This window comes from Falco peregrinus, chromosome Z, assembly GCF_023634155.1.
Source record: "Falco peregrinus isolate bFalPer1 chromosome Z, bFalPer1.pri, whole genome shotgun sequence".
In the NCBI taxonomy this organism is placed as follows: domain Eukaryota; kingdom Metazoa; phylum Chordata; class Aves; order Falconiformes; family Falconidae; genus Falco; species Falco peregrinus.
Window position 1 is genome coordinate 30,486,044 of NC_073739.1, and position 144,179 is coordinate 30,630,222.

Consider the following 144,179-nt stretch of genomic DNA (forward strand, 5'->3'; position numbering starts at 1 on the left):
GGTGACCACATAGAGAATGCAGGGGCCTGTCATAAGTTTCTAGAGATGATGGGGGCTTTTGGGGGAAGACCAAATAAGAAACAACATCAACAAGAACCTTGCAGTTCTCTGCAACTGACCGCTGTTCTTCAGTGTTAGAAAAGATGGGTAGTGGCACAAAAGATTCCATTTGAGGTTCAGTTGCCCTAACAATTGGAATGGGTACAACTGGATTTTTCATTTTACAGTGCTTCCACAGCATCGCACTGCTTTTCCAGTGTCCTGCTTTATATGTACAACCTGACAATCTTCTAACCTGTAACATTTCAGTGGTAAAAAAATGAGATAGATGGGGCTTGGTGATGCTTCATACCATGCATCTTGCAAGGGGATCTGAGTACTTGCTGATTAAGGGAACATAATGGAAATTGGACCTGTGACTGGCTTTGTCCAGTTCAGCTATAGGATGATCCCAAAGAAAAAGATGCACTTTCCCTGAGGACCACTGTACAGAGGAGTTCTCTCAGTGCCTGAATTCTCTTCACCATTAGCAACTGGAAATCCCTCCCTTTGTAAAACACCTAGATGCATCCTTCTAGGGAGCCTGCTAGTTCCTACAGCTCCAGCCTTGCTCTCACCAGTAAGCACTGATGTTTGTCAAAAGGAGTAGGAGGGAAGTCTGAAACTGAGGTGAAACAAGATCAGTTTGGACCTGTCAGAGGAATGAGATTAGCTGTCTTTTGCAAAACTAGCTGGTCTGTTCTGCAGCCCTGGACCTAATACACTGAACAGATTACCACCAAATTTACCTGCCATTTCTGAGTCCTACTGTGCTGGGAAGCAAGAAGCACTTGGTACTTCATATTTTTATATATTTACAAATGCTTATGTTTTCTAATAAAGGGTGGTTTAAGAAAAGATTAATCTTTTATCACTATATTAAACTTTGAAAAGTATTTTATAGATGCAGGGGTGCATCACATCTGCTATGTAGCACAAACCAAAGGTCTCCACATATGCCAGATGTGCATCAAGTTCTGCTCACAAGGATCATGTGAAAAGGTATCTTATGTCCTTAAAATGACAGTGTGAAATTAGCTGTAAATTGAACTGCATTTAGCTCTATTTAAAAGGGTAGCTTAAAGGACTGAGGAAATAGTGCTAGCAGATGTCTCCAAAATCTGCCATTGACCTGGTCAGAAAGTCTGCCTTGCACCAGCTAAGACACTCTTATTTTTATCCAAGTATATAAAAGAGATTTAAAAAGTGAGATTTTTCTTTCTACTAATGCAGCAGACATGTAGGTGTGCGAGGCTAATTCTGAATTCCTGATGTGTGGTGGAGCAGGTTGTTCCTCCACTATGTGGTTTGTCATACCCTAGCAGCATGCCACAGAGGTGTTATGGCACTGCTAACAGTGAGGCCAGGCAGCTCACACAAATACCTGCCTTGCACCATCAGCTGTTTCTGCTGGCTCAGCTAACTTCACATTTTGTCTGTAGAACAAAAGAGGCTCACATTTCTCTGCTAGTCTGTAATTGCCACCATAGCTGATGTCAGCTTACTGCTGTACATTCTTCTCCTCAAAGCTGTGTAACTCATCTATCTCTTAGAGCTCATGTTTAGATGTGTCATTCCCTGGGAAGCTTATGGAAAGCATGAAGCTGAAACCTTAGCAGGACAGAGGGATTTTGACGTTAAGGCATGGGCCTGGTAAGCTGGGGTGTGGACCCATGTCCTCTCCCCGCCAAAGGAGTGGTCTGGCTGCCTTAACAAGTCTTCTGTGACCACAGTAGCCCTAGCAGAGGCCTCTGCAACACTCTGTAGGGATCACTGGAAAACTGGTACTGCAGAAAGCCTCTTCAAAGATTAATGGTCCTGGCTGTCGTCTGGTCTCACTAGAGGCCTTCTGCTTTTCTAAAGCCAAAGAAGAGGGACATAAAGGTCAGCCAACTGCTTCCATCAGATCTGTGGATCCTAGAGAAGTCCTCTTACACAGGCAGGGTTACACATTCTTGCCATCCTGCACACAACTGGGGCCAAGACAACACCTCTGTTGCAAGAAATGTTCCTCTTGCACAGCAGCCAGTCCCAAGGACCCTGGAGCAGCTCAGTCTGAAGGCTTTAAGCAGGACACTATCACCACCTGTCTCTAGAGCAGCTCTGCTTGGTGGAATACCCTTACAGGCTTCTTGTAGCCCCTCAGAACAGCCAACTCTCTCTGTCCTCTTTCTGCAGTCTTCTCTCAGGACTTCATGAGGCTGGCAGAGGAAGGTCAAGCTCACACAGGCTTGGGGGTGAGGTATGCTGCAGTCTGAAGACCCAGCAGTTCCTGCCTCTACTGGCCAGACTTGGCTGTAAGTGCCAGGAAGGCAAAAGAGGCAGGGGCTGTAACAGAGAAAAGCAGCCCCAGGGATGCTCTTGTGAGTACAGCTGCCTCATTAGAGACATGTAGAGAGGCTCTGGTGAGATCCTTTGTGCTGCCGTGGGATGAGTTCTCGGTGTCCAGTACATCCATACTGTACCGCTCACAGGGGGCAGGGGACACACCAGCAAGTCTGCATTGCCTCCATGGGTATTTGTGCAGCAGCCCAGGAAGGCCTGCCTCTACAGAAAGGGGTCACCCTGGCTGGAGTTAGGGTAGAGGTTGTCTACATTAACGCCTGCAAAACCAAACAACACTGACATTGGTGCTGTCTTTTTAAGCAGGTAAAAGCAGACTTGTCCTCAAAATCTTTAAAAAAAAAAATCCTGGGAACTTTAAGACAGAAGATACCTTTTATTTCTTCAAAAGAAAGAAAATACTGCAGCAAAAAACCCCAAACCTGTGTATAAATTGTATAGATATAAAAATATTGCAGAGATTGGAGTGGGAAGTGGAAGGAACACATCATGAAAAAAATTGTGACAATGGCTGGAGTAGCTATTCTGTCAGCTGTTATTGTCCCTCTTTTGGGACGACTGTGTTCCAGCACCTTTAGCCTTGAGAAAAGAGACAGATACAGGTTGAAATCAAAATGAATTATACTTTGGAGCTACAGAAAACTTTCTTGTGCCTTATACCTTTCTGAAGTAGAGGTTTATTTTCTTCCAATCCCCAGAGACTCAAGACCTGTTGTCCACTTCTCACCTTCATCTACACCTCTCTTTGGATCAATTTTGTCATAAGGATTTCATGGCCTACCAGTGAAAGCAAACTGTAATTTAGCTTTCTGGAGCTCTGTGAGGCTGGAGCTCTTCAGAAGAGCAAAAAGTAGCAGCTAGTATGTTCAGGTTCTGTGTGATACTCAGCAATCTTAAATAAAATAAACACCAAAAGCAACTAGTGCTCTAAAACTCCCCAAGGAATTTTTTATCACATGTTTAAAACAAGTGGCCTTACAGCTGCAACGCATTCATGTGTGTGCCTGCTTTGCAGGCAGCTCCCTCAACAATTTTGGCTCAAGTCAGGTGGTGGCATAGGATTGAGAAAAATATATCCTGGAAACACATGTGCTACAAAATGGGAACAAAACTAGCTTTCTTGGGAGCTTCTGTGGAAAAGGAGCCCATAGGAGTGGTAAAATATTATCAACTAGCTGAAGCATCTATTATAGTACTTTCTGCCTGGATACATTTCCCTCATGTACACACTCTGTGATCCTACTTCAGGAACTCCAGGCTTTATTAACATTTGATGATCATACTGGCATTTAGTTTGCTACATCCCATTCCTTTAATAGAAGAGAGTGACTTAATCAAGTGCATCCTTCTGGAGAATGAGGAAATAACACATCATGCCTGGAGGAAGAAACTCTGTAGAAACTTTGCTCTGCTTCACCCTGTCCATTCTGCCTTATCTCTTACTTTTAAAAAGGGACCCACCATAGTTTCTGCTCCCCCAAAAAATCCCAACCGCTCTCTGCTCAAAAGCTGCTTTTTTGAGCTAGAAGTCCCCTTGGTCTCTTTGGCATGTTTCTGTGCAGGAAGAAATCTAGATAGAACCACTTCCAATCACCAAAGCTTCACTTTAACCTTAATACTACTACTACTGCTACCAGTACTACTACTATTGCTACTGCCACTCTACAATCTTTTATTTTCCTTTTTCTTTTCTCCTTTCTTTCTTTTCTTCCTGTAGCCAGGCTTTTTCAATCACATCCAAGCAACAATTGCTTTGGCATTGGAAAAGGTATGGTTGTCCCGACCTATTGCTGGGGATGAACCTGCTGTGAGAGAGAGGCTGGACTGAAGATGCCCTGTCAGCAGCACATCTGTGATTCCATTTCCTGCATATGACTCAGCTGCAGAAAACAAGTGTGTGATTGGCTCACTATGAGTCTGTACCCCAAGTCCCCTCTAGTAACTCAACCAAAAATGGGACCCAAACTTCTAAGATCTCTCCTTGCAGCTTGCAAATGATGCCAAGCAGTTCCAGCAGCTGACATGCCACATGTTCTATGAAGGGTGTCTGTCTGCACCTGCCCCACCATCAGGTATGAAATTTTCTAGGGCATCTTTAGATGGGTCACGGTCTGAGCACTTCTGAGTCCCCCTGCATCCTGTAAGAGTCCTTGTGTCTCACACCCTCCATGGCATCTTGCCCTGCAGGGATCTGTAACACAGGGGGCTGTGTAATCAAAGCAAAAGTTTGAGTTACCCATGAATTATAAATGTGCTAATCAGGATATAATTAATACTAACTTCTCTTAAATACGTGTGTAAGTATACTGTAACGCAAACAGCATCATAGCCAGACACATTTTGTGGCTAAATATGTGAACTGTGTAATCAGCAAAGGGGCAAAGATGGGCGCGGGTGCAGAAGGAAGGTTTTCAAGTAGCTAAATGTTGCCAGAGATAAGCACAAGGAACTGCAAATAAGAAACATCCTGAATATACAGTAGAAAAACAAAACCAAGAAAGACTGTGAGGAACAGAGGAGCCCTCCACCCCATTTTTGGGAAAGCATTAAAGCATCAGGCACGATGGAGGAAAATCAGAAGAGATAGGACAAGCTCATTTAAGGCCTGATCTTTCTCCTCAGTGCCTTCCCCTCTGTGACTAGAAGCCACTTGGGATCATAGCCAGCCATGCTAAAGAGATGGCATCAGCCCTGTGGTACTCACAGCTTATTGAGCACAAAGCTACAGACCCACAGCGTGGGAAATTAAGAGAGTACGATGAATATCATCTAAGAATGAATCATTAGCAAGAACTGCATTGTTAAGGAATAGACGTTCCATGCCCCAGCTGAAAACACACATATTCAGACATCAATCCAAGCCTTCCTTCACAGGTCTCCATTCCTCTTCCCTTTGGAGTTTCCTGCAGGACACGTTCTCCAAAAAATCTGGGAAATCTGACAGCCTTCACTGGGTTTCCTCTGGCACTGAGGAAACACAGAGGAAAAGAAGTTGAGAGACTGTTGCTGTGCCCATCACCTTAGCCTGCTTTCCTCTGCCAAGCAAGTCCTGAGGGAAAAAGGGGAGGTCCCACCTAGGGGCTGCTGTTTCTGAGAGCATGTGGTATGCAAGAGGGAGACATGGAAGGGCAGAGATGGGTTGCCAGCAGGCAGTCCTTGGTGTCAGCACTGAGAAGCCAAAGGCAGTCAGACTGGGGTTACTTAAGTCATCTGGACCTCACAAGAGAGGCAGACCTCAACTTCCCAGTGTCACCAGGAAGGGGTGGCCTGTCCACCCACAGAGTCTCCACCTAGGGCAGGGGCCAAAGGGGCTATGCTCCCCAAACAGGTCACACTCCCTGAGGTGGTGGCCTTGCAGTGGCACAGGAGCTTACAGGCCAGTGTCCTGAAGGTCTTCAGGGACTTTAGCTCCCTGATCAGTCCTACCAGTGACCCTGCAAAGGAGCTGGGGAGGCAATCAAAAGCTGGTCCTCTGCTGATGGTCCACAGGCCTTCCTGGGCTCCCTTGTGCTGTCATGGTGCAGGCAGCTCCTGCGGCCAAAGCAGCAGCTGCCCCTCCATTTGGATGGGTAGCCCTTGCATACCTGCTGCTTCTCCTCCCCATTCCTGCCCTGCCCTGCCCAGCATTCTTCATCCCCATGGCCCTTGCTTGCCCACAGTGAGGGCAGGCAGCACTCCCTACCTATTCTGACTTGGTGCCTTCCTTTTGCACCAAGAACACAGACTGTGCAACCCCTGCGCAGTCCCATTGATCATCTGGATATGGCAGGGATGGGGGTTGCTATGCCCCTCGGGGAGCTCATCCCCCAGAATCCCCCAAAGTAAGTGCCATGACACCTTGCTTGGAGGAGGAAGACATGAATAAAATTGAGTAAGTTACACATCCAAAAATCAAACAGTTACAGCATAAGCATCCTTGCCTAAGTCTATCACTTCATATTGATTTCAAGACCCCGTGGTAGCCGCACGTCCTGTGGGCCAGACAGAGCTTCCCAACGGCTTTGTTAAGTCAGGGGCGTTGCAGTTCCCAGCCAGAAAGCTGCCACCTCCAGTGGCTGGATGTGAGTATAGCTACCTGAACTGCAGTGTCTGTGAGGCTGTTCCCAGTGGTGAACACCTTCATTTTGAAAGGAATTAAAAAAACCTCCAAACCTAAAACAAAAAAACATGGCCAAAAATATGGTACATGTTGCACTACGGTAGGGAGGTTAGAGGAGCAGAGGAGGAAAAGAGAAGTTTTGGTACAGCTGGTCCGCAATCAGCACAACCAACCGCAGGAACAGGCATGCCTGCTATGGCCCAGTGGGCTCTGCCCAAGCGGTCTGCTCTGCAGGAAGGTGTGATCACTTATCAAATACACAGAAAAGTTCCACAGAACCTGCCAGGTAATTGTAAAAGTTTATGGCCATTGTGACCCCAGATTGTCGAAAAGCCGCGCACCTCAGTTTTGAAAGCAGTCCTCTCAGACAATCTCCCTTGAAGTCCAGGGAAGGCAGCTGTTGCACATGCTTTTTTAGCAGAAAGATGACATTAAAATGATGAAATCATCAATGGGGTGGAGGGACTTTAAGCTTAGGCAGGGTTACATGTGGCACTAATCCATTCCTTCAGTCTGCTGCTCTTTGCAGTGCTTTTAAATAAAAGACTGGACATCTACTCTACTGACCCTTTGCTGCCTCCTCAGGAACCCTGACTGCACTGACTGCTCTAGAGCAGGGAATTGAACCTTACCAAGCTCTTGTCATGAAAGTTTCCCTGGGTCTGCAAGAAACTGCAGCTTTTAATCACTGCTTGCAGTCTGCCTCTGCATACACAGAAAGCTTTGCCAGGCTGCTCTCAGCGATTCCCATCTGTTGCACACTACTACAGGAAGGCTGAGCTCCACATCTGCAAAAGCCAAAGCCTCCAATTACTTAGAACTAGCTAATCCAAAATGAAAAGAAGGTCAACTCTTCTGGGGTTTGGCAGGAATGTCCAACTCTCAAATACATCTCCCTTCCAAGCTGCAAAACCTGGCAAGAAGACTGATGATGCTGGGTGTCCCCCTTGGGGCAATTTGTGAAGCTATCCCCTGCCCGAAGTGCCAGTGTTACAGCAAGGAGGCTCTGGAGCACTCATGCTGGTCAGACCCTAAAAGCAGCCTTTGGTCTTCTTCACACCAGGGCTCACCTCAGACTATGCTGCAGCACACAGCTGTGGTCACTTCAGGGGGAGTCAAAGGCAAGAGGTCCAGGGCAGCCAGAGGGGCCGGGGGTAGTCCACTCCTGTCTCTAGGTGCATCACCCTTGCCTCCCAGAAGGAAATTTTCACTCCCTTCCAAACCCACACCTCACTGCATGCTGTCCTCCACAAAGGGGAGTCCCAAAAGCTGTATGACCAGAGTTTCTTGGTCCTGGGGGACCCCCTGGAGACTCCTCACACTAAGAGCCTAGTAGCAGACCAAACATGGCCCTACGAGCATACGGTCATGATCCCTGCAAGGCAGCAAGGTGATTCTGCAATGGAGACTATCACTGCTAGCCCTTCCTGGGGCACATCTGCAGGGAGATGTAAGTATGGGATGTCAAGGTTGGTGTGAACAGCCCAGCACGGCAGGGAACTGCAGCTGGGCAGGCTATGGTTGGGTTCAGAGGAAGGTTTTTGAGGGCCTTGAAGTAGAGTTTTGGGTGATGTGGGGACCCTAGGACAGATTTTGGCAACTAGTAGCAGTGTTGGTTATCTCTGGAGACACTTGGGCATCACTTGGGATCTTTGCAGGGCCTGGGATATGGTTTGGACAGGTTTGGGGGAAATCTCTACAGGCCATGAAGCAGGGTTCTATGTTCTGAGGTTTGGGGACAGGTTTGTGGGTGTTTGTCTCTCTTGGGAAGGGTTTGCTAGTGTTTCAGGGCTCTGGGGCAGCGTTTGCCAGTAGGGGCCACTTGGGCTAGATTAGGTGATGTTTGGGGAGCTCTGGGGCAGGGTTTGGAGCTCACTGATGGCAGTTGAGCAGAATCTAGGGGGACAATGACTTTGAAGGTCTTGAAGCAAGTTATCAGGGTGTTTTAGGACTCTGCTGCCAGACTGGGAGGCATTGCAGGTACTGGGGCAGGGTGTGTGGAGGCCCTGGGGTAGGGTGTGGGTTAGGCTGCAGGAGGGCTTCAAGGGACCTGAAGCAGTGTCTGCAGGTTTTTGGGGGCACTTTCCCAGGTTTGTGGAGGTTTTATGGCTCTGGAGGCAGAGTCTGGGAGTTTTTGGCGTAGAGAAACTTAAAAGCAGGGTTTGTGTTGTGGCCTGGGAGTAGTTTTTTTGGGATTGTGGGGACATGCAGTCAGTGTTTGGGGATGTCCATGGCCTGATGACAGCTCTAAGATAGGGTTTCAGGTCTCTGAGGGTCCTGAAACAGGTTTTGGTGGTGGTTTGGAGCCCTTGGACAGGACTGTGGGACACTGGAAATATGTGGGCACTGTGTGGAGCAAATGGGATACCTGAAGCACAGTTTGGTGGGGTTTTCAGAAAGACTTATGGTGACCTCAAGCAGGATGCAGGGGTCTTTGGGAGAACTTGCACAGAGTTTGGGGGGACTGGGAATGCTAGGACAGGGTTCAGGGGTGTTTGGGAGAGATCTTTGCAGCCTGTGAAACTGTTTTGTAATTGTTGTTTTGGTTTTGTTTTTGTTTGTTTTGTTTTGTTTTCACCCAGCATTGGGTCAGGTTTTAGGGTTCTTGGGACATTTTGGCAGGTTTTGGGAGAACCTAGAACAGGAATTCGGAGCTGGAAAACATTTCTGGAGGACCTCAAGCAGGATTTGGGGTTTTGGGATCCCTAATTCAGGTTTGGAGATCTTTGGGGACTATTGATCAGGGTTTGAGGGTCTTCAGTAAACCTGGTCATGGGTTTGGGAGGTCAGATGAAGCTTTTCGTGTTCCTCGGAAAGGGAATTCCTTGGGGAATTTTTGAGCATGAGGCAGGTTTGGAGTTTGTGTTAGGGTTTTGGGGAAGTTTCTGAGTGTCTTGAAGTAGGTTTGCTTGGGGAGCCTGGGGCAAATCTGGGGTTTTGAAGAAATCTGGGCAGGATACAGGGTCTCTTGGAGCCAGCAAAAACTATGGCACATTTGGGGATATCTGAGGTTTGATGTGAGCTTCAGGACAATGTTTGGACCCTTTGGTGTGGCCTGGGGGAGGTTTGAGAAGCTTAGAAGTAGTGTTTAGGATGTTTGGGGATGCTTGGGCCAATTTAGGTGGGTCTTTGAGGGCATTTGGATTTGATTTGTTTTGCTGGCTCAAGAACAATCCAGGGTGTTTGGGGGAAGTCTTTGGGGATCTGGAAGCAGGATTTGGGGACTTTCGGGGCCCATGGACATGTCTGGGGTTGTGTGGTCACCCTGGGAAGGACCTGTGGATGTTTTGTGGTTTAGAAGAAAAGTTTGTGGGGTCTTTGTGGGAAATTAGGGTCTGTGGGTCTTTAGAGGATGACTTTCAGGGGCTCAGAAACAGGGTCTGCAATTCTGGGGGGCTGAAGCAGCTTTGGGCAATTTTGGGAGTACCTGGGGAGGGTTTGCAGGTATTGATACCTACATGACATTCTCTGAGGAGTGTTTGGAGGTATTTGAAGGGCTTGGAACTGTGTCAGAACTGGAGAGTACTAGGGATACTCAGGTGGGCTGTAGGGGTACATGGGGGCACCCTGGAGCAGGGTGTAGGGTGTTTTTGGCTGCTGGAACAGGGATGGGGTTGTTTAGAGGCATCTAGGCAGGGTGTGGGGCCGGAGGGGGGAACAACAGCTGTTGAGAAAGATTTGGAGGGGGGGCCAAAACAAGGTTCGGGGGTGTTCTGAGGCCCTGGGGCAACTTTGGGGGCCTTTGGGGTTAGTCAGACAGGGATTCAGCACCCTGAAGCCAAGACTTCGAGGGCCTCAAGCAGAGCTTTGGGCACCTGGGGGCAGTCTGGATTTTTCTGGGAGCAGTCAGGCCTATGTGGGTGCGTTTAGGGACCACCGAGTACCCCGAGGCAGCAGTGGGAGTTGTTTTAAATTGAGGGTGAGTGTAGTGAAGGGCTGCCTCAGTGCTACCAGCACACGTTCTGGGGGTGCCCTGCCGCTGCCCCGGCTCCCGACCGCCTGAAGACAGCCCGGGGGCGGCCCGGCACCTCGCACCCCCACCCGGCAGGGCTGCGGGGGCGGGCGGCGGCACAGGCTCCGCACTGCAGGAGCCGACAGGCCGCGTCCGCGGTGCCCGGTAGCCCCTGCCGGTCCGCGAAAGGCCGGTGGCATCAGAGGGGCAGTCGTGGTGCGTGGGCACCGCTGCGTGGTGCGGGTGACACCGGTCTTCAGCAATGCTGTGCCGTCTGCCACTGAGCGGCGACGGTGGCGGTCGCGGCCGGTCACTGCACTTGCTACCAGGCGCCAGGAAGCAGCAAACGGTGCCAGCCTCAGCGGCCACCCGCGAAGGCCCACCGGCTGCGCTGCCGGCGGAACGCGGCCGGCGCCCAACCCGCTGTGGGGCGCAGCGCGGCGAGGGGCCGGGCGCAGGCTGCGGGCCGCGCATGCGCAGCGCTGTGCCTGCAGTACCGCGAGCGGGCAGCAGGCGGGGCCGTACGCACAGCCGCGGCGTGGCAGCCTTGCTGCGGGCGGGAGGAGCAGCGCGCATGCGCAGGGGTCCGGGCGCAGCACGGCGAGCGGCTGCGCGGGGGCGGTGCGCGGGGGCGGTGCGCGGGGGCGGTGCGCGGGGGCGGTGCGCGGGGGCGGTGCGCGGGGGCGGTGCGCGGGGGCGGTGCGCGGGGGCGGTGTTCCTCAGCGCTGCGGTGGGTATGGGCACCGCGCTGCCCGCAGTCCGGTCGGGAACAGGACGGGGAAGAGGAGATCCCCAGTACCGGCGTCCTCCTGGAGCACATTCTCCAGGTCCCTGCCCTGTGTCTCACCGCCTCTTTCCCCTTCAAACCAGGGAAAGGCCGCCTTTCCCCCCGCAGCGCCCCGCGCAGGCACGGGGACAGCCGTCTGTCCTGCTGCCCTTGGCCGGTGAGGCCAGGCAGCGTGGCGCCAGGGGCCACCGCGGCTGTCCCAGGCAGCGGTCCTGCACTTTGGGACACTGTGTCCCTTTCCCGCAGGTCAGCGGAGAGCAGGGATGCTCCCGGGCGATGCCACGTGGGCAGGACAGCCAGGGCTGGACTCCCAGTGACAGAGCCCCTGCCGCCGCCGCCTCGGCCGGGCACGGCGCCCTGTCCCTGAGAGCCCCCCGCGCGCCCCGCACCCACTGCGCGCCCACCAGCTGGCACCTACGTACCCTGCAGGCCTCGGGCATTGGCATGGGGAGGAGAGTTGGCAAAAAGGTAAAACCTGTTGGTTGGGGTAACAACAGTTTAATAGAAATTAAAATTATTATCAATAACAGTCATGAGAAGGGAAAAGAGAGAAATAAAACCCAATAAAAACAAGCAATGCACAGTACAATAGCTCACCACCGACTAACCAATGGCCAACCCGTCCCGGGCATCGATATGTGACACCTTCTGGCCAACTCCTCCCAGTTTATATACTGAGCATCACGTTCTGTGGTATGGAATACCTCTTGGCTACTTTGGGCTGCCTGTCCTTGCTCTGCTCCCTCCTGGCTTCTTAGCAGCTCCTTGCTACCAGAGCATGGGAAACTGAGCAGTCCTTAGCTTAGGGTAAGCACTACTTAACGACAACTAAAACTTCAGTGTTTTATCAGCGTTGTTCTACTAAACCCAAACCTCAGCATGGTACCAGCTACCAGGAAGAAAATTAACTCTAACCCAGGCAAAACCAAGACAGTGGGTATTAACAAGATCACCCCAGTCAGCTACCAAATGATGGCAGAATTCAACCTCAATTGCTTTTGTGACTTCTACCATGTTTCCTCTGTCAAATGTAGGTAGTTCACCAAACATATTTTTTGGCTGCAGAAATTTGTTTTGAAAGCAAAACAGAACAAGCAAGTAGTCAAACATGCGACACCTCCCCTCCCTTCCAAATTTGGAAGAGTCTCTCGAAAGCTGTTGAACCAAATGAAGAAAGTGGTTTTCTGACGCTGCAACATCTAGAAGTTGTTGCATTCTGTCATGTTAAGCAGGTAGGTTTTATCAAACATTCTATATTTGATCAGCCTGTCAGTTTTCCAAGAAAGACAAGACCTTTGTGCCCGACCACCTTGCCTGCTACCTGCGTTTTGGCAGCCCACCGTATCGGAGGGTGATTCGAACAACCTGTTCAGGGACCCCTATGGACAGTATCACCAAGTCAGATCCCTTACAACTACTCAAATCTCTGAAGATTTATACAAAGTGAACTTCAGCTGAAGAATTTTATTATACAAAATGCAAGTTTGTGGCAGAATAAGGTTCAAAGATTGCTGGTGATAATATACTGACTGCAAAGCAAGCTTAAAACAATACAGCTGGCATGAGTTAGTAACAGAATAAAGTTCTGACCCAGTAGGCATCCCTATGCGGGAGAAGACAGATTCACCCTGTTGACTGATTGCAGAAGTTACGATGGAGTTTTCCCTAACTTTTCCCCTCCTTTGCCTACTTCTTGTACTTTATAGTACCTTGCATACTCATTATCATACATAGGATCAGTTACAAGTTTCTCACTTCTAATGTAAATTAGTACGTATCCTCAGACAGCGCTACTGAGATTTTTCACTACACATGCTCTCCAAGTGGGGTTTTGCCCTCTTTGGGGGGAGCTATTTGAGTTGGAGGTCACGATCTTCCACTACCACAATTACCTTTGTCCTATTTTCACCTTACCAGCTTGGCCAGAACTTTCTCACTTGGAGGCTTTTTTCTGCATAATTTAGGTAACAATGTTCTTTTCCCCGCACCTATTCCTTGTCTCCCTTGATTAGAAGTCCTTTCATTCATCAATTTTCACGACTTTAGAGGGTAGGTCAGCTCTACCTAACCTTTGTGCAAAAAGTTTGATAATTCCGGAGTGTAGACAACAACCCCACTCCCATTTGGACTTGTATCAGTCCAAAACCAGTTCATTTTCTTTTACATTTAGGTGAAGCTTGAGTGACTCTAGTACATATTTTTGTTACTAATTGCTGTCATATGTTCAGTGAGGTGTGGGAGTACCTCGGAAGCAGGTAACTTTGGGCTGCAGGTGTGCGTTAGTATTGCAATGAGATCATCTCATCCAAGGAAAGCAATTTCTTCACAACTGTTGGCTCAGGAGTGGACATTTTCTCATGTTATCAGCTGTGTGGTATCATCAAGTTCCCATTCCTACAGGGAGTACAACCGAGGCTGGCCACAGTGTCTCCACTCCACTGCACCCTCCATTACTCCTATCAGTGTGTGCTAAGATGACAGGGTGTGTTGCTTAATGAGCCGTGGTAAAGTAGATTTTGTGCACGTCAACCATCCTGAAAGCGATAACTGTATTTTACCCTAAAAAGCTTTCTGTAATACACTTCTACCGTGTCCCAGTTTTCTCTGATTCCCCCCCCAAGTAATTTTCCTACACACACTTGGAAGCCTTTCCCACATTTCTCACTGGCAGTGCATTCTCTTCCTGGACTTCCCAGGGCACCCCTTCAGAGGCTTGTGACAGTCATGCTCAGGTTTGTGGCCACTCAGGTGGGCAGTGCTATCTCCAAGCGATGGACTGTGATGTCCCCGAGCGATGGACAGTGACTGATGGATTCTGATGTCAGCAAGGGATGGATTGTGACCATGTGTCCTTCAATGCTTATGTATGTGCTCTGAGTCTCACCCAGCTGGCTCATGCCTGCACTCCAGCAGAGCAAGTACACAAGGTTTGGAATGTCATGGAAGGCTGTTGTTTGGTGCTGGCGCTATATTTGGGCAGTTGTTCACTGCAACTCCTGGTGCCCGATCCCAGAGCCATCAGAGATTTCCCCTGGCCTTGCCAGGTTCAGGCAGCTGGGGCACCCAGGAGGCATGTTTGCAGCAGCTGTGTGGGGATGCCTCACCCTGGAGTGGGGAGCTGGACAGGTTTCCTTCTTGAGGGACCTGGGCATTTCTTCCATCCCTTCATTGGGCAAGCCAGTAATTGTGGCCTCTTCCTTCTCTAGTGTGACACTGGCTGCTGCAGCAGCAGTGAAAGGGAGCAGCTTGTCATCCCCCGCTCCCCCCAGTCCCCTGCAATGCATGGAGAGCATGGCCACGGAGCTGGAGCACCACTGTTCAATATACCTGGACAGTTGGGAGGAAGCCTGCTACATGATGCCATGCCTCCAACAATTCTGCTACACCTGCATCCTGTGGTTGGCTGAGAGCAAGCCCAAGTGCTCCCTCTGCAAGGGGAGGGTGGACCTCCATCATACACTCAGTGCAGGAAGATGACGACTTTGAGGAGCACGTCATCTCATCACCTGTGGCACCATCAGTCGTCATCCATCTGACACGAGTAGCTCCCAAACACACAGCTTCCCACAGCCTCCATCACACTGCAGCACCTTGCCCAGCAGCCATGGGACCACTGCCTGGGGCTCCAGTGGTTGACTTCCATGTCTATGTCTGGGCATCCCTCTTCTGTGACTACCTCGCTGTCCTCCATCCCCTGCTGCCCTGGTTGTGACAGGGGCTGGGGCAGCTCTTTGAGGATGCCCAGGAAGCAGCAGCAGCACAGAGCCTTGTCACATCCAGCCTGAAGAACTTTGGTCTGGATGGGCAGGCTCTGTTCTGGCTGCTGCGGGACACCCTAGGCAGACACATGAGGAGCTTCATGTGCCAGCTGATTGACACCTTTGTGGACTGGTGCAGTGGGGACGACCAACACTGGATGGGCTGGGGGGCATGCCTATGCTGCTGAGGAGTGGGAGGGCAGCCCTACAGCTTCCCCCAGCCCTGCTGCCTCTCAAGGGGGGTCTCCTGCCCCCAGCCCAGCCCTTCGTGGGGGTCTCCAGGCAGCCCCCAAACTGCCCCCATTCCCACTCACAGGGAGGAAGAACTGTCACAGAAGAACCCAGAGGAAGATGTGCCAGGGCCCTCCATGCACAGCTGTGGCAGCAAACATACACATGGGGGACCATGGCGAGCCCTGAAAAGGAGAGCCAGCAGCTCCAAAACCCCTTCCCAGCCCCTGAGGAAGCCACACCATCATCAGTGACACTGGGAGCATGCCTCAGGGGCCAGCTAAACCAGGGCCGGGCTGCAGCTGGTGCATACACCAGCCCCTTGTGGTCCTGGCCCCTCAAAGTTATTGTTTTATAAAAGAAAATGAGAGCACAAAAATGCACAAAAAACCTCAGTATTATTAATAATGCCAGTGGCATTGCTATTGCCACCTGTGCAACTTTCACCCCCTTTTTCTTCAAGCTACAGCTACCTTTTCCTCACCATGTCTGTAGGGCCCCACAGCTGCTGGGGTGAGCCTGGTGGGAGTGGGGTGTGGCGATGCAGCCCCTGGCCAGGAGTGTTGGGATGTTGATCCTGATGGGTCCTTCTGCATGTGCCATGTACTGTATTTTGTTGTTCCCCCAAAAGCAAGTGCTGCCCAGCTCCAGCTCTGCATCTCTGCAACTGGTCCCAGGGCTTGGTTCAGCTGGGGAGTCCCCAGGGCCAGTCCATGCCTCATCGCTCACCACCCCAAGGCTATCATCCTCCTCAGTGCACCCTCTGCTCCCATGTCCTGCGGCCCTGCCCTCCTACCACCCTGTACCGCTGGATGCAGCCTCGCTGTGGTGGTGTCCAAATCCCTCCTGCGCAGTCACAAGTTGGTGCTGCTCTGTGTGTCGCCCCTGGGTTGCACCCTGGCAAGGGAGGAGCCCCAGAAAGTTCAACAAGGGGAAGTGCAAAGTCCTGCACCTGTTTCAGTGAAAGAGAAGTAGGTGAGTGTGCACAGCAGGCAAAAGACTAAAAAAATGGCCTAGATGATCAATGTCATGAAATGTATTCAAGCCTTTGCCTTGCCTTTGGCTGGCTGGTGAATAAAATGAAGACGAGCTGTCCCGGGGGAGCCAGCGTGTGTGCAAAATCCCTCAGTGGGGCGCCAGCAGCCAGCCAGCCAGCAGCTGGGGAAGAGGGCACTCGGGGCGGTTCCCATCCCTCTGGTGGAAGCGATTGCGAGAAGGGGTGCATCGGCAAGGACAGGAGACTGGCTAGTTTCACCTTCCCCAGCTTTTGCACTACTGAATCTCTCCAGCCACCTCTGCTGGAAGAGGGGGCAGGTGCGCGGCGGAGGGACCATGCCACAGGTGCTTGCTGCAAGTTGCGCTGGCAGTGGCAGCTGAGAGAGCAGAGAGGGACGCAGACTCGTTTTGCTGGGAAACAGCTCTAGAGGCACTAGAGTGCAAGCACTGGAAGCGCTGCAGACGTGCTGTCTCGAGTTAGGTACAATCTGTGGGGATGTGGAAATCATCTCCTAGGCAGTGCGCTCCCCCTCCTTGCAGTGCGCACACAACTGTGTGCAGGGATCTCTAGCATTTGCTTCTGACCAAGAAAAAGCTCAGAGTTCCTGTGAATGTGAGTCCCAATCAAAGTAACCAGCCCCTTAGTGTTTGGATTTACTGACCCAGCACTGAGCTGATTTGGCTCCTGGGGGCTGGAGAAGCACACGAGAAAATGCACATCACCTTCCTTGTGGGAAGCTGGTTTGATGCGTAATTACAGTAACTGCTAAATCCATCAGTTATTCCAGGTTGTCTCCAAGACTTCATCCTCTTTCACCCTCTGCTGAGGAAGGATAGCCAGCCTATTTTGAGAATGCTCACAGAAAAGTGCTTGGGATTTGTTTATTCTGGACTATACCTCTGGGCATCCTTGTTCCTGTCTTTCTTTAAAGGTAAGCTTTTCTGTGGTTGTCCAGCTTTTTGGAGTTTTTATTTGATTTTATATTATTTTCTGTAAACACTAGTCACATTCTACCTCAACTCTTATTTTCAGAAGGACTTGTATGTGCTTGTAGTTTAAACTTTGTTAGAGGCCAGTGCCGGTCCCACTGAGTTTTGTGATCAATTTGAGTAAGTTTGTGGATCTTACAGTGCCAAGCACCTTCTTTTAAGAAATGAAAAGCTGCCATTTTTTTTAAATAAAAAGTGAGACATTTGCACTTTCAGAAATGAATTGAAATGATTGTTTTAAAAAAAAAAAGTTCTGGCATTCCTTTGAAAATTTAACCTATCCATGAATTTTCGTGAAATGGGAAATTATAACACCAGGCTGGAAAGGATGGCTGTGAGAACCCTGTAGGTGTGAGGGTGAAATGATGTCGTTCTAAAAAGAGAAATAACCAGAAGGAGATTCTTGACTTTCTATGCAACATCTGGGAAGATTTATAGCTGCATAAATATATGGATTTACTATTACTGGTTTGGTTTTCTCTTCTAACTTTCAGTATGTTTAATAAGAATCCCTCCAGACAGTGATGTGTCTAAGTGGGAAAAATTTAATAGAAGTAATAATGGGCTTCTGTAGTCTCAGGTGTCACCTGTGACCAAGTTATCTTCTGAAGTTTCAGCATGTTACAAACAAGCGTAGGAACAGTGTGATTCTTCCAAAACATGGAGGATTGCAAGGCTAATAATAAAGAATTTTTAAATGAGAAGGTAGGTTGAAATAGCCAGAGTTCTGAAAGATGTTCAGGATTCTACACAAAATGTACTTTTATTGGTCCCTAACAGCTGAAACACACATGCCTGCAGCAACTAAAAATTCTAAACCTGATATTGCAGGTGTGAGGGACCATGTCATGTTACTCATTATTTATGCATAGAGAAATAAGAATTGTCTTTTTAAAACAGAGGAAGCGGTCTGCATATTTCAGAAGCACAGAGGCACAGAAAACTTGCATATAGGTGATGCTGCACTGGACTATTCATGCCATGCAGATAATTCCTCATTACTTTATCTGAATCTGCAAAACATCCATGCATTTCATTACTACAGCTCTACGTTTCAGCTGCCTAATGTAGCAATGGTATTGCAGAAAAATGTTTCCCCACCTTGCTAAATTAAGAACCTTGCTACCTTCTTTTGTAAGACGTTTCTGTGCTACCTCAGGAGCTGAACGAACAGGCAGCTGATGGCAGCTAGTTATAACTCACTTTGTGTGCAGTCCCATTTTGAGCAGTTGTGTGTCATGTAAATACTTCCTTTTAAATACAGAGTAATCACTAATTCGTCAGGGGGACACTTAGTTTCTCTGAGCTGCACCTGAAGACACAAACTGCTTTTGTAAATAATTCAGAGGATTTTTTTGTTAGGTGCTTTTACCAGCAGTGTAAAAGTATGCACTTTTATAGACAACTGCTAAAGCAGAGTAAAATGAACATCTGATTAATGTGTTCTGTATTTGACCTCTGCTTTTTTGATAGGGTGGTATTTTTTGTTTTCCTTTTTGAAGAAAATGGGGAAAAAAAGAAAAGAAAAGGCTGGGAATTGTGCAGCTGGGGCAAAACAGAAAAAAGTCAAGATAATCTTAGCATGTTATCAGTAGCAGAATGTTTTAACAGTAAGCTCCACATGAACTCCCCCAGGATTCTTCAGTGCACCCACATGGAAGTCACAGCAAGTCCATCATAACTAACATCACTCTCACATAGTGCTGAGTTGTTTCAACAGAATTCATAGCAATTTCTCAACTACTTCATACTCATGCAGGCTGTTTGACAGGAAAGTTGTGACAAGGACTAGGCGAAAAAAACCAAAAATCAAAAAAATTAAAAACTTGGTCATTTTTTCCAGTCCTTTCCACAAAACAATTCTCTGGGAAGCTGCCTGGTGGAGAAGGATCTGGGGGTGCTGGTTGATGGCTGTCTGAACACAAGCCAGCAGTGTTCCCAGGTGACCAAGAAGACCACCAGCATGCTGGCTTGGATCCAAAACAGTGTGGCCAGCAGGACAAAGACAGTGATGGTCCCCCTGCAGTAGGCACTGATGAGGCTGCACCTCAAATACTGTGTTCAGTTTTGGGACCCTCACTTCAACAGGGATGTAGAGGTGCTGGAGCGTGTCCAAAGAAGAGAAGGACGATGAAGCTGGTGAAGGGTCTGGAGCACAAGTCTTATGAGGGGCAGCTGAGGGTCCTGGGGTTGTCTATTCTGGAGAAAAGGAGCCTTGGGGGGGACCTTATTGCTCTCTACAGCTACCTGAAAGGAGGATGTAGGCAGGTGGGGGCTGGTCTCTTCTCCCAGATAACAAGTGACAGGACAAGAGGAAATGACCTCAAGTTACACCAGGGGAGGTTTAGATTGGTTATTAAGAAAAATATTTTTCACTGAAAGAGCGTCGAAGGCTACCCAGGGAAGTGGTGGAGTCACCATCCCTGGAGGTGTTTAAAAAGTGCATAGATGCGGTACTTAGGGACATGGTTTAGTGATGGACTTGGCAGTCCTGACTTAGTGGTTGGACGTGATCTTAAAGGTCTTTTCCAGCCTAAATGCTTTTATGATTCTACAACTTTTTGCTTCAACTTGACTCCACTTACACTACTGCTAGGAGCTCTGATAGACATGGCATTCACGTTAAGTCACTGCAGCCCTCCTCCCTGAAAAGCCGGGAGCTAGTGATGCTTTCTTGAGACATGGGCCCTAGGGAAAATCAGGAAACTGGTTCTCAACCTCCCTGGATGCCAGATGAAATCCCTTAAGCCAGATGTCGCTTCCCAGCCAAGTGCAATCCTTGAAGGAAAACCTGGAGGATGGAAGTACCCTACGAGTCCTAGCAGCTACATACCAGCCTCAGGTGGAGTGACTTGAAAACCCTGACCCGGGGAGAGGTTGGGAGGGAAGGATCAGACCCACCTCTGCTATTTTTTCCAAACATTGTGTAGCCTGGGAGCCAGGGTGAAGGTGACCCTGCAAGGGAGTTCTCCTCCTGAGAAACATGTCCCAGTGACCACATGGGCACCCAGACTGTCTGAGGCATGTTACCTTCACCTCAGTGCACAACCATTGAAACCTGCTGAGGTTTGAACATCCAGGGAAGTTGAACATGCACTTTGCTAGTCTCCAGTCAACCCATGCATTCTAATTACTGTGCTTTTGTGTCCTTTTTTTAAATGCCACATATACCACACAAAGCAGAGCTGTCAATTTCTTAGTTTCTTTGCTCTGTGCAGCCTGACATCAGGGAAATACTCTGGCCATTGGGCTTTGAAAAGCCCAGCAAAGGCAAAGGCAGGCTGAGGACAGAGCCCCTCCTCTGCAGTCCAGTGGAAATGTAAGTACTCTGCAGTATGGGCAAAATCCTATGGCAGGGGATGCTGCGAGCAAACTAACCAGCTAAAAGTTGTAAATTATGAAATAACTCAGCCTGACTTGGCATACCCAGCTGGTGCAAAGCAGCTTTTCTTTGGCTTAATCACAATACAGAGTTGAATTCCTGCACTACATTAATTTCATGCTTTCTCGCAGCTTTGCTGATTTGGATGAGCTCTAGTGATCACATCAGAACACAACTGGTGATCTCTAGGAGCAAATTCTTACAAAGATGCTGCTCTTGGTTCACTTCCATGCAAGCAGGTGCTGTTTCAGCAGCAGCAGTAGCAGCATTGGCAACACAGTCTCAAAAGGCCAAATTCTGCTGCCAAGCTACAGTTTCCCTAATGTGAGCTAGTTAGACTTGAGGTGACACAAATTTAGAGATCTGTGTAGCAGCAAGAATCAAAGTTGGTACTTAAATACCTACACATGGAGTCTAAACTTCAGGCCTCAGCTGTGTGGGACTGATGGAACTGCAGTGAGCTGTATTAATAAAACTGGTTTACTCCAAAGAGACACTGTTGAATTGATGTGACAAGTTCTGTGCCTTAATATGGTGCAATGTAATGTCATTGGTAATTTAGGTGGTTGGTGATGGATCTCTACCTTAAGATCTCATAAATGTTACTGAACTAGAACCAGATGTTAAAGTCAGATCATTTAGAATCTTTCATACTCTTAATTTGAGGTCTGAAGGTTGCATTCACCTCAGTCCCCCACATTCTTTATGTTGATGCTCTGAGTTGTATCATCCCACTGAGCGATACACAGTTTCAAAGACAACAATGCAGCAGATTCAGGTTTAAAATAGAAAAGATATGAGGAAATCTTTTGATTGTACAAGTGGGTCTTTTCTTCCACATTGGCCAAAAAGATGTCACACATGTACCTTGCAGAGATGGGAAATTAGTGCCAGATCCCTGCCATTACTATAATATCTGGTAACACAGACACCAGAGGCTGGTTACTCTGGATGCTGAGAGTATGTTAAGGCATCACATACACATGGAGTCAGATGGGACTGAATGTACTTGTCATAGTACATGTCTGTTTATAGATGTCACTCTGTTCTATGTTAAAGAACACTAATGTAGAAACATGTGTCTACATATTTAAGACATGCACGCAGAGGCCTAGGCAAATCTCTGAGATTATTTCCTGTGAATTGCTGTCTGCTGCAGTAACTTGCTGTATGTGCTTGCCTCTTGAGATTGACTTTTCAGTTCAGTGAACCAGACCTCATGTTCACTAATCTATGTGCGTTCACTGGGCTGCGCTGTATTACCACAGGCACAGCTGCAGTTGTGGAGCTGGCCCACGCTAGTGAAAAGTCACCAGGCCTCAGGAAAGCTGGAGGTATTTCCATGTACATTTGCTGATAGTGATCTGGGCTAAGTCTTCTGTTAGCTCTCCTCAAATCTCACTAGAAAACATGGAAAGGTTCAGAAAGGGCACCTAGGCCCTGATGTCACCAAAGTCTATTATATGATCCTGTTGGTATAGCACTCTGCATGTAGGAAGGGATCCAGAAGCAGATAGAGTGCACAAGAAAGCAGCATCCATCTGGTCCTTGGGATGATGCCAGATGGTGCTTTGGGAGCCTTCAGCTTTGCAGGGGGTCTTCTGATGGTCTGGGAGAAGAAGTTCCTGTTCCAGGCACAGGATTCATGTCCTAAAGACAGCTGCAGACCTTTTTTCTCCCTCTGGTTGATTTTCCTAAGACATGTAGAGGAGAACATGAGTTAACAATGGCAATGCGTATTGGACAATTTTGTTAGCAACTACAAACTTTTCCAAGCAGTGAAAAAGGTATTTTATGTCTCTGTGGTGCAGTGAGAACAGTGAACAGCAGTATTCCTTCTCACACCTGCATGATGAAGGAACTCTTTCCAGAGTCTTAAGAATGAGATATGTGAGTCACAAACCAGGAAGTGCTTCCACCTGAACATGATGGCTGTGATTTTTGAGGGAATGCATGTACCCAAATACCGTTCCATTTCACTGTACATCCTGAACAATGGGTTAGTGCAGAATTTTGTTTCTATGTCTCAACAAGGAGGGAGATATAAAGTCTCTCCAGCTCTAGGGTGTGATTAAAGTAGATCAAAACCCTTTGCAACACTCCAGACATGGTTGTTTGAGGATGCCTGCTGCCTAGAGATCCTGCATAATCTTGTTAAGAAAGAGAGCAAATCTGCCTGAGACAGGTAGAGCTAGCACTGGCAATCAGTAGCATCCATGGCAATGAAAAAGGTAGACAGGTGTTTATTGCTGTTTTGGGACACATGCCTGAGCAAATATGGCTTGAAGAGAGAATTTCGCTTATCAAGTCCTTTCTGCATTAAGCAAAGTAGCTGATAACAAGGCTGAGAACAGAACTAGATGATGAGTTATTTGGAAATAACAATCTTCCCACCTGGGGCTTGCAATTAAGTCAGTAAATTGCAAGGGAAAGAGATCTTGTAGTCAGCATGGGTACTTATGCATGTCAACAGTGATGTGCAGGTGACTCTGTCCTGCCTTACTCTCAGTTGGCTGTGCTCAGTTAGGGAAGCTGTGGTTACCAGAGTGCTGAAACAGATGTCTGCAATCCTTCTTACCTTCCAGAAATGCATGTCTTCAGTACTTATTGCATTCCAGAATGTTGCAGAGAAAGCCACAGTCCTCATTTCTGTCCTTAATGCAACATAGATTTGGACAGAAAAAGGACTTAAAGGGAAGGAGCAGGCTTGAGGAGATCTCAGTTCACATTAGCGCCTCAAACAGCCTAAAGCCATTTTGCAGATTGGGCTGACAAGACTGTACGCTGTGTTTGCTGAAGCTCAGCTGTGGCTACATGGTAAAGAATCTCTGGTCACTCCAGAGATTTCCAGATCAGAGATCTCCACCATGCCAAGAAAGAAAATTAAGTTGTAAACTGGCAAAGATACGTGTGTGGCAGCTGAGGCGAGAGAGACTGTCTGATCCATACAGATTCATAGACTGATAGAATATTTTGGCTGACAGGGACCTCCACAGTATGCCCAGTCCAACCCGTCTTCTCAGAGCAGGGACAGCTCTATCAGGTTGCTGCTTGGGCAGTCAAGCTGGGATGATCTCCAAAGACAGTGGTCTCCCCTACAGTAAGTACCCCTCAGAGAAAAAAAGGCTCCCCTGATACCCTGGCAATGCCCCATGGTGCAACTTGTATCTGGTTAGTGCTGTCCCTGTGCACCTCCCAGAAGAGTCTGGCTTCTTCATTACAGAACCCTTCCTCATGGCAGCTGAAGGCAGCCAAAAGACCTCCCCCTTGCTTCCTTGTCACCAAGGTGATCAAAGGCATGTCTCTCCAACTCTCATCAGACATGCTGTGCTCCAGCAGCTTGCTGTCTTAGTGGCCCCCACTCGACTCACTCCACAGGGTCAGTGTGCGTCTTGTGCCACACTGGGGAGGCTTTATTCAGAACAGAGCTGTGTGTCACGCGGTGAGTCTCACTGATGTTGAGTGTAGGCTGTTTGTAGAGAAGGATGCTGTTTAGTGTTTTCATCACCTCTAAGTCAGTACACTGGGGAAAAAACCCAAAGTCGGAGGTCATATAATGATGCAGAAAATGCGTTCCATAATTCTTAGCCATCTTGTGCTGTTTTTGAAGAACTTCCGCATCTTGAGTCTGAAAAGTGGCAGAGCAGGTCATGACAAATGATGGAGCACATTCCCTTGAATATTGTGCCAGTTTAGAAAAGTCATTGACAAACTGAAGTCCAGCTTCAACAGCTATAACAATAGAAAGAGGAGATAAAAAATTAAACAAATAGATGTTAGATGGTTTGCAGTTGTCAGTGTTTCAAGTGGCAAATAGGCAGCAACTTTGAATTAGCCGTTCTTGTTCAGGCTTCACGCACAATTAATAAAAGGCAACTGGACAGTTTCAAGAGCTCTAAGCAAAAGATTTACCTTTCTAATATAGCCAAACAGCTATCCTGCAGCATACTTTCTTTGGCAGCATTTCATTCAAGGTATAAGCCTTCTAATGTGGTCTCCAAAGATATTAGGATTCCCAGTTTCCATTTACTTTAAAATTCAAATTTGTTGGATTGGTATCTCAGCCCAAGCGCTTCAGCCATCGTCAGGTCTACTTAGGTGATCAACATTGCCTGGCAATGATAGTGACAAGGCGGGATGATGGAGAAAGGCTAGATCGAATGGGAACAGGTCTGTGGGTAGAAGGGGATACATCCTTCTCCAGAGGAGGCCTTTTTCCAAGTGGGCAAATCCTTTCCCCTTTGGGTCAAAATGTTCTAGCAACTCAGGAAGTCTATATGCTGGGGAATACAAGAGGGTCGGCCAGACAGCACAGGGCCACTTTCTGTTTTCGGGATAGCTTTGGTGTCTCTGAGACCAAGCACCCTGCATCTGCAGGCATTGCTACTGTATCACAAGATGACAGTCATACTCCACTTGGACACGCGGGGCACCGGTTTTGTTTTAATTTTGTTTTGTTTGCACTGACATAATTCAGGAGCATTAGACTGAAGTTACCAAAGCTTTAAATCAACAAAGTAAGACAAATCAGGCTCCCCAGATCATCATTGTCTGGAAGTACCTCATTTTCAATGCAGCTAATTTCTGCTCTTAGTCAGGATCAGTGACTCAGGCAATGCAGGTTTGGCTGGCAGGGTGCAGCAAGGAGAGCCATTTATTTCATATCCCCACTAATCCAAACAAACGCAGGACTCGAGCCCTGTACCTGAGGGAAAGACAGTAGCATGTAGCATTCTGAAAACAGACAGATCAAAGCTAACCAATGCTCAGCTGTCACTGAGACCTTGTGGTATTCAGTCTGGGGAAAAAACCCAGCTGTAAACTTCATGATACAGACCATGCTCAGCCACTTTATATGCACATAGGCAAATCCAGGCTGAATCAGCCAAAACAAAGCACTTCTTACAATTTCAAGTGTTCTAGGTCAGATCTCCACAGACTTTGTTTGATTGATCACAAGTCTGATTTGCTCAGAGCCAGTCGCTTGCCTCTTCAAGACAGTATTAGAAGCAGGTTTTGTCTTCAGTGTGAAATAAATTCAGACTCTCTGCTGAGAATTTACAGTTCCTTTTGTCTTTGAAGACCTGGACCACCAAAGCCTCAGACTTCTCTCCCTTGGGAAAAGTACCTTAATACTAGCCACTTCTGTTGCCAAAACCTCCAAAATATCATCAGCTACCTAGCAGCAAAGCATTTTTCACAGAAACAGGCAGCAAGTTCTACCTGGCCTAGTGAAAGCTCAGCAGGGCTGAAACTCATCTATGGATGTTTTATGTAAGTTTTGCTTTTTGTGGAAGTTTTGCTTCTCAAGTGGGAAACTGTTTCAGATTCAGGAACGTGTATGTTCATCTTGAGACCCATCCTCAAGTCTTGAGACCCTGACAAGTGGCAGCTCTGATTCAGCATTGGTGGGGCCAGGAGTGAAGGCAGACAAACCCTGACACGTACATAAGTAGTCCCCAGGGAGCGCAAGCAGCCTGAAGCATGGCAACCAGAGCAAGCAAACAGGGCATGGTGCGGCAGTTTGTGCAGGAAGGGCTGGTAGACTGGTGGAGACACTCTACCATCACTGAGACAAATGCACCAGATGGACACATCACAAGAAGCAGAGGCTCCCCTACCTGCTTGCCACCAGGCAGATGGAGAAGTCCTAAGTGATGGGGAAGAATGGAAACAGGTCCCTGCTCGGGGCAGTAGGTTCCCAACCTGCTTCACCTTCCCAGGTACCCCTATACAATAGGTGTATGGCTCTGGAACCTGAAGGCCAGGAAAATGATGACGTGGGTGAAAGCCTGTCCAGGTTGAAGGAGATGCCTAGGCAGAGTCAGTCAACCCCACAACAGCTCTGCTAAGAAGAAAAGCAAGGTAGTTGCCATCAGTGACTCCACACTGAGGGGAACAGAGGGCCCAATGTCCTGACCAGATCCAACCCATAGGGAAGTCTGCTGCCTCCCTGGGGACCAAGTTACTAGAAAACTCCCTTGTTTGGTGGAGCCCTCTGATTACTACCTATTGTTGGTCTTCCAAGTAGGCAATGATGAAGTCCAAACAAGAAGTCTGTGGGTAATCAAGAGAGACCTCAGGGACCTGGAGTGACTGGTTGAGGGATCAGGAACACACCTACTGTTTTCTTCTATCCTGCCAGTTGCAGGAATGATGGGGCATGTAATTGGAAGGTCACACAGATAAATACCTGGCTCTGGGCCTGATGTCAATGGTTAAATCTCAGTTTTTCTGATCATGGGTCAGTCTACATGGCACCAAGCCTGCTGGCAATAGATGGGGTTCACCTGTATCAGAGGTGGAAAAGGACCCTGGGTGAGGAATTAGCAGGGCTCTTTGAGAGAGCTTTAAACTAGGTTTGAAAGGGGAAGGAAATTAAAACCAAACTTGTTAGAGATGAGCCTGAGGGTAGCATGCCAGGGTTGGAGGTGAGCTTGATAGCACAGCTGAAGAGCATTTATGCCAGTGCCTGAAGCACGGGCTACAAACAGGAGGAGCTGGAAGCCATTGTGCAGCAGGAAGACTGTGATGTAGTCACCATCATGGTGGGGTAATTCGCATGACTGGCATACTGCAACGGAGGGCTACAAACCCTTCAGAAAGGATAGGCAAGGAAGGAGAAGTGGTGGGGTAGCCCTGTGTATCAGCGAGTGTTTCAACTGCCTAGAGCTGAATGATGGTGACAGTAGGTGAGTGTTTATGGGTGAGAATCAGGAGGAGGGCCAACAAGGTGAATATCCTGGTGGGAGTCTGTTATAGACCACCCAACTAGGATGAAGAGACAGATTAAATACTCTGCAAGCAGTTGGGAGAAGTCTCAAGTTTGCTAGCCTGTGTGCTCATGGAAGACTTCAACCTACTGAATGTCTGCTGGAAAAACAAGACAATGGAGGGGGAACAGTGTAGAAGGTTCCTGGAGTTTGTGGAAGATACCTTGCTGACACAGCTCGTCAGTGAGCTAACTAGAGGAGATGCCCTGCTGGACCTGCTGTTTGCAAACAGGGAAGGTCTGATGGGTGATATAGTGGTTGGAGGATATCTTGGGCATAGCGATCATGAGATGATAAAGGTTTTGATTCTCAGAGGAATAAGGAGAGGGCCAGCAGAATCTGGAGGGGTGACTTTGGTCTGTTTAAGAGCCTGGTCAACAGACTCCCTTGGGAGATAGCTCTGAAGGAGTCCATGGAGGCTGGACATTCTTAAGGCAGGTAGTCTTAAGTAAAGGCACAGGAGGAGGCTGTCCCCATATGCTGAAACACAAGCTGGTGGGGTAGAAGAATGGCCTGGCTGAACAGAGAGTTTTTGCTGGAGCTCATGGAAAAAAAGGAGAGTTTACCACCTTCGGAAAAAGGGGCAGGCAACGCAGGAGGACCATAAGGATGTCATGAGGATATGCAGGGAGAAGATTAGGGAGGTGAAAGCCCAGCTAGAATTCAAGCTGGCCATTGCCATAAGAGATATCAAACCCCCTGTTTTTACAAATACATAAGAAACAAAAGGAGGACCGAGGATAATCTCCATCCTTTATTGGATGTGACAGGGAACGTTGCCACAAAGGATGAGGAGGAGGCTGAGGTACTTCCCTCTGGGTACTCAGCCCCCCGAGCTGGAAGACAGGGACAAGGAGCAGAATGAAGTCCCCACAGTCCAGAAGGAAACAGTCACTCACCTGCTGCTCCCATAGACATAGACAGAAGTCTATGGGGCTGGATGGGATCCACCTGAGGGTGCTGAGGGAGCTGGTGGAGGAGCTCACCAAGCTGGTTTCCATCATTCATCAATAGTCCTGGCCAAATGGAAAGGTCCCAGAAGCCTGGAGGTTGGTCAGTGTGCTGCCCATCTATGAGGAGACAGGGAGGAGGATCCAGGGAACTACAGGACTGTCAGTCTGACCTCGGTGCTGAGGAAGGTTATGGGGCAGATCATCCTGAGCACCATCATGCAGGACAACTGGGGGATCAGGCCCATCCAGCGTGGGTTCATGAAAGGCAGTTCCTGCTTGACAAACCTGATCTCCTTCTATGCAAGGTGACCTGCCTAGTGATCGAGGGAAACATTTGTGCCTTGCCTGTGCCTTGCAGCCCATGCTGCTCTCACTTTCTTCACAAGCAGCAGCTAAGGCTTGAGCACTGCAGAAAGAAGGCAGAAGGAGTCATCACTAGCCTTGCCTGTTGTATCCTAGGTACATTTGTTGCTTAAGCATTGCTATGCAAGTACAGCTGGCAGGCTGACAAGGCAAAAGTCCATTGCTCAGGAAACTAGCCATCTCTGGGATCATAACAATTGCTACTGACCAGCACTGCAGAAGGGGAAGGGGAAAGAATAACTGCAACATTTTTGGCCACACTGGGTGGTTCATTTCCACAATATTACTCTCTGTAACTTTTCCACTCCAGTATGTCCTCTGCATTGCCCAGAGAAGTTAAACAATATCACTGCTGCTTCGTTAACCACACACTGAGGCAATGGTTTTGAGGCAAGATCCTTCCCTCACATTTGAACTATGAAAAAAGGAACGAGCTTTCTCTGCCTAGTAAAGGCATGTATGTGACTAAGGAATAGCACCTGGGAGGGCTAAGTTGGGGGGTTTGTCTTTGCTTTCTTCATGTCTTGGGGACAAAATTACTTCTCTTTCTCTTCCTAGAAGATTCACATATCTTCCTTCTCTTCTAGGGTCCTGCTGATCCTGATGTGGGCTTCTTTCTAATTATATTATGACATTTCCAGGGTGGAAAATAGAGCCTGGTGATTTTACTGCAGCCTCTATATCACTGCTATTTTCTGCACTGGGTTTAGGAAAAACACCTCTCTTCCCACCTATCATCTTCTCAGCCCCAACCAGACTTGCCTATCTGTTTCCACTGAAATTGTTATTACACCTGTCTGTTCATATATGGCTTTCTCAGATCTGAACTCTCCACATGTGCCTGGCATGATGTTGGGTGCACTTTTGGTGGGGAGGTGCAGATTGCCTGTGACCCTTTCCAGAGCCATCTGTGAATGCTGGGGAGACTGGCATGGCTACCTCACTGACAGCTCTTGGTTAGTCAAGTCCACAGTGCTTTCCCAGGTGATTTCCCTTAGTTTACTGGTTTGGGTGCTGAGACATGTAGAAGTGAAGGGATGTGACAAGCTGCTCTGCAAGCCAGTGGGATCTGGGAGCCCAGCAGCCCAGTCTGGTACACTGATGATGATATGTCATCAAGGGCAACAGGTACAAACTGCAACACAAGAAGTTCCACCTGAATTTGAGGAACAATTTCTTTACTTTGAGAGTGACAGAGCACTGAAACAGGCTGCCCATAGAGGTTGTGGAGGCTCCTTCTCTGGTGACATTCAAAACCTGCCTGGACATGACTGTGGAAGCTGCTCAAGGTGAACCTGCTTTAGCAGGAGGTTGGAAGTGACATCCTCCAGAAGCCACTTCCAATCCTGACCAGTCTGTGATTCTGTGGTTGCCCATATCTGACATCTGTCATACAATTTTGTTTCTTTCCATTGGCTTCTGTTACTGCCTCTCCCCATAAATCCCAAGATGGCTGGCAAGGGTCACCTTCAGACAGCCACAGCTCTCTGTAACATAGGAGAGTCACCCTTTTCACCACTGCACCACCTCCCTCCTTCTGTGCTCCTTCCACATGTAGTATTACAGTAACTAAAGTTATATTGCATGGAGCTAATGTAAACTAGCATTACACTAAAAATACAGTCTTTTCCCTTTCTGCCTGTAGCCAGTTGTGTTTCTCACCAGCAGCAATGAGGCAGTTCAAAGAACTATCAAACATTTGAGAGATATCCCACTGTAAATATCTTAATGTGTGAGTCTTCACCTTACACATATATCTCAGCTTCTGAAATATCTGCACCAAGCCAGCAGGACCAAAAATATAATCCCATCCTTTCATTATGTAATGGCCTATTTTAGCATGCTGTCATGTGCCTTAAATCTTTGAGATGAAACCTTTCCTACCATACCCTTTAATACCCATCTTTGCTGGGAGCTCTTTATCTGCTATGAAAGAACAGAAATGACCGATATCAGGAAGATTAGATCCTTTTTGCCTAGGAAAACATGACAATTCTCACATTCTTCTGGGTATCTAATGAGTTTGGTGTGTAAGATGCAGAAACAATCTGCACAGTGAGAGCCAAAGATTAGAGTCAAAGATTACCCGCAAGGGAAATAGATTAAAAAGAGGTTTTAAATGAGAGTTATATTCAAATACGCAACATGCAAACACACACACACAGTCACAGATGCACACAGTGTAGAGGCAGCTGATGTGGTTCCATTGTTTCTTATGTGAGTACTCTTCCCTGAAGATGTGACACCATGCACTTTAAATCAAAGGACATTGAAAGAAATAATGCATTTGCAGCCACAGATAAAAGCAACAATGCTGCACGTAAGAACAAAAACAGATGGGACACATCTGTGTCTCTGGGGATTAAGTGACATATGGCAATGACATGCTATACGTTTCTCAGAAATCTGAGAAATATACAAAATAAGGTGTTTTGTTTTCTATATAGCTACCAATGCATCAGAACATGCCACATTTTTGTAAGTGTTCTTGCTGTTCCAATTCTTTATGTTGATGAAGTTGCCTGTGAAACAACCTGCTTTTTTTCTGATACAATTCCTGTTACAACCCCTATAATTCATAATTGCATATAGTGTGTGTGTTTGTCTTCCTGTGATCATTCTATTTGCTTTCCTAAATAAATAGCTAAAAATTCTTGTAAGAGTACAGTGATAAACTAAAAAGAAAATAAATTATAGAAGAGGTGCTCTGGCAGAAGAGTCTGCAAGCTGTCAGGAAAATACTTGGAAGTTCTAGGATTTAAGTTTGTTAGCCGTAAATTTTCCTGATGGTATTTTGCTCTGTAAATATTCCAATTGTAACTAGATTGTATACAATCATTACACAACAAAATACAACAATACCTCTCAGTGTAATGACACTGTTTTTCAAAACAATCCAGAACTCAACTCAATTTCTTTTAGGAAACAGTAAAACAAACAAACAAATGAAAAAATCAAAACAGAGGAAATGTGGCAAACAGTACAAAGAGAAAAAAAATTACATAGGTATGGTGGAAAACCTGTAGAAGGTACAAGGGGAGTGAATAAATACCACAACCACAATATCATGGCAGTTTAGGACTTTTTATGAACTAGCAGGGGGCAAAATATTTAAAAGCCATGTGATGAACCAGGAATATGCTGTTGATTTTAATTTACTCTTCTCTGCAAAGAAGTTGTATATGCAAGCAATTCTAGGAAATGTTTTTGAGAAGGGAAGAAAAAAAGGCATGCTTTGAAATTCAGAGACATTAGCATGCGTAAGTGTGAATATAAAGTGATAGGGGAAAAAGATGATATTTTGTCTGAAAAACATTGGTCCTTTGGGTACCATAATCTTGTGTGAATATAGTAATAACTTGTAGGTAAAGTCTCAGGCCTCTGCCAAAAGAAATGAGCAACAGCTAGAAAACATTCAGCTAGCAGCTGGCCCAACAGGAAGTTCAAATATTATGAAGATAAAACCAGGGAATGCTACGAACCAGAGGTGGAATGGTCAATAAATACAGGTACTGTGGCTGAAAACCTCATGGAAATCCATGTCCTTCCACCTATCCTCTTGCCAATATTTCATTATTATTCTTTACTGTGTACAGCAAGTCAGAATGTGGCCCACACCAGGGATGCTCCATCAAGGTGCTGACCACTTTTGGAGCAAACCTGGGGAACTGGCAAGGGCTGGACTCTTGCCTTGTAGCTCAAGGAGCTTTGTGTGCAAAACAGGGCAGGAGGATCAACAGCCAAGACGAGACATGGCAGCACAGCTCCTAGGAAAGGAGGGAGCATCTGGCCTTCCTGGGGATGGCATATGGACAGTATGGCCAGACCTAACTGCAGTTTTGACAGCCATTCCTACCAGAAAATGCTGAACAGCCTCCAGCCCCGTCAGACACTTCCCCAGATCTTAAACCAAACCCACAGAAGAAACAGGGAGTATTATGGTGAAACAGTGGGGAGGATGGGATGACAAGCATGGAAGAGGCAATCCACGCCCAGAGGATCCCACCTGTACAGAGAAGGTGGATTTGCTGTCAGCCTGCAGCCATATGCCTAGAGGCCTATGTCTCCTCAACAGGCCAAGTAAAATTGTAAAGGAACAAACCAGTGCAACCAGGGAAACCATACACAGCACGCAAAGGAAGGAGGAAGGGCTTTGCTAGTTTTAGTCAGGTTTCTTTTTCTCCTTTTCCTTTTCATTTTCCTTTTCCTTTTTTTCTTTTTTTTCCCTTTTTCTTTTTTTCTTTTTTTTTTCTTCCACTTTTGCTTTTGCTCTTGGTCTTTCAATTTATTTATATATTTGTTTCTTTATTTTTCTCTTTCGTTTTTTTCCTACCCAGAAGTTTGGAATATTTATTTTATTTTTAACTTTGCAGCCAGAGCAGAAATCTGAGTTACACCAAGATCAGTGTGACTTAGGTCACTGTGAAACATGCAAGCCGATGAGGCAGCTCTCCTTGCCATCACTGGCACTAGGACATGTCTAGGAGTTCAGTCTGAGCTTGAGCTTGGGCATGCATAGCTGCTGACTTGGACCTGACATCAGCCAGTATCAGCTTGATCTAATTTAATTGCAGTGTTTCAGAGAATTCAAACCCCTTTATAGATACCATGAAGGCTCACAGTCAGTATGAGACACCATCGGTGCAAGTTTCATCAGAGGTGCCTCTCCCTCTAGCTGTGAATCCACACTTTGTTCATACACATGGATGCAGTTATTAACTTGCTTCTAGGCCTGGTCTGCAATTGCTTTTTTTAATACACAACCATCCCATGTTTCAGTCCTAGTCTCTCAGCCTAGCCTGTCTGGTTTTTGCAACATGTCTGTGTTTAATAAAAAGGATGAAATCTCACATGCAGACTACATGTGAAAGACAGAGCTCAGACTGTAAGCTAGTGGCAAGATGACTTGCTTTATTTCTTGCTGAAATAATTCAAGGCAAGCATGTCGTAGGGGAATAAAGGAGGTAAAGGACAGCTCTTTAGATACATTTCAGAAGTAAGCTCATAGGGCAGCGGCTATCTTCTGTTTTCTTGCTACAGGTTCTTCCTTCACATCATGGGGCTCCCTGATCCAGCACAGAAGATACCATGCAGTATTGCCCTGCCAGAGGAGTTCCCTGGTCTCACAGCAATGCATTTGGAGGGACCCACATTTTCTTGTATCTCCTGTTAGAGGAGGCAGAGTTCTGCAATAGAGACATAGCTCCTTGGCAGGTTACCTTGCTATGCAGTTCTCAGGAATTCCATCCTAGAAAGAAAGATTAAATTCAACTACAGCATGTATTCCCAAAAGATTGCTATCAGTTTCTAGGTCATGTTTAATCAGTGGACTTCTTGCTGACTTCTTTGCACATGCAGAAGCATTGAGGAGACTCAGAGAGGTGTTTAAAAGCTGAATGTAGACCATGGATACTCTGTTGTCCATAGAGTTCTTCACAAAACCACCAGGGGACTGGTTGCCTTGTGCCTCTCAGTTGCCTGTAAACTCCAGGAGCAGTTTGGGGAATCATTTCAGATTATTTGGTGAGTAAAGATTGAGGGATAGTCTAGCCTTTGGTTTAGTAACTCTATGCTCTCCTTTGTACCGAGGAGTCCAGAACCAGTCCCAGCACTCCAGGTGTGTCTCACTGGTGCTGAGTAGAGAGGAGGGATCACTTCTGACCTACTGGTGAGGCTCTGCCTGATGCAGCTGAGGATGCTGGTGGCCTTTGCTGCAAGGCTGCATTACTGGTTTATGGCCAGCTTGGTGTCTATAAGGACCCCCAGAGCTTTTGTGCCAGCCTGGTCTCCAGCCAGTGAGCCCCCAGCCTACCCTGGTGCCTTGGATTACTCCTCCTCAGGTGCAGGACTTTTCACTTCATTTCATTGAACTTCATGAGGCTCCTGTCTGCCATTTCTCCAGTTTCTCAAAATCCCTCTGAATGGCAAAAAACCATTGTGATATATCAGCAACTCCACCCAGTTTTGTACCATCAGAAAACTTGCTGAGGGTGCACTCTGTCCCATCATTCATAACAATCTTAAACAGCATTGGCCACAGTACTGTAGCCCTGGAGTACTCCACCACTGGCTGACCTTCAGCTGGACTTTGTGCTGCTGACTGCAACCCTCTGAGCCTGACAGTTCAGCCACTTTTCATCCAATCCACCTTACTGTTCACTTATCTAGCCTGTAAGGCATAGACAAATGTCTATTAGGATGTTCTCGGAGATGGTGTCAAAAGCCTTGCTGAACTTGACATAAACACCATACACTGCTCTTCCCTCAAGTTTTAATGAGAGTGTATGTTTTCCTACTGCTTCAGAGATAATTCAGAAACAAGGGGGACACTGCCTAAGACAGTGGAAGGTAAGCGGCTGTCTGTTGCTCAAACATCCTTTATCTAGAAAGTTTCATACCCTTTGCCAGTTACTTGCACTTCCTGTAACATACACAGACAAGTAATTCTGGCATTGCTTTTGGGAGACTGACCTGGCAATCTTAAATATTGACAGCCAGCTTCCAGCCTAGTTTAAAAGATGAAACAGTGACACTGCTTTTGGTTAGATTTCTGTGACTCAGTTGTAGGCAATGGTAAAGCTTATTCTACCACTGCTCCTGAGAGTTCTAGGCTTCCCCATCACCAGCAAACACTCCATTTAGCAGACAGACATGTAGTGTCACAAAGCATTAGCACAAGCATTGGAGGGAAAAAAAGCAGAAACCTCTTTGGAGTATAAAGCATTAAGTATTTAAAGATTAGAATTTAAAGAAAAAGTCTATGAAAATACAAGCCTGATTTGTCACTCACCTCAGCGCCTTCTCCAAAGCACCTGTAGCAGAGACATGGCAGTGTGATTAGATTAGCCAGGTCTTTGTGCTACCAACAGCTGCCATGATTATTTGCCAGGACACCCCAATGTCTCCACTGCTTCTGAATCTATGTAATTTTGCAAGAAAAACCATGAAGCACAAAAACATGTGGTCACCAGTGCCAACTCAGCAGGCTAAAAGTAGATCAGCTAAGGCTATGCTAACAAGTTGGGATACAAGAGGTTGCAAAGTAATAAGATTAAATCACAGAGGGGAAAGTTGAAGAAAGGATAGAAAAAACAGGTGCAAAATTGCTGTACTGGGCTACTTCAGCTCACAAAGTTTGTCAGGGGAAGGGGCCTGGCTTCAGCGTGGTTGGAGCACACAGTACAAAGATAGCTTTCTGAAGCATACAGCAAAGGGTTATGTTCACATCTCTGCAAGTCAGACCTCTCTTTGGGGGGCTGCTTTAGTGCACCGTGACAGCGATGGTACCAGGGCACTCTAGCAGCCCAGCCAACTTTCAGAGACTGGTGAAGGGCACTTTTCCCTTGTAGAAGCTGAGGCAGCCAGTTTAAAAGAAAGGTTAAAGGCAAATATTACATAAGTACTCAAGATGAGACCAGTAGTGCAGGCAGTCATTCCTTCCCTAAAGCACAGGAACATGGGGAGATGCTGGTGGAAGGGTGGGTGGGTGAGTGAAAGGACAGAAAATTTGCTCAAAACACAGAAGCTCTCCCCGCAGAACAATGTGTAGTGATTTTTCACTGGTTTCCTTTCCACAGAAGGATCTTACAGGGGAGTCAGGGTCTGCCGAGGCACTGGAAAGCAAGTACTAAGACCATAACAGAGGATTAAGTCATTGCCTTACACACAAGCTTACTTAAGGTGGTGAAGGAGAGAAACTGTGGCCACAGCTTGTCTTTACTGATGGTGAAAACATAGCATCCAATATTGACATGTCATCAAGGGCTATTGGAGCAGCACATAGAGCAGCTGCTCCTCTGGATCCCCATGATCATGTAAGGTATTACACAAAGGCAGAGAGGGCAGAGAGGGCCCATGAAAAGGATGTGTTGGTGTAACTTACCAAAATAAAAAAGAATACTTCTCATCACCAGGCACTGCGTACTGGAGAGCTACAAAGCTTCCTTTAGTATCAGGAAAAATGAAGATAACATGAATTATACAGACTTATAAACTGTTTATAAACTAGATTTATTATTAGCTTTAAAAGGCATGGCCGCTCTGTTGGAGAACAGTTTGTTCCAGGCTTGCAAGGTTTGCTGAGCACTGGAAGAATGTCAGGAAGGCAGAGCTGGTTGTTATGATTTGTTTACATTGTCAAAAAGATATTCATCATAACCACTGTCAAAGGAGTCCTCTTCTCAACGTGCAGAGCTCTACTCAAGAGTTAAAAAAAGTCACACACAGAGACTGGGAGCTGCCATGGATAAAAAAATGCTTCAGTCCAAAGTAATAATAATTTAAAGTGCAGATTCCCTGCCAGGGACTGGATTTCTACAGTTCAGGGAATACGCACTCATGCTGACAGGACTGGTTTGGCCTCAGGGAACCTGCAGCCCATGACCCTCTGTTAGATGCAGCCTTTAGGTAGAGCTTAGGCTGCCACTGGCCAGAACGCCAACACCTACACTGTTAGGGGACACCTAAGTTCCTGGGCAGTGTGTCACAACAAAGTGCTCACCTTCCCATGGGAAGAGACCCAAGCCATCACTGCTGTCCTGCCTCATCTGTGGTTGTTGTGGCAAGAAAACCTGGTCATGCAGGTTAGATGGATGCTCTCCATACTCACCCCAAAGCTGGTGAACAGGGACATTTGGCAATTTAAGCATAGACTGAAATTCTGCTAGTCTTTAACATGCTCAAGTGTTCACATAACAGCTACTGTGTTAAGCTGTTCCCAGAGGAAGCTGAGTAAAGCATGTAACATGAGAAATTCAGTATCATTGTACATACCTGTGAAATACTCTGGCCTTCATATCACCACCTCATTAGGTGTTAACAAAGTGTGCTGCCATCAGAAGGAAAAAAGGCAAGGGAAGTAATCCAAAGCCTGGAAAGACTCTCACACAAAACTGAAGAGGGAATGAAGAAGGCTTGTTTGGGCACAGATAAGGGCCTGATACATCATCTTCAAGAATAAGAATAGCTGTTACTCATGCTGGGTAAACACACAGTATGTCCAAGTAATAACAGTGCCAGCTTAGAGCAGCCAGTCTTTAGGAAATAAGAACAAGCAAATAAAAGTGCTCTGACTGGCTTCCAGGAAGCTATCTGGTGGTTTTGGAGTCACATCTTCACTGACCATGAGCAGGAGAGATGCCAAGGGAGGGGGCACATTAGAGCCCCAAAGGTGGTGCAGTAGTTTCTGAGTGTTAGTAATGAGAGTGTTAGTAGTTAATGTTTTTTTTTTAAGAGTTCATCACTCAGGTATGCAGAAAAGTTGTGTCTGTTGCACCCATGTGCAGAATTTTGGGGATTTTTTTGGGAACTACTTTTAAATTACAAGTAGCAATTTAGTTAAACCTGTTAAAAGGGGGTTTTCAACAAAACAGCAAGCAATGGGGACAGTGTGACCAGCCTAAATGACAGATGCCTTCTTTCTTTTCTCTAGTTTCTCAGCAGGGCGAAAGCCAGAGACGCTTGTACCGAGAACTACTGAGGAACTACAATCGTCTTGAACGACCAGTAGTGAATGATTCCCAGCCCATTGTAGTTGAGCTCCAGCTTTCTTTGCTGCAGATAATTGATGTGGTAAGTTACTTGCTGTTCTGTTCTCTGCCGTGCTCATTCAGCATAACAAATCTGATCTCTGTGTAGGGCCCATACTTTTCCTTTTAATCAAGCTATGAGAGATGAAAGCAGACTGTCTTTGGCTAAGGATCCTCCCTAATAGCTGGAGTACATGCTTTGATACTTTGGAGGAGTCAATATCCTCCTAAAAGCACAGCCATCTCTGATACAAGATGAGCTGCAAGGAGATTAATTATGTACAGTTTTTTCCATTTGTTTTAAACAGAAAAAAGAATTCAATACCTTAGAAGCCATGTGTTGCTACAAATTGTTAATGATACATTCTTCTCAGCTATGCAGGATGTAATAATTGAAGACCATGTGCAGCATTCAAGGCTAGTATCACTGCACTTATACTTTTTCATTACACATTACAATGACATTGGCCTCTTCTCCCATCATGTCTTTACCATGCACTGCTGTTGAAGAAGCCTGCCCTGGGATGAGGTTAGAAACATATAAAAAGAAAATCTAGAGGCACAGCCCTCTGTCTTGACTGCAACATACTTTTTCAGAATTGGAGATTTGACCCATGGAACTTTTTAACATAATAATCCAAATCTGTGGATTCTGTATGATAAACCATGATATATATATATATATATATATATATATATATATATATATATATATATATATAAATTCTTTCATCTACATGGGAAAAACAAACCAGGAGAACAATTATGACCACCTTCACGCTGTCCACACAGCAAACAGCTGAACCTGTTGGTGCTCCTTTCCTCATCTTCCGGTTTCTATAGTCACTATTATGAGCTGGTTTCCAATACACCATAACTGTCACGGAGGCAGCAAGGAGTAGAGGCAGAAATGTACAAACCTCTGTGCAGTTGTAAATCAATTTGACAGAGGCCTCAAATATCTGAACTTTCTAAAGCTCTCAATCTTTCTGAAGATGAATAGTGCACCAGGTGCTCTCCCTGAAGGGGTAAGCAGGACCCTGAAAACCTAGTCCCCCAGCATCATGCTGTACATGTGGCAGGTCCAGCCAGTTGTGCTGCTGCTGGAGGCGGACAGCAGCCATTCAGGCAGGGTAAGCAGCTTTCTGTTTTGAAATGTTAACCACTGCATTGAGCTGTAAGAGAGGAGATCAGTGCTCTCAAGTGAAGTCACTCATTCACGGCAGGAGTTCACAGTCGTCTTCATGAATGAAAGAGCAGAGAAATCCTCCAGCTAATTTCAAGTAAATTTCAGCAAGCAATTCCAGGTTTAGTAGAGGCATCTTAGCTCTGAAGGTCTTGCTCCAGCTCTTCTTTTTCTGATGGTATTTTCTTGCAGTAATCTGGAGGTTGAGGGTGGTAAAGGGGACTTTTAGCCTTAGGGCTGTGGCTGTACATTTTCAAAGTCAGTCAGTCAGGAGGAGTTACATAAAAGATTTTTCAGTTGGGAATATGAAACCCATCCTTTCAGGAAATCAGCATTTCTTTAAGCACTTTACCTACATTATGTCAATGTGTATTACAACGAATTTAATTCCAGTCTTCCCTTTTTGATTGTTCACAATAGGAAATGATCATACATATGAGAAACAAAGCTTTGCTTCCCTCCATCCCTTCACACACTACAGATGCTAGAAGTTAATCAGCTCAGAGCGTTACTGACTTGTCCCAATCTCATGGTCTTGCAAACTGCAGTCATGGGGTTTTTAAAAAAGATCCAGGGTCACCTGAAGTGTTTATCTTGTGTGATATAAAAAGATGTTCGCCCATCTGGGGAGGGACAGAAGATCCCTTGGCAGCTGAGGCCCTGCAGTAGAGGGGTCACTGTGGCATCAACAAGTGGCTAAACCAACTGCCCTGAAAATCCACTAAACACAGCTCCCTCGAGTCCCTAAATCAGGAAGCAATGCAGGAATCTGCCAGCAGCAAGCAAGTCATGACCATGGGCACAGCTCCTCTGCCTCCACGGCTGGCTGGACAGACTGCAGCATATGGATGCTCCAGCTGCTGAAGAAAATGTCTGTTTAAAAGGAGGGTGTTCTTAAACACACTGATAGCTCCAGTGATGTAAAGAGCAGCACGCAAGGTACAAAGAAGAAGTAACCTCTATTAGCTGACACACCATGAAGCAAATCAAACAGGTCTATCTCTGATCACTCAGAGGGAGGCTGGGGATGAGCAGATTCTGCCTTGTCAGCTGCCCTGCCTATACAAGACAAAGCAATTTGTGCACAATTGTTTCTTGCTCAGGGGAGAGAATAGACAGCATCACAGTCTTGGTAATGGTGTATGCACTAACAAAGCACAAAGCTGCTCTTTTCTAGGACTTGTGTGTCCAGCGTGCACCATTACCATAGCAGAGCAGGGTGCTATGCAAGGTCCCAGCCTGAGGCAACTTCATGCACCATGCTCCCTGGGGAGGAAAGAAGGGTGCTCTTCTCAGGGGATTATGATGTGCCAAGGCATACAACAGTACTGCTGCACTCACTGGAATGCTTTGCAAGTAGCCACTGCAAAGAACATGGGACAGTGGACCCTGGACTGGTGTCCCTGTGGAGGAAATAATGTAAAGAAGATGAAAACAAGTCTCCTGTTCTATTGTTGCATGGAAAGAAGAAGGGATCTGCCACTGATACTCACAGAAACTCATTCCTTACCCTTGCCAAGACCTGGCATCATATCATATGATATCATTTCTACCTGGTACAGGTTCCATGACATGCCTCCATAAGGCTGTTCCTACACATACTGTATTATAACATAACGAAATTTAAACTCATCTTCCACAGCCAGCCCGGTGAGAACAGCTTTGATGACAATCTAGATTCACTTTGCTACATAAAGAGGAAAAGCCGCTCTGATGTCCCTGTGGTTTGCCAAGTAGTAGTGACAAGTGACTACTTAAAATCTCACATCCATTCAAAGAAACTTTCAAAACATGACTACATTAGATTTGGTTTTCTGCTCCTATGAGCATGTATTTGCCTGCACAGGATATGTGTGGGTTTTAGAGCTCAAATACAGCCATCATACCCAAAGCCATGAAAAACATGTTCTCTGCTTGTTGCAGTAGTAGTAGACAAGTACAAGTGAAGGCCTTCTTGTCATTAGGGTTAAGACTTTTTCCAAAATTATTCTACTTCATTACAGCCAAGGCAGGCCTCTTACATCCAGGAAATAAATGAGCAGAGAGAGGGATAGTTACACCCCCAGTTCAGCAGCAGGGCTCAGTTCGCTTTGTCTTGTCCTCTGTGTGCAAGGACATCTTCATGCTGAGCTGTTGTATGTGTGTGCAGTTTCTGAGGGTCCCTTTTGCCTGGAGCCTGTCCTCCACCCTTCCCTGGCAGAAGCCAAGTACTCCCCGTGCATCAGCAGGGCATCTGGGTAGCGATCTCTCCCACAGAGCACTGTCAGGCCCTGCCAAGCCCTGCCAGCCCAAGCAAATCTTTAAGGGTCTTCCTGTGGAAGCACTGGTGAGGTATTTAAAAGAAAAAACAACCCACAGTCTTTATTTTCCAGTTTTATTTCTGCTAGTGATACTATTTAACGTTATCTTTGGGTCAGTGTGTGAGAACCACTGCAACAATAGTGTCACTGCACTTGGTGGTCCGCAGGAATAGCTTGTTTTATTAGCTTCCTAAGCTGAGTGTTCCTTCAAACTGCAATTTTAAATGTATGACCAGAAAAAGAAACAAGCAGTCAATGGGTAGAAGAGTATGAAGAAGAAAATCAGACCAGAAATGTATCACACTTTAAAAAAAAAACAAATCTCTGAAGAGCCTAATTTCAAGCAGAGTGATACAAGATGGTCGCACAATGCTGCAAGAGATAATAAATGCCTCAAAATCCCCTTCCAAAAACTAACACACCTCTGAGATTTACAGTAACTACTGCATTGTTGGCTTTCAGAGGGTGTACACTGCTAAGCACAGTCATTAGCCTTGTGCAAGAAGGGAGGGTCTAGCTGCCACACTATCACTGACAATGCTGTCTTCTGCAGAGCCACCTCAGGGGTCTGGCTGTTCAGCTGTCTGCATGTGGTGAAGTCCCGTAGTGCTTTTCTCCTCCATGTTCACCCTTCCAGCTGCCACTGACCTAGAAAACCACCCCAGAACTGTCAGGTTGCCTGAGTACATAATGCCACATGGTTGTTCAGGTCCTCTTGTGGAAATTTCCTCCTGTTTCAGAGGGCATAATGACTAGAAAAAGGGGCTGTGAGTACCTAGTGGGAAGCCACAAAAATACTGAAAAAGCTCGCAGCTACCCATGAGTCATTCTGCACTTCCAGGAGCCAAAAAATACCTGATTTTATTGTATTGAGGGCTGCAAACCCAAAACAAATGCTATATCTGGAAAATTCAGTGTGTACTGTTTTGATTTGATTGAACTGTATGTAAAATGATTGTACATCCTGGTGACAGCAAGATCATCCCAAACCTGATCCCATGATTGCGAACAGTCTCACTTCCACTGCAGATTTTGTGGCTGCAGTGTGTCTAAGCACTTGACATGTTTCGAAAGCAGCAAGACAAGGTAACTGAAGAGTTTAGTGGGGCAACAAAGAATGAGGATTCAGGCTTTCACCTGAAAACTGTCTGTGCCTTGCTGTGCAAGGAAACTAAGGGAAGAGCTTTTCACAACTTTCTCTGAGCACTCAGATGCAGTCATTACCACTATAAGAAGCATACTAGCTTAGCAGCACAGCAATATTTATCTTCTCTACCAGGAACTATCAAACTGTTGGAGTTAAGCTTTAGCTTGCACTGGTTTTCCCCTAAATCAGAAACTGCAGCCCTGAAGGTGCTGGGTTTGCTGGGTTGGGTTTTTTCTTTGTTTCTTTTTTTCTTTTTTTTTTTTTTTTAAATTATTATTATTTTGGGTTTGTTTGGCCTGCTTTTTAGGAAGTATTTGGTGAAAGAACAACTTACAGATGTAGCCATCTCTTCAAATCAGAGATGCCCTCATCAGCCTACTCAGTTCCCAGGCGATCTGCTCCTCAGTTAGCAGGACGCTCAAATTCAATCCCCAAGAACTTGTGTGTGACAAGTCTTTCCTGGAGAGTTCTCCATTTGAGTGAGAATTACCAAAGCTAAAGGCTGGCTGTCAGTAGGCTTTGTGCCATAAGGTGAAGGTGAGAAGGCAGGAGGAAGGTGAGTGCCCAGCCCTGTGCTACCTTCTGTCTGACACAGCCCTCGTAGTATCAGTTTCTTCACAAAATCTGTCAGATGTGAATGCTTTTAGCAGTTGATTTCCTTGCTTTTAAGTGCTTTTGTTTCATTGGGTGCAATATAGAGAAGGGCTTTGTTAAAATCCATGAACTTGTGAAAACAAGGCTGCTTTCTCATCTGAAAATGTGCTTATTCGTTCCAACAAACATTAATGTAGTGCAGGCACTGTTTCCCCTTTTGTGAGGTGTGACTGAAGGCAGGGCTGTGAGCAGGCTAGCCTGGCAGTGGTCCTGCTAGCCAGGCAGAGCAGGGTAGTAGCCAGCCACACTGGTCCTGGGTGCTGTCCCAGGGGCAAGCCAGGCCATTGGCCTCCTAACCAGTCCATCCCCTAGGAAAGAGGCTTTCTGGGGCTGGTTTTGCAGGTGAATTGAACAGCTAGAAAGTTCAAGGGTTAAATTTCTAGCTTTGACTCCCCTCTCCCTTCCTAAACTGACTTTACAGCGCTAGGTCAACCCCTCCCACCCTTCATCCCACCACCATCACATGTCCAAATCTCTGTACTGTGTGTTACGTAGCAAGCCTAGATCAATAGACAAGTGCTTCAAGGAAACAAATATAAATATGCCAGTACATACAAGCACCTGTTCACGTATTATTCCCAATATAGTATTAGTATTCACTAGATTAAACCATAATCCTGATAGTACATCCTGTACAAATCTTTCATGGATAGATAACTTCAACAATGTAAGCATAAACATTCAAGACTGAAACAGAGTATACGAAAGCGAGAAAAGTAGTAAGGTTAGGATTATGAAGCAGATATTGTGAATTTTATTAAATTCTGAAACACTGACAAGTGCTAGAGAGAGAAAGTGACTCTTTGAAACCTTCCAGATTAAACTACCTTTCTTTTTCCTCTCCTAGTAATGTCTTAGCATTTATCTGTGGGGCTCCTGCACAGCCATTGCAAGCTCTTTACTCTGTTTCTCCTTGAATAGACCTACACTACCAAATCATGTATCTTTCCAGAAAGTTTTTTATCCACCAGAAATTTCAGTCGCATCTTGCAAGAGCAAATTCAGTGAGACCAGAGCAGTAAGATTGATGCAAAATGGTGTAACTGAAAAGGAAAACAGACTGGACATAATTATAAAAGCTGAAAATCAGTAATAAGTGATTATGAATAATAGTCATTATAATTCCAGGCAGAAAAAGTTGCTAAAGCAACAGATTCCTTAAGGTTAAGTCCCAATCTCTCTCTCTCCTGGTCATAAAACTCACTTAAGTGTGACCAATTTTGAACTCTGGGAAAAAAAAATAAATAAATTGGCCTCTTCATTAGCATGGAAGGAGCTTGAAAAGTGGGAAAGCCAGTGCTAATTGAGCAATGAATTATTATTTTGGCTGCCTTCTAAGTGCCAGTCATTATCAAAATGTAATTTGCACTATATCAATTAAACAGGTGACACATGAGTTTGCTAGCACAATGAGGTTAGTCACCATGGGTATTCAGCTGCCTGTCTAATACTACTTTGTCCACACAGTTGCATGAAGCATTTTGATGAAATCTTAATTATCTGAATTTTACTTGCAGCTTTTATTCATTGGCTTTCTCCTGGCTTCAGGCTAAGAGCAGAGAGGGCTCACTCAGTGAGCAGCAGTTCAGTAGTTTGTTTTCTCTCAGCATGGTTCCACAAGCTTTACTTGGTGGACGTGGCTCTTACAAAAGAATGGCTGCTTTTCTTCTGAGATTTTCAGTGTGGTCATCCAGCTTGGGTATTTCACGATGACTAAACAATTTTCTGCCTGCCTGGTGAAAAGACTGTACTATGCTGCTTGATGATGTGGGAATTTAGGTCTTGAGCCTATGGATATTCCTTAATCTTGGGTAGTTAATTTGACCCATCAAGGATTTTTAAGAGAGTATAGTACTTTTACATCAGGTCCCCAAGGGGCACAGGAGCAAAATTTATGTAAAGTGAGATATTCCTGATTATCAGTCAGGAACTTAATAGCAGTGGCAGGGAAAGAAAGTCATCCTTTCGGAGAAGCACTCAGCTGCTTGAAATTGAAAATATTTTCCACATCTCTTTTCAGGACAGTCAGCAGGGTCCCCAGAATTCAGAGTCTTCTCCTGGCCATGCCTCACTGTTGTCAGGGGACTGTGGAAGCTGGCATGAGGCAGGGGCACTGCAAATGGTCGTGTTCCTAAAGCCACCAGTTGTAATAAAGCAATTAAACAAAAGCCATTGGGGTGGCCTTGAACCTAGTATTTATTAGTTTCTCAGTGTTTGGAAGGTTAGCATTTTAACACTGTGTTCTCTGAGTGTAACTCCTGAGAGACGGTGTCTTCAGCTCCTCAGTAAAACCTTTCCCCCCATTTTCCATCCCTGATTACCAGCTTTAAGAGCATACTTGAGTTTTGGAACAGGCTATGTCCCCTTACTTTGCTGTGCTGTCACAGCAGCATGCAAACAGAGGAAGTAAAAGCAAAGGCAGCCTTGCAGATAGCCCGAGTATGAGTCTCTGATAAGTACTCAGGGTTGACCTGTTTGGGGCCTTTCTCAACCCTCCTCCCACAGCTTTCCCTGTGGTTTCAAATGCTGAAAAAGACAATGAATAATGAAAAGCCTGGAATAACAATTCCTGTCTTGTCCTGTTTATTGAAATGCCTGCTAACTGTGCACAAAACACATGGAAGGCTATTTCAGGATGAGGTATCCACCCTGGAGAATATACAAATCACCTACATACTATGTGTGGATGACTTGGGATTTTAATGGAGGACTGACTGCTTTTGGATGGTGACATAACATTCTTTCCCCCAGGAGCCAAGCATGCATGTCAGTTCATCCAAGCAGTCAGAGAGCAGTGCTGTGCTGGAGAGCCATGTGAGGCCCTCTGACCCTGCTCCTGGGGTTTCCATGAGAAGCATCTGTGAAACAGTTGGACAAATCTGGTGGCTTCACTAACGCCAGGACGCTGTAGCAGTGTGGGGACAGGGAGTACCTTGAATTCGCAAGTCTTTGTTGAAGGGCTTGAGGTCAAACAGCCTCCAAACCAGTGCTGGAGTCTATAATGTGACACACTTTGCAACACTCCTGATTTTCAGGCACTGCTGAGAAGCTGCATCTTGGGAAAAAAATAGTTTCCTAAGGCAGGTACCCACAGCCCTGGGCTGTAGTTGAAGGTCATGTCACATAGGCAGGACAAGAACAAATCTGCCTTTTTTCTAGGCAGTGGCAGTGTAAATTGGAAAGTGTGGGCAGGTAAGGCACAAATCTGTAGGCTTGGCAGACGCTCAGTCACTGGTTGTGTGTGTGAGTAGGAAGGCTGCCTCTTCTGATACCATATTGGCAGCAGAAAATGGCATTTCTGCCCTTGTTCCTTCTTCCTGCTCTTGCCTTCGGGGACCGCAGGTGAAGTACTTCCTGCAGTGGCTTTTGCATCCAGGCCTTTGCATTTGACATCTGTACCAAAGCAGCTGGTTGGTCTCTGATGTACAGGGAGCCAAGGTCTTCACAAAAAACACCTTTCATGGACTTGCTGGCCATGCATTATGTTTCCTGAGGAACAGAACTGGTATCCCTGCATTTGCAGGCTGTTCTCACACACTCCTGTTTGAATGCTGTGCCTCTTCCAGTACAGGATTCCCTTAGGCTCTCCACTTTCACCATGTGATTACTCCTGGCTCCAGGAATTTACAAGAGGAAGAGTGTGATCTGACAGTGGTCAGACCCTCCAGCTACACAGCTCCTGCTAAGAAAGCAAGTGTGCACAGGGCTGCTGTAGGCAGCAGGTAAGGGTGCAATGACACTCCACCCAGAATGCTTTTCTGGGGAGAAGAACACTGTGAGTGGTTAGAGGCTGTGGGACCAGGCAGCCTCATGCTGCTACCTAGTGCAAATACCAAAGGCAACTTGCACTGCTTGACCACAGTGAAAAGACACATGCATCTCCAAGACAGGAAAGGGACCAAGAAAAGCATGACAGAAGGAGAAGCCAGTGGCAACAGAGAATGTGGCTCAACCTTAGGTGAAAAACACTTAGCAGACATCACCTCCAACCATCCATGGGAGAAAAAGCCCAAGAACAAAATGAGAAAAGCAGGAGGACTTGAGTGTTCAGCTATGCACTAACAATATTCCTCTTGGCTTGACAATAGTGGGCTGACTGCTTCTCTGTCCTGATGGGCAAAGAAATGCTCAGCAGGCACTGGTGAATGTTTGTTCATCCTTTGTTATTCTAACGTGGTTTTGTATCTCTCCCCAACCAGTCACCTAGACTCTAGGCCATCCCCTCTTGATTCCCATCTTCCTCCTGAGGGTGCTTTGTTAAAGGTATTGAGATTAAGTACTTACACTTCAGGTATCACCTCAAAGTTGATATTACCATGGCAACATTTATTCCAACTTTTTAATGAGACCCCTGAAATATGCAGGCTGTCCAGCAATGCTTGCTGAATGTTGCCAAGGCAACCTGAATTTTCCTCAAAGTGTCTTTGTGAGACTTTAACCATACAGTGCATTTAAGCTGAGTTTTAGTTAATCAGCTGAAGGTTGTGGGCAGATGGGTGTTTCAGCATTGGAAAGGATTGCCTGCTGCAGTTGTAGACTGAACGTACAAGCATTTGAAAGCCTCATGAGCTCCTTTTGATACCCTGGAGCAAAATCCTGTGTGGAGAGCAATGCCTCAGCTAACAAAACCTTCCAAGCCTCCCTGTCAATGTCTCTTGACCACATCCCTCCTCCTGTTCAGGCATAAAAACAGTGAAAAAGAAAAAGAAGAAAAAAGAAAAAAAAGAAAAAAAAGAAAAAAGAGAAAGAAGAAAAGAAAGGGGAAAAGAAAAGAAAAGAAAGGGGAAAAGAAAAGAAAAGAAAGGGGAAAAGAAAAAAAGAAGAAAAAAGAAAAAAGAAAAAAGAGAAAGAAGAAAAGAAAGGGGAAAAGAAAAGAAAAGAAAGGGGAAAAGAAAAGAAAAGAAAAGAAAAGAAAAGAAAAGAAAAGAAAAGAAAAGAAAAGAAAAGAAAAGAAAAGAAAAGAAAAGAAAAGAAAAGAAAAGGAAAGAAAAGGAAAGAAAAAAAGAAAAGAAAGAAAAGAAAAGAAAAAAATAAAAGAAAATAACAGAAAAGAAAAGAATAGAAAAGGAAAGAAAAGGAAAAAGAAAAGAAAAGAAAAGAAAAGAGAAAAGGAAAAGAAAAGAAAAGAAAAAAGAAATGAGAAAATAAATGAGTAGAAGTAGCTGTGTATGGCCTTTGGTGACCTCTAAGAGTTACCTGTTCAATTTGAGATTTTTCTAATCAGTGCCTTGCAATAAATCAATGGCTGATTCAACTCCCAGTTCTGTGGCTCTGTGAGAGGGCAAGGCTTAATGATACCTGCAAGTCACCTGTTAACAAATGCCTTGCTACAGAGATGACACATTACCATGTGATGTGATTGCTGAACCAGGGAAGGGATTTGGTTTTTTTGTCCATGAGCTGTGACCCAGCTAATTATGTGGCTGAGGGCAGTTACATTTTAGCTAGATGTTGGCCTGGCAAGGGAGAATCTACTGGTGAGCAGTGGTGCAAAAGGCAAGCAGACTTACCCACGTTTTGTAAATTTTGGATTGAGAGCAGGGAAAAGAAAACTAAACTAAAACATTCACATGTCACAGCATGTGCACTGGAACAAACCAAACTAACTCTGTTGCTCTCCATGGGTCAAAGGCGGCTGTAGGAATAAGCAGACAACCAGGGCAAAGGATTAACTGAGGTCAGGCTGGAGTTAAGAGAAGGGAGAAAGTGACCCAGATAAAGACAGGAAGGATTTAGAGCACAATTGTTCACTAACTAGTGACCACAGCATTAGCTTTTCCAGCATTTTTTAATACCAGAAGCACACTCATTTGTCTGAGCTGAGCATTTGCAGGCCAGGGGAACTGCCAGGGCAGCGCTGGAGAAGTATTTCTAGGGGTTAGTCATCTCCAGGCTCCCTTGGGACCTTAGCAGGACTGCTTTGGTTGCTTTACTGCAGGGAGAGCCAGAAGCTGAGGGCAAGCCAAACATGGAGGGAAGGTCATCCCCAGGGCTGACAGTGCCAGGTGAGACAGAAATCTTGCACATGGAAAACAGTGTAATAGATTATTCAGGTTTGGTTTTTTTTTCCTAGGAGGAAAGGAATCCTCCTTAAAAACCCTCTGCACAAACCAATGTCACACCATGAGGGAACCACCTGCAGTACTTCCCAAGTCAAGAGTTAGCTTTTACTTGGGCAAAGCAGTACTGGCCAGTAACCTCTTGGGACGCAATAAGGCACACACTCTCATGGTTGTCTGTAAATATCTTTGTAACAGACAAGTACATTCCCTCCTGTGCCCAGGTATCTCAGAGATGCACACAGTCCACAGGTCTTGGTGAAGACAGCAGGATCTGTGATTCCTCTGCAGTTCTGGCAACAAGTCCACTCCAGAGGCCAGACTATTTCCTTACAAAGCTATACGGCTCAGTAAATCATCATACTTGCAAAGATGGAGAGCTCCATAAACACCTTTGTCCTTAAAAGCCTCTTGCTCTAACAGGGTAAGGATCCAGGCTCTAGACTGCCACAGCCCTCACCTCCTGGGCAGCCCCAGCAGGCACTCTTCCCCGGTCAGGCTCCTCAGGGTCTTTCTTTAGAAGGGTCTTAGCAAGAGAGCTACACCTGGACCAATGCCTGCCTAGTGTAAAGTGAGCTTTGCTGCTTCTGTAAGCCAGGCAATTCTGGCAAACTTAGATCCTTGTTTGGGAAACTTTCTATTCCATCCTGTGATAAGAAGGACCCATCAGGCTGCATGTGTTGATCAATGCTGAATACAGAAATAACATTTTCTGCGCTTTGCTGTCATAAAGCCAAACACCCTTTGAAAGCTCAGCAGCCTGAAGGCAAGGATGAGAGTAGACGGAATAGCCATGAAAACATCCTGAAGTGACATCCTCCCCCGCCCCAGGCAGAAAAAGGCATAAGTAGCCCAACGCCCTAGTTAGACTCTGTGCTCTTGCTGACTGCTGTTATCAAAAGGCAAGACAAGGAAGACCATGCAGGGCATGATTACACTGTATATAAACTTGTGAAAACTCTATCAGACAAGCTTTCCTCTGCAAAAGAAATCTGAGAAGCTGCACAAACACGGTCAGTACAGTAGCTCTGTGAGGAGGAGGCAAAACATACCAAAGATAATAAATTTAATGCTACCTGAAATACATGGCTGATGAATGGCTTGGAGCCAAAGCTGATTACCAAGGTCATTGGCATCTGACTGAACCTGGAGCTCACAGAAGTGTGACAAGGGAGCAGGTAAGGGCAACAGACAGTTTTATGAAATACAGAAGTCAGCCCTAGATGTCTTCTTTTGCAGTCTGTGAAGTACAAACTTGCTACGCCTGACAAAAGGGAGTTTCATTGTCAATCCAGAGCCACACATGAAAGGCATCTTACAGGAAGCATCTCCCCATGCAGGAAACCCATAGGCCTTCCAGATCTACATTGCATTTTCATGCATCCCCCTGTGTCTCTCAGGTAGCCAACAAAAAGAGGAAGATCCTCTCCCTGCCTCCCGTAGGTGCAATGTAGATGGGGAAAATTATTCATTTTTGCACAGGAAAGGAATTGCTTAACTGTTGCAGCCCATTTTTGGTCATGGTGTTCAGGCTTCTATAGCAGTACTCAGAAAGACTTTGCAAGGAGGACATGTGCAGCTAACAACTATAAAGCAATTATTGATTGGCTAGCAACACAAAATACTGCTAGGATTTAATGAGCAACTCAGAACAAGCATCATGCTCACTGTCCCTAGAAGACGCCTGAGGAGTCATTGGTGGCCAGAAAGGCATCAGTCAGATAGGGAAGGGCTGGCCTCTGAGGATCTCTGAGACAGAGACTCTGTGTTGCTGGATTGCTTTAATTTCCCAGGTCAGTTGATGGAGATAATTCTGATGACCCCGTCAACTACCAGCTCTGGTATTTTTCACTTAAGGATTTTATCTTTGTCCTGCTTTCACCTTTCCAAGTTGGTGTTTATCCCTTTGAATCCTTCAGGATATAAATAAGTACTGAAAAAAAAAATTAGGATCACAGTGAACCAGAAAGCCGATGCTATTTGAGGACTGTGGGTTACCTTATGGTTTTGGAGACAAGGCTTTTTAGATGTTGAGCACCAATGAACAGTAGAAGTGGCATGGACTCAAGTAAAGCAGAAGAGGTGGTAGTGAGATAGATATTTGGCATGGAGGACAACAGCAAGCACACGCTAACTCATCTTCTACGTTAAGGACATGCACAACCATAGAGGGCTGGCATGGCCAGGGTACTCCATAGGTTTTAAATGCCTACCATTTAAATAGACCATAGAGCAGTCTATGATTGCAACATTTCCCACCCCTAACGCTGCAGACAACCATACGCAATTCTTAGGGCATGAACACACACAAAGACACATGAATAGGTACCTCAGCCATCCAGCGGAGCTGGGCACTGGCACCATGTGGTTGTCATCATGAGACTGGGTAGTACTTGATCAGGAGAGAGCCTGAGTCTGGACCCGTAAGTAGGCGGTAGAGATTCTCCTTAGAAATTCTCAGCCAACATATCATCTTGCATCCTGGTGAGGCTCTGTCTGGCTGTTATTACAGCATACTCACCATGAGTGTTTGCACGCTGTTGCTGCCTCCACATTCTCACACTTCCGTGTCGTATCCTGAGGTTTGATCACTGCAGTCCAGCAATGATGGATTGCAGCTCAAATGGTTTGCTGCAGAGTTTCACAGCAGCCTTGTGTGATGCTAAAACACACCTCTGTCCCTCAGAGATCTCTTTATCTTCCTTGTAATGTAGATCATCTCTGGTCTCTGCATAGTTCTGTGTTTATCCTTGGCTATAGAAGAATGGAAAGAAAACAATCAAATAACATTTTTTCCTCTAGTTAAAGAAGAGTAGTGTTTCAGGAGTGCAAATCATAGTTTATTTCAACTTATCTGTAGGAAGGGGAGTCAAGTCAATACACCACAGGGTGGCAACCCAGGAGAAAACAGGTTGAAAGTATTTTCACTTTGCTGTGTACAAGTGAGTCACCTGGGCCAGGCCATAGCTGTGCTTTCCACAGTGTGCCCAAGAGAGCTGAGCTGAATCAGAACTGTTGCTTTCTGGTATGCCTCTTGGCCAAGAACATGGTTTTCTCAGAGTGGCTGCATTGATCAGGCCTGTCCCCAGCTACAGCATCAAAACCGAACTTCAGGACACACCTCAGTGAGAGCTGGAGTGCTCTCTGGAGAGGTAGGGGTTGCACACAGGTCATGTTCTGAGAGGGAAGAAACACCTCCCCATGGTGTGGAGACAGCTGGGCATATGGTGAGCCAGCCCCACTGAGTACCCCAGCCTTAGCTCCAGGGGTGTGTGGAGCCTGTGGTGGTGTTTGGAGCTGTGCCAGGCAGGGGTGTGGGTCTGGGTCTCTGCATCACAGTAACTGCAGCCCTGCTTCTCCATCACCACTGTGGCAGCAGCACTGCAGGGTCTGCACCTGCAGGCTAATTGCAGCAAACTGGGCACCCTGTGGCTCCCCAAAGCACTTGGGAGACCAGGTGGGTGACAGCCTTTTTGTTTCTGTTTCGAGCCAGAGCTGCTTCCCCCAGGGCCTCTAGATGCAGGTGTCTGAACCTACGGACCCCTGCTCTGTGCAGGTGCCCCATGAGCTCCATCTCAGGCAGCATTTGTGTCCTTTTGCCGTGTTCTATCTTGTGCCCAGCGCCAGCCCTTCCTTCCCTTTCAGCCTGAACTTGGCTAATACTGACACTCAGAGTAACAGCACTTCCAGCACCACTCCACCATTGTTTTGCAGTGGCAGCAAATACAAAATAAAATCTCTCTGACTGCTGCATGATGTGTGGGACTGAAAATCATCTTGTTTTGACCAGCTAACTAGAAAGAAAAACTTGTGCTTCTGGTAAGCAGTGTGATTGTCCCCAGCAAAACAAGAGCTATATAATACTTTTACTTTTATTGTTGATCAGGTATGATGAATGCAGGAGGTCTGTAGGTTTAAAAGATAGAAAAGAGCCATTATTATCTGGGCCATATAATGCAGTTCAGTGGTTTTGCACTGAGGTCACAATCTACTCCATAAAGTTTGTGTTTATTTAGCCCAAGGTTCTAAGTTTTCTAAAAGGAACAGAAACTCCCACCTGTAATCAAACTGTACTTTGAGTCTCATACTTTTTTTTTCCTCCTCCCTTTGCTTTCCCCTTTTATTCAAAGGATGAGAAGAATCAGGTATTGATCACAAATGCTTGGCTGCAGATGGTGAGTAACCTGTGTCAATAAAGAAAAAAACCCTTTCTAACAGCAAACTACTAAATGTTATTTCTTAGCTGAAAAGCAAGATTAATGTCTTTTAACTTGTCTAAAATACGAAAAAACCAGGCATTTTAAGTCCCTTGAAATTTCTCTAACATTGAAAATTAAATGCAGGAGACTACATTAGTCCTTTCGCAGACCTGTTGACCTTTGGATGGTGAAACCAACTGCATTGTTAGGCCAGTGGATGTAGGGATATAGTAACAATGGGCCAAAGTTAGGGTCCCACATAGCTGAAGGAGAGATTCTTCAGGGGGCTCAAGGCCCCCTCCAAAGCCAGTGAAGGGGACTTTTTGAGAAGGAGCCACCCAGTAAGACCTGGGCACCCTGCACTCACAGCTTCTGGGAAAATCCCCACCTCTGTCTGAAATGGAGAGCCAGGGGTGCAGGACCATGGAGGGCAGGGCACAAAGATCTGCAGCGCTTGACACCAAACAGAAGTGATACAGTCGTGCTGGACCTTGTGGAAACTGCTTGGGTTCGGTGGTGGGGTAGCCAGGGACCACAAACAGCCCTCTGCTGGCAGTGCCCAGGCACATCATTGCCTTCCCTTGCACTTTCCAAACTTCACGCATAAATGTTCCTCCTCACTTTTCTGCAGCCTTCTCCAGCTGAGGAGTGACCTGGGCATGCAGAATAAGCAAAACTGATCTCCACTGAGGGCTTTTGGGGGAGGAGTTTCCCATCAGGTCTGCTGCTGCCTGTGTATGCTGAGAGATATGGTCTTTTCTTAAGGCACATAAACCAATCTCCTTAATGGCTTGTGCTCAGTAAAGATGCAGCTCTGGAGGGAAAAACCTGTGAGACACTTGAATGATTGAACTGATTCTTCTCTGACTTTAAAGTAATCAAGCACTATCTCATATTAATGGGTGCAACTGAACAAGCTGTTTCTTCCTCAGCTACCCGCTGCGATTTGCAGCAGAAATGAGTTGTTTTTAATCGTAAAAACCAACCCAGACCCACCTATAGGACTACAGGATTGTTAAGTCAGAGCCTGTGGGTGTCATGACCCTTGCAGAAGTGTTCTTCAGTTACTGCACCATTAACCGTTTCCCTTGGAGCCCTCCCATAGAGCTTTGCTGTATGTTGTACGCTGTGCCTACACCTTTCTTGAATTAACTGTTTTGTCTTGAGGTTGAGGAGTGGGGATCAGAAACAACCCCTTGGGATATAAAGTTCATTTACCTGCCTCTCATAGCAAGGTGATTATTAAAAGACTCACCCATCCTTGTAACAGATAAAATTATTTCCACCAAAGAGAGATTCTCAGACTATGGTCCTTGTTGACTGATGATACTCAAGCCATTCAAACCACCTCAGATGAGAACCAGGGTGCCTCGTGGAGGTACCTATTGCCAGCCTTCTTGTCAGCCCACCAGAAAAGGTTTGAGATGCCTGGATTCAGGCCACAAGATGGAGAGGTTAAACACTACATTAAGATACAACTCACAGCATTCAGTTGTCATACTGTGGAATCCCCAGTACATACGCCAACCTTTCTTAAGAATAAAAGCAAAGCACTGAACTACTATCATACTACTGCTATTGAATGGGCAAAATCCATTCTGTTCCCATAGTATTCCAGACAGCTTAGGTGACTTTTACCAGCTCATTTAATCTGATGTATATGTTTGCCAACAGTACTGGGTTGATGTTTACTTGTCTTGGGACCAGTATGAATACCCAGGGGTGCAGAACCTGCGATTTCCAGCTGACCAGATTTGGGTACCAGACATTCTTCTGTATAACAGGTAAGCAAGATGCGCAACAGTCGTTGGGAGCCTAGAACTAAAGCATTAGATACTGGAAATCAGCCACACTTCACTGATATTCTGGGGCTATCGCTGCCATCTGAGGGTTTGGCTCTTACCCTTGAAACAATAACAATGAAGCAAACAAGTGCCAGCTAATAGATTTTTCTAACAGCCAGTCTAAGTCTTCCTGGCTGTAGATCTGCAGATGTCTTATTTAACTTCTCCCAATGATGTAGAGGGAAAATAATCCATATCCTCATTACTGTTACCTTTGCTGTCCTGAAGAATTATTACCATGTCTCTGCCATAGTGTTCCTGCCTGAACTAAACAAATAGATTTTCTTCTCACTTTCTTTATCACTCATATTTTAGACCTCTTTTCATCATTTCTCTGCTCTTCTCTCAGGGAAAGCTCTCTAAAATGTTTTCCTCTTCCAGAGCTGAATCCAGGTCTCTAGCCAGCACTTCTGCAATGTTAAATGGAGTGGAAACTCTCTAGACAGATGTTTGCTTAATGCTTTCCAGGAGGATGGTGGTTTGGTTTTACTCTGACTAACATCTTAGTTTTGGACTTATTTTTTGATCTATCACAAACCCTAGATGTTTTACTTCAGCCTTGCTGTCTTCCTAGGTCACTGATCTGTCTTTCTCTGACAGTTTTAAGGGTAATACTTTCTAATCAACCAAACTGAATTTCATTCTGTTGGTTTCCCCAGATCACCAAGATCCATTTTCCATTCCAAGACCTCACTACAAGATATCCAAAGGAGGCTTGGAGTGACCTGGATTGTTTAAGTGTTCTTTGCCTCAGCGTCAGTCTTCACAGTCTCTTTATTCCTTTTTCAGTCTCTAGAAAGCAGGCTTATAGCCTGGTCCATATTACTGTAGTTTGTTCATACGAACATGACGTGACAAAGGGTTTCTGATTTTCAGATGTATTACCTGCCTCCTATTATTCGGTCAGTAAGAAAATTAGACTGATTTGATGTAGTTGGCCCTTGACAAATCTGTGCCAGCTGTTCTTACCTCATTATCTTTGAAGTTAGGCTGATATGTCTATAATTTCACCTTTAAAAGAAAAAAAACAGCATTCTCTTTGATCTTCCCCAATTCACTGAGCTCTTCCTGTTCTCCATGAGTGCTCTCAGATAATTGTTAATGCTTCAGAGGGTATTTCGGCCAGTTCCTTCAGTTCTGAAGAGTAAATTTCATCAGCCCTGCCAAGTGAAATCTGCCTTATCCACACTTCTTTAACCTGTTCCTCTCCTATTCTGTCCTGGGCTCCTGCCACTGTGGGAGAAATGGTTGTAGTGAGTTAATTGTTTGTGAAGAGTGAAACACAGACAGTGTAGGATACTACAGCTCTCTGTACAGTGTTGTTTCTTTTCCTTCCACAGCAAGTAATGGATCTATCTGGTTCTTTGCCTTTTCCTTGTTTCTTCGCATTTATAAAAAAACTTTCTTGCTGCCTTTTATGTCTTCTGAGTTACTAGTCATCCTGCATTTCTCCTTTTCAATTTTATCCCCTTTGTTTTGTGCTGAGGACAATACTGAGGACAGAAGACACAGACATCAATAAAGAGCAGGTCCCAGGAGGAACAGACAGTCTGAATTTTCCACATCCGGTTGTGAAACAGGGTGTCTAAGATGGTGTAGTCATGCAACATAGACCTGCACATATCCATACCAGGCAAAGCTCTACAGCATCTGCCAGGGGAACCCTCCATAGTTAATCTTTTCCCAAGACGCCCTCTGGAGAAAGCTTCTGGGCCTGCTCCCTTGAAGAATTCTTGTTCTTACCTGTTTGTAACTCCCTTATTTTTCTCAGAATTGCTGAAATCCTAAAGAAATTATCTTTTTTTTTTATCCTTTTCACCTAGTTTCTGCTCTTAGAGTTTCAATGAGTGTCCTCCTACAAGCCCCAAAATCTAAAACAGCTTCTCCTCAGTGCCTGCCTCCATTGCTTGAAGCAAACCTTTGGCCTCTCTACATCCTATGAGACTGCAGAACTGTTGCCTCAGGCCACCATTACTCTCACAACAGATATTTGGGTAACAGATAACTTGATTTATACCGTGAGCTGCCTGATTCTGACAGCAGCCCCAGACTTTCTGGTCTTTGGGTACAGCTACTGTGACACTTGTTCTTTTCACTTCTGTCTTTACTCTGAGAGACCCAACAGCTCTGCCTCTCACTTCTTTGAGGACATTGCAGCATGCAACCGGCATGCCTTGGTGCAGGCCAACAGTGTCTATTGGAAGCTGAGATACCAGTCAAGGGTGGACTCTTCACCCAGGAGTAGGACCTTAACTCAGACATTCTGTGCATTAAATTTAGACATAATTATTTTCATGTTGACAGTTACTACATCTTAACTCAAACATCAGCTTACTTTTTCTTTGTTTTGTTTATACTGTGTTATAGTGCGGATGAAAGATTTGATGCGACATTTCACACAAATGTGCTGGTGAATTACTCCGGATCCTGCCAATATATTCCTCCAGGTAGGGCACAGAGAACATATGTTTGCTTTAAGTCAAATAACTCAAGCAGTTTTCCTTCATGAATGAAGCCAAGGTGTTTAGAAGCAGTCTGTGGAAATTTTGCAAGCTGTGTAATTATGGTACAGAACCACTGAAATAATTTAGGTCCAGTTGTGTATTTCCACTTCCACTTCACAAACTAATACATTACTCTCCTGAGCAGTTTGCTCAGAATATTCAGAGGCCCAGCTGAGGTGTTGTCTAAAGCAAGGTGTCGTGTGCCCTCACATCATGTTTCATGTGCAATCCAATTAGTTCTTTCCTGAGGGTGGAGAGGTGTGTGGCTACAGCTGAGAAACCCTGAAACCCTGAGATCAGCATTCCCTCTGCAGTGAACCCTCCTTGCCAGGCTGAAGCCAGGTGGAAAGACAGAGACCAGTCTCAGACAGCCAGACCCAAGCCTCAGCCAGTTCTCCATCTGTATGGCTGATTGTGTCTGTAGGGCCCAGCAGCCAGGACCTACCAGCAAATACACTGGCTATCCCCACAGTCACTCACTGTGGTGGACAACAAATGCCCAAACTTTGTGTCATAGCTGCTGGCAGATTGACCCCAAACAATTTCACAGGACCCACTAGGGAACAAATGGATCTTCCCTGGTGGCTGGTCCTCTGTTGAGACCCCTTAAAGCATCCCTGTGGTTTCACTGGGACAGAGCCATGGGTAGGTTGGTCTCCAGGGAGCAACATGGGACAGGAATAAAAATGGCATGTACCAGACTAGAGCCTTCTCCATCCCTCCAGGTAGGGAGGAGATGCAGAGGGTGCCTATATGGACAGATCTGGTGTCACACCCATCTCTTGGTGAGCTATGAACTCCATGGTGAAGAACTGGTTACTTAAGAACCCAAGGAAAGAAGAAAGAGAGAAGAAGTAATAAGGGAAATCTGCTGTGTAAAGCACAGGAAGCCCTTTGCTACAGGGATTTAACTGCTGCCAGACAACTTTTCAAATTTTTAGAAGGAAATGATGATTATCAGACTACTGACTGGCAACAAAGGTTCGCAGAAGCAGCTAGATTAGTCAAGACACTGGAAAACATGAAAGAGTGGAAAAGGTGGTATTTCCAAAGCTTCATTAAAGTTTTATTTCCCATGACTCTGAGAGCAGGCTGTACTCAGTGCTGCTCTCCATTAGAAAAAAAAAGATAGGTGGAGGCAGAGAGAAAAAGGACAAGCAGGGGACAGCTGTCTGCTGTTAAAGAAAACAGCAGAGCCAAGATTCAGGAGAAACTATGAGAAAAGCCTCCACATAGCCCATCCAGAAATGGCCATGACAGTGGGAATCAGACCTGCCAGAACATAATGGGACAACAAAGGGAACCCAGATGCCCCAGAGCAGCAGTTTGTGCAGGGTCCTGCACCCATGGTTATGTGACAGTGCCCTCAGCCTTCGTAGTGGCTGGGAAAGGCAGTAATCAAGGATCTCTGTCTGGGGGATTCTATCTTCAAAAGGCATGGCTCAAGAACTTACTGGAAAACATTAAACTCTTCTCAGTTAGGTGACTCAGAGCTGGGTTTCACATTAGCACACAGAAACAGTTACTGCAAACTGGTAGGCTAAGTGCACCACTGGAGATAATTTTCCAGTAAAGCAGAAGCTGCCCTGCTTCACATGGTGCCTCTGAACCGGCCAGCATGCAGTGAGCTGGCGAGGTAAGGTGAAGGCTGCAAAGCTGCAGACCCACAGGGGTGAGGGTTTGCAGGGATGACCTCTGTTCTTTGCCACCAGCTGCAGGTGACACAGCCTGTGCAGATCATCTTCCCTCCTCTCCAAGCCCTCCACGCTGCTGGACAGCTGGGGAAGAAAGTTTGGAGCATCCATTAATGTTGGTGTTTTTTTTTTCTTCTCTCAGCAGAATAACAAAAAAATAATTAGTTTGCAACAACATACAAATGTTATTTGCCTAAACTGCTTAAAATGTCACATGAAATAATGATGGTGGACTAGACACATCCAGAGTAAAAATTCAAGGCCCCAGTTAACATACAGAAGATAAAGGCAAGCACAGAGCGAGGTTTAGCATAACAATGTATTTTCAAAGGACGACGGGTCTAATGCAGGGCCTGACAAGGAGCTCCTTTCAGAGTGAGTCACATTACTTCCAGCCACAGAGCATAGATATCTAAGTACTCTACGTTCCTGTCGGGCTCTGCAGCGCTGCATGTGATCTGCTAGGGCCAACCTAGGAGATGGGTTGGGCTGCTCCTGGGTGGCCACAGTGTCCTGGGCAACCTATCTCAAGGATGCAGTTAAAGAGAGAGGAATCTTCACTGGTGTCCCAGAAAGGGAGGTTACTCCACTCATAGTAGCATCTTCCACCTGCTCTACTGACTTGGTTACACCATGACCACACCACACAGACTTTTGGAGAAGAAAGTTGGTTGCGGTCAATTGGACAAATAAAGATAGAGATGAATTGCACTTTGCCCATGCTTGGTTCTCACTGATTTCTATCCACAGGCATTTTGAAGAGCACATGTTACATTGATGTCCGCTGGTTCCCCTTTGATGTGCAGAAGTGTGATTTGAAGTTTGGCTCCTGGACTCACAGTGGCTGGTTGATTGACCTGCAGATGCTCGAGGCTGATATTTCCAACTACATCTCAAATGGAGAATGGGATTTAGTGGGTAAATTGGCTGGCCTAAAAATTTTCACTACTCTAGTTTTCAATGGCAAATCCCAAATATATAGAAATGATCAATCCTACTGGAACACAAAATACAGACATTTCCTATGTAAGGGGCAGAAAAAAGAATAAGAAAAGAAAGAAAAAAATTACACCTCAGAGACAATCTTTCAGCTGCATTCATTGAACTGTGTCTGAAAACACTGTGTTCTGAAGCAATTGCCTGCAATTGGGTACATAAATGAAATCTACTCGTCCTGATGCATCTGAGCGGTTTGTCAGTACTAAACTTGGATGTGTCTCATGTAGGTGCATGGAACACCACTGTCACATCTCCTCTAACATGTCAGCCAACAATTGGTGTAAAACCCACTATTTCAGTAAAAGTGGAATGAGCTTTTACAGAGATTAATATCTCTCAACCCAGCAAACCATCTAAGTGCCTACCAGTTCATAATAACTGCAATTCAGTATGTCTCTATTCCCTTCTGTGCTTTGGAAAATGTATTTTTTAAAAAGGAATCTATGCTCAGAACCAGTTATCTGGAGTGGGCTTGTAGTGAGTTATTTTGAACTTATGTAGCTGTAGCAGAAGCAATGCTATGAAACTTGATAGACCATCCTAAGGAGAGCTTGCAAAAGGAACATTTCATCTTCTAGTCTGGATATGCAGACAAGGAAATAACTCTCACTGACCAAGTGCATGCAGTGGTTTTATCATTCAGGGCATCTGAGAAAGAGTATAATAATAAACATAGTTAGTATTCAGTTTCATGAGAAGCTGAAGGACTCTATAGGGAAGTCCTCCTAAAGTCTGTCCATTTCAGAGCACCCTTGACTTTCCAGTGGTCCTTTATAGTAGTTTTTGCTGCCCAATAACTTTGTATATCTGATTAAGAGCCTGGCCTGTGGTTTAACTGCCTTCAGCCCTGGCCAGAGGTGGACAAAACAGGCCTTTATGTAGCTCATACAGCAGAGACCTGAAGTAACACCTCAGAAAAGTCATGGCCATATCCTTTATGGAGACTTTGAAGGCTCTTGTCAAAACATACACATTATCACATCTTCTGTCATGTGCACAGAAAGAAATAAAGAGGTGAGCAATGGTGGCATGAAAAATACAAGGTGTTGAGTTCTTCTGGTTCCCCTGACATTTCCTGTGCTGCCGCAGTGCCTGCCACACAGCATCTCACACAGTCTAGTGCAGCTGGGTCACCATGGGCAACCCTGCAGTACAGCTATATTGGGCAACTACGTCTCTTAACCTTCAGATATGACAAGCTTTAAGCTTAACTTGACATCCCTTTTGAAAATTAAGCCATATCCTGTTTGTTTTTCCTGACGAAACAAAGCAAATGTGTATAAGAGAACGACAGAAAGATAAGAACAGGTGGCACTTGTCACACATAAAATCTGCTGTGTGGGCTAGTAAACATGACATCTGTTTGTCACCATTCCCTGGATGCAGGAAGGCAGAATACATGTTTTACTGAGTTAATCTTTGGCCACTGCCTGCAAATCTTTTCTTGTTGATGTTAGGATGCTCAGAACTGTTTTGATCTGGCCCAGATGAGCTTTTGTGGCTAAGCCAGGTTCTAATCACTCAGAAGGCATGAAAATAACCCCTAGAAAACACAGAAGATGGACTGGGAACAGCAGACATCTTGCACTGTTGCCTCAGACCTCGCTGAAGACACTAGCACAGGAAGAGTTACCTTGCCTCTATTAACCCTGTAGTGATGTATTTCAGGTTTCAGATGACACTGAACTGAGGCACATTGTCCTTTGTCCCCTTTAATCTATTCATCCACATGAGCATCATAGGTCACAAGTGCTAGAAAATGGCTTTTGCCTGGTAACTGATTTGGGGGTGTCTTTTCTCCTCTATCAATTGCCACAGGACACCTCAAAGCACTCTTCAAGGCACAATATGTGGTGGAGACACCACACTGGCTCATAAACCATCAGTTCTTGGCCCATTCCAAGGGGGTACCTGGGAGTCCTGCACTTCTTCCCACTGCTCTGATCTCCTTCTCTGTAGGTGTCCCAGGAAAGAGAAATGAGATGTACTATGAATGCTGTAAAGAACCATACCCAGATGTGACATACACCATCACAATGCGCCGACGCACCCTCTATTATGGCTTGAACCTACTCATTCCCTGCGTTCTCATTTCTGGCTTGGCACTGCTTGTTTTCCTTTTGCCAGCTGATTCAGGGGAGAAGATTTCTTTAGGTAAGTGCTTAAAGAACTCATTTGTTTTGAAAGCATTTCCTATAAAATGGAAAATAATCATCTTATAGTGCTTGATGAATAAGTACTTCCCTGGAGGAGCAATAGAAGACTTACTTGGTTGCAGAGACCAGAGTAACAGCTTTCTGTAAGGCATTCACACATCCTGTGCTAAACACGACTAAAACCTTTTGGATTTTACCTGGGACGAGGCAGAACTTGTCACTGGCACAGGCGGCAGTGATAGTACTCTGTCACCCGTGTTCTGTTTTTCTAGTATGTCTTGATGATGTTCACAGCTGATTAACTCTGCTTTTTAGATAGGACATACTAAGACACAGAGAGTGAAAGGCTTGAGCACTAGCAGCTGGACACTGGATTCACACCTTCCAAATTCAGCTTCCAATCTACCAAACCATGAATCCCCCATGAACACAAAGCAGTGACAGCCAAGGAAAGGCTAAATGAGAGTTACTGTTGTGGTGTCGATAAAGACAGCAGGGGTGCTTCCAAGAGAAGACAGGAGGGAACTGGAAGTACACAAGACTGTCCCAAGTGAGACTATAAGGGTGTGCACAATTTGCACAATTCCAATGACAATAGAGACCTTTAAGTCACATGGAGTGCCCTCAGTGTTAGCAAAACCATCGAGGATCTAAGGAGTCTGTCTTACAAGAAGTAAAACACAGGCTATGAGGGATACAATTGCTGTCTATGAAAGATAGGATGGAGACAAGGAAAGCAGTTATTTGAGCTGAAGTACAATGCTGGCACAAAAGTAGAAGGTAATGCTCCTGCATTGACCGTGGTGATTCCTCAGCACCAGGGCAGTTAGGTTTGGTAACAGTCTTTCCAGATAGGACAAAGAGCTTCTTCTAAAACAGGCTGCAGGTCTGTAGAGGGTGTTACATAATATGCAATAGCCAAAAACTATACTTATGTGTCTGCAAGTCTCTCCTAGCCCTTAAGAACCATCTGGTCTTTGTTTGTGTTATGCTTTGGAAAAGGAATGTAGTTCACCAGCTCTTCAAGCTTCATTTAACTCAGCAGGAATGATCTCTCCATTACTTTAAGAGGAGCAAGAGTCTGGGTGTAGTGGAGAAAAGTGAAAAGGCACCAGATAAAGTTGCCTCCAAAACTGCTTTTGCTTCATGGAAGTTCTCATCTGCACTGGCAGACATGAAGTTATAGGTTTGGCTCAGCTGTAGACTAGGACAAGGTTATGTTGAACAGCAAAGAAATCAGAGAGGCAGCTGCAGAGTTCATGTTCCTCATCCTTGTCCTCAATGTTCACTCCCTGCAGGTATCACTGTCCTGCTTTCCCTGACAGTATTCATGCTGCTTGTGGCAGAGATCATGCCTGCAACCTCCGACTCAGTCCCACTAATAGGTAAGTTGATTTTCTCTGCTCTGTGCACAACGTATGATGTTCACAGCTGATTAACTCTGCTTTTCAGATAGGATGTACTAAGACACAGAGAGTGAAAGGCTTGAGCACTAGCAGCTGGACACTGGATTTGCACCTTCCAAATTCAGCTTCCAAACTACCAGACCATGAATCCCCCATGAACACAAAGCAGTGACAGCCAAGGAAAGGCTAAATGAGAGTTACTGTTGTGGTGTCGATAAAGACAGCTGGTTGATTTTCTCTTCTCTATGCACAATGTATGAGGCTTCTCAAGAATTGTTCAAAGCTTATTTAAGGACTAACTCTCTTTGTTACTGTAGTTTTGCGTTTCAGTGATGGCAGCAGTAAACCTCTGTCTGGAGTTTACTGTTTGCATGTATGAAAAGAGCATACATGAGGGCTGGAAACTGGATAAGCTGGTAACTGCCATGATTGAGGGGACATGGAACAAACACAACATGGAGGTTTGAGTAGGCAAAGCACAAAGCCAACACCATCAGTGCACAGGCATGAGAGGCATACTGGAATAGTACTCAGCGCTGGCTCTGTATTCATTGAGTCTGTCCATAAAGCCCCTTCAACAGCACTTTGGGTGAAACTGCACACAGAGAGCTTTTGAAGATCTCAGTGCTGCTGTCTGGAGAAAATTCATCTTCTTCTGCACCACTCACCCTCCCTGCTGTTATGCATCTCTTCCCCACTTGCCCCCTTTTCCTCCTCTTCTCTCTACCTGAACAGCAACTCAGGATACTACAGCCATAATTCAAACATATCACTAGAGCATTTTAACATGTGCTATGAGACAGATTATCATCTTGGGAACGTGGGCCAGACAAGCATTGTTACATCCTCTGTTTTCATAGGACCATCCATGTACTTTGATCATATGAGGCCTCAGTTTCTCAGCTGTAGACTAGAGAAATCTTTATTCCCTGACCTCACAACAGGCTAGAGAAAACAAACCTGTTCTGGTTTACAAAATAAAGAGCTATGAACACCACAAGAAACCTCAGAACCTGTTTAATTATAAACTCCTGAGCTAAGGTCTATCTTTGAATACAAATCATGACTGAAGTACTCATACCAGACAGTAGAAACAAACAAAATTTTCAACAATATATCTAGGTGCTGATGGAAGGTGTACCTCACCATTATGTATATAATTAGAACCTTGAACAAGTTGTATCATGAATAGGAAAAAAGAGCATTTACTCAGACAACCTCATTATCTCACTTCAAGGATTAAAACCTCAGACCTAACTCTGGGGTGACTATGCAGCAGTAAGGGCAACAACACCCATAGGCAAGAGTTTCTGAAAACCTCCAAATAACTTGGACATCTTGAAAGTCAACAGGACTCTTGCCTCTAAGTCATACAGGAGCTTCCAAAAAACTAACAAAATCTCTCTCTGAACAAATGCCCAGACTCCACAGAGACAGATACAATTTTAAGGGAAACTTTGTGTGTAGGGAAGAGACACAAGGCACCTTGGACCAGTCTTCACATAATTTTGCTTTGTGTAATACGTAACAAAAGCCATTTGGAATAAGTAAAGGAATGCCCTGGCCTATGCCTATTCTACTGGCTTTAAACAGACCAGTTTTGATTGATACAGTCCTCTGTGATAGAAGGTAAGCTTTGTACCAAGAAAAGCTATGAATAGTTATGTATTAGTACAGATTTTGATGCTGTGATAACATTAATTTCTACTTACTATAGCATAGCATAGTGAACATCACATATCAGAAGGTGAGGGGCAGTGGTGTTGGGGAACCCTGTTGCATCAGATCCTTCTTCTCTGGTTGAATATTGGCTCAACTATTAGGACCTCACAGATCTTTTCACTCTTTTTGGACCACAGACTCATGGAGGTGATAAAGGAGTCTTTTCTCACAAGTATGCCTCATTGACAGCATGTATTGTTGCAAGTTTTTTCCTAATGCCCAAATAATTAGAGCGTACCAAATGTATTAGAAATGCACCTCCCAAAGTTGTCATGTAGGTCAAACACAGTCTGTTTCTTTCATCTGTTCATTAGACAAATTTTATATTGTGAAACTGTAAAAGAATAATCCTTGCACATGGATGCTTTGTAACACCCTAGAGACTGGCTTCAGGTATCCAGATGAGGGATGTCTAAAACAGTCCTGTGGCTACTGTCATCTGACACTTCCCTGTTACAGCCCAAAAACAAACTGAACCGTGACAAGCTGGGGTGCACTCAGGCTGCATGCTCTGAAACTCAACCATCCCCATGCAATGGAATCTCTTTTTTCACAGGATCACAAGACAGTCCAGGTTGGAAAACACCTCAGGAAAACTGCATCAAAAGCCTTGCCAAAGTTGGCATAAATGACATCTGCTGCTCTCCCTCTGTCTGCAAATAGTACTGTTTCATTATAGAAGGCAGTCATGTTGGTCAGACGTGATTTATCCCTGATAAATATGGGCTGGCTGTTCCCAGTGCCCACCTTCTCCCTCATGTGTTCAGAAATGTTCCCCAAAGACTTACTCCCTGATTTACGCAGGGACCAAAGTCAGAATGACAGGGCTGTAGTTCTTCGAACTGTCCTTTTGGACTTTCTTGAAGATGGGCACAATAACTGTCTTTCTCCAGTTGTACGGGTTTTTACCCCATCCCCACGGCCTTGCATGATTTCCTTAGAGCTCTTGGGGTCACCTGGCTGTCCCAAGGACTTGGTCAGGTTCAGATCTCACAGTCAGTCCCTGACTCCACCCTCTTCCACTGCTCATTGTTTTCCTCCTCCTTGAATCATGTAAGCACAGACACATATGATGGCAAAAACTGAGGCAAAGAACACACTGTCTTGGCCTTATCTCTGTCCACTGTCACTAGTTCATCCTCCCCACTCAGCAGCAAAACCATCTTTTCCTTTTTCAGCTTTTTACTGTTCGTGTAAGTAGTAAAAACTCTTCCAGTTGCCCTTGTCTCCTTTGGCAGTCTCAAGAGCTTCAACATTCCCAACACCAACCCTAATGCCCAGGCAATGCTTCTGAATTTTCCTTTTGTGGCCTGACCCTGCTTCCCACATCTCCCCATCTTTTGCATTGGAGATCCTGGCTTAGATGTGCTTATCTCATGTATTCGCTTATTTCTCTGAGTAATAGGAGGGACTTCTATTGCACTTGGAGGCTGCTGACTTTAAGCTCTTGCAGTTTTCTTGTGCTGCTTTATCTTTTGGAGCTTTCTCCAGTCAGATCCCAGCTACTACTTCCCTCAAATATGAGAAGTCTTTTCCCCTGCAGTCCAAGGTCTATACTCTGCTGTTCTCTTTCCTCACTCTCTTCATGGTCTTGAACACCATAATAACTATAGCCTAGGCTGCCACTGATTATCATGTTCCCAACCAGTTCTTCCTTGATAGTGAAGAGCAGAGCAAGCTGTGCACCACCCCTGGCTGGCCTGTACTGTACTTGTATCAAGAAGTTATCATTGACATCCTTCACAAATCCCCTTGACTGCTTGCATTACTCTGTGTTGCCTTTTCAGCAGACATTAGGAGGTCCAAGTCCCCTGTGACAACCAGGATCTGTGATACAGAGGCTTCCCTGAGTTGCTTTAAGGCAACCCTTATCCACTCTGTTTGGGTGGTTGCAGCGAATGAAGAGACGGGACGCAGCTTGATGCAAGCAAATGTCAAGTTATTGTACAGAAGCACGAGTTTATATACACTTTCAAAAGCTGCGCGTTTTAAACAGATTGGTTCTTGAAGCTAAGCCTTGCATACTAGGCAATCCCCGATTGGTGGTTAACTACCATCAATTAACAGCAAGGTGTTACCTTTCCTTGGCACCATCCGTCCCCCACTCCCCTGTGCTCTGCAAACACGTCTCATCATGTTAATTGTTGTCTAGACAAGCTCGAGCACATTCCCCTCAGCTAACTGATTGCCACGCATGGTCCTAGTCTGCAGACCGCTCCTGCATCTCCCCCTTCCTGTTGCACAAAAGAACCCCTGAAACCGAGCAAAAACAAGGCACAAGTAATAGAACAAATAAAAAACCAACTAAGACATATTATCAATGTCAAAATAACCCACTGTCTTTGTTCCATACAATTTTACAATTTCCCCTTTTTGTTTTTGAACAGCTAGTACCAGGTTTGCCATGTTCTGCAGGGCCCTTGCAAACATGACAGCAACCAAGGTAATAGCAAACAAACAATACTGCCAATTGAGTGAATGGATGCCAAAAAGGCTGAAATTTTCTCAGATTTTGATAACATGTTGCTGCAATGGGGTGCCTAAAATCCATTCAGCACATACCATCCAAATCCTCACAGCCATGTCCTTGAACCAACAACAAAAGCAGTGGCAATTTTGACTCACATTCTTAACTGCCTACCAAACAAGGTGATTTAACTCTTTAATGCTTTCCCTGCTGTTACTCTGGATAAGAGAAGAACCGCTGCGACACGTTGCCATCATAGCCTCCTACTACATTAGCATCTACAGAAAGACAATTATCGACATTCAAAGTGTAAACAATATAATCTTCTTTTGGATTAACATTATACATAGGTGGAAGGGCACACCAAACAAGAACTGGTTCAGTCAAAAAGTTCGAAACATTGAAACATCGCATGCCTTCTCTGAACATACCTCTGGGGTCATTCCCTTCGTTCCCTCTTTTTTTATGCAACCGGAGACACTTTACCATAACAGAGAAGCCCCTATTTACATCTCTGAGCCGGGACACAAACCGCAGCTGTATGCACCACCAGGCTCAGGGCAGAAATCATTCATGTAGTTACATAGCTATATATCTCTACAAGCATGCAGACACCTATTAAACACTAGATAACCATGTTTATCTTTCCTAGTCTCCTTCACAATACCCAGCTGTTCTCTCATCTCTTGTTAGGTCAAATATTCTCCAGCTTCCTCTCCTATATCTCTCTTCAGACATTCTCTATCCTCCTCTTTTTTGCTTGTTAATTGCGACAAGGCATGGTTGTGTGTAGCTGGGTGGCCATGACCTGATTTATGTTACAATCAACTAAACACTGAATACAGGAAAAAAAGGTATGGGAGACATAAGGCAAACATCAATAAGGTGGTTAAAGATTATTATAATAAATCCTGTAATACTTTTGAGTCATGGCCCAAAGTTTCCCAGCCGTGAGATGAGACCAAAGGCATCCCGCCCCTGGCTCTGTTGCAGATCTTTGTTTTAAGGATTTTAAGTTTTGTATACTTTTGTAAATTAATTCACAGTGGTCACTCAGATTCACGTAACACATCCTATCAAAGTCTTCACACTTGTGTCCCTGTGCTAATAATAAAAATCAATAGCAACTCGGTTCTGTAGCAACATATGATGGACAGAATCAACATCTGTTAATAAGCCAGAAAAAAAATAGTATTTGTAGTATTACTTTGTTTAGCAAGCTAGCAGCCTAATTTACTAAGCAAGTTAAAAGCGTGTACTATTCTTACAGAAGAGATTAGAGAAGCAAAAATGTGTTATGCTGCATTCCAGAACTCAGCCTGAGAATTACAGTCTCCTGTGAGTTCTGCGTTACAATCATTTGACACATGTTGGGGTTGCGATTGTGAAAGTTGCCCGTTTACAATTTTCATTGGCATTATCATAGCTAGTTGTTTTAAAAGCAACCCTTGAGCTTCCTGAAGTTCGACTTGTTGCAAAATATTCTGAAGCCAATCAATAAAGTTAGTATTAAAGTTAGTGACTCTCTAAGACCCTGCAAGACTGTGGCAAGACTCCCGCATCCGGACTGCTTTAATAGCAATCTCCTTCATTTGCAAATAGTTGTCCCTGGGATACCTTGCCTGAGTCACAGAATCGGCACAGTTAATTTTCTCCAGCCAACTGCTCATAGTTAACAGCAATTCGCCGATTAAGGTTTTCAGTCAAGGCCACTACACATAGCTCACAAAAATCAAATAACCACATCATATACTGTATCAGTTAGTACCATACAAAGCAATAACTTCCAATCATGCAGTGTGAGTGTATAAGGCTCTGCCATCACTTCAAGAACGGACACAGCAAATGTGTTATGAATCCTCCCTTCCCGCACTGCTTTGCTTAACTCTTTAACAGCCTCGTATTGCACAGGCTGCCACTCTGCAGGTTGATTTGTCTGACAAAATACTGAACATGCCATAACGACTCCCAAAACCCATCACTTAAGTGTTTCCCACTTGCATTCCTGTCACCAATCCCTCAGACTCCCTTTCACCCTCCCCAAAAATACAATCAATGCATCAGGAGAGACGAGGGGGTGGGGAAAAGGTCTAGCTCCTTTTCCAGATCTATAGGACCTGGATCAAAAGGTTTATCAGAGTCAATGAAATCATTGTCCGAGTTGTCCTGTTCCCGTGCTTGGTCCTGTGTTGTGAGGGTCGCTGCAATCAGTGACAGAAGCTTTGGGGGCAGAGGAGGTGTGGACAGAATCGCCATCACTGATGGTGTCTTGAGAAGAGTCGCGCTGTCGGTGGAATTTACAGCTTCCTCTGGTTTAGCACCGTTAGTAGAATTAGTCCACACTTGGCAAAGAGTAGTCAGAATTTGCCACCAAGATGCTAAATGCATTCCTGACACGGAGCTCCCCTCCGCAGCAGCATCATACAATTGGCTGCTGTATGTACACACTTTCATTCTTTCAAAGTCTCTAAAGTTTCTTGGCTGCTCACCTGTCTCGATGCATACAGGTGTTATCCTCGGGGTTTAGGTTGTCCGCCTGGTCCAGACAGCAAGACGATCATTCAGCCAAACCGTCTCCTCTGGAACGCAGCCCTCTTCCACGAGCTGTCTTTTTTATCGACCAGTTCCGTCCTTATTCTTCCAAGGCTTCGGAACACCACCATAGGGGTCACCATTTGAGGAGACTGAGGCACGGACTCCCTGATCTGACTAGAAGACCCTTCATGAGTCCATATACGTCTCTTTCTGGGGATGAAGCCTGATTCCCCGTTACGGATTTCCCACAGCTCACCTCTCAACTCCGGAGGGATTTCAGGCCGGCTCCTGCTTCCTTTCAGCAGATCATTCAAAGTTCTGTGGGACTCGCTGCATGTCGCTCAGATAGGCGATTCGAGAGCCCTTCATGTTAGATCCTTAAACGCATCACGTTGGGGTCACCAGTTTGCGGCGAATGAAGAGACGGGACGCAGCTTGATGCAAGCAAATGTCAATTTATTGTACACAATCACGAGTTTATATACACTTTCAAAAGCTGCGCGTTTTAAACAGATTGGTTCTTGAAGCTAAGCATTGCATACTAGGCAATCCCCGATTGGTGGTTAACTACCATCAATTAACAGCAAGGTGTTACCTTTCCTTGGCGCCATCCTTGGTGCCATCTGTCTCCCACTCCCCTGTGCTCTGCAAACATGCCTCATCATGTTAATTGTTGTCTAGACAAGCTCGAGCACATTCCCCTCAGCTAACTGATTGCCACGCATGGTCCTAGTTTGCAGACCGCTCCTGCAGGTGGTCTCTAAGGCACCCCCACCACAGCATCACTTTCATTGGCCTCTTCACTCAGCCTGTCCCACAAGCTCTCCAGGAGCTCTCATCCATCCCACAGAGAAGTCCCTCACATCCAAGTGTCTCCTTCACATAGAGAGCAATGTTGTCTTTGCTGTCTGTTCCCCCTGGAGAACTTGTACCTATACATCAGAGTCTTTCAGTAGTGAGAGATGTCCCTTCACATCTCAGTTGTCCCAGCAACATTATTGTTTCATGACAACTTGTAGAGCTCCAGTTGCTCCTGCATATTTTCCAGACTTCATGCATTTGCTGACTCTGGAGGTGAGTCCCTCCACCTTGTTTCACTGTTCCTGAGGTCTGGCCACACAACATCACTTCCTTTCCACTCTTGTCCACCATTTCTCTGTTTAAATTTGGGTCATAATCTCCGTTACACAGTATTCCTAGTTTAAAGCCTTGCTCCTAACTCCTTGCTCTGCTCTGAATAGGCAGGGAAAGACTGCTCACCCATCTGGCTTCTGCACCCAAATAGCCCTTGTTCAATAAGTGCTCAAACTAGGGTTGTGGTTTTACATGATCTTGAGGTCTGAAAACCTTACCCTTGCTCTAACAGGGTAGCACAGCATAATCTCTCCACAGTGATCTTATAGGTGATCCCAAATGGGATATTTTAGCTGCTGAACTGGATATACCACGTCATGATCACAGTTCAGTGTGATCTCTGATCCAGTTGAAAATCCTCAGAAATAAGTATGAGAAAAAGGAGGATGCTTAGACATCTTGTTCAACATTTGAAGAAGCAGCATGGTCAGTGCCAGGTTACATGAACAAACAAACCTTCTAAAGCATGTAGTTTGAGAAGGACACAAGTAATTTGATCTTGAAGAAGAAAGATCCATTGCTGGTCTGCAGAAAAGCCACTGTCACTGGTCTTCGTGAATGTGGGAGCAAAGATGCTCTGAGAAAATGACACACACTTTAAAAATCTACATTATATTGTTAGTGTCTTCATTTTTAAAAACAAACATGCATCCACACCTGCCTGGACCAAGATGACCACTCCCAGCCTTTGCTAGGACGAAACCACTAGCACTTAACATGCTGTACCCCCTACATTTCTCTGCCTTCTGACCACAGCTTTAACTACTGAACTGTAATAACATAGGAAATTCTCACAGCTGCTGTTTGAAGTGTCTTTGTTGAGGGATCAAAGGAAAGCTGGTCTAATATGACACCAAGAAAAGAACTATTTTCTGAGGTCTTGTATACTTGCAAAGAAGTACATGATTCTATGAAGAAATGTGGAATTCATATCCCAATTCTTGTTAGTTGATGTGACTCTCCTTTGACCTCAACTTACGTTTGCAATAAATGAAGCACCACTCAGCCGAAATAATCACAAGGAGGCAAGTGGAGCAAGACACTTACCTTTTTCTACCTCTCTGCAAAATGACTCCCCACTTTCTTGGTATGTTCTCTGCATTCTCTGTCTGTCTGTAAAGCTGCTCAGAGCAGAGCTCTCTAACTCCACACATCCAGCTTCCTCACACAATGGACTTCCATTTCTATGTAGCCTGCCTACCCATTGCTGTGTTAATACACATTAAAAACAAGAAGCCGACTTCTTTTATGTCAGAGCAAGTGTCAAAGCTTGGCCTAGAAATTAGCAGTAGGCTGCGCAGCACCTTTGAACATAAGGACCCATCTGCTGCTTTATATTGTGGGATGGTGGGTAGAGCTTTCCTTTCCACAGTGAGCCAGCTCCTTTCTGCATCAAGAATTGTGCCAGTTGGACAGGCTGGGTTACTACATTTGCCCTCTACCATTACTCAGATTTCTGGGGCTTGCATTCACACCAGTAACTAGCCACTCCTTGGCCAGCAGCGTGTCTCGTCCTGTCCTCCAGGGGGAACAAGGTATTTTCAAAGCCCAGTTTTCAGCAGCATGCATATGTACAAAGCAAGGCACCACAGTCTTTCAGAAGCTGAATCCTGCCCTTCTGCAAACTCATCTGCAATGCCAAAGAAAGGAGAAGTCTGGGAACCAGAGCAAAGATGTTTGTGTTTCTGTTTAAAACATCAACCATCCATAGCAACAGAAACCAGCTCAGCCATTTAGATCAAAAGCATTAACATCCCATGACATCTACAAACACAACAGTTTGGCCAGAATCCAACACAATTTGACTGTATGAACAAGGCTTTTTTCACTACAGGGTCCTGGAGGTCCCTCCTGGCACTTAAAATCTCTTGGGTATAGCTCCTAAAAGACTTTCAGATCATGACTATACAGCCGTGTCCTAAACTTACCCTTCCTAGTATAGCTTAATCATGCCTCACAGGAAACACGTCTGGCTGCACTTGTGAACTGACTTACTTTTAATTTCTGTCCTTAAAAATACTTTTATCAAGAGTCTATGTAAGTAGACGGCTGGAGTTTATTACTTGAGGAAAGGATATACAGAAGTGCAGAGAACTCCAGATGTGTTGCACACCTGAAATTACTGGTCTAAGTGCACTAATCACTGGCTAAAATCATAAAGTCTGTATGATACAGCTCAGGTATATGACAAAAATTATTCTTTCTGCTTCTAAAATCCTATGCAATTTTGCACAGATTTGTCTTGCACTATAAATGCCAGTAATTTCATTGGAATTCCATGCACCTTCCTGTCCCTACCACATATCACCATTGCTCCCTGTCTAGTGCATTATGTGAGAAGGGGTGCCCATGTCCGTGATTTCCTGGTTCAATGACCAAACTCAAATTAAACAAACACTGTTATTTCAGTTACAGCTTTTCCACAAGCTCAGGTCCTGCCTCTTGAAACTAAAGGCTTACATAATTTATCTGAGAACTGCATTTGAGGATTGTAGATGTCAACTGGAAGCATTTTATTTTATTTCTGTAAAGACAATGTGATCCAAGTAAATGGCATTGGATAATAAGATCTGGTTTTGGTGAAGATTTTATGACCATTTCTGAAGAAAGGATGAGTTCCTTCCTTAGGCAATAGACATAAGCCTGAATTCCTTTTTTTAAAGAGCACTGTGCCTCCCTGTTTACAGTCTCTGTATCTCTGACCTGTTTCATTAAACTGTATTTTCCATTTGAAAGCAACCTTGTAATTAAGGCTAGGAAATCATGCATTAAGAAGTCACTAAGGAACAAGTTCCCCTAAGACAAAACAAATTCTGAACTGTAACTCTTCATGACTAACATTTGACTAGAGACTCCTTAGGGTGGTTGTGCTTACCCATATCCAGTGGTACTTGATAAAGCAGTGACCAGAATCTCATTCATCTTGCACTACTGTAGGAACGTCTGCAAAAATCAATGTCTCAGTATAAGCTGCTAGTTTGGACTCAGAGACTTAAAAAAATTTCAGTTCCTAATGCAAAGTTTGGTTACTACCGAAACCAGCTAGTTTTTCAGAAATACAGAGCAATCCACAGCCCATGTTAAAGTCAGACATGGTCAAAAGCCATTGCTCTGGGAAACTGAGAGCAACACAGTTGTGAGCATAACCAGCATAGCTTCCTGAATTGTCTTTCTCCCTGCCTGCAATATCATCTCCAGAGGGGGAAATCATTAGGGGCCACATGGCACTGAAAAGTTTAGAGCTGTCCCCACTTTTCCCTCTCCTTCTGTGATCCCTGCTGCTTCCAGCACCAGATAGAAAACATCATTAAGGCCCCAGCTCCAGTAACCAGCAGGTTCACTTCTCGTTCCACTCTGCAGTGATACACAGGCTGTGGTGTCATTCCTTCCCCCAACTTCACCCACCTTATACTTACCTCAGGTTTACTGTGCTGCAGTCCCACCGCTGTAAGAACAGGGTGATACCATGCAGAGACAGACCCTAAAAGGCTTACTTTGGAAACCCCACCCAGCTCTTTACTCTCATATTGGTCCAAACCTACTGCAGTCTTTAAGTTCACTCCCAGGTAGCATAAAAAATAGTCACACAGAGAAACTGCTAGGAGCACCTGCAGCAGAACGCTTTCAGCTTGAGATCAAAGCTGCAGTAAGCTCTGAGTTGGCTGCTGTTGCTCCACCCCAGCCAGCGCTCCGAGGAAGTATCACTTTCAAGGTACTTTGTCAAAGCAGAGAAGGCACGCTTCTGCCCAAAATCCAAATCTTGAAACGGAATGTTCAGACCTTTCCAGACAGTCAAATGGTTTGTTTCTTCCATAAACACCTTTTACAGCTGGAAATTCAAGGCGTCCCTTTAATCATTTCTTACTTTTTCCCATGCCCAAATAACTGCAAAGTGCTGCAAATCATTATTTCGTTCCAGCTCTGACCAAAATAACACTATTGGTTTTGGATCAAGAATCTGTATTTTGCTCTAGAAGGAGTTTTATAGTAGAAAGTCTGGAACACCTGGAAGCTGGCATGTGCAGAGTGTGTTTGAAAGGGGAACAAGGGGCTCATGAATATGAGGAGCTGTCACTTCCTATGATTAACATCTACATGGTGTTTGACACCTTGGCTGGATCTATCAAATCTGCACAATAAAAATGAAGTTATCTTCACCTCCAGAAAACAATATTGCATTTCTCCTTTTCTTCTTTTGCTGAGCTCCTCTGCTTACTTCTTTAAAAAACACTGCTTAGGGGTCTACTATCATGACTTATTTTCAGCTGTGCCCCTCCTTGCCAGTCTTTATCATGCCCACATTATTTCAGTACAAATGGTTTGACGCCGTGAGTAAGTATGTTTGCAGCAGATGCTTCAGGTGATTTCTTGCAGTTAGTTGTACAGCAAACAAAGCTGCAGACTACTAAGACAAGGAAGCAATGTGGTGCTTTGCCACCTCCAGGAGTTACAGATTGTTTTAAGTGATGAGCATTAGGCATTGTGGTTCTGACTAGAGAGAGAAAATGAGATTAATCTCCTGTTACATTTTCTATCATCTGCCAGTGTGTTCTCAGCTGCTGCCACTTCACTTTATCTTTCTTTTGATTTTGTGGAGTGCTTTTCCCACCTCCCTTTCATGGTCCTGCCTAGTACCTTGTTGGTGCCAGAACCCTGCTCAGCCTCTTCTATGAAACAGAAATTCTCATTCACAGCAGCTCTTACAGTTTCATGCCTTGTGATCAATGATGCTTTTACCAAAGCCACGAGTCTTGAATGTTTTTCTTTACTTAAAAAAAAAAAAAAAAGAAAAGAAAAGAAAAAGAACAGTTTTACTTTTCAAACACCCAGTTCTATTCTTCAAAAGCATATGGGAGAAGACTTTGAAAATGCTGCAAAAACACTGCTCCTGTGTCCTTTACAAGTACCATAACCAAAAGGTAGACACAGTGATTAACCCTAAAGTCTCTCACTTTTTAAAGACATTTTGTGTTTATGAGGGACCAACTGGACTGAGATGGTCTTTGCTTTGTACTGTCAGTAAAAGCTAATGGATGGCACGAGGTGTCCTAGCTACATCAAATCTTGGCAATGGTGGAAATTTTTTACCTTTCTGTGTCCTCTTGGGTCTTTGTTTGCTGTCTGTGTACAACACTAAATCAATCAGCAAGGAAATCTTTCCTCCACCTTTTGGTTTCCCTGGTCTCTGAGAAACTCTGCCACCACCTGTGTAGACTGCAATAGTGTCTCTCCAGCACCAGCCCTGGTCCCTGCCACAGCAGAAGAGGGTGGTTGAAAGCCCCTCCAGTCGTGTCTGAGGTTTTCTACATCCTCCACAGGCTTCAGTTCATTGCCCTGGCCCATTTCCACAAGGAGGAGCAGTGAGTATCTCATTCTGTGCGTGCTCTGAGACATTTCTCCCATTTTCTAAGAGCTCACCAGAAACGTAGCACTCAGAATGACTGAAATGACCTGACTTAGAACAGTTCTAAACTAAGTCATCATTTCACATGCGGAACCTGACATTTCTTACAAAGAGGAACACCAATTGGAGTTACCCAACTTGATCACTATATGTCAGCATGACACTGTCCTCCTTCCCCCAGTATTTCATAGGAACAACAAGACCGTAACTGGTCACAATGAAGAAACTCTGCCTTTTCTATGATTAACTCTGTTGACAAATCTGGATAATATACTGCTTTCTCAGTCAGTGTTCAGTGATAAAATCAACAAGGCAAAACATCCACCTGGAATCATCTTGCTCCTCTCAGAGTTTCTGTTTCATTTACCCTGCTCCTAATCAGTCCATAAAGTTAATCCAGTTCCACAGAAACAGCAAATCTTCCAAAACATCTCTAGAATAATCCAAAGGTGCTCCTCTAACATCAGATAACAGTACAGAAGGTCCAAAAATGGTACCGGATGTGTCTCAAGTTATGAATTGCAAGTCATTGCCATCCTTTTGATATAGGTGACATTAAAGGATGCTTACAAGAAAAAAATAGCTATTGTCACTGATGTTTAAAAAAATACTTTCTAGCTTTCTGAGGTTGTATTAAATCTATACTTGCTATAACAACAGCACCTGGTCATCTTCTGACAGTGCTGAGACAGAAGCTGACAACTCCCAGATGTTAAAACAGCTGCCAGGTACTGTGTTACATAATACCTCCTTTGGCAAAGAAAAGGAAGAAAATCTATTGTAGAAGCACAAATACTTCATACTACATGAAAGAGATCAACCAAGCATCCGAAACAGATTTTGCATTCACACACAACTGCTGAAGAAAGCAGAAAACAGGTCTGAAAAACATACGAGAGCACGTAGCGGTGAACTGTGCAGACCTCAGTATCCCTGGGGAATGTCACTGCGTCAGTCAGGGATACTGAGGGATTCCAATCCAAACACATATCTTCTGCTCCCATTTCCTGGCCTGTGGCAGCTGTCCAGGGCAGAGTGCAAATAAGCCAGTTCCCCTCTGGAAGGGGTCATGTTGCTTCCAAGCTGTGCCCCAGAGCTGCTGACATACAGCAGCCAGGCCCCTGCTCTTCCAATTGCACTCCGTTTTGGGATTGCTCTTCCTGACACTGCCTGTGGTGAAGTAATTTGTTAAAGCCTCCAAGCTGACCCATCCATACCAGGGACCACGTAGTAACCAGGAGTTCTTGAGCAAGATACAGAGAGATGCTTAATGAGAGTTGCTGAGCATTTTCCTTCTGCAATGTAAGTGAAAGGGGCTGAGCTTCTTTGTAAAATCAGATTTGCATTTACTCCTGGCAACGGATACAAGTAGGGGTAGGACTCTGTGGGAGTCCAGTTTGCATAAGTGCTGTAGGCTTTAGGATAGACCCTAAAATACTGGCAAAACCAGTCTGGTGGCTGGGCTGTGACTGCCACCTGGGAGACCAAAACTCTGTTCTTACTCCACTGCTTGTCTCCCATGCCACATCCCGCAGGAGAGCTTGCTATTTCTGTGCTCAGCAGCATCAGGTTTAGATTGGATATTAGGAAAAACTTCTTCACTGAAAAGGTGGTCAAACATTGGAATGGGCTGCCCAGGGATGTGGTGGAATTGCCATCCCTACATCCCTGTTCAAAAAATGTGTAGATATGTTAGAGGTATGGTTTAGTGATGAACTTGGCAATCCTAGGTTGACAGTTAGACTTGATGATCTTAAAGGTCTTTTCCAACCTAATTGATTCTTGATCAGTGGAGGCACAGGAACAGAGCTCTCTGATTTAAGGCTGTGTGGACCTTGGGTAGGGTGAGTGAAGACTGCAGTCCCATGGCTTCAAGTGTCACCCTTTCAAGAATAACAAGGAAATCTTGACCCTATCAGCAGCTAGGCTCCTCTTCTCACAGGGTTCCTGAAGAAGGTCAAGTCATGGTCATATCAGAGCAGGTGCTAGAGGTGAAAAGCGACAGCATCCTTTGCAGCTTTCACCAGGTGATGGGCTTGATCTGGCTGGTGTGAGGTCTGAAGACTGCCAGGAGCAGAGATGCAAGCCAGCAGACTGGAGGACTATTAAGCCATGCTTTTAGGGAGGTGCGTGGGAGACAGCACAGAAGTCTTCCCCACCAGTTCTCCTGGCTATTGCAGTAGGACCATGTTTTTCTGCTACTGGGAAAGACAGGATGTAGGATTATATCCTGGAAGGAAAGATCAGAAAATACTGAGTGGGTATGGGTATTGTTTCAGAGCCAGGACCATTTTGCCTCATGAACGTACCTACTCAGTTTTGGGGCCTTTTCTTCCCTTACAAGTGAATCTTGACTGAACCCCAGCCCAGCTAGTTCTTGTGGCTCAGCCCCACTGCAGTGTCTGGATTGTGGCTCTGCCCCATTGCAAGGTCTGGGTTGTAGGCAGAGTCATGTTCCCAATCAGAGACCTGCGGCCAGAAGATCTAGCAATTCCTTTGTGAACAATGGCTATTATACCTACCTTGTCTTGCCACAGGAAAGGAGGTGATAGCCTTTATCAAATCTCCAACCAGATATGTGAAGGCTAATGTGACAGATGTGCCAGCTGTTCCTACTTCCTTCCTCTCCTTTCACTCCTGGTTCCTTGGGGCTGGTAAAATTCAGCCCTAGAGCAGTTCCGGGCTGCACCAGGGCTTTGAGACTTTCTTACCCTGAAATGAATACAGCACCTGCACCTGCCTGGGCTGTGTACATCTACCTGCCAGTTCTCATTTCACAGATATCTTGTGACATTTGACTGCCTGACACTGACAATAGGGCTAACATACCATGCCCTATTTCCTCTATCATTACTTTCCAACTGAAAACTTCAGTGTATCTTAAACAGAAACCCCCTCATCCCTAAATGCAGGTGATGCACACCCAGCCATCTTCCTTGCCTGTCACCAAGTAAAAACATGAACCACATTTCTTTATGGGTCCACAGGTCCACTACCGTTCCTGATCTGTTCCTGAGAGAACTGTTTTCCCTGTTTACTAGCAGGTCTCCACGGTCATTTCCTGACCTCTGTTCCTGGGTTTAAAGCATAAAAAACTGGGAGTGTGAATTCCCCTGCTAATCATTTGCTGGGATCTTGAGCCAGATAATACCAAGTTGTTTCCAAGTTCAACTGGGAGACTAAAATTCCAAGGATCTGTAAAAAATCCTAGCTAAAGCCATTTTAAATGGACCACTTCAGGCCTTTGAAGTCTGGTAGCATCAAAATGCATAGAATTTATGTAAGTTATTTAGTTACTTATGGCAATAATTATATCAGTGATGTCAACACTGCTGTGTTTCTGTTACATGGGGCATACATGAATCAGATCACCCGGCTTCCCTGAAACCTGACTTCCTGGTTTGCTCTGCTTCTGCCTGGCTTTTGGCTCTCTTCTCTCATGAGTAAGTGCAACAGAAGCCTTTCAAGTCACCTCACCCTCAGGACTCTTCTTTTAATCCAGCTGCATAATTCATTTTGCCACGGAAAGCCATGCCCACCTCTTGAAGCAATCGCAGCATTGGTTTCAGGGAGGCCTGAGAACCTCATTATTATGAACAAGCTTTTTGCCGCTGAGGCAGTGGGAATTGGTATTAACAAACGGAGCCGGAACAAAACTTGCCTTGGAGCTTGCATTGTATTTTTGACTTAGCCTGCAAAATGCAGGAGGGAAGGCTGGGGATAGGAGGAGGCTGCAGCCTGGGGCAGTGTCACCTGCTCCCCTACACCACCCCATTGTATCAGCCAACAGCTCTGCTCCCTGGTATTTTGCCACAGCAGCCTTCAAATGTCATCAACCGTGTGGATAATTCTGCTTTACACTCCAGTGCATCAACTACACTCCTGCCATGAGGAGGCTGTACTGCCACTTAGGAGATACAATTTCAAGTCTCAGTTCTGGCTTTGAAGATCTTGATTGCTTTCCTACATGGCAGGCTTAAATTTAGCACTCAGCAAGGATGTAGTGTGCTTTCATAGGAGTGAAAAGAAGTGGTCTTGAGGGCCAAGGAGGGTGCTGAAAAACATGCTTAACCCTTTGTGAGTAGTGGAGAAGCGAGGGAGGGGATCTGGTGATACTTTCAGGGGGGGTCCAGTGACACCATGAAGACAGCATTTCCCTCTGGCACATCTGCTGGTACAGTAGGGCAGCCCAGGACTGGGGATGCTAGTGTTCAGTGAGTCTGGTTAGCTCATGTCTTTGCCATCCTGGCACCGGGCAGGGAGCTGATCCTTCGCAGTGGGGCCTACATTCCTTTCTGGGAACAAAAGCAAAGCAGGTTATGCCTTTCACTGGTTCTAGCCCTTCCCTCACTGGAGAAGAGGGAGCTGAGCAGATACACAGAAAACCTCAAAGGCCTCAAGTGCTCCACAGCAGAAAAGAGAATGTTTGGATGTGATGTAGTCCTTCTCAAATGCAGATCTCAAGGCAAGGCCAAGGAATATTATTTGCCTGTTTGTTTTTTCTTCTTCTAACCAAGTCCTGCTTTTACTTGCAGCTCAGTATTTCGCTAGCATCATGGTCATCGTTGGTCTGTCAGTGGTGGTAACAGTGCTGGTTCTGCAGTTTCACCATCATGACCCACAAGCTGGAAAGATGCCCAAATGGGTAAGCAGCTTTGGTGGTAAATATTCAACAGCCTGCTGAAAGAAAAAAATAATCCAAAAGCTGTAGTAAGCTATTTATAGGTGAGGGACAGAAGTTGCTCTCCATTAATCTGAAGAGTCAGCTATGCACAGCACGTTTGATACTCACATATGCTATTGGAGGGAAAGAACAAACATGCTACATTTGGTTGTCCATTAAAAACCGTATCTGTTACTTGGGTTTGGGGTGTTATTGGAGTAGTTTAGTCATGGCAGAGCAATCCTGCCCAGCACTCCCTTTGCAAGTGCTACTCCTGTGGGCATCACCTTTGATTTCTTTTCCTGCAGACACCAGTACTGATAAAATCTGACATTTCAGACCCCTAAACAAACACTGGTCTCTGCTGGGCAGATTTTCTGCCTTGTTCCCTTACAGAGGTTCTCATTGCAGTTTGTGACAGAGCTATAATCTCCCAAAACAAAGACAGGAAGGGAACCCAATCTACTTCTGTCTTGCAACTATGAGCTGGCTCCCTGAGTTGCTGGAACGTCAGGAACCCTAATACTTTAGTGTAGTAGGGGTGTTGCCTGCTGAACCCAGCTATGCTTGTCACAGCTTTGAGCTCACTGCTACTGCACCACCGGCAGAAACAGAAAGGCAATGCTATTGGGCTCAGCGTGACTGTACTAAGGAGACTCCTGGAGTTCCCTGGCTTGGAATTCTGCCTTCTGCTGAAGCCACATCCACTTGCCTGTGAGGAAAACCAATCATGTCTACTGCCATCTGATCAGTTCTCAGTGCATTAGCATATGGACCCTCTTTTCTCCGCAGCAGCAGACTGTTAGCCCAGTGAGGTCTAGCACCAACACCAGCTGGCTTTCAGGAGAAATATGTTTGCAAGCTAAAAGAAAACAATGTTGTCTTTTCCTCTCCTTTTCCTAAGATCAGATTTTAGAATAAGCAAGGTATGTTTTGTATTTGCAAAAAGAAAAGGAATGAAAGCAGAAGCAGATACAAATAGTTACAGTCAAGTATCTACCTACTCTAGTTTCACAGAAGTCTGATTGTACAGCAACCTCTGGTATCTCATTCACCACATTTGTCATGATAGACAATTATCCTGACATGATATTGAATATCACATGGTTACCAATGGCAGCCTGAGGACAGAGCAGCTTTCTAATTTAACATCTCTACAAATAAACCGCAGCATAAATGCAAATTAAAAAAAATCCAGTAGCAATTAAGCATACTAACAATTATTTATAAAGTTCTGTATCATTTAAAATCATCTTACTTTTAAGCCAACAGAACACATGAGTTCTGAATGAATGTGCATGTAAGCAAGACCTGAGGCCACAGATCTGGGTAAATATGCTTCGCATGTCTACATGGACAGGGTATGCAGCAGCATAACAGCCCCCATGGACAATTTTATCATTTTTTCTGCTTTTCAAGGAGCCTAGACACAATGGCTCACATTAAATCTGCTCACAGGCCCTGCAAGTCAGCTTTTGCTCTGATCGTCTCTCACTCTCTTGGCTGGAAAAACAGCATGCAATGAATTGCACTGTTGAGGAACCTTGTTCAATGGCCTGGCAGCTGAACAGGCATACATTAAAAAAATTCCACCAGGAAGCAAAAAACTGTGGAAGCACAGATGATAGGCTGTGAAAGCTGTAGACAAGGCAAACTGACAGGGCTGAGAGATGTCAAGAGAAAAAGGGTGAATGCCAAGTATGTAGAGAAGAGGCTGACCCCACAAAAGCAGGCATTAGTTCTCTGCAAGGACAAGGCTCAGTCATTAGGATTCATGGCAAAGTCTCCATTTTTATTTCTTTTTCTTGTCTACCTATGACAGGCATTTTTTACAGAGAAAACCTGAAAGTTTTTTGCACAATGAAACCCAGGAATCTAAGATGGCCATCTGCAGAAATAAAGACATGGCTTACCTGGAATTTGTTCTCTGCAGTTCCAGTCCCAGCAGATACTCCCTACGTCTGTCTACTTACTCCCCACACCCTCCTCATCCTAGCAGAGCCAGACATCAGTTAATTGCAAAGCTCTAACCCTGATTAATTGGATATCATTAGAGGATTGTTCTCACCTCCTGCTTAAATGGATTTAGCTGCAGGAGATTGTTGTAGGAGAAGGTATTGGCTTGGGGGGGAGCAGCTCCAGACCTAGAAGATTTGACTGATCGTGTTTCCTAAATACCTGCTTCCTAAGCTATTTACAGTTGAGCAGCTTCTTTTCCCTCCCTGCCTCTCGAGGGATCTGTCCTTGGCTTTTGAACCAGAAAAGGGAGATGTGTATGTTAGTATTTAGCCTCTTTGTAGGTGCTTACTTCTCCCCTTTACTGCTCAGAATTGTGCCTTCCTTTCTATTAATCTTTGATGACTTACTAAAGCCAACTTTTTCCAAGAGAGGAGTCTAAGTACAAGGTGTTCAGTCAGGGCAATTGTTGGCTACTCAGCTGCGAAGTGAGAGTGCTGGTTACTTGACACATTTCATAATGTGTGCTGAGCTAGCATGGAAAAGAGTGCTACAGGGCACCCAGCTGAGGATCACTGGTACCTCTGCTGACAACTAAGACCGTTGTATAGGTGAGAGACATGGAGAGACCAAACACAGAGAGGAGAAAGGGTTTTGCAGGAAAAGGCAAGAGCACTCTGTCTCTTTGCTGTTCCTAGACCAGGTTTGTTAGGTTTCAGGCTTTTCTTTTGATATGCTTTAAACCTGGGCATGCACAGATTTGCTTGGGTGCTGGTGCCCCTCAGCAGGAGAGCTTTAGTTGGGAGACTCTCCCCTCTGGACTAGGCCAGGCAGGTGGCTGTGATGGGATCTAGAAATACAGCTGTATTATGGTTAGGGGAGGAACTTCATGGAGAGGGCCACAGCAAGGTTAGGTTGTTGGCCTCTGAGGACAGCTGTATCTGTGTCCTTCCTTCATAGAAAACTGTATATGAAAATGGAGGTGAGAACACAGATTCATGCCATCGTGCCCAGGCTCTTATCCCACAGTCCTTATACAGCAGCTGTCTCCTAAATTAATTGGTGTGACAAGAGCAGGTTGATGCCTCTGTGTCTGTGTTTTCAAGGAAACACGGCATTTGGAAGTACAAGCAAATTAAAAGCTGTGTTGCTGACTTCTGCATATTTATTTTTCAATGGGAAATGGGTTTGGCTCTATTTATAAATGTAACTCCCCTAAGGAGTAAACACTTCGTCTTGTAAGAAGAAGTAGCGTTGCTATAAAATAGGACTTTTTCACCTCATATCTCCTTCTAAGGAGCTAAGGCAGACATACTAACATTTTCTAATAAGAAAGTTTGTCTGGCTTAGTATTTTGGAATTTCACAGTACTGGAGAATTAATTTATCTCTTTCCTTTGCCACTGACACTGTGGAAATATTGCTAGCAATTAAGATCTTTATTTTGTTCCATGATGTTCCATTTTGTGTCCATAAGAAGTCAGACAACATTGTAATTAAGTAAGTTCAATTAAATGCAAGATTGATTTTTATTTAGGCTGCTACATTATAATTTTCTATTTGTCTGTGGTGACCATGGAGGAAATAATGAAATATTTAAAGACCCCAGTGGAAGCAGAATAATATGAATCACAGGAAAACAGTCTTTCAGGATGAACAATAAAAGATTCATTAGTGGGAGAAAAGCAGAAAGACTCACAGAAAATGGCATGGGGTTGTGACCCAGAAGAATTCATGCTGCAGAATTTAACAATTGTGTAACCATCTTCGGCTGGTCATTGTTGCTGTCTTTTACTATTATAATTCCCAATTGTGGTAATTAATGCCTCTCTTTTCTGAAATTATGCTTGTCATTACAGCAGCAACCCAAAGTGCTAGCTGTAATTTTCCCATCCCTGCATCTGTACTGTAAAAATACAGGAGACAACTCATCCTTCCTCTGAAACAATTTTCAAGGCAAAGTGGGGTCCTGAGTCAAGCCTGACTGTGGCAGGATCACATAGGGAGTCCTGGGCCAAGGCTCAGAAGTGAAACCACAGGTCACATCTGTTCTCTCCTGGACATCAGATTATTTGACTTGCAAGCAGAATGATAAAATCATTAAGGACCCCACCTCTCTTCTGGAAGGAACTCTCAGAAGCACATTGCAAATTTCCATTTTGTATACATAATACCTGAAGGACCTTATAATTACAAGATTTTACTGTTAGTTTGCTGCCCTTTAGACAAGATGTTACTGATTTTGCAGCCTTTTTACTGCCTTTCACAGCAAACAATGTTAGCAATAGGAGTCATAGCAGGCTTGGATTTCAGACAAGACATCTGAAGATCAATTCACTGGGAAGAAATGCTGGATGCAGTCTCTGGAATTAGCTCATTTGCTGATCTTGACAAGAAACATAAGGGGCACAATCTGCCATGTGCAGATTAGAGCACTTTCATGATGCACCAGAGCAGTTGTACACCAGAGCACAGAGAAATGACAGCAGTCCATAGTAGCCTTTAGATTTGGAACTACCCAATTTAATTTTTCACCATAATAATTCCATTTAATATATTCTATATAATAATTTACTATTCTTCTTTTGAAAAAAGGCCTGCTGTATTATGTGGCTGAACTCTTCAAAAAGTATTAAAATGGCTTTCAAATTAGAAAATAACCAGCAACCAGCAACCAAGGCTATTTAATTAGACTTAAACAACAGAAATTCAGATGGGGAATGCGCTAAAACCAGCTCTTTGTTGTATAGGGGTTTTTTTCATCAGAATCTAAACATTGCCCCCCCAAATATTTGAGTTTATCTCTTTCCATACTATCTGAGAAATAGTTGAAAACAATGCAGCAAATTTTGTGCCCTTTGCTCAATTACAGAGATCTGGGTTTGTTTGCTAAAGATATGACTTCAAGAATAATTTTGAAAGATTTTACAATGCTTTTGCTTTTGCTTTCTAAGCTAAGTGGGCATTGAACACCTGTGTTCAAGACATATCCAAAAAAAGGTCATCCTTGGAAACAAGCCAGATGAAAAAAAAAAAAAAAAAAAAAAAGGAAAAAATTGAAAGACATAGCTGGTGAACACAGAAAGCAGTCAGTATTTCTAAAGAACCTTATAGAATGACTGTAATAGTCACACAAGTTTTCAAAAACTTTTTGAATGCAGAAAAGTTCCCTTTTTTCTATCATGATCACTTTCTTTCAGGTTCGTGTCATCCTGCTGAATTGGTGTGCTTGGTTCTTACGAATGAAAAAACCTGGGGAAAACATAAAGCCCCTTTCCTGCAAATATAGCTATCCCAAGCACCACCTGAGCATAAACAGCATGGAGATGAGTGTCCTGCCTGGGCACCAGTCCAGCAACGGCAACACGATCTATAGCTACCATGCGATGGATCATCCATGCTGCCCTCAGAAGAATGATCTGGGTAGCAAGAGCGGAAAGATTACTTGCCCTTTACAGGAAGATACTGAGCTTGTTCAAAAGACAGCTTTAATGGATACCGTTCCGGTTATTGTGAAGATCCTGGAGGAAGTTCAGTTCATAGCAATGCGCTTCAGGAAACAAGATGAGGGTGAAGAGGTCTGCAGTGAGTGGAAGTTTGCAGCTGCTGTCATAGACAGATTATGCCTGGTTGCATTTACCCTTTTTGCCATCATTTGCACATTTACAATACTCATGTCTGCTCCAAATTTTATAGAAGCTGTTTCAAAGGATTTTGCATAAGGTTTTCAAAATGAGCATGATAATTTAAAAGTGAGTATTGCCAGTAATTTTGCTAGATAATTTAACTCAAATAGAGAAGTGTACTTATATGTGCTAACATACACAGAAGGGGATGAAAATAATTTCAGGAGGTAATTATTCCTGATGTTAGTGATTGTAGTTACTGAATAGTAAATATATTGAGCTCTGTTACTTACTTCATAGACTAGTACCACATGTAATTATGTCATGATCTGTGACAAGTGATAGACAAGAATTCAAATCTACAATATATTTATTACGTTAACACTAGTATTAATGTTACTATGAATTTGTGAATGTTTAGATATTGGTAATAATTTAAATGATCACTGATTACTATAAGCTTTACAGAATTCTGTTTTCAGTATATTTGTTTTCTCATTTTTATTTAATGTGGCCGTGACATTCACTTCTCAGATTTGATGGACATTCATAGTCTTATGATTCTGTGTATTGTATTGACAAAAATAAACTATCATGATGTTAACTCTTACTAGTATGGTGACTGGAGTGTTTTCTCAGTAAATATATTAAAAGAATGAATTTTCCCCAGACTATTACTTCTTTTTTAATTTTTTTAATTAGAAAATGTTGGTTGTGAGGTTGGGGAAAAATTCATTCTCCATGCTGACAGTCATATAGATCATTAACAGTGCCTTCTTAGCTCTCCTGCTGCTTAACTGTTGCTGTCACCTTGAAACTCTACTTAATTTGAAATATCTCTGATCTCTTGGGACATGGTTGCCAACTTAATACTGTGTGTACTACTCTGTATAATCAGGGAAACAATTTCGGGTCTGCATAATCTGTAGGAAATTTGCACTGATTTCACTGGGCTCAGATTTCATATGTAGTCTACACCACCAAAGTAGTAGTTTTTGAAAATCCTGCGAGTACAGTCCCCTTTCCAACTTAGGCACTGTGGCTTTGTTAAAAGGAGTGTGTAATAGACGAATGTAATTTTGCTAAATTTCAATGTAGCAATGTTAACTATTAATTTGCTGTCCATACATGCTCTAACATATTATCTATATATTAGTGAAAAATAATCCAATTATACCACTTCCCTGGAAGATAAGGGGGAAGAAAGCATTATTCTCAATAGCAGATTCGTTCCAGTCACTACTGTGTGAAGGAATGACATCTCTGTTGGAGTGATTTGTTTTGCCTACTGGTCACAGCAGAGCTACAAAAGGATGTGGGCTGATGTAGACACCTTTCCTCTCTGGGATAACACAGCACTTCTCTAAGTGTTCACTGAAAGGGAACAACAACCTATTACCCTCTCTGCTTGACTTTCAACTTCCCATTCTTACAGTGTTAGTGTACCAAAATCAACATTTCCCACTTCTTTGAGATGGGACCCTTCCCACCATCACGGTTGGAGAGAAACAAGCATATCACAGCACTATTACTTGACGGAAAGTGTTTCCATCTAAAAGGTGATGGTGAAACTGGTAGTTCTACAGACTGACAGAATATGCAACAATTTCTTTTAGGATAAGGTGCTTGAACTTTTCCAGTACTGTGCTTCATTAGGTGGTGATGGCTCCCTTTAAACAGATTATTTTATTGCATTTTATTACATTCACTGTAATGTGTGTTAGCTCTGTAGCTATAAGGTTAGACCATCACACCAATGGATTTATGATACTGCTTGGAGTTATGTTCAACAAAACACTTAGAAGCTATTGGAGGTCCTGACTACAGTGGCTTGTTTTGTATTTCACTTAGCTTTTGTGCTTCTTGCAGTTACTTCAGTTCTGGGTGCAGCTCAAAAGGGTAACTGGTTTATAGTAAAAGCCTCTACTGAAAATTCTGTACATATTTCTGAGAGATACTGTTTTCCTTCGCAGAAGCATTAGTGCTCTAAGTGGCTTTTGCTGTGCCTGCAGGAGAAAACTCCCATGATCTCTACTTCTTTCTCCTGCTCATTTTGCTGCTTCTACTTTAAAAAATTGCCTTGCTGAGGTACAGCATGCAATGCCAGAGGGCTTTGTCTAATAGAAAAATCTAACTGAACAGCAGAACTGGTCTGGGGGTTTGGGTTAGTGATACTAGGCCCTGCTCTTGGACAGCAGCTGAAATGCTCATTGTATTTTATGGCTTTAGTTATGGGGACAACCAATAGATAAAAAAAAAGTTTAAATACCCAATTATTTTTGCAGCTTGTGAGGCAGGGTGCTGAATGAACTTCAGAACACTTTTTCAAGGACAACTAATATTTTTGCTTGAAAATGTTCATTTTTGAAATTAATGTCCGGTGACAGGGGGGAAAAAGGTAAAAGCTAATGTTAAAGCACACAGTCACAATAACTTAGCATCCTAATGCAAAGCATGTATCCTTACATGTAACACAGAGTTGTTGTATAAGAGTATTTTTAACTGGTTGCATATATCTTAAGATCAAAAGGAGGATGGAAGCTACAGCAGAATATTATTTCAATCACTTTTTTATTTTATAACAGCCAGTGGAAATAAAACCCCTCCATTTATAGATTATTACCTTATACTGTTAGACTACCAGGTCAAGGCTGTCTCTTATAAAGATGTCCTAAAACTCAAATTGTGTTAGTGGTATGTAGTTTACAAATCTTTACACTGAAACTACTGGCTGCTTACTTTTTCAGATGACAAAGTAAGGCAGATCCTTTTGATATCCAGTTGCCACTTGATCTTTTGGAAGGTAATAACATTGTTACCACAAAATCTGTAGAATGACATAGTGTAAAATGGCACAGTCAAATGGTTACTGTACATGCAGAACATTGCAGAATAAAGTGTGAATGCATTTTTCGGAGAATTACACAAAGATTGATACATCATCTATATATTTTAATTCACAGCTCTTCATGGCATTACTAGTTAGTGTTTCAGAGTATCTGTAAAGGTATTACAGAATTCTAAAAGAAGGAAAAATTCCCAAATCAATTACAGAGGATAAATGGCAACAAGAAAGCAACACTTAATGTCCTTCACAAAATTCAGTTACTTAAACATGCATGAAGAGTCACTGTTGTACCTTCCATGGGTAACGCAGGAACATGGTAATAAAGGTCCTTGTCCACTTTCTCTTGCTGAGGAGTACCTTATTTCCCAGAAGGCACAGTAGATTTCTGATCTGGAGATATTTGGCATAAGAAGATGAGAATCTGCCCTTATTTATTGATCAAACATGAAGAACTGTTGATATCATTAAACGTAACTTTAACTTTGACCCATGGGTTACCATTTCTTTTTGAAGCATCTTAACTATCTTGATTCAAATATCTAGATATACCTGAAAATATGTGTTTTCCATTCCAGTTAGAACATTTTAGTCACCCCTGAAAGTTTGCTATTTTATCTGCCACCATAAGAAGTACAGCTGTGTAACTTCCAAGAGTGAATATCAAGTGTTTATTTATTACAGTAAAGCTAGACAGTTCTTTCATTCAACAGCGTTTTAGTAGTGGCTATAATAAAAAGTAGAGGATCATGAGCTAAAACCATTTTCTTCCTCTAAATTATCATGTGCCCTGGGTAAGCGAATGGTATAAAATCAGAAAAATGTTAATGAAGAACAGGACTAATCTGGGATTTTAGACAATAAAAGTGTAAAATACTGTGAAATCCCCACAGAAATAAAGAAGTGAAACCAGCTTAAATCCCTTTCTTTTTGTGAGGCTCCTCTTGGCAGAACTTGGAAGAAAAATTTGAAACTCTATAAAACACTTGGTGAGATTATATCTGGGTTAAGAGGCTGGGCTAAAGCGGTGATCATTTGGCTGGCAGACTTCCTTTTCCCAGAATTATATATCCAGTTTGGAATTATAAGCAAAGCAAGGGTTTCTTAGCCTTTTTTTTTTCTTTTCTTTTTTTTTTTTCTTTTTTTTTTTTTTTCTTTTGATGACATGCAGACTGAGGGAGAAAGGACACAAAACATATGAAACTCAAGATTTCAGTTTAATAAGAAAGAATATGCTCAGAAAACTGGCTCCCTTCCTTTCTTGCTGAATGAACTGGAGGCTGCTAGGGATTTACTTACACAGATTTTGCACAGACAAGAGCAGAAGTGTCTCTTTGACACTATTTGATACCACAGCTGTAAAAGCTAGACTCCATCACAACTGTTTTCTGTCACCAGATAATGGTCTTCAGATTTCTAATCTCAGTTCCTTATCAAGTCTGTTGAATCATAGAAACCACACCACCTTTCTCCTGTCCCAGTATGGGAGGAAGAGCAACAGAGTCTTAAGTGTTTTGAACAGATGCTTAACCTTAAACATCCAATAACAGAGATTTCAGATTCCCTAATGTATTGTTGACATATTTTATCACTGCTTGTTAATCTCTAGCATATAAATGAATCTACTAGACTCAACCACTTAAAAAACCACCTTTCATATGAGAAGGCAAAATGTCAGGATCATTAGCTAACTCGGTATCTTTATTCTTTATGGTGATAATCGCAGTCGTTTTCAGCAGTCGTAATGATCAGAAGTCCTAATGATCATCTGTTATGACAAAGTTATTTTAATACTGGCAAGCTCTTGATCATGTCACAGATACAATTTTGGAAGAAAAAACTTCCTAGTACCTCAATACATAGCCAATTCCTTTTGTGAACAGAAACCTCGGAGTTGCTACACAGGCTATCAGCACCTTGTCCCTGTAGATTTTCAGTTAATATAAGAAATCGGTGAAGACCTTCCCAAGTAAAATGTAGTTTTGACACAGACCAGACAGACTTGTCTGATTAAAGGAAAAGAATTGACAAGACAAGTATGTTCAAACAAAAATAAATGTCAATACATTTAGAATGTAGGAAAAGGACAGAATACTAGCAAAAAACGTGCAGTCATTCTGATGATAAACTCTAAAAAGAGCTATTATTGCAGCAAAGAGAACTGAAAAAGATTAGCATTTTCAGGGGCATGCTTATCTCATACAAGCATTATATCTTCCTGGGTTTTTAAATCCATTTATCAGAGAAAGGGAGATTTAAATTTCAGACTAAGGACAGGAATATGGCAGTGTGGCTTTAGGAGTATCTATTTTCTTATATAGAAAATTATTTTTATTGAAATAAATTGATGGTTATACAACATCCAGAAAGGGAATGTATACACAACACAGTACAGTGAGATGTCCACTGAGTTCTAAGGAAAATAAATTTTAAGATCATATTTGTGACGTTCTTGACCTGACATTGCACTCCAGAATTTTCAAGCACAATCACTATTTGTACTCAGTGATAGAACATATTTAATAAGGGGAAGGTATGCTTAGGAATCCAAATATCCTTTGACTGTCTACAACCGTCAGAGTTACAGCTGTATATTCAGCTATTTTTTCAAGAACTGTATCTTTTTTAACTTTTAAAAAGCCGACAAACAACATTTTTTCCTCACAAATTTCATGTCAAAAAAAGGCATGAAAAGGCCCTTTTTACTAATTAAAAAAAGCATGAAAAGCAAAAGAAAAAAAAAGAAAAGGTGATCTTATAATGTTTTGTGAAACTTTTTTGGGAAAAAAAATTAGATTGAGGGTATTTCAGGTACAGCATTCTGAAATCTATGAAGTACAGATTATAGTGCACACTGATGTAACCTTAACTCTGCCTCCATGCAGCAAGGCCTGAAAGCAACTTTAACACTACTCCCATGCTTTTGTATTCTACCTGTCCTGAATTCTACCTGAATGCTGTACTAATGCATTCATACTTAGAAAAGCACTTCATATAACATGATGCAGTAAATTCTGAATTTCACTTATATCTCACCTTGTTGCTGACAAGACTTATGGGCAGCTCCCAGTACAGCTCACACAGGAGATGTCTTTAATGGAGAGGATGGGGGTTTCACATAGACTTTTGCCTTTATCACATGCTTGGTGCTTGAAAAGATTCATGCCCTCACAGATCACTTTGTATCCCGTTAGTTCTGTTAAGCTATTGGGATCAATTTCTTCACTATTTAATGTAGCTATACCACCGGCGTATGTAGTTAGTATACTTACAAATAAACCTTGTTAACTATCACCAACTCTAAAGCAGCACTGATAAAGTTTAATGTATCTTAATAGTGTGCTTCTTTGATTTTACCCCTTTCAGTTTCATTAAAACCAGTACTACAAGAAAAGCATACAGCCCCAGTCCTTTCACCAAGTTTGGATGATTTGCTTAGACTAGATCATTTCAGGGAAAACAGATCTTGAAACCAAATGATCTGCATCCTTCCCAGTGCTTCTGAAAAGCCTAACGAGTAGTCAGCTGATCCGAACTGGACACTCCCAGCATCTTGGGCTCCTCAGAGCAGTGTACAGCAGTGACTTCTGTCACAATGCCCAGAGATGTAACACCAGTGAAACAGCTAACCTGTTTTGAGAGAGAGTTCTAGTATCTTTATTTCTACATAATAAAGACATTTCCTTTGGAAACACTTATAGCATGGTTTTCATTCAGCATCCTAGGAAAGGTTTAGATTTGATCTTCTGTGCATTCAAAAAGTTCATTTTAGGGCTGAAATAACTAAATATTTTGAACAGAAAAATGGAATTTCAAAGAAATGTTTGCCTGTCATTGACAGTGTGCCTGCTGTGGCCCCAGTTATAGAACACTGAATGGTATAGCTGTGGACTGGCTTCATAGTTCCTCTGTAGTTCAGAATGGATCACTGGTATGCCTAGGCAAGGCATCTCCTGTAACCATTTCTTCATCATTCCAAGGACTTGCAGTCAAAATCATCCCATTAACCAATACACCATCTTCAGGACATGACCACTGACGCAAATATCAAAAAGTAAAAACAATCAGTAAAATGTCACAGACCAAAACAAAACAAAAAAATCCACTCAGCATAAAATACTGAAGTTCATGAAGGAAGGGAAGAGGTCAAAACCACAGAAAAACCAAAAATAGATTAAATAGATTTACCAACATTATGCTAAATTTAATTTTCATTTGAAATTATTCTGATTAAAAACTTCCATCAGTTTTTATGAGCTCTAAAGAAGACATTGATCTGGAACTAAGAATTAATTTTTAATTGATTAGCACTGTCAGTTTTATTTTATTAAGAAAAACTTTTCCTTAATAATTCTGGTAGCAAATGTCGAAAGTACCTCCAAAACCTGCAGATGCCTATTTTTCCTGAGAAAACACTCTTCTTGATTTCTATGCAAAAAGCCAAAATTTTTCATTTTAAAATCAATGGAAGAATGGTGCAGAATGGCCTTTACATCTGTGGAGTCTGTCAGGCCATGAGGACTATCAAAACGGCAGCTGCTGACTCCCTTTTTCCTCTTAGCCAGGGGCAGTGGAAAGGAGACGCCCTGTCAAAAGAATCATACAGACAGCTAGCACCCATGACCCAGAACTCTAAGGCAAACAAATATATTTCCATATAGGGTGCTGGGGTTTTTGTCTGGTTTTGTTTTTGGTTTTTTTTTCTCTTTTACCTGTCAAAAATCCTTATTGAAAAGAAAAGCTAGAGCACAAGAAAAGAATTGGGTGACCTTTTTTTTTGATCCAAGACTATAAAACCTGGGTGTTTTAGTTAATGTTAGTTGTGAAGTTTAACACTGTATACTTAAATCATACTTGCTAAATGTGGAAGTCCATGGGTAGGTTCAGCCCATCCGAAGCATTTTTGAAATAGCCATAGTGGGGTGGATGACAGACCCTTCTATCCCAGTATCCAGCTTCCAAGAGTACCAATAATGCCTATGATCTGACTATGCCTCCTAAATCGAAATTTGTTTCTACAGCTTTGCAGCGAATAGTCCTTAATGAATTAACAGGCCACATAGTGTGTGTTAAGAAGTATTGAGACTATAAAACATGTTTATGGCTAATGTGAACAGTTCTGCATATGACCAGAGTATTTTAATAATGCATTTTCTCAGCACAACATTTTTTTACCAGATCTGAAAGCTTCCATTTTTATAATCATGTGCAAAAAAAAACCTCATTGCAAAAGTGTGCCAGATCTTACATAGCCAAGGCACATGATAATCAGAAAGAAGTGGAAGTGAGAAAAGGGAAATTTCTACATTAGTGATAAGGTGGGCAAGATCCTGAAGAGAAGCTGATGTTTTAGGATTGTGTAGCGTATGTAATCCCAAGCACTTGCCCAGCTCCAAATCTACCATTTGAAATGCCCTATCTGTCAAAGTCTCTTGGGTATCCTTTGAAGGTGTGTCCACTGCATACTACCACTCTAGAAAATCTCTCTGCTAAATTCTTGCTGCTGTTGAATTTAAAATTAATGTGCTCTGGGATTAAGTGACCCAGCATATATGTATCATCAGCAGAAAAGACTACAGGAGTTTCAGGTTCTCAGCAGGGGATGCTTGAAAGGCAAGTAGTGCTTGTGGTAATGAGGATGACAGCTAGAGACTTGGGTCTCTCTAAGGATCTTAAAGTGACATCAGCGTAAACTGGGATGCTGCTGCCAGCAACCTGCTAGACCATGTGCCTGGGAAAGCGCCATAAAGCCCATGTTACTGAAAGAGGAAAGGGCAACAGTAGCCCCAGACAGATCGGGCAGGTGAAGGGAACGACCTGGTCTCAGAGACTGGTGCAGTGCAATGACCTGGAAGGCTCAAGCTGTGGAGGTGCTGACTGCCACATGTGTCACAAAGGCTGTGCTTCAGTATGTTCCTCCCACTGCTCAGAGGTCTTTGCCTTGGAGTATAGCAGCAGATTGAAACCAAGTGTCCAGAAACAGACTTGGTAATAACGTGGTAATAACATGGTAATAACAAACAGCAGAGTTTTCAGTGGGTGGACTGCATGAATTTTAGATTTTAATTCCAAATTACCTTTGAAGAAATGACTACACAGCAAATTTGGGCCAGTGTCTTCTTTCCTGTTTCTGAGCAGCTCTCATAGTTGAAGTAGAAAGAAATCAAATTCAGAATGAAATTCCTGTACCATCTAGAAACACTGTCCTGAGGACAAGATCTTGTACCCAGGTTCCTAAAGGCTTCAAAGGTTCTTCTGCACTGGCCCACAGATCAGGAACTCATTTTTTAGGAAATGACTGTAGATATTACCTGTCTCTTCTGACATAACCACAAAATCAGCAATAATTTTTTGAGGGTTTCCAAAGAGCTTTAAAACCAAGATTTAGAAGCGTTGTCACAAAATCAGAAGTGGACCACTTATCATTTATTCATAGTTATGTTTTTGTAATGGTTGCTTCTACAGCGTAAGAATAACATGCTTTTTATGCAGAAAACAGTCTCAACGTGTATTTGGGTACTTGTGGGAGGATGTCAGTAGCAAGAAGCAGCCAGATTTACACCATGGACAACTAAGATTGCCATGTGAAAATCGGATTTTTTTGAAAACTGAATCAATGATAAGCATCTGCAAAGCACTGAAGATTCCTCTGAAGTTGGCAGACTTCAGTAGTGAGAGAAATGGACACCTATTTTATAAGGAGAAATTTATTTTCCTCAGTTCCTGGGGATGTGTGTCAGGGCCTGTAGCTCATCTGCACATAAAAAAGACTAATTGATCTTCTAAAACTGGATGAGACAAAAAAAATCAATGTACATTTGTTCATGCTTTTCTTTAATGGGTGAGCAGTAAGCACTGTGGGTGATTAGACAGCAACAAATATGTTCTTTCATTTTAGACAAGTTTTGGTATAACAATACTATTTAGTGGCTTTTGTCACTACTTTTATTATTAATTTTGGACATGAGCTTCCTTCCCATGAGCACATCAAAACAGCTTGGCTTTTATCTCATTGACACAATAGTTATAGGTTTTTGCAGCTCAATGGCCATATGTTTTCTACCACATATTAGTAGAATCTTCTTGTCAAGATGAGAAAGGGCTTTGCTCTCAGACTGGCTGGGAGTTCATCTCTGTTGAGATATGTTTTTCCAGATGGCACAACTGAAGTCTGTCTGATGGAATTCCCAAACAAAGAAATGTGACAAGTGAAACAGGAGATTTAGCCAGTGGCAGAACAAGCTGTTCAGGGTTCAGTGTTCATCATGGGCAGCATCTTGCTGTACTACTCACCTATTTTGAAGGGAAGAGGGCAAATAAGTTATTACACCTTTGCAGAAGTGCAACGTATTAACTCCTTTAGAGTAAGAACTCCCTGGTGTTCTCCTAACATTTTCCTCTGCAACAGGAAGAAATCTCACTTGGCACTCTGTTTTGAGCTCAGAGCTAAGATTATGGCAGGTACCTGACAAGGGAGTACTAATTTGCTGCACAATTAACATCTTAAGAATAGGGTGCATCTACTGAATATTTAGCAGTGGTTCACCGTGCTCACAAACCACTGCACCTACCAAGGCAGTGACAGGCTCCCCGGCTGACATCAGAATTTATTCATAACCAAGCTCAACACCAGCATCACTGAGTATCTGTAAACCTTCTACGGACAAAAGGTGAATGTTTTCATCTGGGCAGCAAATTCTTCTCCCCACAACATACACAAAAGTAGAATATATTTCTTCTTCTCTGACTGCAGTGTAGGATTTGGTGCTGGCTTATGGGCTGCTCTGTTGAGACTTAGCATGGAGAAGGTAACTAAGACTACCATGGTGACCTGTGGTGAAGTTCTAATGGGGATGGACATTTCCTGATGGATGGACCCAGAGGTGTCTGATACAGATGGACTGACAAAAAAGAAAAAAACCCACCAAAACACGAACATCCTCTCTCACACACACATACATACAGCTTTCTACACTGTGATAGACTTCACTAGAGAACTGCAGCTGTGAAATGTGTATGGAGACATAGGTGCCAAACTTTCAGCTGATCGCGTACTTGTGATGACTGTAATTTCCAGGTAAAGACATGCAGACATGGGAGACTGTGCTGTCTATATGCAAGGCAGAATTAGACCTGCTTCAGTAAAACCACTGCGATTATCAAGTTACTTTTGTCTACTGACTGAAGGAATGACAAAGGAGTGAGTGATTTGCACAGTGAAAAGCACTGAAGCTCACAATACCGGCCAGTTTATTCCTGTACTTTTATGTTCCAAGAAACATTAATGGCACATCTTCTTCTCTATGATTCTTACCAATTGCATGGATGTAATGAAATCCTGCTGGTTTTGTTGCTTACAAGCAGCGTTGCTAAAATAGCTTTGAGATTAAGGAGGACTAGCCACCAAATTACAAACACACCTTGAGTGATATGTGGGTCATTGCTTTCCCTTCTCAAGGGCATCAGAAGGGTGGTTTCAATTACAGAGTTCCAGCCATGTGCCTACATTCACTCCTCAGTATTTAAATGCAGATTGTCTTTGTTTTGAATGATTTTTAGAACCTTTGCTTTCCACAGATCTAAACTAATGGTTCAAGTGCTTGGACCTCCAAAAAAAAGTACTAGATCTAATTTACAGTTTTGTACAGAAAGACTCAACTTGAATTTGCAACTTATGCAAGCTCACATTAATAAAATTAACTCAGAACATTCAGTGAGTCATTGCAAAGCACAATTGAAAAGATTGTGTAATATGCAAGCAGTAGACTGAAATCTTGCTGTACTTGCTATAGAAACTGGGAGCTCTTGGTATCTGTTGGACATCGGAGTTGCAAAGACAATGAGTTCAAATGACTACTGTCAGCAGCAAGCTCTGTATAATAGCAGAGTAATACAAAAGCATCTTCTACTTTCCATTTTGCTTTTCTTCTATTTCAGAGACACAGTAAAAATAAGAGATACCCTAAATATTCAAAGAGTTCCCTTAAAGAAATAATCCCATAAACTTGAGTGCAATTCAGATATTCATTATAGTAGTATATGGTAGTAAAAATTTCTAAGAAGTATTTAAGGAAAATTATTAACCCTGTGGTGAAGGCTAGCTGGGAATAATCAAATCTAACAATCATTATTTGCAGCTCAAAACCCAAACTTACAGAGTCTCCAGAGTCTCCAAAGTATGACACCTATAGCAGCTGTCACCTGGTGCAAAATGAGCTACTTGAGTGCCATAATTTGAACAGTTCTTGTAGATTGTTGCACCAATCCAACCTCCTGGCCAAGCACAGTGGCTAGTAGCTCATAGGACCCTCCTTTCCACCATACAAGGAGAACTGATGGAATGCCAAACTATCTTCCTCCCAGCTTCACTGTGCCCCTGAATGTCTGCTCACTATCTGTGTGCAGAATCCCTGCAGGCAGCAGGAACCTGTTTCCCACGAGGTTGTTGAAAGCTATGTTGCTTTAGGGAGGAACAACCTTTGCTGAGAGATATTGATCTCTCTTGTATCATGTACAATAAGACAAAACCCCACCCAAACTAGATCTCTCATGCTGTGTCAGCCAATTAAGCAGCAGCCTTTGGAATCATATCCATTTATTTCAGTGGAGGATCTGGCCACTCTTGTATTGCATTTAACACTTCACAAGTTACACAGTGACCAGAGAACTGGCTTTGAAAAAGTATTCTATAGCTAAAGGATAAAGCTGAGTGAAGTTTCCTAAAGGTGTTCTAAAATCAATGTTTTTCATAATTTCCTAAGCAGAAAACATTGAATGGTTAAGATTACACTCTTTCAAATGTATTACAAAACAGATACAAATTAAACCCCTTCAAAACTATGGTAAAGCAAATAATAGCATTCCTATAGGCAAACAGGTACAAGTGTTCATGAGAAAAACATGGAATGAGAATGACTGTATCTGACTTGTGCATTGACTGCATGACATTGATGGCAGTGCTTGCCTGGGAAAAGAAAGCAGTATTTTTAAATGGATTTGGCAGCCTTAATTGGTTAGAAAAATCATCTCTACTGCTCAAATAAATTTTCATTATGAGGTATTGTAGGAACAATATACATCTTTTGTTCCACTAGGGAAAATACCATTATTTTCTGGCAAACAGCTATTATTACACATTCACTTAGCTTTTACATTAATTAATTTTCTAAAAATTTTAACACATCACTGAAATGCGTAAGTCTCACAGCTGTTTATATGCTCACCCTGGAAGCATGAACTATCCTGGTGAAATGTTTTGCCTGCCTCCATTTACACTACAATACTGAAGAGGCCTGGTGGTTGCCAGCTTCTAGTCCCACTGAATTCAGTGGAAATTGTTCCACTGGCTTGCCTGAATCCAGCACAGAGACTCTCACCGTTGTACCATAAAATGTCCAGGGCTTGATCTGGCCCCAGGTGCCCGTTCCCCTTCTGTCTTCCCATATAGTTTGTGAACCCATCAAAAAGTAGCTTCTGGAAAACAGAAGAGGGATGAGCTCAGCTAGAGAAGGGCTTGAACCTAATTTCATATACTTCTCTTTTCTAAGAACCATTTTCTCAAATGCAAGGAGGCTTTTCTGGTTAAAGAAACTGAAGAAACCCCAAAAGTAGGTGCTTAACAAACTGAATTTACCATGCATTGAAATTCTCTTCTGGTGCTTTTCTAAGTTGTGATCTGTTGCTGACTATGTATTCCCTGTTGTGCCCATATGAGCAGCAGGTTAGCAGGAGCAACTTCCATGGATTAACCGTGAATTATGATCAGGAGGGTTTTTTCCCTCTTTTTGCATTCAAAGCACAGAAAATTTTCATGGGTATTAGAAGCTTTAGCTTTTTATGTTACATGTCTCTTTTGTATTTCATTCAGTAAGACTTGCATCACCACAAGTACGTGTTTGTTAAAAGTGAGTTTATTAAAGACTGAACCAATTTTCGCTCTTTTTAACCAACAATTTTTACATTACAGAACAGCAGCACTAAGAAGGATAGAAGTGATGCTGTCATACTAGGAAGTTTAGACAAAATGGTGCTAGCAAGCAGTTGAACAATTGTGTCACTGCTTTTTCCTGATCCTTTTGCTGTTGTTCATGACTGCAACTCAAGGATTATTATAATTAAAGTATTTATATCTTTACACTGGATAGAGGCGGGGAAATAGAAAACAGGATCTTTCAGAGCACTTTTCATGAGAAGCCTCATCTCATCTTTTCTTTTTTTCTTTGTTCATAAGAAATACTTCCACGGAATACTTGGGATTATGATCTTATTTACATGGCTCACTTCAAAATTCAGTTCTATTATTCTGCACCAACTTTCTACTTGCTCTCAGCTATTTAGTAAAAGAATAACTACACAAGAAAAATATACTTCCTAAACCTCATTCCTGGGAATTAATATACAATATATTTTTTAATTCTGCACAGGATCTATTCCATTGAATTCTAGACTATGAATACTATTTAAATTCAAGATAGATGCTTAAAATTAGATTAAAGTGTTTATTAATACTTTATGCTGATCATTCTAAAGACAATTTTCACTGTTTCAGACATAAAGAAGCTTATTCTTCTCAGTATGTTTCTAATTTTGCTATTAAAATCCTTACGTATATTCCTGAGTAAGACTTTTAAACATAAGGAAATGAGTTAAAAATTTAATACTTTTACTTAATTTTCTTAGTACTAGATGTTATGAAATCCTTGTTTCAAGCCCAGAGGAACAAAGTTCATTAAGTATTGTGTTCTTTATCTTCCCTATTTTCTAGAGGAAGGGATTTCTTTTATTTTCCTAGTACTCCAGTTTATTGCTCCAGAAGTCTAAGTTTACAATTACGATTATACCACAGACACAAACCGGAGCTTTTCCCCAAACAGAGAGCTATGAGGCCAGTAAATTGACTTGGTTCAAAAACCACTTCTAAAACTTGAAATTGATACCATTTTCATAAAGGGACTGATGTGTTTTGTTGTCTGATAGATTTAGAACAGAAATTTAAAGAAATGGAAATCTTGTAGAAACCGACAGATTTCTACACTTCTATACTACAATTCTATACTACAATTCTATACTAAAAGTATGATTTACAGATAAATGGTATAGGAGGCATTCACATATATGTACTTCTAAACTCACGGGTTTTCATTATTGAAGACACAAAGGCACTCAGAGAAAACAATCTCAGTGTGCTTGGCTGTCTACAATCAATCTGAAGAGCTTTCAAATTGAATAGAACAGGTATAGGAAGAAGGTATATCTCATTCTCTATTCAGATAAAGACAGCACAGATAAAAAGAGATCAAATGACTTACCCCAGGGATCTGTGGCACAATCAAGACTCATACAAAATCACTGCAGTTCTACACCAAAATATTAAACACAAAAGGACATTCTTTTCCTTCTTGTTTATGCATCCATTAGTTTTTGTTGAAAGTCTCAAACTTCCTTACCCTGAGTGTTTCTAAGCATATAATATTATTTAGGTTCAGCTGCTATAAATGTCCTGTTTAAGCAGATTTTGGAGGATTACTGGGGTCCCCCCTAGGAAAAAATGAATAAGATTTAACAAATATAACGTTCAGAACATGGATCTGAACAGCTTCTTAGTATTCCTTTACAGTGTTCCTTTGTCAAAATCAGAGAGTATAAAACCACTACTCCATGAAAAGTGATTTTTCTGCAAAACCATGGATAACATATATGTTAGTATATAACACACAATGTATAAATAAGTAATGTATTAAAACTTGAATTAATAAGAAATGGGTTAAAAAGAACATCCAAGAATCCTTTGTTACATACCTACATGAAAGAAGCCAGATCTAATGAATAGTACAGTTATTCCTCCTAATTATTTCTGCTTAACAAACTGTGATTGTTAAAATAAATTTGGCCTTTAAGCTACAAAGTATAATTCATTTAACATATTTAGTTTACAAATGTATTTAAGAAAAACCTACAAAACTAAAACACTAAATTGGCATTCCCATGCATTCTGACAATTTCTGGATCAACAGTCAGAGGAATATTTCAACATATTCTTTAAAATCTTGGAAAGTGTCATTCACATGAGCAAAACACACACCTCCTGCAGAAATGCATATTAAAATATTTTCTTGTGACTTAAATAAGTAAAAATGAAGTATCAGGCTATACATATAACATAACCAATATAAACAAAGGATCACCTTTAAAGTATCTGAAGCTATATATAATTCACAATAAGAAAATATCTGTAGGAAGACAGTTGCATCTGCACACAGATGGCAAATTTTTTCACAGGCCATGACAGCTTTTGACATCCTCAAATTAAAATAAGCAATATATATATATAAAAAAACAATTTTAAACTTTCACATTCACGTGTCATATATTAATATACATTTGCATTTCAGGAAAAAGATGTTGAAACACAGTATTTCCTCCCTCTTTTTACACTTTGTAACAGAAAACCAAATTGTTGCTTGAGGGAACAATGTAAAAATAACAGCTGGATGCAAGATGTAGCTTGTGATACAATTTACACAGAACAGATCACACACAAAATAAAAGAACAATAAAGCTTTCCAAAACCTGACTGCTGAGCTAAAAGACTGACAAAATCCAGCTTTTATATCTTTATCATTTGTCTGCCTTACCTTCCAGATCAGTTGAATTACTCTGAAGCATGGGTAGGGAAGTGTAGGGCACCTGTCCACTGGGAGACACAGATCTGAAACTACACTATCCCAGACATCCTGGAAAACTTCATTAACTCAGAAGACGTGATTTTCAGCAGCCATACCAGATAACAGAGTTCCCTCCTCATCCATCTCCCACTGCACTGCTCATTTCTTTCCCTTTTGCTCCATCCTCCAGTAACACAGGATGATGTCTTTACGTGTTGTGCTAGAACAACTGGATGTGTTACAGTTGCAAACTGTCAAATCAACAAAAAAACCAACCCACACTAGCTCATCAGACAGTAACCTGCAGTGGACTAGCAACTGCCACCCTAGCACCTGGGCCACCCCTGTGTAGCAGGCACTCCTCTTAGACATCCCCCATTGTCGCAGGATGGGTAGACAGCTGCTGGCAGGAACTACTACAACTGCTTGAAAACAAACCGTCACCTTTATGATCCACAAGTCCCATTCTTCTGTTCTATGCATGTATTTCACATACAGAAAGTCAATGATGTGCAGTGACTGCAGCTCCAGTCTAGGTAGTGGGCTCCACCTCAGGCCACCTGCTGCATGTGGTGTTATATACCATGTCAGCGCTTTATGGGCTTCTGGTGCTTTAAGGACATCATCTTCCTCTGAAGCTGGCCAAGTCAAAGAATGAATGCATCAAATGAATGTGGTGTAGTAGGATTCAGGGAATTCCTGAACCTTGTAGGAATATGTAATCTTTATAGTTGTGCTAAATCCAACAGAATCTCTAAGGATGAAAGAGGATGTGTAATATACAAGAATCTCTTTAGTATCTGTACAGCCTATTAACTTTTTTCCTGATTTTCGCCCTGGGTTCACTCTGATCTGGAATGTTGCTCTGTAAAACGATCAGTTACATATCATAGCTGCTACAGGCCTTTTCGAATTTTCTAGAGCAGGTATTCTCAGAATGCAGCCTGAAATGGAGGGTTTTCTCCCCCATTTCTCAGCACAGCTGTCATTCTGGAATACTCTGCCTTGACTGTGAAGTACAATGTGAAATTTACCACTCTGTCACACACGCCAACTACTCTGCAGACATCATACAGGTACCATAAAAGATTTAGAAATCCTAGGATCTGTTTCAACTTTTAACACTAAAAATTAAATCCCACAGCACAACTGAGTCAAATGAACCTTCTGCTGTCACTGTAAGGGAGGAGGGATTATTTATTCCCCTTCTACTCTCTGACATGAAGAAAGAATTAAGTAAAACAATTGAGTTAGTTTATCTGTTTGCAGATAATACTTTATAAAGTAATGCTCAAAGAATCCACAAGCAAGATTCATAACAGAAGATTACTAAATAATGCCAAGCCTGAGTCGGATGCCTTCTTTGCAACTCTTCCTTCTGATCAGAAAGCTTTGCATGTGGGAATGGAGGGACACTGCCAATATCATTCACTATAGAAAATGTTTTTTCCATAAATATCTATACAGAATTGAGCTGAATTTTAACATATTGCTTAGATGCATGGAGTGAGCATGATCCCAGCTGAAGACTATCATTTCTGTATATCACATTAAAAAGACATATTTTTTTTAATGTGATATAATCAGACAAACACACAATCATTTACTTTCATGGAGCACACATACAACACCGGAGACTGAATGAATTCTTCTACACAGATATGCAGTCAACTGAAAAATTTTCATCCTTTCTTTGAAATGTATTTACCTGATTATGTGTATTTGTTGTCACTTTCAATGTGTCAGCAAAATAATAATCTTTCTAAGGCTGTACAAAGACATCTCTGATCCTAGCTCTCAATACTTTGCCTTCCTGAGGTAATCTCAGCTATGATATTGATAGATTTCTACTGAATATTAAAATGCATATATAATATTATATATATAATTATATAATAGAAATAATACTTTATTTATTCTTATTAGCAATATTATTTTAAAAAATGTTAATTATTATTATTAACAATAAAAAAATACAAGTATTTATATAATATAAATAATACTTCCAAATCTCCTGTTTTCAAGAACCTAGGAGACGTTGATTTTTTTTGTCATGCATATAGAAATGCAAGTGCTTTCATATCATAACCAGTTCCTTTCAGTTGTTGAATTATAAACAAGTACTAATAGTACTAGAAAATACCTATATCAAGCATTAAAAATCATGTAAATATTGAACTTTCAACATCATACATAAGCAACTGCATACTTGATTTGACTGCAGTTATTGTTGAAGCTGTATATGTATACTGTATATCCTTTCTTTCCTTCATTAGCCATATAGATGAACAACTACTTTTGCCCATCTACTTGCACAAGTGCCTGATTTCCTGTGTAAACAGAATCAATGCATGTGCAGAACAAACACTTGTTCTCACTTTTTTCACCTTCACCTCGAACTCTGGTCCTTAGTGTGATCATCAACATTCTTAAACTATTTTTGTCTTAACTTCAGATAATGACCGTATTAAAAAAGCGTTTCAAGTTCTATACGAAATACTAGTTTATTAGTAAGAAATAAAACTGGGTAGACTTACAAACCTTGTACAAGTAATGTTATGTCATCACTGTTTAATTACATATGTGTAAGCTAACAGACCCTAGCAAAGACATCACAAACCATTTTCATTTGGCTTGCCAAATTAAAAGCAGAAATATTTTCAAGAAAAATGAAGACAGGTGTTATTATGTGTTCTGACTTATCTCACAGGGCATATACCCGTGACATGGTAAACAAGAAGTAACAGTTAATAAAGAAGTGACTATGAGAAGGCTCAACAAATGTTAAAACCCCTAAATTGATAGAATTAATCTGTTTTCAAAACCAGTCCTAGAAGCAGAAGGAAAACCAAGCCAAGAAAACTTCATATGGTTTGTAGTGAATCAATATGCAGATGTTTTGCAGAGTCTGTCTTCAAGGGCTGATACATCTGCTTCTTAGAGTTTAATTCTGTGTTACTTTGTGGTTTTGCTTTTCCACACTGTTTTTTTCTGGCATTAGTAGCTTTTCTACTTTTCAAGATCTGGCAATTAACAAAAAACCTGATAAACAGAGTTGATATTCTCACGGATGTAGATCTCTTTGAAATCCTTGGGTAATGCCTGGGAACAAAAGCTATCCTTTTTCTCTAGGCTAGTTTATAAACCGGGACTACAAAACCCCAAAGTAACATGGTTGCCTAGTCATATTTCAAAAAGGAAAGATACAGAAGAAAAGGAAATAAATAATAATGATAATAATAATAAACCCCTAAATTTTAAGATTTAAACTGAGGAGACAAATCATTCTGCACAAAAAGATATCATTAGAGGAATCAAATATTCATGCATATACCCTCTCTAATATAATAAAAAGATTGTCAAAGGCATTCTAATCTTGATGTCAAAATAAAATCAGTCATCTGTAAACAAGCATTTACTTTCTGATGGTAAATGAACAAACCTTTTGAAACTCATATTGGCTACAGTTTGTAAATCAAAAAGGATTTTGCTCAAGAGGGATGCTTTAAAGCACTTGTTTTCATTTCAACAAATATATAAGAATCTTAATCTTCAGCTTTGCAAAAGAGTTCAGAACAATATGCCCAGCTTTGGCTTATATTTCTTAGTATATAGGGAAGGTAACTAATATAAAATATGTAAGACCGGACAGAAATACAATTTTTATTGTCATACTCAGGTATCTATCTTTTTAAATATTTGCTTTACAAAAAAAAAAAAAAAGAAAAAAAAAAAGAAGCAACTTAGGTGTAATGGAAATCCAGAAAATTTCAGGGCTTTTGATAAATACAAGATTACATAAAAAGGTATAAAATACAACAAACTAATCTGGAGAAAGCACTTTCATATTTCAACAGAAAATCCGGGAGATATATTTGAATAGAAGATCTATCTCATCAGATAAATGTGAATTGACCTAGATCTTTACAACTATTTTTATATGTTACAGTAAATTCCTTTTATTCACATCCTACCCTCCTCTTATTATCATAAGTTGCCAAATTAGCTTCCTGTGTTTCACACACTGGAAAGTAAAATCTATTAATCACAACTAGTCAGGATCATACAAAGATTTTTTCACAACTAAAATTTAATTACTTAAAGTTATAGTTAATTAAAAATGTAATTAATCTAGAATGTACAAAAGTCAAAGAAAGCATCTACAGCAGTGGATCTATGAGATCGACAACTATGAGAATGATGTAGTGATTCACGGGAGATTCAGAACTCTTGAATTACAGAAAACTTTTCATAACTAGAAAGAATGCAGCTTTTGTACCTGATGAAAGAGAAATAATCCTTTCATAGGCTTATCAAGGCAACATAATGAATAAAAAAGAAAGTGCAAAACGTTATTTCTGTTAGGAAAAGTGCTACATTCTTCAAACTAATGATGAATTGATTAATAACACCTGGAGGGATAATCTTGAAAGCATGTTAAATAATGAGAGGTGGTAGGGAAGTTAGGAACAAGAATATGCTGAAAAGAAGTATGCAGAAAGGACTTTGCAGGAACGCTTGGGAACATAAAAAGGCAGAACAGCCTTTGACTATGTAAGATGTCAGGACATCCATGGAAAATTAGGGAAAGAAATGTTCTCAGGTATCCTATGAATTCTGTATTTTTCAGATGTGAAAAATGGGGAATAAATGGAGCTAAGGTTTTGCAATGCCTGTTTTTAAATATACAGCGAGTATCACTCAGGGAAGGAACCATTTCAGACTCTCCAGAAATTATTAAAAATATTCTCAGTACAATTGTTGAAATCTTAAATGGATAAAGAATTTCATCCCGGGCAATCAGCACCTTGTATGTACTACACACTCCTGTTGACAAAACTCACAGACAGGCTGCAGATGGTTAATGCTTTGACAGAATCTGTTAAAGGCATACAGGTATGAACTTAGAAAGCTACAGAAATGCAATGGAAGAGTAAGACTGCCTTAGCCAGCTATATGTAAGAAAAAAAAGGAATACTCATATCAAAAGGAAATGGACTAGAGCAGAAAATATAGATTAAATGATGATAAATATTTGAACTCAACACTGAGTCCTTTCAGCATTTTCATGATGGTAGTAAGAGAGAAAATACAGTTGCCTTGGACTACAAGGTTCACTTATCATTATTATTGTAGATGGAAGCTATGACTCCAGTGGAATTTTGGGCAGAAAAATGCAGTCTTGGGGAGCTTGAATTTAGCATCAATGTTGGCAGTTACAAAGACTATGATAATTGAGGGGAGCAATACACCACCAATTCTAGAGCAGAATGTAGGACAAGTATATCTAAGAGTGAAAAACTGTAATAACCTTGCACAAGTGACTGCAGTACTGTGAGCGCTTTGCTCAGTAACTTCTCGTACCAGAAATAAATTGTGCAAATCTGTTCACTGACTCCTTCAATACACAGAACAGATGCCTGGTCAGCCATAGGGGGAAAACTTCAGGCATATGAATAACCAGACAGCATTCCACTGCAAATGCAATGAAAGTATGAAGTTAAGTAATTGTGGATTGCTCCTGTTGCAGGGGGTAAGGGTGCTGTCTGCTCTGCAAAGACATGAAGATCCTGCTACGTGGTAGCTTGTTCAGTGCAAGCAAGAAGGAAACAAGCAGCTGGGTGATGGGTAACACACTTGGTGGACAAGATAATAGTAGAGTTCAAAGAGGACAGTAGTATGGACTGTGAATGAAAACTGTGAGCTATGAAAGCTCCTTATCATAAAAAAGAAAAGCCTCTGCATTTTGTGTTGGAAGATAAAAAATTGGAAATTTGCTTTTCATCTTGGAAAAGGGTGGATGAAGAAATGCTATCTGTTAATGTGAGAAAATTAATTTCTTTATATACTTATTTTTAGATAGGAGACTTCAAGAAGAGTATTTATGAGTTGATACAAAGCATGTAAGAGTCTTGGACTGTTCTGTGTATGAGGTCTATATGCCTACACTGACAGGAGTCTTTAGATTAGAAAGCTCTTCATTTTCCTGAGGATGAAGAGGTTTAAAGAATAAAAAACCTTGAGTGATATTAAGAATATTTCAAAGCCTCACAACCTTTGCTCATTAATCTATGACTCTGAAATCAGCAGTGGTTGCAGACCTTATACTTCACTCTACTATGTCCTTCATTTCACTGGGTGCTTCAGTCTCAGAGAGTAAATGGAATTCAGCTCACCTAACTTTAACCTTCAGTAAGTAAGGTGCCTTCTGTTAGCCTGCTGCATTGAATCCTCCCTAGTCAATGGAGTGAGAAGGGCACTTTACTAAGATCATCATCAGCTAATAAAACTGGAAGAACATTTAAATCAGATGGAATAAACATGTAAAACAGAATAATGTTGTGCCTGACAGTACCTGTCTTTCCTCTTTCCCCTCCCTCTCCCTCCTCTTACAATGGATCCAAGAGGCACAGCTCAGAGACTAGACCTCTAACTTTATGCCACAGTTAAGCGAAATAATCCTGCCTGTCACTAACACTCACACTACTCTTAGTTGGCCACGACAAGCCACGTTTCAAAGACAAAAAAGCCTTTGTCTTCTGCAAGTGCTTTACAGATTTAGCTGGAAGCCAGTTGGCTGTGTAGTTTCTGGGTCACGTTGTGTAACACACAGACTGCAGAACACTTCTTTTCTGAGAAATGCCAGAAGCAGACAGCTACGGACATGGCTGTGTGAGGGCATCCCATGGCATCTCCCTGCCTTGACAATAAAGGTTTCAGTAGAGCATCTCTGTCATTAAATTCACACCTCATGTTCCAAAGAAGAGGTGCAAACTCCTTTCTCTCTTTCTACATTTAATGTAAAATGTAGTTAATTGCTCTGTGGATTTGTTTTCATGCAATTCTAAAAACATAAAATGACCGAAGCATAGATCATACCTTGTCCCCTAAGGCAGAAAAAGGTATATCAGATGTTCTCTTTATGAGCTTTGGCTGAAAACAGTAATGCTGAGAAAAATTCCTCTGAATTGCAATTTAATTTAGTCTTGAAAAAGCTGTAGTTAGCAGTTCAGCACTTGCAAAATTGTTAAAATGAGCCATTGAATTCTGGAACCCCTAAATCTCTACCTGAATGCTGGTCATTTAGATTGGATTCTGAGATAATTTTTCATGATTCTTAATAATATTTTTCTCACAAATTCTAAACATCGTTAATGGAAATTCTCTGTACATAAATATAACGCTTTTTTCAAAATACAGTCTTTATGATTTTTTTCCCAGGTGAAGTGAATGCAGATGATCATGCAAGCATTCACTAAATTTGACAGCAGCAACTTTCTCAAGGAGACATTAGAAAAAAAATTAGAAAGAAAACAGATTTCAGCTTCTAAAGAATTCAGTATGCTGTGAGATAAGTAATGGGAAATGTTTAGGAAAACAGAATTTAAGCTGAAACCAAGGGCTTTTTAGTGTCTACTTTATGTTTTAAAATAAACATTTTAGTTTGGCACAATCTTCATAGCATCACTGAAGAAATATATTTTTTAAACTATGAGAAATAATAAGAAAGAAAATCCTGCTAGTTTGGGATGAAACTTAGCAAAATTATGTTGGTTCTTTTACAAGAAAACTACTGCTGGCTCTAGTGGAAATTAGTATAAATAGTGCCTTACTGCACAATCAGTAAAGTAACATTAATGGTATTCTTATTGAAACACACTTTCAACAAAGTGGTTGTGACAGAAAATATAAATTGCACTTTGCATTTGTATTTATAGAGGATGAGCTATGAGTAATTCCCACCTGAAACGTCTCTGATCTGTCTCAAATTTTAGTATTGGTAGAAGTGGTGTGGATAGAATACATCAATGCATCTGAGAGTTGTAAATAAAAAGGGCGCAGTCGCATTGACCCCAGAATTTTAGAGGAATGAAATAAGGAATACTTTTCCTCAGAAAATGGAGTATGGACATCAAAATAAGCTAGCAGCTAACAAATTAAAAAAAAAATATATCAGTGGAGCTCTAGCTTAAAACATTGTGAAGGCTGGAAGTTTACATGGTTTCAAAAAGCAGTTGGTTTTTTTTCCAGAGAAAAATGCCCATTTACAGCTACTTTATGAAATCCGGAAAGCAGAGAAACCACCTCTAGCTTAGGGAAAAATAAGCCACAAAACATCGGTGCCTAGAAGAATATTATGAGGAACAAATTTTGTACTCTGATTTTATACTCTCTTTTCACACTTACTGCACTTGTCTTACCTTTTTAATCAGCATTCTGGCCTGTTCTGGCTGGCCATTCTTTCTGCCCAGTAGTAGAGACATCTGTTGAACCAGCACTTGACAGTGGGATATTATAATAGCTAAAAAACCCAGTTCAATTACCATAAGATGTACTCAGGCAACTTTCACCTAATCTATGGCATGGTTATACCCATTTCTGCAAGACCATTTCTTTTACACCTTTTCCTGCTCCAAATCTCTTCCATATTCAAATTTCACAAATGTTCACTTTTACTTGTGAGCAGCATGTTCATCTGACTAAACACTAAAACTCACTGTAGATAAATTCAGAAAATATAGTTTAGATATTGCTAGAGCCTATCTATTAACTTCACAGCAGTACAGTAAAAAACAGAAAGTAAATTTAAATATGTAGTCGGTGTTTTCTCTTTTAATTCAGCTAACCAATGAACCTGAAAAAGAACTTCATGCAGACATCAGGTGAGCATTCACAGAAATGACAGATACATTTTTTGAAGAAAATAACCTTGGAAAAGCAAAGAGAAAAATAATTTTTGGCATTTGTTTCTTTCACGCTCTTATCTGAGTACGCCTGATGGTACTGGAGCTCATAGGAAGAGGCAGTTATAGAAACCAGTTGTTCTGCCTGTCTTACATATTTATGATATTTCTTTAAACAGTATTTCAAAACCATAATTACATTTTCTGCAAAATTTATATAGTGACTAGTTTAAAGGAATCTGTACTGTATTTGTTTAGTTACTGCAAAGCCTTTCACCCGTTGGATTAATCATCATTCAGCAGAAAGGTCCACACAAAACTTGTTACAACTTAAAGATAACTTTGAAATACACAGTACAAAGGAAGGAAACACATAAGCACAAAGTAATTTCTGTGTTTCCAAGCAGTTCAAAGAACAACTACATATCTGAAGCTTAAGCTTACAGATTGTGAGTGTACATATGGATATATATGCTTCCATAATTAGTCTGTTTTCATCCTGATTTGTTCTTTGATAATTTACTTAACCAGAGATTTCCCCTTCTGGCTTCTGACACAGTTGGAAAAGGAACTATTTGTGATTTTTTTATACCTTTGCAACTTCCTCTGTGGTACTTTGAGTCACATCCACAACACATTTTTGAAAAGCAAAGGAGGATGGGAATTTATCCTGCATTTCTTCAGAACCTGCATTTCCATTCTGAAGACTTGATACAGGTACCTGCTTAGTAGTCATATTTACAAGCACCACAATGTCAATAAACCACTAAATTTGGAAAATACTGTGATTTGTTGGAACTTTGGATTCTTCCAGCCTTTACTACCAGCAATGCTGCCAGTAAGTTCATCCCATTTCACATATTTATGAATTGGGTGTGTCTCACAACACAAAGGAAAGAACCAAAGACACAAATACACCAGTGTGTAAAATCATCAGCCACAAGTATACTCATTAGAAAACAACATAAATATTTTCTTTCAGGCATTTTATAAGGAAATTGTTTAATATTTTGTTGTGGATTTTCTGAACATATTACCTTGGCAGGATTTGGTAGCACAGGAGCAAGAAAGGTTTCACAAAGTATAGAGCTTAAACAGACCTGAAAATCAAATAATGTTGAATAGACTGCTTTCTCGATAACTTCAGTTTAGTGTAATAACCACATTTTAAGCAACATGGTATGACAAAATTAATTACATTATTAGAGTACTTTAGTAATACATGGCAGTTTCTCTACCTATGATCTGGGAGAGGGAATAAGCAATATTGTAATTGCACTTTGAAAGCCCAGTTGGAAATGGGCGGTTTGGGATTGGTTGAAGGTCCAGGAGAAATAACAAAGAGTACAAAAAACATAGAAAACTTATGGGAGACAACAGTTAAGAATTAAGCTTAAAATTCAAAGATAATTATTGAGAATTGCAAAGACAGTAATTATGGGGTGTTTGTGCAATTGTGTCGTGGCACAATCTTTCTTTTGTGTATAACTGCATCACCACAGCTTGAATACAGACATTCCTTTCAGATGTCACTGATACCTATTTAAAAAAAAAGTACAAACATATGAAATCAATAAGAAACAAATCAGAGATTATGGATGTGTAAGCAAGGTGAGGTGGTGAGGGCAGGCAAAATTATCACCTGCTACATTACTGAAAGTTAATATTGGCAGAAAAGTGGATTTTGCAAAAATGACAGATTGCTATATGCCATGTAGGCCTTTCTGTAATTCAGTTCCCAGGCTTTAAAGTAGGATAAGAGTTCCCAGTTTTCCAGTGGATTGTCATTCATTCTTTGATGAAAGAACCATAGGTAAGTAACATGGAGTATGTTTAAAAACTGTAAAATGGCAATGATCTGAAGGCCGCTAATGGCATAACATAATTTGCATGACAATATAGTAAATAGCAAATTTTTCGATCCTAAACATCTTTCTACTTACACCATAATGTAAGTGAGAACTGTAAAAGCACAATTCTGATCTGGCACCAACTTTGTGAAAACATATTTTAATGCAGAATGAAAATTACATACTTGGCTCTGTTAAACTTTTTAGAAGCTCTCATAGAGCTGATATCCATGAAAAGGCAAGTTGACTGTTTCACAGAAATACTCAATTTCCCAGTTTTATTTCATTTTGCATCATCTTTTCTGCAGTGTATACTTAGCCTTATCCTAGTGAAATTGAATCCAGTCTGCAATAAAGAGTAAATTTTATGAGTGTTCATACTAAGTACAATTTCATATTTGGTCACTTTTAAAATAGTAGAGGCTTTGGGATTTGCCATTTTGAAAAACACTGACCATATTTTTGGGCTTAAGAGCTGATGTCAGGTTTCTCATTCTCATATGTAGACCTAAAATGAAGATGACTCAATTTTCTGAAGAGCTAGGCACCACCAAATCTGTAAGCACATCATTTTGTGTACATTGGCTTAACAACCAGAAATCAAGTGAGCATTAGGCTTTTAATTGTTGTATATGAATTCAGGCACATGGTTTCAAAACCGTTACTGTTCTTACAAATGTAAAGTACAGAGCATACATAAACTGGGTAGAAGTATATAACTACACTTATATTATGCAGATGAAATCTCAGTTTCTTCTAAGTCAACAGCAAAATACTATTTGTTACAAGACTTAAGATTTCGTGCACAGGCAATGTAAAATTAAGTATTTTACACAATATAGCACAATAAAGATGTTTTTATAAGAAACTGGTATTTCAAAGGGACCTACAGAAATTCTTTTTCAAATAAGCCTAAGGAATTGATTTCCTAAATATTACTAAAATATTTAGAAATTTAATATTGATATATGCAAATACATACTCAACAGCACATGAGATGAACTAGTGTAATCAATACCATTCTGAATGCCCTTGCTCTTCCTCAAATTGCTGAGAAGCTCCTACTGGGTCAGGCCCAGTGTAAGACAAGCACTAGTGCAGCTGAGGTAGACATGTCTTCATATAGAGATCCAAGCCCAGTCCGGGGATTCTTTATGAATTGTTTTCCAAGATTCTGTATTACAAACTCAGGAAGTACAAAGGCCACCAGAGGAAATAATGATGTATTAGTATATAAATGTGGAAAAGCTAAGAGAAAAGAACTGTACCTTAACAGCTTCTTGTACAATACCTGACAAAACCAGATGATTCTTATTTTGTCATCATGCTACAAATAATAAAAATTCAAGAATGAAAAGAAAAATCACTCATCTAGGCTACTAATCTGAAAATTCATCGTACCTAGAAACAACCTCCTCGGTGTATCTGTAAGCAGAAAAGAAGAGATCTCTGCAAGCTACTAATTCTAATAATACTACCTTTATACTATAAATGCTTCAAGAAATTTAGGTCAGCTTCTAGAATGTCCTTAACACAGGGCTGAACTACAAAAGAGCAGACATTCCAAGTAGTTTCACTAGGGCTACAATTCCCACTGCCTTCACAATAAAAGACTGTAAATGACACTGGTGGTATTCCAATCTGCAAAAAGCCCAATTATTCCTCTGTGCAGGAACTGCAGGCAGGAAGCATCCTGCAGATCTATGTTCCTCCTCAACAGCTATGAAACTACAAGCTAGTCTGGCCCCACCTTACACCCAGCTGGAACTGCCTCATAGGGACCCCATATCCTCACTGTTGCAAAACTCTGATTTCATGATTCCTCTCACAGACAGTTATTTGAGTTCTGGAGCAGGTAGAATTCAGGAGAAACCATAACTTCTGTGCAATAAAGAACTTTACCACAATTAATTTCTGAAACATGATCAGTCTCAAGCCTCAGGAAGCTTTTGTCACATTTTCAGTTTTTTCTTCCTCATGTTGTTCCATATGAAATGGTTCCAAATCATAGTGTCCCCAAGTTTCTATGTGAGCATGAATTTCAAGACACTCCACATACAAATTTACCTTTACCTGTGCCAGGAATTTCTAATCAATGCCATATCGGTGAACCAGCATGTCTAGGTCATACTTATGACACATATATAAGAAACATATTTTTTGTGCATTTAAGCTAAAATACCTTTGAACTTTCTCAAGTTCAAAGTGAACACATGCATTTTATTATGTTCACATGGGAACACACTAAGATGGGTTAAGGGATAAAATAATAATCAGTTATTTATATTAATATTAATTATTTATATTAATAATTATTTTTAATTAATATAATTAATAATAATTATTAATATTATATTAATATATATACTGCATAAAAATCAGTATATAAATGTATGACCCTGCTCTGAGCAGGGAGGTTGAAGCTGGACTAGGTGATCTTTATCAGCCTATTCCAGCTTCAGTGATTCTATGATAACAAATAGGTCCTTCTCCCTGGAATCACAAAGGAGTGCTTGAAAGAGGGATCTGAGTGTAAATACTTCAAATAATATTACTGTAAGGGATAACATGCCCTACTGATTTACAAAGACAGGAATTACACTGTCATCTGATTGACAGCCCTATGCAGCTTACCCCTAAAGAAAGTTTTGTGTATGTGTGGAGAATACTGCCTCATGCCTCATCAGACCAGGGCACAAACAGTGACACCGGCTGAGGCTGCGAGGAGGAACAGGAAAGAGTGGGAAGAAGGGAGGAGGGGAGAAGGGCTCCCCATATTCTTCCGTACTGCGTAGAGGCAGAAGAGGAGTCTCAGGCTGTCCTATCAAAGTGTGTTGCAGTTTCCACCCGGGAAGTGGAAACACAGGCAAGTAGCCTGTGGGAAACCACCTACCGACAGAGCTGAGCCGCTGCCTTTGAAATTGTTCAACAGGTGAAATGTAGGTGAAATGAAGTGAGGAAGTGTCAGTACTGAAAAAAAAATCTACTCTAAAACATTGGATTGGCCAAGGATCTTTCTGATCTAACTTCTAGTTTCTTTTGTTACCTAATTTAATTAAGATAGGTCTACAAATCCCATCCCTTCAAATTCCATTGGGAGTGCTTCGTCTCAGCCCTAGCACATAAATCCCAGGGCGTTTTCAAGCCGTGGCACATCCAGTATAGCAAGGCATTGCTCTTGAGTAGAGAGAATAATCAGTGAGAATAAATTAAGAGAAGACAAAGGAAAATTTAGGAAGTGTTTGACTTTCAATAGGCAAAATACAAGTGCTTTAAAACAAAGAGCGTTCTAAATAACATCCTATTTCAAAAAGTCATTTACGTATGTTCTTAAATGAACTGCTAAACTGAAGATACCATTTAGCATATCTGTAAACGCGTTCTTAAACTCCACTGAAATGTTGAAGTGCTAATCAGAGTATACTTTCCTGGACTCAGGCCAGCAAATGGATAATAGCTTAAAATCATGTATGCCTTAGAAGACCCCATGTGTTGGAAAAATATTACTCATGGTCCTACATATCAATATTTTTAAGTCTAAACACTAGAAAACGATCTTTCTCCCCTATCTGCAAATACCACTGTGAATTTCAAACATCTAATCATTGTTGATTTCTTTGACCCGAGCTTATGGCGTGGTACCTTAACCCAAATCAGCAGGCACCTGGAGACAGAATTCCATCCTGCACCCCTAACTTCTCTCTGCCACAGGGTTTCAAGGCATAACATAAAGCTGGACAGGACTTCATGTTACTCAGAAAGACCTCAAGAATCATCAGTGTATGTCACACAGAAAGTCTGATTAAGCACTATTACCAGTGCTGCTCCAGACTATCATTCATTTCAAAAGCCTTAGTAGTTTTACTAAATAGTTGAAAGACGAACAGATTAGTTGTAGATGAGCTCATTAATTTAATATTAATTACAGCAGAATCCTGGATTAATTCACTAGAGTGTCTGGAACCATTATTCTTACTTGATCTCATATGCCAAATACAGTTTAAACTAAAAAGCTCATAGGTCCTCGCTTCTCACTAGTGACTCCCTTATTTTTTCTCTAGAATCCAAACTCATCTCTAATGCCAAACTCATGTAACAAGATCACTAGGGAGGCAAGATGACAAGAAAATTAACTTGTTTTAGTATGCGGACAAGATTACATATTCTTATTTTTGTTTTGATAGGGATAAATCACTGCCCCACTGGAGAGAAATGAAGTGAAATACTGAGGAAAACAGGAGCAGAAGAACCTGGTCTCTTCTAGGGATGCATGACCTTGGAAAAAGTTGATTTAGTCAAATGTTGCTTGATAGTAAATCCACCCACCTCACTCACAGTAAAAATGACCTGATTTTAAAAGGTAATGAATATTAATTAGGCACGGCAATAGATGGTGTGAACAACTTGCAGAATTTCTGTCAGTGAAGATTGCTAATAAAAGCTTAAGAAAATGCCTGTAAGGAGGGTTCTAGGCATCTCCAGCCCTGCTTTGGGACAGATGTGCAATCAAGGTCCAAGAGCATTTTCTAAGTATTGTGACCTTAAAATTAATTTACATATATATATGTAGATAGATAGATAGATAGATAGATAGATAGATAGACAGATAGACAGATAGATAGATAGATAGATAGATAGATATGCGCACACACACACTTTGGAAATGAGGGGATTTTCATCTGTCACATAAAACAGGGCTCAATACAAAGCTGCACTTGGAGTAAAGCATGAACATTTTTATAACTGAAATTATTTTTATTAATTTCTTATGAAATATTTCAGAATAGAATGAATGCTCTCATGAAGTATAGAACAAAGAAGTTTTGTTTACATTTCAGGGTAAATTCAAAAGATCCATACTAATCCCATATTTTGAGAAACACATTTAACTTTTTTCTACAAATATTCTAGTTGTAAGTGTGGAATTTTTAGTGCAATTTAGTAAGTTACTATTTTAGGGCATTTTAAGCATGGGTAATGCAAAATGCAATTTTCTTTAAAAGATATATTAAACTAACCTGCTTAAAATACTTCAAAGAAAACTGATAAATGGGATCTGTCTCTGACAAATGGGCAATTACAAAGTACATGACTGACCCTTAACAGTCGACAGCCCAGTATTTCTCATGTGCAGCATTTAGTTTCTGTTACGTTGCTTCTGCCTCTTGCAGCCTTGCAGAAATGGCACTTGATATAACCTAAAAGAAGTACATTTTCCACAGCATTTTTGCAGTGTTTCTACAACTATTAACTGAATACTGGGGACAGTGGAGAAAACCACCTTTTCTCAATGCTCCAGTGGTTATAGGGACAGTTCCTCTGGGCATAACCCTTTGGTGGCATGTAAATGTTACCTCATGCTGAAGGAGACCTGACTCCACTTCAAATGCTGCCTGACACTTCTGTTCACTACAGACAGAAGCTCAAGACCAAAAGATATTTCTGTCTTGGATACTGTGCACTTTTTTTTACAGAATAACAACATAATCTTAAAAACAAGAGGACTCTAGCATTTTGTGGGAGCCACCCAAGTCAATCCCAGGACAAGGCAGTAGTTAGTATTTGTTCTACAGGCACTATCCCAGCAGATCATGAAAACTGAGCCTGAATTCCTGATCAAAAATTCTGATTAAAAGACAAGAAAGTATATAATATTTTCAGAATGTTTTAAAAGTAATCCGTTGATGACTGTTAGTCAAGCAAAGAAATTTTTCAACTCTGTTTTCTAAGTGGTGTGGAGACCTCGAAGTTTTTTTTAACTGCAGAGTGGCAGCATAAATACTCAAAATGTCAATGAAATCATGCCAGATTACACCAGCTGAGGAATGCCTTCTATGGAGAAATCTATGCAAAGGTAAGTGATTTTCTGAGAAAGGTACTTAACACCTTAGGGTTCCCTTATTTATATGGAGGCTACACACAACCTATCTAACTTTCTTGGTTGGAATGACTTTATAGTGCAGACCTCGGTCTGTTAGGAGGTCAGCGTGACAGTTATATATCAAACAGCCAGCTATATATCCTAAATATCACAAAAATGTCATGTTTGCTCTTATTTTGCCAAAAGCCTCCTTTGACCAATAAAGTTAAGTTAATGATGAGCAAGCATGGCAAGAATGACACTTACTGAGTTTAATAAAATAATTATTGGCATTAATATGAGTAAACAAATGTGAAACTGCAATTCAGATATACTTAAACTGGCTTTATGGAAAGTTTTCATTTCTGAACAGGCTTCAGAAAATTTGCAACTTTTCTCTGTTCTAAGGAGCATTCCTCTTACTGCATATCATAAGATGCTGTAGCCACAGACAAACACTGGTTGTAATAACAACCATATCAGCATAATATTAAACACCTTAAATGTGAACATTTGAAAACAATAAAATACACTGTAAGGAAGCAGTGTGTGCAATTCATGTCAATTTTCAAAAAGACTTTTAATTCTAACTAGTGGTAGTAACAGGTCACATTTCCAAAAGCTGGATGATACTTCCTCTGTAGAAATAATTCTATCCAGAAGAAACATGAAACCAAAAATCAGCAAATCACTGAGCTTTTCTGATTTCTGACCAGGAGCTGCAAGCACACCTCTTGCATTTGATTCCTGCAGGCGGGTTGATGAGTTCTTCATTGTCCAGGGCATTTCCCTCAGAAACAGAATACTTTCTGAGAATTCTGTCTTCAATGGTCTTAATTTTTTGGTTTGGGTTGGGTTTTAAGTTTTTATTTGTCAGCACTGGGGCACACATTGATTTGAGTTCTTTGATCTTGAAGCTCTGGCTCCTACAGATGCACAGCATCACTAGGGAAGATCTGAATTTCTGTTGGTTGCTCTGTTACTTGTGGTCATTGCTTTCCTTTTCCTCAGTTCAGGGCTCCAGCAGTTCTCACTCTTTCCCACAAAACCTAAATCAGATTCTTTTCTGTGTATGCAACTCCTGAGTGTCACAAAGGGATCACAGCAGGGATATCTCACCATCATGGCTTGCTGCCTCATCCTGGTGTAGTTGCAGGGCTCAAGCTCAGCCTGAGTGGAGGCTTCCATTGACAGAGCTGTCAGCCCGTGACAGCTGCCAAAGCACTGCACCTACTTCATATTAGCATATCTGCAGACAGAGCAGAAGCCATCCTCCTGATGCCAGAACCTCTTGCCATGACACTGTCTATTTCCCAAACCAGGAAGTAAAGACTCCACCTGCACTGTATTCAACACACTTTTAAGTTCAGGCTCTTGAAGCTGCAAGGTCTTGGAGAAGACCTGCTCAATCTCTTTCTCATCATCTCTGATGCTGCAGAGTCCACTGAACTCCTCCTGCAGTGTCTTTAGTTCATAACACTGTTTTTCAACACAGGCACACCTCCTGCAGCCTAGGAAGCCTTCTCCCACTGCCCCAGTCTCAGCCAGAGGCCTTAGGCTCTCATGGAAGGCCACCCTTCAGAGCTCCATCTGGGTCACCAGCTTGGATGTTACTGGGACCATTACTCCAACAGCTGTTGGGGACCATGCTCTATGGTGCAGCAACACCATGGCTAAGGACACGTGTGCTTTTCTATGCCAAGTTGCTTACCCCTGTTTTGTGCAGCCTACTGTGCAAAATGCCTCTTTTGTTGGCTGCCTCTCAACTGTTCCTCTGCTAGCTGGCCTCTCTTATGCATCATTTGTAAAGAAGTACACCAACTAAACAACAGCCTGGCAAGCAGCACCTCTGTGAACTGCATCATTCATATGCATAGGAAACTTATGTCAATTGTACTAAAAATCACACAGTTTTAACAATAAAATTAAAAACAATTAAAATTTCATTTTAAAAATCAGAAATACAAAGCGTTAAGAATAATCCATAGCAATGGCATAGGAACAACCAATATGCAACATTTCTCAGTATTACAAATTAGGAAGTGATTTATGGACAAAGGCTGGGCATAAATGTGCTGTAAAATCTTCACATAGAATGGGCTCTAAAGAATAAACTTCATTACAGAAACTGCTTTACAGTAAAATTAATTTTCTAAGTAAAATAAATTTAATGTAATAAATAGGGAATAAACTTTGGTACTCATGTGTTAAAACTACCTAATCAAACATTAATAGTCTGGTTGACTTAGAACTTTTTGCATGTTTCCAAAAGAGCAGAAAATTCTATTTTGAAATTTTATTATATCACAGCAAATTTATTTTCATTTATTTTTCTCCTCTGGCATTAGTTAGATAGATAACTTAAAGCAGTTGGCTAATCACAAACTGGGACATTATTCCATTCTAGATTCTGAATTTGCAAACACAGCCTTTGCTACCAATTACATGTCTTTGTGAAAAAGTTAGCAATTACCAAAAAAAAAAGTATTCCTCTGAGTACACAGATTATTTCTTTCTGATTTAAGTTTGTCAGTTCTTGAGGCTGCATCTATGTATGGCAACTACCAGAAAAGGACAAAATCTGCATGGCCATTTTTTAAAAGTGAAAAACAGGTGCAGGTCCCTGAAGGGCAAGGCACAACACTTGGCAAATGACAGCTTTGGCTTTAATGAAAATCTAATGTTACCACAGTGGGAGCCCCGGGACACCACTGCTAATCAAATGGGGACCTGATGCAGTGGAGTCCTGCTGAGGAGTGAAGCTCAAAGGAAAGCACTGCAGGGGTGGATAATAAAACTGGTACTGGTTAACATATCATATATATTCAATGTCCTGTTTTGCTCATCAGCAAACCTACTGATGTGGTGCAGGTTCTGTTGTCCAAATTCTGACATTCACAGCTGCCCACCATCATTGGTGAGGGTGCCAAAGTATGTGCAGGTGGGGGGTGGTAACCTAACAATCCTGGGTTATCTTGACAATGAGATAAGACATGTGTGGGATCTACATAATTGCACAGGTGTGGTGGTGCATTTCTTCCCCTTCTCTGGGCTGTTCTGCAACCCTGGGAACTACCAACTGGGCCTCGGCACCTTGTGTCATGAGTTGGGCTGTTAAGCAACCCTTAACCATACCAGTGATTCTTACTTGGCTGAGGCAGAGAACGGCCCCAGTCTGTACTGGAACTCCTGTTGACTGGTAGAAGCAGGGAGCCAGAACAGAGACAATCAGTTTTCCCTGACAGCCCTGGAATGCTCCTGCCAGATCATAGCCTGAGTGGTAATTCGAGTGGAAAGGGAATTTTTGAGAAAATTACCAACTCAGGTTGCAGTCAGAACCAAAATTTGCTGATGACTACAGCCAATCATCTCACAGCCTTATAAAGAGCAATCCTAAAGCGACACCCTTTTGAGCTCTCCTAGACTGCAAAGGGCTGCAACCAACATCCCCCTCTGGGCAGGATACTGCTCAGAGCTTGCAAAGCACTAAGTTTGTGATACTAGAGGGGCCGTCATCGGTCGATGACAGGGCCTCTGCTGATATAGCAGTATGAGCCTCCTTGAGGCTCTACCCTTCTCCTGTTGAGGAATGCAAAGGCATTGTATGTAGCTATTTCACGGAACTCGAGGCCAAACTTTTAGAAGGTATTCCTTTGCTGTAGTGTACATTGCAAGCTTGAAGTAATTAGGTTAATTATGTATTTTTTTTTATTTAAAAGAAATTTTATTTATTTGCTGCTAAAATCTCATGGATAATCTTGAATTGTGAACAAACCCTTTCCCTGTCTCTGTCCCTTTAGATTGAATCTATTGTCCAAGACTGAGACTAGGAATAGATCCAGCTGCATCTGAACTCTATGAGAGTTTAGAAGGCAAAGGGGTCTATTCTGAACCTCATGACTCAACAGCAGAATTCCCCTTACCCTTTATATCTCCCTTTAGATCTCATAGGTTGTCCAAGCCTGAGACTAGGAATAGATCCAGCCGCACCTAAACTCCGTGACAGTTTAGAAAGCAAAGGTGTCTACCCTAAACCTTGTGACTCAGTGGGAGGGTCTCCTTTACCCTTTTATACCTTTGTTCTTTATAAACTATTTCCAACTCTATTCTGATTCCATTTCAGCTTGATTTATCTCTGTGTCTATACTCCAGGTTAAAAGTAACAAAGAGAACCTTGCCATCAAATCTTGCGTAGTTGCATTTTCACAAATTCCTATTAAACTACTTAAACTCTTTAGTGGTAATTCTTTAAGCAACAAAATCAAACCACTCCTTTCATGACAATAAGGGAGGCAAACTATCCTGAGTTACCACAACAAAGTCTTCTTGCACACTCCACCATGTACGATGTTTTTGGGGCTCTGGGGGATATTTTTTATTTTTGAGCCCAACAGTGTTTTGTGAGGAAGTGCTTTTCTGCTATACCACTACCACCCCACCAGTTGCAGGGTGAGCACTAGGATGCTCATTTGTATAATGTCAGTCTTAGTGCAGAGAGGATTTTTTTTCTTTTTGCTAACTGCTGTGGTACAGAGCAAGGTTACAGAGCAGACAGCCAACAGTTCAGTCGCAAAAGTGGATTCATCTGTCCTCAAGGAAGCAGGTAAAGACCAAAAATTGAAGAAGCTCGAAATTTGATGTTATTCGTGTCCTCCTGATGCCACCTGCTGGGTAGGCATTGAAAGAGTAAGAATTCACTGCAGCCTGTCCAACAGATAACACCAGGGTAGGGGCTGTCATATACTCTCCAGTTTCTCTCCAGTTACATCAGTTCACTCACTGAGTCTTCTAAAAATTTGTCTTTCTCTGGCTTTCATAACTCTGGTTTCTGTAGTCTCTTTTCCTCTGCCTCTTTGTCTTCCTTAGAGGGTTTCAAGAGGCTTTGTCACTTTTCCTTTCTCTCTAGTCTTGTTTCTGTGGATTGCCATCAGCAGCATAAAATCAAACAGTGTGGCTATGCTGTCTTAAAATTAATCTCCTTCTTCCAAGCCAGTCTTAAGCTCTGGCACTTTCTTGTAGTTACCTCATCGTGCAAGTCTGCTGATGAAACAAAACTGGGAGCAGGGCTGATACATGATGGCTGCGCTGCCATTCAGTGAGACCTGGACAGGCCAGAGACCTGGGCGGAGAGGGACCTCATGGAGCTCAACAAAGGCAAGTGCAGGGTCCTGCCCCTGGGGAGGGACAGCCCCAGGCACCAGCACAGGCTGGGGGTGACCTGCTGGGAGGCAGCTCTGTGGAGAAGGACCTGGGAGTGCTGGTGGGCAGCAAGTTGTCCATGGGCCAAGTGTGGGCCACACATGCAGTGTGCCGTGGTGGCCAAGAAGGCCGGTGGGATCCTGGGGGGCATTAGGAGGACCGTGGCCAGCAGGCAGAGGGAGGTGATCCTCCCCATCTGCTCTGCCCTGGTGAGGCCACATCGGGAGTGCTGTGTCCAGTGCTGGGCTCCCCAGTTCGAGAGAGACAGGGAACTGCTGGAGAGGGTCCACCAGAGGGCTGCAGTGGGGACTGGAGCATCTCCTTTACGAGGAAAGGCTGAGACAGCTGGGCCTGTTTAGCCTGGAGAAGAGAAAACTGCGAGGGGATCTTCTCAATGTCTACAAATATCTGAAGGCTGAGCGTCAGGAAGATGGGGCCAGGCTCTTTTCAGTGGTGCCAAGTGAACAGGACAAGAGGCAATGGGCCGAACTGAAACACAAGAAGTTCCTTCTGGATTTCTTTACCTTGAGGGTGACAGAGAACTGGAACAGGTTGCCCAGAGAGGTTGTGGATCCTCCTTCTGTAGAGACATTCAAAACTTGCCTGGACATGACTATGCAAACTACTCTAGATGAACCTGCTTTAGCTGGGGGTTGGGTTAGATGAGCTCCAGAGGTCCCTTCCAACCCTGACCATTCTGTGATTCTGTGATCTGTTTGCTAAAGCAGCAGTTTTCACATTTTCTTTCCAAGTATCTCATCCCTGCTGCTTACTTTGCTGCTTCATGTGGGGACTACTTCCCTTAATGTGTATTAATTATTAATTAATATTTATTAATTAATTAACTATTCCCTTATTCAGGCCCTTAACGTGTATTTTCTCTTCAATATTAGACATTTCTGTAGACGCATATCTTGCAAGGTATGTTTAAGTCTTTCAGATTCTTTATCCTTAACACCTCTAAAATAAAGGATTTTCTTCCAACCCACACATTGACTTTCTCATCCTTTGGTATCTCAGCATTCTTTTCATGAGCTTGATGAATATTATCTCTGAGGACAGTAAAGGAAATTAATGTGGCATTCCCTTGCAAAACCATGTAGAATTATGAAGAAAAAGTGGTAATATAATTTTTTAAAGAAATAACATGTTTTCTAATTTTTTTAAAACCACCTTGTCCTACTAACGACACTTCTTGTGCTTATTTTTCACCCATATCAAATTTCGAATGGAATATAATTTCCTAAAGGGAAACCAGCACAAAACAGGTATTATTGAGTCTTGCTTGTGTCTAAGTTTTTCTTACACAAAATAACTGCTGTGCTTTTTAAATGTCAAAGGTTTTTTTCCTGCTTTTTTTCTGAAACAGCTTCATTTAATTGTGTTTTTTGTTTCAGTCTGGTACATCTGAAAATAATAATACAGTTAAGATGAAGAAAACTTTATGTGATGGTTGTGGAATCATATATAAGAGAAACTGTCAACTGTAACATGCTATTACAAATTGAAATACAAGAACAGTAACCTGAACTTATGGATTAAAAAACTTTTCTGAAAGAACAAGTAAACCCAAATGAATTGAATTCTCATAGTACACAGAAAGCTAGAATAACTAAGATTAACTATCTTTAAGCCATTTTATTTTTTGGTTTTTTATCTAACAATTTGCCTTCATAGGAAATAGAAGAATCATCACTAAAATCAGGGAAATTACCATATTGCCACAATACTCCAAATTACAATTATTAAAATGAGGGGTTTTTTTTATCAGAAGAGTACATTAATTGCATCACTTCTCTGTTAAGCAGCCTCAGATGATAATGCCTCTTCTTGCCTCCATAAAATCTACAGGTTTTATCCTACACTTTGGGATCTTCAACTTCTTTTTATTGCATATATCTTTCCCATTTACAGACTCAGGACATCCAAATGATGTAACTGATCTAATCTGAAAAGAGAATTGGTTTGAGGGGAGTTCCACTGAACCATGATTTTCAAAGCTAACACACTATGATAGTGGACATGCTAAATGATGCAGTTCATTCTTCAAATGGACATGATAGAAATGGGGATTTGAACATTTTTCTTGAATGATTTGTGCTTATGAACATACTAGCCTAAGGCAAATCTTGCCTTTCTGCGCATATGCAGAAATCCTAGCTTAATGTATTTTTCTGTTAATTTTAGACAACCTGTATATGGAACCTGGCAGAGAGGGGGAAGATAGTGTTTCAGAGTTCTTTGGCTGAAAGCATATACTATTCTTTTTCTAGGGCAGGCAATTTGATCCTGAGACAATTTATGTTAACTGGGTTTTGGAATAAATAAAATGGAAAAGTTACAACATAGAATTTTGTTCAGTGTGAGTAACTTCGCCATGTTTGTTGAGCCACTTTTTTAATTCATCTAGTATTTTAAAAATACGGACTTGAAAATTCAGCTGCTATTAATATCCACAATTGAGTTGGCTTCACTGGACCTCTCCATCATGTTACAACATCTAAAGATCTGGGATCACATGACTTTTAGAAACTCTCAGTACTCAGTGAAGGAGTCCAGCTTTCAATGAAATACATCAGTTGGGCTTGTTTATACATGCCGCCCACCTGATCTGGGAATTAATCGTCACTGGGCAGCACTGTCCCTGAATGGCAAGAAATCTGTTCTCTGTAAATACATTTTCACATGTCAGTCTCTCTATTGAAGATCTCCCAATATGTTTATCAGACTGAAATCCAGACTCGGTGAAAGCTCTATATTTTGGCATTTCTTGATACAGCAATCTATAGGCTGGAAAATATTAGCTGTTAAACAAGATGTTTAGATACTTCTTAGAGAGATTTGTAAGAACAAATGGTTGACTATGAGTACATAGTGACTTAAAACTATTGCCATTGGAAGGCCATGAACTGAATTAGAAAATTACAAGCTTCACCTCATTTCAGAGAAGACATCTGGCTGAGACTGTATTATTAAGAACTAACAGCAGGCTGAGGAACATTAGGTAGATGGGTAGGACTGCTTAGTGGTGTACTGGGCCTGGATGGGATGGAGTTAATTTTCTTTATAGCAGCCCATATGGTACTGTTTTGGATTTCTGACTAAACCAGTGTCAATAATACACCAGTGTTTTGGCTATTGCTGAGAAGTGGTTGCACAGTGTGAAGGTTTTATTTTTGAAGGTTTTTTTTCCCCTACTCTGCCCCCACAGTGAGCAGGCTGGGGGAACTGGGAATGGATACAGCCAGGACAGCTGATCTCATCTGACCAAAGGGATATCCCATACCATATGAGCTCATGCTCAGCAATAAAAGGTGAGGGAAAGAAGAACAGAGGAGAAAGTTTGTGGTTACGCCATTTGTCTTCCCAAGTAACCATCATGTGTGCCGAGTCCCTGCTTTCCAGAAAGATGTCTAAATATCTGCCTGCTGATGGGTAGTAGTGAATAAATTCTTTGTTTTGCTTTGCTTGTACACTCATCTTTGCTTCGCCTATTAGACTGTTTTTATCTTGACCCATGAGTTTTCAGCTTCAGCTCTTTCTGTTCTCTCCCCCATCCCACTCAAAGGTGGGAAATGAATGAGCAGCTACGTGGGGTTTAGCTGCTGTCTGGGTCAGCCCACCATGTATGGATATAGTAATTCATTTTAAATCAATACAAACTGATCTTGGATACCTTTCACAAGCACATTCTAGAAAGAAAGAAAAGAAAGATGATGTTTACTCACAAGCTTCCTCTATAGTGCTGTGAAAGCTCCATAGCAGGCCACATAAGTGGCTGCTCTGAACTCATTCTTTGTGATATTTGAAATCTCAACTTCAAAATTCTTGATGGTCTCCTCCCATCAAACCTGTTGACCTCCAGCACATCTATGAGCTCTCCATCTTAGGTCAGGTAAGCCATGGCTCTTGGTAACCAATTGAAAAATACAAGGTTTAGATTCTTTTCTGATTCCCCCCTCCCTCACCCCTGCATACCTCCTGTTGCATTATCTGCTGTTATTTGTTTGTATTTATCCCCAGTCTCATTGGTAGGTTAGTGAAAGGCACTGTTGACGGGACATTTTCCTTACTTGTTATAGATAAGGAGAGACAGACTTGAGCTGATATGCGCATTTCCTTTTCACATTCCTAGCAGTTTCTTTCAGTCCCTAATATACAACAACATTTGCTGACGACATCCAGAAGAAGCTGCAAAAATATTGGCTGTTGGATTTCCCAAATACAGTAGTGTATGTTTTTAAAAAAAAGCGTAAGAGCCAATGAAGTATTACAGCAGTGAAGTCCTGGTGTCATGCATGAAGATATTTTGCTGTTGACTGTATATTTCATATGTCATAAGACTGCCTGATGCAAAGCTCTTACAGCCTTATATGAATATGGACAGCTAGCTCTATGTTGGCAGTATGAAAACCTAAGTTTCAGTTTGCTGACTTAAAGAAAAAAAATCACTAAGACTTTCTTCCTCTTCAAGTCTTTTCTCATACTGGCCTTGGAACACTTTTTTCTGGTCGTCCACCCGTCTCAGCTTCACCTCTTCATCTTCAAGTGTAGGCACTGTAGCACTAAGTTCAGCCTCAGATGGCAGAACAAACATTTGGGGTGAAATAGCCAAGACTGTTGGCTTGATACTTAGAAGCTATTAACATGAGTGAGAGATCACATGCACAATCAGTAGATGTAATTATGAACCTACTGCTAAGCAGAATAAATCTGCCTTCAGTCACATGACTGTAATATAGAATGTTTCTGTCTGGCCTGTAAAACAGTGTTCTCATAACGGCAGATGTCTTTTCTCATGCTTGTATTTGTAAAGCTTCTTTTTTCAATAGCTTATTGAAACTTGGCATACAAGTAAGGGAGAAAGTCTCTTCTGGACTGTAGGTCTTCAGAAATTCATCCTGAGATCCTTTCTGACCACTCAACCTGGAAAAAACAGCTCACATCACTGCAAATACGCAGGTGAATCACTGTGGTGATTCTATCCTAGAAATAATGCTTCTCTATGCCTCTTTGTGCAGGTTCCTACCCTGTGCATTGGAATACACAAGGCTTAGGACCAGAATTAGCTTCTCTAGCTGGAGAGGCCAGCAGACCAGAGGCTGGGCCCAGGAGATGGAGGAAAAGCAGAGGTGAGATTGGCTGTATTTGGTTGTGACCTGCTTTGGTAAAAAATGACAGATCTGTATTTGCTCATACAGGCTTGAGTAAATGTTATCTTAGCTTCCAATGTGACCATAGCACTAAATTACATAACTAAATGTAATAATTCAGCTTTTCATGACTAAAAAGAAGTCATGAAAGAAATAAATAATGTGTAACATAAACTGAGTACCTGTGTAGCATAATTTTTTTCTCTTTTGTTTAACTTCTTTGAATATCTGACAGAAAAAAATCCATAGTTCTCACCTAAAGGAACATGGAACTGCATGCTTTTGAAACCCTTTCTAATTTTTCAGGTGAAAATCTGGGTTATTGATGTATCTCTGCAGCTTTTGAGAATTTAGGCTTTACATTATCTTATTCTAAAAGCTTTCTAAGAAAACCACCATATCCAAGAAGTTGGATAAGAGGCTTAAGGGATTAAATTAAAAAACCAGTGGTATAAAATTAGCAAACAATGTTTTAACTAACACAAATTGAGTGATTTGAACATGTGTAGTGTTTTGAAGTGATTTACCACAAGAAATGCTTGATAAAGCAATGGGCCTTTTTAAAAAATAAATTATTTTCCTGTAGATATAACCTAAATTTATTAAAATTGGGTCTCTGTTTTAAGACATCTGAAAGCTAAGGAACAGCCTTCCTCCTAAGGAAAATGAAAGGTACTATATGCAGCAAGAGAGCAGATGTGCAAGCAGGGAAACAGTTCAGATTACTGCTTCATAAAAGCATGAACTGAAGTAGGGTCATCACCCCTCTAGTTTTAATTGATCAGTGCAGACATTTCAAAGGCAAATTTCCAAAATTGCTTCTTCATTAGCAGAATGGGCCTTATGGTTTTCTGATACTGAAATTTTAGGCAAGACAGGTTTGAACTCTCAAGACAGTCTGCAAAGCAAAGAACTTGGCTTTTGTTTTAATTCCCAAAAATTTCATGAAAGGCTAATCATGCTTGCCACAGAGTAGAAAATAAACAAGACCTTTTTACTGAAAATTATGGAGTCAGCCTTTCTAATAAGCTTTTAAAGGCATTTTAGATTTTGTAACTTTTATAGTAAGTTTTTAAAGACATGTTAAAAACTGAACAGGTTTATGTGAAGACCAAAGGCCATCCTAGGCCTAGAGGCCTAGAGACCAAATCATGAGAAATTGCTAATGCAATAAACAGCGTGAACAGGTAACTCAATCTTAAATTAAATATCACAGTTGTAGTATTCAAAAATACTTGGAGCATACAGTTTATAAACAGGTAACCTAAAAAAAATAATATAGAAAGTTTCAAGAAGAAAAAAGCTCACTTTACACATATTTACAAAAAGGCTCTTTTCTTGTCTGTGGTTTCTGTTCTTAGTTCTGTCAAATGTCTGTTTTTTTACCCTGTCATCAATTAAAAGTTATGCCTACCCTTTGTTTTTTAATGACACTTTCCTGGCAGAAAATGTTTGCTTACTTCTCAGATGCTGGTTGTAGTATTTTCATAAAACATATCAGTACAGTCCCTAATGACTGCTAGTTTAGAGCAAGGAAGTGGAGCTGAGTGCAATTTTAAGACTATTTGAAAACGTTATGTGTGAAAATTAATAAAAAACTGACAAACCAAAATGTAACAAGCATCATTACATGTCATGCATATTTAATTTTTGTAGGTTACTCTATCTTCCTATTCCTATTTTCTCCTAGAAATTAGAGAGGAAGGTAGGCACAAAGCTGGCTGCTTGTTCTGAGTGTCTGTGAAGTTCAGAAGGTCTGCATATCTAAGTGAGGCCAGTCAGGTGTGCTAAATGTCAATACTGAATGTATTTTAAGTTCAAGGTATTCTTCACAGGGATTTTGGTCCAGGAACATCCATTCATAAATGAACACAGCATGGTGAAAAAAAGATCTTTTGTTTAAAATGGCTAGTAGGTACTTTGTTTGAGGAAAAATAAATACAGGGTAAGTAATGTTTTTGCTGTGAAAGGTGTTGATAGACACCAAGCAGCACACTAGATGTAAAGGTGATTGGCCAATGGGAAAGAAAAGAAAGCAGTAAGAAATGCTGAACCAGCTTACTCAGCATTTCAAAGAATATAAACAGTTTACATTACTGTCATGACAAGAACTGGGGGTTTCATAAAAGCTCCAATTTCAGAAATACACACTTTGGCTAAGGAGTCAAAAGCCTTATTTAAAGCCTTTAAAACTGGAAGAACTTCAACCACATTTCTCTGAGCATCTTTAGCTATTGCTTGAGTCTCTTCTGTTTTCACTTTAGCATTAGCTTCATCTTCCTGAACAACACAACAAACTTGAAATTAAATGTGCAGTCAAGGGTTTCAAAGAGTTAAAAGAGTTTATTCTTCACTGTTAATATTCACTAACTCCACTTAAGAGTGTACAGAGATGGGAAACAATCATTTACTTTCTTCCACAGGCACAGCAGCAGTTACCGGAGAATTACATAGAAAAGCATAGAACCATGGAACACTCTCAGTTGGAAGGGACCTCAGAAGATCATCTGGTCCATCCTTTCATGGCAAGGGGAGCCTAGATGAGATGATCTAGCACCCCATCCAGTCACATCTTGAGAACCTCCAGTGATGGGTTCTCTACCACATTCATGGGGAGTTTGTTCCAGTGATTAGTTGCTCTCACTGTAAAAATATTTCTTACATCAAGATGAAACCTCTCCCAGCGCAACTTCCACCCATTGCTCCTTGTCTTCTCCATGTGGCATGTTATGAAGTGTACCTTCTGGCACCTTCATCCTCTTTGTAGCTGCCCATTGAGTACTGAAAAACTGCAGTGAGGTTTAGGATAGAATGCTGTTATTTTGCAACATTAGTAGCTCCCATTGTTAGCTGCTGGGGAATATCCAAAGGAAATGTTGTAACACCATGTGAGCATGTGTCCATGCCTGTAAGACCATGGAAATAGAAGAGAACTATATTACACAAAGCAAAACAGGTGCATATTATGAATTGCAGGATATTAGCAAGCTGACAACACTTACTATACGCTGGACAACATAAAAGAATAACCCTCAGCTGGTCTTGTAACTTTCTCCTATATGTCTTTTTTCATCTTCAGCTTGACTCAACATAGGTGAATTTTTGTGAGTTTAGGAACAGCTAGTCAAATCCACACCACACAGGTGCACAAAAATAGGCGATGTAGGTAAGGGCTAGTTGGAAAACAAACACAAAAAGATGGATTTTTAAAAAACAAAACTAATGTTCTGAATAGCTATTTCTTGTTGATTTTTCTGGTTACTTCCCAAATTCAGAGAGGCTAGCAGGCAGCAATCTGGGCTGAATGCAAAAAGAGGAATATATATAAGAAAGTTACAGGATCCTTTACAGAAGAAAATTGCTGTATTTTGTTTTTCAATATGTAGCAATTATATATGCTCATCTTGTATTTTTATCTTGCTAATGAATAACCTATGCAATATCACTTCAAATGATCTTGTTCTTTTAAGTATCTGTGGCGTCCTGTCACCACTGCACATTGCAGCTAAGACTGTAATAAGCTTGAATGTCCCGGTTAGGAATGACCCCAGTGTTCCCAACATACAGCTGCGAAGGATATGCAGGCCAAGCCAAGTCCTGTGTACTGAGCTGCCTGTTCTACTCCAACAGCATTTCTTATATCTAAGAGATTTTTAATGAACATTTTATTTTTAAATGTAATAACATTTTAAAAAATAATTTAAAAAAATCAAAACCCATTAAATTTTAAATTATTTTTAAAATGAACATTTTTGAATGTTCAAGTGTTTGTATTAGCAGAGGGAATTTATACCAGTATACTGCATTTCAGTGCATTGCTGTGGTATTTTTTATTTTGTAGTATAAACTGTAAAGTTCTGACAGAATAGGAAATGGAAAGTTCCACTGAGTATTTCAGTGAGCCTAGCCTCTTAAATATTAAATAAGAGAATAGGGCATGGTATGTTTATGTGATGCTTCTGCTCTTAGTCTGAAAGTTTCACTAGTTTTTCAGCTTAAGCATGATAAAAAAGGTTTTAAATACGAAGACCAACAAATTTGGTAATGAGGTCCTCATTTTTCCTCCAAACTTTTTCCTGACATTTAAACCCCCAGAAAAAGAATTAAACAAATATGTTCACAGGGAGGATGCATATTAATTTGATTTATGAAGTAAAAGATATTTCTTTGTTAAATAATGATTTTGGAGCTTAATTCCACACAAAAGAGTGACATGAATTGAGCTTGTCTAATAATTTCAACCTCTTTCAATGTGACATTTCCTAATAAATCTGCTTGTACAGGTTAGTTTCCTCTAAAGAAAAGTACTTTGATTCAGAACTTTTTCCTTTTGGATTTAAGGACAAACTATATTGAACTTCATTTAATCCAAAGGTTGTTTTCTATCTTCTCTGCTATTCAAAATACACCATTGATGTGGAGTTTCAAGGAGAAAATTCTTGAGAAAGCTGAAGAAAAAAGAGAAATACAGAAAAGCAGATTGTTGTATATCAGCTTTGCTTTAGTACCGTTGGGATGTGGCTGGTTTTAACTACTTCCCTATGTTTCTTAATCTTTCTATTGCAAAGTCTGCTGTGACAAAATTAGCAACGCTTCATGCCTTAGTAGGTCCAGATTTCTACACTATTTTTCCACACAAATTTTTCCCCTTCACCATGTCTGCATGCCCTTTCCTAGGGATGCTGCATGTCCTTGAATCCACTAGTCAGGGGTTAAGTTGTCTAGATCACACTGACTCCACCCAGGTTAACTCAGGTGTCTCTACAACTCTGCTTTTGTGTCCAGAGAATCAAGAAATGTATATTAGATTCTTAGAGTGACCCTTCACTTACATTTTTTGGGCAGAGATTATTATCGTTTGTTCCTTGTTTCATGTTACTTCCCAGCTGAGAACTCTTCTGTATGATAAGCAGTTAACAAGTTTTTGGGTTTGTTCCCTCCAGCTTTTTCAAATAGCACCTCTGGTCATCCAGGGTCAGCCTATGCACATTTAAGTTATTTGTTGCGCTATGTGTGATTAGCGTGTTTTGTTACCAGAGGGCTATTGAGAAAAGCTGAAAAGTTCCCAAACTTTGCATTTGGGTAAGCTGTTGACAGTAGCCAACATTTTTGGAGAATTTACAGTGTTTTAGGGACAAGATCTGTGATGAACTCTTGAAAGATTAGGCTGTGAAGAATGATCATTAGAAAAGTAAAACATTGACAATGGTACAATATTAGGGACCAAGATCATGACTTTCCAGTTCCAAACTTCTTTCCCAAGTCCCTTGTTTTGAATTACTCACTGCTGATATAGATCGTAGCTTGTTTTTATCTGCACATTTTTACAAAGCATTTACCCACATTTACACACACACAGAGACAGAGATATAAAGATGTATCTGATCTCTGAGCACTCTTTTGACTTTTTATCTTATTTTCCTTTGGTTTTCTTTAATTTTTCACTTTTTGAATTGCTGTGTGAAGAGATGGATATCTGGATCTTGCACTTCCTTTTTCTTCTTCAATTAAGAATACTTGTTCTCACAAGGTAAAGTGAGTTAACTTGGCTCCGCCATTAGATTTCAGATGTTCGCTCTTTCCAAGTGATTAGTAGTAATCCCTCTGATGATGCCAGAAAAAAATCCATTTTTGAAGGTATACCTAGATGACTTTTCTGAAATACTTATTTACCTACTGAACTCCTCTCACTAAAAGCAGGTTATTAGTATTCTGTCCAGACCTGATAGAGCACCTAATTCATCAGAAAACCTAGACAGTGGTCTTTTCAGTTATAAAGCAAATATAATATAGCAAACGTAATATCCCCTTCTTTTCAAATTAGATACATAGAAGATGCATAAAAGACACTAGAATTTTGCCTTTGCTTCTTTCAAAATAAGTATCTTGATTTCCATGGGAAATGCTATCTGCTATAATCCAGTCCTGGTGTTTCTGTTTCTCTTGCTTTAGGTCTGACAGCTGCCTATCTATTTAATCTTTTCAAAATATATTAGGGAATTCCACAGAATGAAGAATATTTACATCTTTCAGTAACTCCTCTATAACAGTGTACAGGCAAGGTTGTACATACATTTAATTGCCACTTGCAAAAATAGAAACAGAGAAAGCAATCATAAAATTTGGTATTAACAGCATAAATACTACACATTGCATAACATATGGAAGGCTGACTAAAAAAAAAAGCTGTTTAACATTAGAAAAGCATTTCAAACTATTATAAAGGAGGAAAAAAACCCGCAACTACAAAAAACCTACAAACACACAAAGAATCACAAATACATTCTTCACAGTTTCCTTTTTATGTCTCCAGTTGTGAAGTCAGAAAGACTCATTACATAGCTTTCATATTAAGAGAGTATTGTTCATGGAGTACCTTCAGCATGCAAAAGAGCTGATAGGAGCCAAACATACAAAGGCATGGAATCTTTAAAATATGCATAAAAGGAAATACAGACTGGAAATGAAAAGACATTCTGGAAGACTTGAATAGAAGGATGGTTACTAAAACCTTACTGATTATATAAAAGATTAGAGAACTTGAAAAGACCTGTTGTCTTTGATATGAATAGCTAACCACTTCTCATAAAAATAATGTTATGGGTAGGTAGCATCCTAGGTTTACTTTTTAAACAAGGCAAAGCTCCTGGGAACGATGTGTACTTTCTATTGCAAGCCAGGGGTAGGCAGGTATGCAGCTTCCACATTCAGACTAGTTGCATCCAAGGCAAGCTATCCAGGTGGCTGTCAGTACAGCTCCTTGAGCTCTTGATCCCAGTGCTCAGTACGGGATGCTACTGTTTGCAGTAAATTACAACTGTCTCCTTCAATTTTAGGTTGCCATAGATTATGCTGGGTGACAGGACTAACATCATTTGTTTCCATATCAGCCAGATGCCCATACGGTCTACCAGCTTTTTCCGTTCCAAACTGAGTGGAAATTCTCTGAACAAAATAAAACTGTGGAAAAAATATATAAAGCAGTACAATCCTAAAATATCCTACAATTTACTTGTTCATACTTTCAAAACTGGAAATTTAGTAACAGGCTTATAAATATACTTATTTTTACAAGCTGAAGAACTGTGTTTAAAATACATGCTTATTTTTTCTGCTGTTTACAAACTTATCTCCATTTTCAGTTTAGTTTTTCAGCTCATTAAAAGCTCCACCTCCACATCTTTCAATATAGGGCCAAAATAAGCAATTGACTTCTCTAATTACAATTAAGCTCTGTTTCATGCCTCATTTTCTGCCAAATCACCATTACAATGCAGCTGAAATGTTTCAGCTTGTACCCATACAACCTTTCTTACTCAGTTTTAACTTACACACCAAATTGATTCTTTTTGCCTGCTACCTATATAATGAGGTCTTTTCTGGGACTAGGTATAAAAGGTATCCTAAAAAGTCTTGAGCATCCACTTACAGAAGTCTGTCAAAGCAAAATAAAAGCTTTGCCTGTGCAGAGAAGAGGAAGGAGAATGTGCAGACAATTCCCTGAAAGGTGGTTGTCTGAAACATCTTGTGATGCATAGTGAAGTGATCTGATCTAGTCCAGTGACAATAGTGCAGCTCAAATTCCTTTTCAGCAGAATTGTTTTGCTAAAATCCTTTGTTTTTTAAAAAAATTCAGGCTGGAATTTTTCTCTTGTGTGGAACAAACAGTGTCAGTCACCGATTATTTTTTTTCCTTTTGTTCCGTTGAAGCCTAATGATCAAAAAGTTTTGTGTAATCTACTTCTCACAGGACCTGAAAAGGGACAGAGGACATAATTAGCTCTTCTAATGATGTGGCCAGTATCATCCATGTATATCTGCTAATTAACTTACTCTTGAACTACCCTGTGACCTGACACATTGTCTGTCCAAGAAGCACTATTAAAGGGGAAATAAATTCAATTCAGCCATCTATTCTACAGTTAAGGTGTAAACTGTGCCTCTCTCAGTACCTCAATACTTCTCTAGTTACCTATAAAGCACCATGAGGAAATGCAATGTCTTTCATTAAATCTTTGACATGAAGAAGTTTCAGGTGCAGGAACCCAACTTTGGGCTCTCCATGCATGCCTGGAAACATGCTTGTGGGTTTGCTATTTGGTGTAATAAAAGTTACCACCTTTTCCTATAAACTTTGCCTCATTTATATCCTTAGGCATGCAGTACTGTCTGGTCAGCACATTATTTCTGTTTGTGGTGTTCCCCACACTTGCCCTGCTTCCTTTCTACTCTCAGGACTGATTGCAGACCACACTACAAGCCAAATCAGGAAACAAGCAGACTTAAAGAAAAGTGGAAAGATTGTGAATTTTTATGTTGCTTTATTAATGGTTTTGTGGGGAAGGGGGGCTGCTGAATGGGCTTACTGTGCAGCTTCACAAACACGTACCAAGCAAGAACACTGCTGTACCCTGGAACTGGTGAGAGCTGACAGGATGATGGGACATTTTAAGACAACATTGCTGCTGGAGAAGATGCACCACCAAACCCTTGCCATTGCTGCTACAAACTCATTACTATTAACAGCCTAAAAGCATTAGCCGCTTCCTCTACTGAAAAATAGAACAGCACCTTCTCTGACAAACAGACTTTCACACAGAAAATAGACTTGCACTTATCTCTTCATTTCAGAATTTTTACGAGGTTTTTAGATCTCTAGGGCTACAGTGATTACAGTGTTATATGCAGTTCAGTCTGTTTACAAGGGGAAACTTGCTTTTTGACAGACCGAGACCACAGCTGGGCAAAACTCTGATTTTATTAATATAGACATTTCATAATATGTACTAAAAGGTAATTTCCCTGCTAAATGTGAAGGTTTGTGACCCATTGAACACATGCAGCTTCTTTCGCTTCCATTTTCCATAATTTCAGTTACATCAGACATTTTTAAAAAAAAACTTCTATGGTATGCTCACATTAAGAAAGTCACAAAATATAATTGCCTTACACACAATATATTCTGGGATTCCAAACCATTTGGCTACAAATCAACATTCAAAGTTAAACAGGTTTATGTAAGACATATTTGCATACCCAGTGCAATACAAATAAAGTAAGCTGATTTCCTTACTGGCTATTTTAGACGGCATAGGATGGAAATGCTGCTGGTCTCTGTTGTTGATGAGGTGGTTGTGGAAAAATCTTTGGCTTTCAGGACAACACAGCTGCATTTTGTCTCTTCCTACTACAGGATCATAGTGGAGAAAATCTATGTAGAAAAGAGATGGAGTACTTTGTTGTTAAAATCAGAAAGTTTCATTTGATGTTAATATAACCTTTAAAAATCTTTACAAGTGGGAAGAGAGTTGGTCAGGGCCATTCAGAAAGCCTTATTGGCAGTGAAAAGTGTTCAGCAATCTAACAGCATCAGATTATGAAAAAGAAGAAGCAGAAGAAAAAGTGAGACGTTATACAAAATCACACAATGCCTGCAAATGTCTGTGGCAGAAAACACAGGAAGAATGATGCTAGAGGAAGAAGAAAAGTCTATGAAAAATTCAAGTTCAGAAATGAAATGCTTAATCCTCCTTTACTATTTCTCCATCACTTGGAAGGGAATTAAGAATTGAGATGGAATGTCACAGAAATTGTAACTGGACAGAGTGGCCTATTAAAAGTGAAAAGAAGAAAGAAGGAAAAGGAATGCTGATGTGTGTTTGTGGTGTTAATATTAATTTCAATACTACAGCATGCATATGTTATTGACCAATATTTTTAACTTGCCTCATAAGAAAAGCTATTTAAAATATTTGTGAAGTTTAAAAAATAACATTCTCTGCACAAACTTAAGCAAGGAGGAAAAAACTGCAATCTTATATTTGGTTATGTAGAGTGGACATCTAGGAAAATTTTTCATTTTTTAAATCCTGACAGGGACAGATGATTCAAAGGAGTATTTAAGTTCCCTTGACATATATATCAAGCCCATTTATATGTTACTTTAAGAAAAATGTCATGCTTTATTTCAGAAAAACTTCTTTAAGGGCCATGAAGCACAAATGGATTATTCTGCTTAGTTTAGCTTGGAGAACTATCCATGTTACTTTAAGTAATAAAACTGGTCTGTCACAATAGTGTCTGATGACTGGCTGCACTATGAATTCCACTGGTAGATTATAATATACACGAAATATTATTAGTTACAAATTATTACCCAATTTGTTCTATATGTCCACTTTTCCTTCCACTATGGGAAAAGTAAAAGAAGGTCTGATCATTTTTCAGTGTCACTTGTAGAATTATGAGCATCTTGGCTGATTTACACTGACTCTTCTCTTTTATGAACAAAATAATCATTGTCCCTGCAAGCTAATGTACTGTATGTAAATTCAATCATACCACTTGTACTATTCATTGCTTTTCTCTGGCTTTTACCAATTGGAACCATATTTCTTTGCAAATAATGTTCTAAATCTGCTGGGACAAACTGCAGAGGCAGAATTAACTGAGAAAGCAAACAGAAGGCAGAATCAGAAAAGAAAGATAGAAGCCTGTCTTCTCTTTATTCACTGTGTGTGCTCACATATCTGTTTTAAAGTAAATGAGGGAAAGATAAATTAAAAGAGGTTGGTTAATTTGGTTTTCAGGCAACATATATTAGATACCTGAGAAGAAGAAAATAAGCTAGAGGGACGAAATGTGAATATGTATGCCCTATTACCTCTGCAAAGTGAAAGTATTTACACTAATTTATACACAATCCTTTCATGTTAAGTGTTTCCACTGCATTTGCCTTTTTTTTTACACCTCTTGGGAAAAAAAATATATTGTGGGAAACCATAAGCTTCTTTCATCAAGTCTGCTAGCAGAGAAAACAAGACTAAGGTATGAGAGTGAATAACTGAAAATCCTTTACCTTGCCTCAGAAAATCCAATTACAACACTGGGGAAGGAGGAAAACAAGAGGTTCTGAAGATGCAATTATGAGAAAGTGGAGCACTGCAAAGGTCAGTGCTGGGTAGCATAGTGCCCTTAATTGTCCTGACCAACTTAATCTGAAGGTGTTAAAAACAGCTTTATCTTACCTTAGACACACTTGGACAAATCACATAAATTAAAAATGTATGGGATTTGTCTGGTGCTGCAAGAAGATCAGTACTGATGCTTTGATAAATTTCCACAGCAGCATCCACAAACTTTGTTGTGTTCTGCTTTACTGTTTGAGCAAATTCTGCCCAGAAGACCTTCAGGACAGCCTCTGAGAAAAGAAGAAGCAGAAGAATAAAGCACACCCAGAATGCAACATGCAGGAAATTTGCTTTTACTTTGATCATCAGATACCTGCAGTCCCATTCTGTTACCATTTCAAGGAATCTCAGCTGAAAAGTTTAGCATAACAGAAGACACACTTGTACCACAAAACTGTAGTAAATGATTCTAATTTAAGAAATCTATTAGTTAAGTTTTAAATTTTACTGGAAGGTGCCTGCACTTAATGTTCTAATTCATAGCCAAACATCTACATATGAAAGAGACTGGGCTGTAGGGAACAAATTAATGTCTGTCAAGAGGTAAAGGGCCTTTGGAAATGGCCCTTGAGTACTTGGCCCTCCATCTTCTCTGCACTGAAAAGCTGTCTACCTCCAGATAATCTAGGCAAAACAGAGATATAAGAGCACTCCAGGACAAAGCAAATACATGATGAGGTCTGCACTAACCAAATGGAGAGATGCAGGTCAATTTCTTAGCCTTCTTCCTTATGTCCAAAACTTTCTCGCACTGTTTGCTAGCACAGAATCTCCTTGGCTGAAAGATGCAAAAAATTAGGAAAAAAGAAGAAATGTGGAAAGAAAGGTTGAAACAAGAATAAATGTGAAGGGAAATAGAGACAATTTAATTATATTGCAATATGACATAGTGCTTTCAAAACTATTTTCTCCTCCTTACAGAAAAATGTATATTGCTACTGACCTGAAAAAAACTGGTTCAGGTTATGTTCTGAAGGTGTTAGAAGGCACAGCATGGCCAAGCATTGTAATAAAACATGCAGTTACAGGATTATGTCAAAATATATGAAAGAGTCAACATGGCTTCTCCAAGGGCAAATGATGCCTAGTGATCTAGTGACCTTCTATGATGGAGCGACTGCATCAGTGGACAAGGGAAGAGCTATGATTTATTTTCTACCTGGACTTCTGAAAGACCCTTTATAAGGTCCCCCACAACATTCTTGCTGATTAATTGGTGAGACAGAGGTTTGATGAATGGACTGTTAAATGGAGAAGGAATTGACTGGATGGCCAAATCCAAAGAGTTACAGTCAATGGCTTAGCGTCCAAGTGGAAAACCTTAATAAGTGGTGTCCCTCCCTCAAGTGTCCATACTAGGACCAGCACTGTTTAATTTCTTTATCAATAACATAAACAATAGGACTGAGTGTGCCTTCAGCGAGTTTGACGGATGACACCGGGTGAGTGGTGCAGCTGACAGGCTTGAGGGAGGGAAGGGATGCCATCTAGATGGACCTTGACAGGCTTGAGGAGCAGGCTTATGTGAACATTACAAAGTTGAATGGATTGAGAGCAGTGCTACAGAGAAGGACTTGGGGATATTGGTGGATGAAAAACTGGATATTAGCCAGCAATGTCCCCTTGCAGCCCAGAAAGCCAATCATATCCTGGGCTGCCTAAACAGAAGCATGGCCAGCAGATCAAGGGAGGTGACTGGCCCCATCTTCTCTGCTTTTGTGAGACCCCCACCTGGAGTACTGCATCCAGCTCTGGGGTCCCCCGCAAAAGAAAGACACAGACTTGTTTGAGTGGTTCCAGAGAAGGGCCACAAAAATTACCAGAGGGCTGGAAGACCTCTCCTATAAAGAAAGACTGAGAGATCTGGGATTCTTCAGCATGGAGAAGAGAAGGCTCTGAAGAGACCTTACTGGGGCCTTTCAGTACTTAAAGAGGGCTTATAAGAAAGTCAGAGAAAGTGGTTCTTACCAGGACCTGTAGCGACAGGACAAGGAACAATGGTTCTTAACTGAAAGAGGATAGTTTTAGATTGGATACAAGGAAGAAATTTTTTATTGTGAGGATGGTGAGAATATGGGCAATGCAAACTGCAGCTGCCATCCTAAGA

At 42.0% G+C, this 144,179-nt stretch overlaps 1 protein-coding gene across 3 annotated transcripts; it reads left to right on the forward strand.

Moving 5' to 3' along the window:
- The first annotated feature begins 16,387 nt into the window (after nt 1-16,387).
- LOC101922648 (neuronal acetylcholine receptor subunit alpha-7-like) lies at nt 16,388-88,468 on the forward strand. Of its 3 annotated transcripts, XM_055791555.1 has the most exons (10): nt 16,388-17,137; nt 38,097-38,236; nt 53,670-53,714; nt 55,413-55,522; nt 57,950-58,029; nt 60,531-60,698; nt 62,739-62,933; nt 64,234-64,320; nt 82,139-82,248; nt 87,422-88,468. In XM_055791555.1, the coding sequence occupies exons 1-10, from the start codon at nt 17,059-17,061 to the stop codon at nt 87,941-87,943; spliced, it is 1,536 nt and encodes a 511-aa protein (XP_055647530.1). In that variant the 5' UTR covers nt 16,388-17,058; the 3' UTR covers nt 87,944-88,468. The 3 variants fall into 3 exon arrangements, with proteins under 3 accessions (XP_055647530.1, XP_055647531.1, XP_055647532.1); XM_055791556.1 differs by lacking the exons at nt 16,388-17,137; nt 55,413-55,522 and having other exon boundaries at nt 38,122-38,236; XM_055791557.1 differs by lacking the exons at nt 16,388-17,137; nt 53,670-53,714; nt 55,413-55,522 and having other exon boundaries at nt 38,123-38,236.
- The last annotated feature ends 55,711 nt before the right edge of the window (nt 88,469-144,179 follow it).

Coding starts and splice junctions, on each gene's coding strand:
- LOC101922648 (XM_055791555.1), top strand. CDS start 17,059: ATGCTCACAGAAAAGTGCTTGGGATTTGTTTATTCTGGACTATACCTC. Junction 38,237..53,669: donor TGCTGCAGATAATTGATGTG/GTAAGTTACTTG, acceptor TTTTATTCAAAG/GATGAGAAGAATCAGGTATT. Junction 62,934..64,233: donor AGGGGAGAAGATTTCTTTAG/GTAAGTGCTTAA, acceptor CACTCCCTGCAG/GTATCACTGTCCTGCTTTCC.